Raw genomic sequence first — 144,179 nt, 5'->3', positions numbered from 1 at the left:
TTTATTTTATTTTATTTATTATTTTTGAGATGGAGTTTTCCTCTTGTTGCCCAGGCTGGAGTGCAATGACGCAATCTTGACTCACTGTAACCTCAACCTCCCAGGCTCAAGCGATTCTCCTGCCTCAGCCTCCTGAGTAGCTGGGACTACAGGCATGTGCCACCACGCCCATCTAATTTTGTATTTTTAGTAGAGATGGGGTTTCTCCATGTTGGTCAGGCTGGTCTTGAACTTCTGACCTCAGGTGATCTGCAGACCTCAGCCTCCCAAAGTGTTGGGATTACAGGTGTGAGCCACCGCGTCTGGCCATGACCTCTTTATTTTTAAATAAAATATGTTCTCTTGGGAGAGAGGTGCATTACATAAATTTTTTTTTAATGAGGAAAAAGACATCTACACTAATTTTTCAATACTTCCCATAGCCATGCTTGTGTTTACATCGTATCTCCTCTATTAGATTGTATATTCATTGAAAAGCCGGACTGAGCCCCAACAATTTTGTTATGAACCATATTGTATATACAGAAGCATGGGTGAAGAAAGTGGAGTGAGTTCTGTCGAGCCTGCTCCTTAGCACTGATGATCTCTTTGCCTTCCCTGTGACTCAGTTTTCAATTGGTACCCTTGAAGTCTAATCTCAGTTTCTTTTCAGTGCTTGTAAATTGAGCTTATTCAAGGTTTTTACGTTTCTGTTTAGTCACTATGAAGAAAGCAGAAATACCAACTCAATAGCTTTCAAGTTTTTTAAACCATAACCTCGCAGTATGAAATATATTTTACATGCTTTAGTACATATCTATGCATGTGATTGTGTGTACTTCATACATATATATACACACACATACACACACACAAACAGGATTCACTATTGTTTTCTGTGATATAATTTATTTTTAAATTTTTTTCATAAAAATGCAGCACAATGAAATATTACTACAAACCTATCATAGTGTGTAAATTTTTTAAGAAATGACAAAACTGATAATATATACCAAGTACTGGGGAGGATGTGAACCTACTAGAACTTTCATCCATTGCTTGTGGGAGTGCAAAATGCTACAGTATGGTGCCACCCCTGGATATTTATCCTAGAGAAATGAAAACACATTCACACAAAAGCTATACATGAATGTGTACAGCAGCAGACGAGGAAACGAGATGACAACACTGAACAAAGAAGGTCAAGCCCAGATGTGCGAACAAGGATCATGGCCTGTGCTGAAGTCCTTGCAGGGAGGTAAGGGTGGTGCCAGGTTCTCAGGGTGGAACAGGAGGCAGAACATCAGCCTTTGTAATGAGCAAGAGTTGGAACCTCCCAGCTGAGGCAATTTTAATTCAATGCCATAAGTGTTAATTGATCACCTATTAGTTGGCAGACACTGTTGGGGCACTGATGATATAATAATGAACAAGACACCCAGGCCCTGACCTCATGGAGCTGATATTCTAATGGGATGGGTGTGAGAGGAGAGAAAATAAGGTTTCAGTTAACTGTAAGTGCTGTAGAGACAAAACAAAGTGGTGTGTGTGTGTGGGGGTGTGTGTGTGTGTGTACTGTGTGTGAGGGGCACTGTTTAGAATGTATAGACTGAGTAGTCAGGGAAGCCTTTTTGAAGGAGGCAATACCAAGGAGCGGGCATTAAGGATAAGCTTCCTCTTATATCCTCCCCATGTGAAGGAAATACAGGCACTGAGTTATCAGATAATATAATTACCTTTAGAAAAAGCTGGTCGCAATTCATTAAATTGATTTTTATGGTCACAAAATCAGGGCAGTCTGAAGTAAAATAATCTCAGCACACTCCATGGCAGATGACACAGGCCCATAATCAGCACTGGCTTCTGGCTTGGCCGATGGCATTGGTGGGTCCAGACCATTTCCCGCCAATGACTCCCAAGCTCACTCCCAGTTATGTTCCCCCTGGAGCACTGAAGCAAATCTGAAAACTTGGTGAAACCTTGTCTTTACTAAAAATACAAAAATTAGCCGGGCATGGTGGTGCACGCCTGTAGTCCCCGCTGCTCGGGAGGCTGAGGCAGGAGAATCACTTGAATCCGGGAGGCAGAGGTTGTGGTGACCCGAGATCGCACCCTCCAGCCTGGTGACAGAGCAAGATTCCAACTCAAAAAAAAAAAAAAAAAAAAAAAAGAAATAACCAGAGAACAGACTCTTGGAACGAACATACTTTTCAACAATGCCTTTACATGTAATTTAAAATGGCCTGCTGATTCTTTAATTTTATGTGCACCAAAGGACTCCACATTGATTCTTTTAAGCACTTAATGGAACTTCTTCTGGAACATTTTATAGACTATGTCTAGCCTTTGAGTCAAAGTTGTATTACATCTGATTGAAAAGGATTTCCACCCTCATCTCAGGGGGGTTGCTGGGAAAAGCAGGCAGCCTCGCGTTCAGTTTGGGGGATCTCCTATCCCCTAATGTTGTACTGTGTACTCAGCATGCTTTTCTGGCTGTCTCTAGCTTTCTTGTTTAACCTCACAGCCCTTGGCTATGGTCTAGGCCTTTGGATCCCACAAGTCAGGTCACATCAACTTTGAGAGCACCACCGAGCTCCCATACCCACATTACTGAAAGCTGCCGACATCTACTGGATCTGGTGGATGTTCGTGAATCCCAGGATGCGCTGAGCTTGCCTTTCCTGCACCTCCTCTGTCACTCTCCCCATTCACATTCAGGAAGGCCAAAGGGCCACCTCTGTTCTCATACTGCATATCCCAGCAATCAGTGTTTAAATTTAAGACTCTGCTTCTGCAATTTCCACAGCCCCCAAGCAAATCCAGTTGGCATTCTAGAAGTTGGCACTGACACTGAGGAAAAAAGTGGGGAAACACAGGCTGGACAAAACGGTGGAAGAGTGAGGTTGACTTTTCCCTACATTTTTTTCACAGTGGTTTCCAGGAACCTATTGCCGTAAAAACAGGGCAAGCCTGCTTGCTGTCTTGTTTTGATTTCTAACTTCAAGAGATGGCTCTGGAAACATCTGTCAAGGCTTTGTTAATAAAAAACAAAATAACTGTTCTTCTTCAGTGCCCCGCCAGGGCTTATTTTTTTTCTGACAGAGTGTAGGGGAGTTTAGGTCATGATACAGATCTGCGCTTGGCCCTGCGGAGATCAGCACCTTTCTCATTTTCTTTGCCCAAGTCCCTGCATCCATCTAGCTTGAGTTCATCTCTCATCTCTTCAATGAAGCCTCCTCTGATCACACTGTTTGATACTTAGCCTGCCTCCATAAGCTCCCTTGACATGCCTTCCTTGCTCTACTTATTCTGTTTCCTATGCCCCCAACACATAAAACATTTATTCCCTGTTAATATAATAACATTTAAATTTTAATGATGGTTTACTGTCTGTCTCCATCCCCACTTCAGTCCCCAGGATATAAACTCCACAGGGGCGGACATTTTTACATTCCTTAGAAATTGGAATATACAATCATCTTGCTGGATTTTCTAAACAATATCCAACCACTGGTTTGCATTATATTTTAAATTCTGATGGTATGATCACTACCCAAAGAAACAATCTACTCACAAAAAGAAATTAGTTAAACCAGCTGTTTATTGTAGTATTGACCTGTGCTGTACAATGTAGTAGTCACTAGTCACATGTGGCTATTTAAATTTAAATTAATTAAAATTAAACAAAATTTAAAAATCAATTCCTTATTCATACCACCCTTATTTCAGGTGCTTGGAAGCCACGTGGATAGTGGCTACTATTGCGAGAGGCACAGATATAAAAGGCTTCCATCGTAGCGGAAAGTTCTATCGGACAGTGCTGCTATAATTGAATCAATTTCAATTAATTGGATGTTTTACTTTTATTCAATTGGTAACTATTTATTACTACTTTGGGTAAAACACCGTGATAAGAATCATGAGAAATAGGGAGGATTCAGGGGCCCTGCCTCTGAGTATGTGAGTGTGAAGATAAATCTAATATAAAGATACATACAAAGGGCCTTCAGGTAGTTTCCATAACGTGCTTCAAGGAAATGAGAGATTTGCATTTTCCAGTTCAGGATAGGGAATTTTAAAAAAGCTTCTTGGAGGACGTAGGTCTGAAACGGAAAATTGCCCATAACCTCAGTTCTGAAGCACAGAAAACTCAACACCTTGATGTAAGTAAAGAAGAGAAGCCACATAAGAGTATATTCTGGTGCAAAAGTTAACTCCAAAGGAAATCCAAAGCTATGGTTTCCTATGTTCCATGGGCTCTGCTGTTGCTTCTCCCTCATCTTTGCCTTGGGACAAGCAGCCCCCACACTTGCAGAAACAAACACTTCTGGTCCTGATGCCCCCTGCCTGAGCAGAGCTGTGAAAAGCTCGCGGGGGCTGACAGAATCTGGATGATTGCTTCTCCAAGCCTTCCCTTCCAAGGCTAGGAATTAAAGTTCAAAGAGGGTCTTCCCCTCATGCTGCTTATTCCTGCAAGGCAAAGCTTGAAGACTTGACCTAAAGAGCTATGTGGATGGATAATGAGTGATTGAATGTGATTTTTCAGATACCTGAAGCTTTCCTTCCTGGGTTCCTTCACTCCTTTCCCTAGTCCACAGGGCTGACTCATATGGGCCTGGCTTTTCCCCATAGGCAGAGGAGCCAGCATCTCCAGTGGAAAATAAACTCAGGTCAAAAGAACAAGGCATGTGAGGAGCACAATTATTTCCAAAGAAAAAAATTAAATTTCCAAGAGTTAAGGTAGCTTTCTAATTCTGCTATTATGAGTCAGACATTTTCCTGGGTAGTTACTCTGATACTGTTCAGATAGCCTCAGTGGGCTCTGTATTAGTGCGTTCTCACACTCCTATAAAGAAATACCTGGGACTGGGTAAATTATACAGCAAAGAAGTTTAATCGGCTCACAGTTCTGCAGGCTGTACAGAAAGTATAGCAGCAGCTTCTGCTTCTGGGGAGGCCCAGGAAACTTCATGGCAGAAAGCAAAGGGGAAGCAGGCATGTCTTACACGGCTGGAGCAGAGGGAAGAGAGCAGGGGAAGGTGCTACATACTTTTCAGTATCAAGAGGGATGGTACTGAACTATTCACGAGAACTCCACTCCATGATCCAATCACCTCCCACCGCGCTCTACCACCAACACTGGGGATTACTATTGAACATGAGATTTGAAAAAAGTTTGTAATTTCCGGACTTAAAGTCCTTGCTTAATTATTTTCTTCTTCCTAATTGGGTCTCCATCATTTTATATGGGGACATAGATCTAAACCAAATCAAATAAAGTGATTTGGGCATTAGGCTCCACTGGCTACCAGCATCTTGATAAGATGAATCTCCTGTGGTTTACAGTAGAGGTCAGCAAACTATGGCACATGGTCCAAATCTGGTCCACCACCTGTTTTCCGTAGTTTGTGAGCTATGAATGATTTTTACACTTTTAAATATTAGAAAGAAATCAAAAGAGGAAAAGTATTTTATGACATATGAACATTTTATGAAATCCAAATTTTAGTATCCATAAATAAAGTTACGCTGGAACACAGCCATGCTCATTTGACTACCTTAGTGCCTACGGCAGCTTTTGTACTACAGCAGCAGAGTTGAGTATTTGTAACAAAGAACTCGTGGCCTGAAAAGCCTGAAATATTTACTACCTGGCGCTTTACAGGAAAAGTTTGCCAATCCTGGTCTGCGCCATCTATTTCTCACAGCACCAACTAATAATGGTAACAACCTCTTCATGTTTCTAAAGCCCTTTATGGCTGACAAATCACTTCTATGTGCATCATTTCCACCTCCATTTTCAATGATCCTGGACTGTGCTACAGCTCTTGACAGCTGATACTGCTTCACAGACAGACATGAACCCACAAAGCCAAGGCCCCAAATAAGACACTAGGAAGCAGAAGCAGGTCAAAGGCATTTTTCACAAAGGCAGTATTCCATTTTGCAAGTGGAGGCATTTTAGCATAGTCTAGAGAACGCAGCAATTAAATGAAAAATTCAGACCCATGCAGTATAATAATATAACTAAAACAAAATTGAAAAAAGTTGTAATTTCAGGACTCAAGGCCCTTGCTTAACTGTTTTCTTCTTCCTAATTGGGTCTCCATCATTTTGTATCATTTAGGGGTATGTCATAGTTTCACAATTCTTACACGTAGCCTAAGATAATGCAACTGATCAAACAAAATTCATCCTCTTATCTAGTCATATGAGACACCCGGAAATAAGTTTGGGAGAATTATCATATGTTCCTACATGCAGAGCACAGTAAATCAAGTATAATATAGTTTTATGTACATTCAAATCATCCAGGCCATCATTTATTCAGCATCTATTATGTCTCTAAGCATTGTTAAGCACTACTAGATACTATTCTAAGATAAAACTGTTATAAAAATAAATACATGTCCTGATTCAGAGGCGTTCATTCCCTGTCTGAGGATACACACTGGCATGCCCCCAACACAGTGTGATTGAAGTTGTAACAAGTGGTGTATGAGGTGCTTTGGGAACAAAGATTAAGAAATACGTAATTCTCCTAGAGATTGTGTGGACATGAGGGCTAGGAAAGGCTCCATAGAGGAGATGCCCTATGAGCTGGGCCGACATGCTTAGGGGTTGACTAGAGAGACACAATACCAGGGAGGGAGGATGAGAGGATCCTGGACAAGGCCCTCAGTGACGAAAGGGCTTGCTCCCCACTGGATCCCTGGTGCATGGTACAGTGCTGCCCCCTCATATGTACTCAGTCATAAAATATCTGTTGAATGAATGAATATGATGTGCTTGGGAGAGGCAATGATCCAGGTGAGATGAAGAGAACACATATGTGTTTGCATGCAGTGCATGTGCGTATTTTTATGTGTGTTGCAATGGGGGAGTGTGGCAGGCACTATTAATGTCTACCCAATATCCATCACCCTACTTGTTAACAGAACCTTGATTTTTCTCCAGTTATTCAGTCTTCAGGGAAGATGATTCTGCCTCAGCTCAGAGTAAATCCTGACTAGCCTAAATCCATCATAAAATTCCTATCCCTCTTGCAGTAATTGGCCTAGACAAGGGCATGTAATCCATTCTGGCTGATGAGTTGCAAGGGGAAGGTCTATTGAAAGGCTGCTTGAAGGGTTTCATTGTTCTTTAAAAAGACACGCACACAAGTAAGAGACAGTGTCGAATGTTTTTGTGCCTGGATGTGACTCCTGCAGTGATCTTGTAGTTATGAAGGGTGCTAACCTGAGGATCGAGCTGATACTTCAAAAATGACTGTATGAAAAGATGCAAAGATCTTGTCATTGATGGGGTCATCAAGCCATTAAGTAAACCAACTTAGAGCTCCCTACACTCCTAATTTTCCTCCAAGGTGAGACAACTAATTTCCTCCTTTATAGGACACAACTGACTGAGGATTTTCTATTTCTGGTTCTGAAGGCCAAAGACATTTTAACAGACAGGTCAGCTGTGTATACAGGGTGAAGGTGATTGGATATCATAAATACCCTGATTTGATCATTACACATTGTATACATGTATCAGAATATCAGATGTACCCCATAAATTTGTACAAATATTATGAATCAATAAAAAATTAAAAAAAAGAAAGGTCACTCAAAATTTTTCCTTCCATCTGATTGCATTGTACAGAGGGAATTTAAAATTCTATCATCATTCACAAGTGCTTCCAGACACATTCCAGTTGAATATGAGGGCTGTAGTATGTCTTAAACACTCCTTTTACAATTTTGTTTTTATGGTTAATTTGCATGACTCTGAAGAAAGGGTTGGCAGACTCAGTCTAATTGCATAAATTCCAGATTAATGAAGCCTAAGTTATTGAGGTTTCATGCCCTCAAGTCTAGCTTAATCCTTGTCACCGGTGTCAGTGATATCTTTCCTAAAGAGGCTCATTTCTTGGGGCACAGCCAGCCCCACTAGGCCATGTTGCAACTTGCTCTTCCTTCTCCACAACTGAGATTCTAGCACTTGTACATAATGTGCCCTTCATGACACTTTCCAGGTAATTTTTCCGGGTGGAAGATTCACAAAAGCAAAGGATTGCTCGTGCTCCTTCTTCGTGTGGTGCCTTCTGTCTTTTATCACCTCTAACTCAGGCATCACCCATTCTTGCCCCGCTTGAGTTCTAAAATCCAATGAATCTCTCTCATACCTGGGAAGCTGGATTCATTCACATAAAGAATTACGATTCAGCCAGGTGTGGTGGCTCATGCCTATAATCCCAGCACTTTGGTAGGTCGAGGTGGGTGGATCACCTAAGGTCAGGAGTTTGAGGTCAGCCTGGCCAACATGGTAAAACCCTGTTTCTACTAAAAATACAAAATAAATTACCTGGGCATGGTAATGCATGCCTGCAATCCCAGCTACCTGGGAGACTGAGGCAAGAGAATCGCTTGAACCTGGGAGGCAGAGGGTGCAGTGAGCGGAGATCATGCCACTGCACTCCAGCCTGGGTGACAGTGAGACTGCATCTCAAAAAAAAAAAAAGAACTACAATTCTATTTCAAATTCTGATGCTTCTGTTAGAGTACTTTAGGAAGAAAATAGTAAATAAAAAATATCAGCATAGTCACCAAAAATTAAATAAGAACCTGTTTCAGTTTCTTAAACTCATGTCTTTTAATTTGTATCTTCTTTTCTGAGAGTATGCCTAATTCTTAAAAGTCTTTTTATATTTGTCGCCTAATTTTATCTTTACATAGCTCCTGTAGATTACAACATAAATCACGACAATTCAATAGAATACTGTTATATAAATTCAATAGATGAGGTTAATTGCTAAAACCATAGAGTGAGATTGTACTTTGTTCTTATATTAATATATGTGTTCATGCGGAATCGTGTTTTCTCTCAACTCTAAGTTCTTAGGAGCTCTGTTGGAAACTGAACCATGGTATAATATCTAGGTCAGCTCTTCTGCCCAGCTAAAACTATATTGCAACCCAGTCTGGCAGCACATAGGTCCTATGGGCTTTTTAAGGCTCTGCAAAAATGTCTGGGACCTGAAAAACATATAATGGGCTAGTGACATTGTTTGCTTTTTCAGGAACGTAAGAGGAGAGTCAGAGAAATTGGGGCTACATGTGGGAATATGATCAGGGAAGGTATTTCTTTTTTTTCAAAATAGGGGATACTTAGGCATGTGTGTCACTGGTGAGACTGGTGCAGCAGGGACAGAGAAAAGGATGAGGCGGGACAGAGAAAAATTGGTTGTAGGAGTGAAGTCCCTGAGAAGGCATGAGATGAGGGGAGGCACGTCAGGTGGGTCAGGGTGCGAGGTCTCACAGAGTTTACATAATGTAGGCTTAAAACCTTTCTCAAATCTTGAGTTCAAAACCTCTCTCTGCCAATTTGTAGACGTGTGAATTTGTGCAAGTGCAACTCTTCAAGTGGCTGTTCCCTCATGTGGGAAATAGAGATAAATAAGGTCCCAAATTCATTGATTGTTGCAAATATTCAAGTTAATACATGCTATTAGCTTAAGAACAGTACTTACAATAAAGTAAGCAGGCAGCAATGATTAGCTGTAACAATAATAATTATTGATAGTATTAGGCACAGGGTTGGGGAAGCAAGATGATAAAAAAATGTACGAACCACCAATAATCTTGTAATCACTTATAGTCCTAGCATTTTGGGAGGCTAATGTGGGAGGATCACTTGAGGCCAGGAGTTTGCGACTAGTCTGGCAACATAGTAAGACTCCGTCTCTACAATATAAAAAGTTAGCTGGGCATGGTGGCACGTGCCTATAGTCCTAGCTACTTGAGAAGCTGAAACAGGAGGACTGCTTGAGCCCCGGAGTTTGAGGCTGCAGTAAGCTATGATTATACTACTGCACTCCGGGCTAGGTGACAGAGTGAGACCTTGTCTCTAAGGTGAAATAAAAAATTTAAAAATGATATTTAAACCACAGAACCATGGTCTTTGACTGAGGATATGAAAATACAGTGTTTGAGATAAACGTGTAATAAATGGTAATACAAAACAGAATTAAGTCATCACTTCGACAGCCTTCACATTTCACTCTTGGCAGGGATTTGAATGTTTGTGAGAAGCCTGGGCTGTCATCTCTGAGGACACAGGACAGGGCCTCTGGGTGTCCATTTGATCTTCTTCTTTCCCATTCATAGTGGAATGGTGCAGTCCACTGTGAGAGCTTTGCTGCTCTTGCTGGTTCTCTGATTGATGAACCTAACTTTCCTTCCTTCCTCCTACTCCCTTTTCTTTCTCCTCCATGGAGAGGGAAGGCTCCTAATGATGTAGATTTTCCAGGTTTGACTTGCTCCATCCTAGGTGACTGTGTAATAAGAAACAATCCCTCAAACTAAGAGGGAACTAGACTTGTTTGATAACCAGCTTGTTTGATAACAAATGGGACTATATTTTCCATATTTTATAGACTAGAAAATAAACAGAATGATTTAAAATGTCAACAAGCATGCTCCTAAATAGCATTGGCTAAGTTTAATTCATCTTAGAGCCCTATCACCTAATACCATGTCTAACAGTAAGCAGGTACTCAGTACCTGTTTGTAGAATGATCATTATGAGTTAGTCAATCAATTACAGCCATATATAAAATCTTTTGTGCAACTGCACATGGAACTCAGGTCTGCCAACTCATAGATTTGTACTTCTTCCTGCATCTAAGTTGCAACAGTGCTAATAATCCCCACCCCTTCTGTATCATCCAGGTGGGATCGTGAAGTCCAGATGTTTCTATGACTTGCTTCTTCTGCAGATCAGTCCCTAAGGTAGCAGATTTCACTGGAAAGGATCTCTGACTACCTGGTGATTCTATCGTTTGTTGGAGGTTGTTTTCCAGATGTGTTGACTCCAACTCTGAGTCCTCAGATTTCTGTTTACGGATGTAGTCTAGATCCATACTTTTACAGATCAGCTCTGGGCCTGCTGTACAGGAGAAGGGCAGGGCCAGTTCACATGCCAGGTAATTTCTAGAATGCATTGGTTTTCCTGTGCCCCTCTCTGGAGCATGAAGCCACAGGTAATACTGAAAGCTTCCTGAACTCCCTGGCAGCTGTTTACCTTTCTCCTTTGGGGGCCACAGAAGAGACAGGGAATGGGAAGAAGTAGAAATTTGTAAAGTCCCGCCCAAGAAGCAGCCACTTCAGCAAAGCCTGGTGTTCTTCTAGGGCCCTGATCCCAGGCTTCTTATTGGTTTATGTTTTAGCACCTGCTGTATACACTCAAACCGAAATGGACCCAATTATTTCACTCTACCTTTAGGAAGAAGGAGTATAAGAAAATGTAGCCCATACAGGAGTCCCAGGCGGGGAGGATTGTAGCAAAGCCAATTTTACTGCCTCCTGTATATCGTAGCATCTCATTTCATACAAACATATTTGCCAAAGAAGGAGAAGTGAAGTTTAGAATGATAGATCTGAAATTTTTATCTCAGTGAAAGGAAGTTGTGTTACATCTTAGGTAATCAGTACATTTGGCTAACCTCAACCCTTCATTTCAATGAATTTTCTGATTAAAATGAAAGCGAGCAGAGTATTTTTGGTAAGAAATAGCAGACAAAATTTCTGTCCCCCACAAGTGCAGTGAACCACGTAAGGAAGGGGTGGGGGATATAGCTGACTTGAAACAGCACTGGCAGTCATCTTGAGATAAATGATATAGAATTCTCCATCCAATACAGCAGAATATACATTGTTCTCTAGGCTATATGGAACATTCACTGAGAAAGACCACACTCTAGGCCATACAATGTACCTTAACACATTAAAAAATTTTAAATAATACAAACATATTCACAGACCATAATGGAATGAAGCTAAAAATGAATAACAGAAAGATAACTGGATAATCCCAAATATTTAGGAATAAATTAAACATTTATAAATAACAAAGTAATTAAAGAAGACATCTCAAGAGAAATTTTAAAGTATTTTGAACTAAATGATTTTAAAGGAGTCAATTCTCCAAGAATGAAATGAAAATAATATGAAATGAAATGAAAATAAAATTAATCAAAACTTGTGGGATGCAGTGAAAACTGCGCTTAGAGGGAAATTTATAGCACCGAATGCATATATTACAAAGGAATAAATATCTAAAATCAGCAATCTAAGCTTCCACCTTATGACACTAGAGAAAGAAAAGCAATATAAACCCAGAGAAAACAGAAGAAAAATAGTAACAATAATTAGAGTAGAAACAAATACTGGTGTTAAAAAAATAGAGAAAATTAAATTAAACCAAAACCCAGTGTTGGGGTGTGTGTGTGTGTGTGTGTGTGTGTGTGTTGTTTGTTGGAAAAGATCAATAAGATTGATACCTCTCTGGCCAGGTTCACCAAGAGAAAATCAGAGAAGATACAAATAACTAATATCAGAGATTGAGGAGGGTTTATCAGTACTGATTGAGAGGCATTTAAAGGACAGTAAAGAAATAGAATAAATAGCTTTCTGCCTACACATTTGATAACTTAGATGAACTGGACCAATTCTTTGAAAAACACAAACTATCAAAACATAGACAAAGAGAAATAAATAATTTAAGTAGGCCTATATTTACTAGAGAAATGCAATAAATAATAAATAACCTTCCGAAGCAGATGGAAGCAGACTCAGATGGTTTCTCTGGTTAAATTTACCAAACATTCAAAAAAAAATTATACCAATTTTATACAATCTTTTGTAGAATACAGAAGGAACACTTCCTAACTTATTCTATGAGGCCAGAATTTCCAAGTATCAAAGTCAGACAAAGATAGTACAAGAAAGGAAAACAACAAATGTATATCTTTTATGAAAATGATAAAATAATCCTTAAGAAGATATAAGCAAATTTAATTTAACACTGTAAAAAAACAACTACAACCATACTCTGTGGCCAAGTGAAGTTTATTCAAAGTTTGCAAGGCTTAATTTACATTTAAAAAGTAATTAATACAATCCACCACATTAATACGCTATAAAGAAAAATTCATATAATCATATCAATCAATGCAGAAAAACCATCTGACAAAATCCAAATGATAAAATCACTCAGCAGAAACTCTCAGTAAAAAGGAGAAATTTTCTCATCTTGATAAAGATCTACAAAAGGCCTACAGTTAACATCATAGTTAATGGTAAGAAACTGGGTACTTTCTCTCCAATATTGGGAACAAAGCATATATGTATCCTCTCACCAGTCTTATTCAACATCATATTGGAAGTTCTACTTAGTACAATATGTCAAAAAAACAAATAAACAAAACCACAAATGAGAAAGGAAGAAATAAAACTGTCTTTGTAGATGACATGTCTGACTCTAATGCATCATAGACATAAATATAAAATTTGAAACTATAAAACTTCTAAAAGAAAACAGGAAAAAATCAAGGAGGAATAGATGCTAAGAAGTAGTAGAAGGAGGGGGGCAGATAATAGACACAGTGCTCATTTGTCAGACACTTTGCTGGGTACCTTAGTGTTTATTGTCTCATTTAATTCTTATAGCAAGGCCTGATCCTTGACATCCTGGATCAGATGGTGAAACTGGAGAAGTTAGTCTATGTAGAAAACCCCCCAAAATGGACCAAAAACTCCTGCAACAAATAAACAATTACAGCAGGATACAGGTTAATATACAAAAGTCAATTGGTTTCCTATATACTTGTAACAAGCAATTGGAATTTGAAATTAAAAACACAATAGCATTTCCAGTAGTACAAAAATGAAATAACTAGGTAAAAATCTAACAAAATATGTACATGATCTATATGTGCAAAAGTACAAAACTCTGATGAAAGAAAAAATCTAAATAAATGAAGAGATATCCCATGTTCATAGATTAAAAGACTCAATAGTGTTAAGATGTTAATTCTTCCTAACTTGATCTGTAGATTTAATACTATTCCACTCCAAATCTAGGCAAACTATTTTTAGATAATGACATTCTGATTCTAACGTTTATGTGGAAAGGTAAAAGACCCAGAATAGCCAATACAATACTGAAGAATGATGTTAAGAACTAAAATTACCTGACTTTAGGACTGTCTTAGTGTGTTTGGCTGTTATAATAAAATACCTTAGACTAACTAGTAATTTATAAACAACATAAACTTATTGTCTACAGTTCTGGAGGCTGGGAAGTCCAAGATCGAGGTGCCAGAAGATTTGGTGTCTGGTCAGGACTTGCTCTCCTTCATAGATGGAACCTTCTTGCCTTGGCCTTACATAGTGGAAGGTACAGAGGAGCTTGCTTTAATAAGGGCACTAATCCTATTCATGAGAGTAGAACCCTCATGAATTAATGTCTCTCCAAAGGCCCCACTTCATAATACCATCACATTGGGCATTAAGTTCCAGCATGGGAATTTTAGGGGGATGCCAAAAGTCAGACCATAGCTAAAACTAACTATACAGCTATAACATTATAAAGACAGCATGGTATTGATAAAAGAATAGACACAAAAATCAATGGAAGAGGCAAGAAAGTTTAGAAATAGACACACAAATATAGGCAACTCATCTTTGACAAATAATGAAAGGCAATTCAATAAAGACTGGCCTTTTAACAAATAGTACTAGAAAAATGGGATGTCCATATGCAAAAACGTAATAATGAATGTAACACAGACCTTACACCATTCACAAATGTTGACTCAAAATGCATCATGGACCTCAATGTAACATTCAAAACTATACAGCTTCTAGAAGAAAACAGGAGAAAATCAAAGAGGAGGAGATGCTAAAAAGCAGTAGGAAGGGGCAGGTAGGGAACACAGTGTGCATTTGTCAGACCTTGTGCTGGGTAACTTCATGCTTACTGTTTCATTTGATGCTTATAGCACAATCTGATTCTTGACATCCTGGGTCAGATGGTGACACTGGAAAAGTTAAGATTCATGGGAGGGCAGGGCCAGCCTGGCACCCTTTCCCTCTGTCCCTTCTTACCCCATGCACACCTTCACTTCCTTCAGGGAACCCATTCTGCAGCCTCAGACACTGGATAATTTTCTGGCAAGGGAGTGAGATATTCCTTCTTCCGTTCTCAAACCTAATTTCTCTCCAACTGGAGTCAGGGCCTTCTACTTAATTATAGAAGTGAAAAGACAGAAAAATGACAAAAATCAGGGTGGGGGTGAATGTTCCCATCAAAGCAGAAATGGTATATCAGAACCTTTTGTATTTTCCCAGAGAAGCAAGGGCCGTAGATAGCAGGGACTGGGCTCCTTAAATAAAAGAAGGGTCAGCGACTTCTGAGAAGTAAGAAAATGGAGTGCCTGGGAGTGCCCAAGAAAAACTGAAAAGACTGTATGTTGGCTTCCATCCGAGGCTGATCAGCCAAGTGTGAGTTAGAATCCCGTTTCTCTGACTCGCTGGTTGTATGAAGTTAGGCAAGTTCCTTATTCTCTCTGAGCCATAGTTTTCTCATTTGCAAAATAAGGACAATCCCAAGTGACTAAATGATTTTAGGATAATCATATGGATTAAAGCTAATCCATATGATTATAGTTAAAATTATATAATTATATAATCAATACATGAACATATAATGTAATCTGTGTGTGTGTGTGTGTGTGTGTGTGCGCGCGCGCGTGTGTGCGCGCCGGCGTATGTGTGTATACCATCTGGCTTTTAAACTGTTGCTCGAAAAATATTATTATTCATTGTCACTTGCAAAGCTCAAATCAAAACTGGGCAGAAGAGAACTCCCTTACCTGTTTGGCTGCCAGGCGGTACATCTCTATGGGAACCACTAGCCTGGCCCTCCGAGTGCTGAAAGTGGCAGAACCTCTCAGGCCAGGGATGGGATGGGAGATGCCAAGAAATGACCCAGTGGTCCTCCCCAGGATCAGATCTGGCCAGCCCAAAATGTCTCTGCCCATACTAATGCCGGAATACTTGTATTTGCCAGTCCCAACCCTGTGGGCTGTGAGAAGCACCCAGTGTAATCAACGCACCTTCCATTCTGATTCCAAAAGGCTTTTACTGGGTGCCTGCCATGTGGCAGGTTTTATTCTAGATGCTGTGAATAGAGGTTGATAACGCGTGGTTGGCTTGGCGCTAGCACAGCTCGGCAACACACAAGAGTGCAAACTACACCTTCAAAAGCTGAGGCTTTAGTTCCCAGCGCAGCGGGCTCCCCGGCGGGGGTTACAGGCAGCCGTAGCCGGGCCTGAACCGTGTAGGAGACTGTTCAGAGCTTCCCAGAAAACAGCTTGCTTAATGGGGGTATCAGTTTCTCTCCTGGCACTTTCCGCTTTGCATCGAGATAACTGAACCAGTAACGCAGAACTCAGCTTATTTAATTGTTGGGGAATCCCAAAAACACCCCAAGGGAGAGAAAGACAAAGTACTGCACAAAGAGACTCGCAGTCAGCGTCCGCCCTCGCTGGACCGCGTCCCCCTTGCGCCCCGGGGACACTGCGCTGCCTCCTGGAGGGGCCGCTGTGTCTAAGCCGAAGAGCCTCCTGCGGAAAGTCCCCGAAGCCCTCCCCTGGGCTTGAGATTTTTGCTGGCTAAAATGGAGCCTGAAAGTGCTTTTCTGTGGTTTAGATGGGGAAGAAACGGGGGAAAGAAAAGGTTGGGGAAAGGGGAGAATGGAGGTGAGAAGAGGGAAGGAAGGTGGCCGGAGCCCCGGAGGTCGGGCTTACAAAGTAAGCAAACACCAGGCCCCAGGGGCTTTTGCAGGCTACAGAACACCGAGTTTCGAGAGTATTACATGTTTATCTTTTCTTAAAATTCTTATTCTGAACCATCTGGATGTGACTCAACTCACGCAGTCGCTAGCTGTGGCGCCGTGTGAGCTACTTAACCTCAGGAGGCTTGCGTTTCAGCACTTGTAAAACGGGCATCATGACATCGTGGAGAGGATTTAAAAAGCCAAAGTGTGTAAAGCTCACGCAGTATCTTTTGTAAGTAGTTTGTGGGTTTCCTTCCTTGAATTTCTTTCAAGCTCCCGTTAGCCTATAGGAAGCTGAATGCACTATCACACTAAAAATGGGAATTCAGGGACGAATCACCAGATCCTCAACTATGTTTTAAGATTTCAATTAAGTCAAAAAAACCAAAACGGAGTCACCATCTAATGGGTGTGCAGCACGTGCGAGGGGTAGTTTGCTGTGTGATGACTTGAATGACAGCTCCTCTCTCCTGGGACTTGCATAAAGTTCCTCTGGTGTTACCACACACTGATGGGATTCTCCACAGTAAGCCCACTGCTAAGCCCGTTTCTGCAGATGTTTATTAAACAAGCAGAATCTAGGGGAATAGTCAGCAAGGATTTACCAAGTTCTTGCATGTAGGCAGTTTTTGTGTTGTGGCCAGGGTAGGGGATAAAAAGCAACTTGGAAAAGTCTGGGGAGAATTTAAATAGCTGAAAGAGTCTCTTGTCTCAGAAGAGGAAAGCTGAGAAATCGTTTCCGTATTTATGTGTCAATTGCTTTATGTCTATTTATTTCATCTCTTTTACAAAATCTTGCAGAGTAGAACATTTTATCCTCATTTTACAGATGAGGAAACTGAAGCTTAGAGAGCCTAGGTCACTTGCCTAAGTGCATCCAGGTAGCAAAATGTCAGGTCTGGATTTAAATCAGGTAAAGAGTCCAGTACCGTTTTTTTTTTTTTTTTTAATATCATGCTGCCTCTTTCTGTAAAAGCCAAAATTTCTAGGAAATAAATGGACTGCTGTGACAAAGCAGCACATTTTCTCATGTTCTTTGCTCTTTATTCTTACTTACTCTTTTCCCAGAAATAGGCAATAAAGCCACCAAGATACCTGAGACAGCCCTGGTCATCTTTGTATTGTAGCCAGCACAGTGGATTTTTGCCTAGTTACTTTCCCATCTGATTTTAACAGAAAGAACACTGTAATTGCCAGCTCAGTACAGCATATCTCTGGCTCTGTTTTTTGCCCAGTAGGAACCCGAGGGTCTGTCTCTGTATGTGCTATCATCAGACTGGCTAAAGAGTTACATGTGTCAGCACAGAAGAACAGAGCTTTGATGTGAGTTCAGCATGTAAGAAAGTCTTCACTGCTGTCATGTTCTGGCTTGAGCTCTGTCGTTCATCAGATTCCCCATGACCCATCACTGCCTACTAAGATGAATGTAAATGAAGCAGAAGGTTCACAAGGTAAATTCACCTTCCCAAGACCTGCAATTGGACAGGGCAGCAAGGAGATGCTGATCATTCCATGGCTCCCAGCTTTGTTTCCCTTGGGGAAGGGCATGTGGACTCTTGCTAGATATACATAGTCCATATCATGTAGGACTCCTGTGAACGTAAAAGTCAACAACAGTGAAGTGAGTGCATGTTACAAACAAGGCTCAGCTCAAAGCTAACAATTCTTCTTTATTTGGATACCACTGATCAGAGCTGCATATTCACATTTGTCATTTCATGTCATTCTTACGCAAATCCTGTAGCTCGGCACAGTAGGAAGAAGCATTCTCATCATGGGCACATGGCTTGCTTGAGACTACACAGAGCCATGCCTCTGGGTTCCTGGTGCAGTGTTCCTGCAGGTGATGGACGCTCCTGGGTGGCACATCATGGACCTCTCTGAGAGGAGATCTTCATGATTCTATATCATAGGCACCTCTTTCTTTATCTTCAAGTTAGGCAACATCAACAAGGTTCCCATGAGTATGTGCCCAGCACATACTTCTCATCTTTTTTTTCCTACTTATCCTAATTTTTCCTGAGTTTGTATTTACTTCCTAGTTGGCATACCTTTCTCTGCTGTGGTATTCAGAGTAATTACTGTTTGGTACCACGGTAGACCTACTGTGTCCAGATACAGTTGTGAATGCTTGGAATGTAATGTTGGGAAAGACAGAATTATTGCTTGTAAGTGGATTTGTGGACATCATGGTGCTAAGAGAAAACTAAGATGCTCTTGCATCTTGCTGGTTAAACTAGATGTAAACCAGTTGCTTAATAATTCTTAGCCTATCCCATCTGTTTCCTACACTCTTTAACTTCCAGGGACTCAATTACTGAATAACTCATTTCACATGCCCCTTTTATCATATACATTTTTATGTGTAATAGGATGTATTTATGGACTTTATATTCTATTTCACCGATTTGTCTATTCATTCATGATATTTTTTGAGTATGATAGCTTTATGTATTGTTTCATATTGGTAGGTATCGTTGCCCCTCATTGCTTGACTTTTTCAGAATTTTCACAACTACTCTTAGTTGTTTGATTTTCCGTTTGAACCTTAGAACATAAAAAGAATCTTGTTGATATCTGTATTGGAATTATATCAAATTTGTAGATTAATTGAAGGATATTGGATAATTTTAGCATGCTGTCTTCCTAATCAAAATGTAATATGTCTTTTTATTTGTTCAAACCCTTGGGGTTCCTTCAATTTCTCCTTGCTTATCAGGCATGATTCTAATGTTTATTCCTAGACATTTCATCTTGTTTTGCTCTTAGGGTAAATGAGGTATATCTTCTAACTGGCAGTCATCTGTATTCATCATGGCTATTGATTTCTATATATTCTTTTATTGTGGGAGATCATTTTGCAGTTAGTTCTTTCAGGTTTTTCACGCATGTGAGTTTATTTGCCAACATAAATGATACTTACCATACTCTGTTAATACTTTCAAATATTCTAATTTATTTGTCTTTTCTAATTAGAGCAAGTATATCTAGGACAATATTAAATAATAGTAGGTGTAGTGTCATTTTTCCTGTCCTTACTTCAGCATAAATACTTGTTACGTTGTTAGTAGGCATGATGCTCAGATAAAAAACTTTTCTTTTTTTTAGATGGAATCTTGCTCTGTCGCCAGGCTGGAGTGCAGTGGCGTGATCTTGGCTCACTGCAACCTCTGCTTCCTGGGTTCAAGTGATTCCCCTGCCCCAGCCTCCTGAGTAGCTGGGACTACAGGTGTGCGCCACCACGCCCAGCTAATTTTTCGTATTTTTTTTAGTAGAGATGGTGTTTCATCATGTTGGCCAGGATGGTCTTGATCTCCTGACCTCGTGATCTGCCTGCCTTGGCCTCCCAAAGTGCTGGGATTATAGGCATGAGCCACTGCGCTTGGCCTAAAATGCTTTTTTCATAATAAAACAGTATTCCTTTATTTCTACTTTAGGAAATTTTAAAATCAATAAAACATATTCTTACTCTTTAAAATGTTTTATATTTGCATATGTTTTATTATAAACATTTTAGTGGGGTATTAATATGTATAATTTATAAATAAATATATTAGGGGATGCCAATTTAAAAAACTGATTCAAGTATACAATAAGAAAGTTTGGAGACTATGGCTTTAGAGGATTATAATAAATTTTTTAAGTAAAACATCATTGTTTACCACATACAATGGTATCTTCCATGTTTTTGATAATGTGGAAGATACTTCAGGATCTCGAGTGCTTTAGGATAAGCATTAGGGATATTGTTTATCTTATCAGTTGGTTGCAGGTTGGTTAACTGAGAATAAGTCACTGGAATTTCACCTGTTTGCCTCTGAAAAAGTCTGATGTTTATGGCCCTCTGAATGTCTTCCTCTATGCCAGACAGTTCCAATAAAGAGGCTGTAACCAGGCTCCCCTAGCCCTCCTGATCTCCCCATTATGCAGGAACCTAAATATGTCCAAGATAGTGGTAAAGGGTGAGCCTGTGTGGCCTGGGCCCAGCCTCTCCGGATCATCCTCAAACAAGTTGAGTGTCATGGCTGAAGGATGCTCTTCTCGGCAGAAATAGGGTAAGAGCTGACACGTCTACAGGCAGAGCAGTCAAAGGGTGGGAAGAAACCAGACCTCCTAAAGACACACTGCCTTGTCGCAGCCCAGTGGTGACTTCCTGTCGATGCCACTGTTAGAAAATTCTGAGGAGATGATCTGAAAAGTAGAGAAACGCTGATATTCTTTGTAGTTACAAAAAAGGAAAATTTAGCTGGAGGGATAAACATCAATGGATTCTTTTGATGGGATGTCTGGCTTTCTACAAATTTTTACTGAACTAAGACATGAGTTCTTGGTAGATTAATACATGCAGTAAAAAAACTCAAAATAACATGCTGATATATTCCGTAAAGATAATTCCCAGGCTAATTCTGGTTTGTTTTACATTGTCAGCAAGAGCAGGAGGTTTGGGGAGGAATCTCATGAACTCCTGGACAGGGAAAGTTTGGATTCCCATGAAATAACTGATCTGAAATCTAGAGTAAATTTCATCTCAAATTCTCTCTCTCTTAATTATATAATGCATATTGCGAATTCAACTTTAAAAGTATTTAGCCCTGTGAAAACACAGAAGCAAGATCAGATGTAGTGTTTTAATCTATATGGGGAATGAATATGTGTCCACATGGAGTAGATAACAATTCAAAAATATAGAATTGGATTACAATGTAAGAGACATAGATCGTGCTGTAAAAGGTCACGGAACTCATGACTGATTGATGGGACTGTATCACTAGAAGTTTATTTAAGTACAGCAGAGTGAGAGAGGAAGGACACGTGACTTTAAATCCCTTCCATCAACAATGTTCTGAGACCACAGGCTCAATCTACCTGCTTGAATTTCTATAGAGGGGGTTTCTGAAGGTCTGTTTTGATGATCTCACCCTGGGATGGGAAGGAAAGGAGAGCTACTTTTAGCTAGTTTACATACTGCCAGTGTTAAGGAAAGAAAGAGAAAGTAAAAATCTACTAGCAACTGACAAAGGTGCTTTTGGCTGTAGAATTATCACATTTGGTGTCACTGAAACTCAATGAGCACATGAAAGGATGCTTGACATCACTGGTCAGGGAAGTATGAATAAACCACACCACTACAGTGAGATACTACTATATATTTGTTAGAATGGCTAAAATTAAAGACTAATACTGGCCATAGCAAGTGTTGATGAGAATATGGAGCAACTAAAACTGTCATATATTTTCAATGGGAATGTAAAATGGTACAGCAGTTTGGCAGTTTATTATAAAGCTAATGTATACTTACCATGTGACACAACAATGCCACTTCAGGGTTTTTATGTTCCCCCTATCCCACCCCAACCGAAATTAAAAACATGTCTGCAGAAAGAATCATATGTGAATTTCTTTTCTGTTTGAGACAGAGTCTCACTCTGTTGCCCAGGATATAGTGCAGTGGCATGGTCTTGGCTCACTGCAATCTCTGCTTCCTGATTCTCCTGCCTCAGTCTCCTGAGTAGCTGGGATCACAGGCACCCACCATCATGCCCGGCTAATTTTTGTATTTTTGTAGAGACAGAGTTTCACCATGTTGGCCATGCTGGTCTTGAACTCCTGACCGCAGGTGATCCGTCCACCTTGGCCTCCCAAAGTGCTGGGATTACAGGTATAAGCCACTGTACCCAGGCTGTATGTGAATGTTTATGTTAACTTTATCATAATAATGCCAAACTGTAAATCCCAAACAGGTGAATTTATAATAAAATTATGATATATTCAAGCTATGCAATACTACTGAGCAACAAAATTGAATGAACTATCGATATACGCAATATCATAGATGAATCTCTAAAAAATGTTCAGCAAAGGAAGACAAACTTAAAAGAGTACACATTGTACGATCCTATTTATATGGTATTGTAAAAAATAATGTATAGTGACAGAAAGCAGATGTGTGGGTGCCTGAGACTGGGGTGCAGGTAGGTAGGAAAGCAAGTGGGAAGGAAACCAAAGGAAGTTTTTGGAGTAATGTTCATGCTTTATATCTTGACTGTGGTAGGGAGTTTGATGTGTAATTTATACTGGTGTCTAAATTTGTCCAAGCCCATCAAACTGTAAAATTAAAATGTGTGCAATTTACTGTCTATAATTTATACCTCAAAAAAGTTAATGTAAACAGAAAACGAGGCACTCTTTCTATGAATGGGTTTTCGGGACAGGTAAGCAAGTGAGAGAGAGTGAACACTCACTTTTTTTTTTTCTAAAGAAGACTGAGGCTGAGTTATAGGCAGGGCCACTGTTGTGCACAATCTGCTTTGCTGTATGATTCTTTTGAGACCTGACTCAGTTTATGGGCTTCTTCCTTGGACAAGAAACTTAAGTTGGTGTCTTACTATTGTGTTCTGGGAGTGTTAGGTCACTGAATTCCTCATGGGCTCCAGGCGTCCCAAGGAAGGTGTCTGCTCAGGAAGCATGCCAGCCTTGAGAAGGGAGGTCAAAAGAGGACGTGCAGCTACTGCTTCTGCACCTCCAGTGAGTTAGCCTCTTTGTAAAGAAGCCAGGTGTTAATAATAGTCACTAATACTTAGTTGAGTAGATGCAGAAAACTCCAGATAAACTTTCTTCTCACCCTCAGATTTCTCTGGCCAGTTCAGGTAGACAAATGGAAGAGTTCAGGTTTAGGGGAGGGGATTTGTGATGGTTAGGTAGATCATAATCTCAACTACTTTATGAAATGTAAATTACAGTTCTGTAAAAGTGATAATTCACATCATTACATTGAAATAAAAGAGGAAACAAAGCCCTGGTGGGGGAGGCTGGGAGGTGGGAAAGGGACCTGTAGTTCCAGCTACTTGGAGGCTGAGGTGGGAGGATCACCTTAGCCCAGGAGTTCAAGGCTGCAGTGAGCTAGGACTGCATTTGTGAATAGCCATTGCACTACAGCCTGGGCAATATGGCAAGAGCCCATCTCATAAAAAAAAATAAAATAAAATGAAGTATGACTATGAGCAACAACTTCTTGTGGAGGAATGGCCAGTATAATGAGCAAATAAGGTTTCCTTAAGTAGTACAAGTCACCTTACTAGGCTATTCCCATGAATTTATCTTATATAGAAACCAAATTTCCTATCCAAGGCCCATCTTAAATTACTGTTTTCCTTTCCAATGAACCATTTTGTCTCCCTATGGGAGAAACTTGAATGTTCTTGGCCAATTAAACAAATTTTAAGAAGTCTATTTTTTTTTTAGAAGTCTATCTTTTTTAGCTGCCTTAAGCACTTTTTAGAAAAATGAAAACAAAGGAAAAGGAAACAAATAAGAAGGCCCTAAGGACATTAAATGTTAAGTAATTTAAGATGTTGTATGGCTCTGAATGTGATTATTTCCTTGCTGCACAGGCCAGAGCTGGAAGTCAGTCGCCTGGCTTGGTCTTCACTATCTTAGGAACAAAGTGTGTGATCTTCAGAAAAGCTAACCGTTGTACCACTGTTCTCCGTGGTCAAATGATGGTGATATCATTTTCTTAACCTATCTTAGTGAGTAAAAAGATTTCACTGACATACTGGATGTGGTAACAGTTTGAAAATTAAATGTTTAATAAAAATTCATACAAAGTGAGTTTTTTGCATTAAAAAGAAAATCTTTAACATGTTATAAACATAAATATATGCACTTTCACTATATGGACTGGATCTCTAAAGCAATAAACATCATCAGTCATCTTTTACTTTTCCAATACTCTTAATATGTTGTTGAGAATGATCCTCTGTGACTGCACTAAATCTTTTTTAAGTTTCATACTGAGGTGTTGCAGAAGTTATTTATTATTAAAACAATAGATTGGGAAATGAAGCCTAGAAATGGGATAAGAATTATAATTTCAAGATAAAAGGAAGCACCTGGGTCATAGAAATGATACAATGATTAACCTTCATATGTGGCCTGTACTCCATCCAATGAAGGCTGTAGCAGTAAAACATAAAGTAGAATGTATATAGATCTGTGCTGTTTTGGGGGGGGAGTAAAAGAGCATCATGAATTTGGTCTAAGGTTGGCACTGACATTGTCACGGACGCACTGATATGGCTTGGCTGTGTCCCCACCCAAATTTCATCTTGAATTGTAGCTCCCATAATTCCCACGTGTTGTGGGAGGAACCTGGCGGGAGATAAATGAATCATGGGGTGGGTTCCCCCATACGGTTCTGACTGTTGAATAAGTCACAAGATCTGATGGTTTTAAAAGGGAAAACCCCTTTTCCTTGGCTCTCATTCTGTCTTGCTTGCCACCATGTAAGATGTGCCTTTTGCCTTCCGCCTTCTGCCTTCCACCTTCTGCCAAGATTGTGAGGACTCCCAGCCACGTGGAACTGTGTGTCCACTAAACTTATTTTTCTTTTTTTTTTTTTGAGATGGAGTTTCGCTCTCGTTACCCAGGCTGGAGTGCAATGGCGCAATCTCAGCTCACCGCAGCCTCCGCCTCCTGGGTTCAGGCAATTCTCCTGCCTCAGCCTCCTGAGTAGCTGGGATTACAGGCACGTGCCACCATGCCCAGCTAATTTTTTGTATTTTTAGTAGAGACGGGGTTTCACCATGTTGACCAGGATGGTCTCGATCTCTTGACCTCGTGATCCACCCGCCTCGGCCTCCCAAAGTGCTGGGATTACAGGCGTGAGCCACCGTGCCTGGCCCTAAACTTAATTTTCTTTATAAATTATCTAGTCTCAGGTATGTCTTTATCAGCAGCATGAAAATGGACAAATGCACTGTCTCTTGTGCCTGATCTGCTAGGCTTCCCCACTTCCTGCCCCACCCTCCCCTCCACTCACCCTGCTACCTAGTCCTCCTCTCCCTCTTTCTCTACTCTCTCCTTGTCACATCACATCTGAGGGTAGAAATTACTTTTACTTTTGTTTTAAAGGAAACTTAGGAACACATGGAATGTTTTTCTTTTTCTTGAGTTGTTTTATTTGGTTCAACAAATGTTAATTCAGCACACGCTGCCAGGCAGGAGATACAAAGGTAAATAATACGAGGTCCTTGTCCTCACCTTACTAAAGATCTTAGGGTAAGTCAAGCTAAACAAAGATGCAAAAAAGTGCTCCAGGGCACTGAGGTGGGTGAGAGCACAACTGGCTATGTAGATCAGAAGGTTTTCTGGCAAAACTTCCATCCCTTGGGCCAGGCCTTGAGTGGGAGGGGAGATTTCCCTGAGTGGGCATGGGGGATGGCAGAATAAAAACCAAGCAAAGGGCAGTACTCAATCCAGTGTGCCTGGAATGTAGACAGTGTGTATGTGTGCAGTTGGGGTTGCTGGAGATCTGCTGAAAAGGCAGACTGGGTGGGAGTGCGGGGTACACGAAAGCCTTGCTGTAGGCAGTGTGGAAGAAGATGGCAAAATATTGCTGTTAGTCTGCTCTTACTCACAGGACTTTATTTGCATGGGTATGTGCCCACCCAGTCTCCTGTTCTTTGCCTCCCTGCCCCACATAAAAACAGCCGCAGCCTCAGGAAAGTGGTTTGAGAGAGCCACGGCAGATTTGGCTCTGGGGATGATCAGCAGGCAGTTTCCAACCTCCACAGCAGCGGGCTCCAGTTACAGCTTGTTTCTGGGAGCCTGCATTGAGCTTCAGACACTACTTTGAAGGATATAAAGAGGGGCTTGCTTGGTTCTCTGCTCAGAGCCCACAATGACTAAGGCTCCAAGGCTCACTGGAACCCACCCACGATTGGAGGTGAGATGGAGATAGGAACTGGAGGTGCAGAGGCTGGGCACAGCTGGACCAGGGGCTGCAGCAGGGCCATCTGATGCACCCAGCTCAATGGGCTCGAAGGGCTGGAGTTCTTGGAGGGCTCACCCTGGGGAGACAGGCTGCTGAGGAAGTTGCTGCATGCTATTACTAACAAGAAGTGAGGCTAAGAGGAGCTTTTCTAAATGATCCATAATAAGAAAAAAAAAGTCAATTAATTGTGTTAGTGGAAAAAAAAGATTGCATCCTCTATCCTTTCAATAGAAAATGACATTAAAAATTAATGCCATATGATGAAGTGAACAAAGAGTATGTGGCAAAATGTAGAAGAAAGTATTTTAGAATTGTACTATGCAGTTATTAAATAATAATAAAATAGAAGAAAGTATTTTAGAATTGTACTATGCAGTTATTAAATAATAATAAAATGTTATTTTTCTGGATGTGGTAATTGTGGCATTGGACAGCTTTGAAAATTTTATAATTTGTCATGATGTCTTTTGCATTCTAAACAATAGTCACTTTCATACTTAATTTTCTGTTTGTAATTTTGTATTCTTTTTCTTAAAGATTCTCCAACTTGTGTAAGCTTTGGGATCCCTGAAACTTGGATCAGCCTCTGGATGGTCTCCATAATTTTGGCTCAATAACTGTTTGATTAATTACAAAGTACACTGAGCTCCGAGAACTGAAGAACACAAGGGAAATAAAATGCATTTCAAACTAAGAGACAAAATATATAAATGAATTAGTGGCTTGGCTGGAAAATCATTGTCGTTATAACTGGGACATTTTAAAGATCAGAACAGTCAATGTTGGGCTCCAGATGAATTCCACACTCTACATGGTGGGGCCAGTCTGCCTGACTGAGAGTGGCTGTCCACTTAGGGCTTAGCTAGTAATGCCACAGTCATGTGCAATAATAATTTCCAATGGCATTTCCACATGCAATGTTCAGCAAATTATTTTCTCAGTGAGGTTTCCCAATTTTAAATTAGGTGGGTTGTGTAAACACAAAGTATTCAAGAAGGAGGAAAAATATAATTTAACTCTCCACATGCAATTTTGCCAAAGCACAAGGTTACTACTAAAAAATGTAGAAATGAAAAGTTTTCTCAGAGCTTTAACCAGAGTCTAATTTAATAAGTAATTCCATAGTACAAGTCTGTCAATTTGCTTTTTTTTTTAACCTAGGGAAGCATTTGAAACATTATAAAAACTTGTTTAAAAAAGAAATGTAATACTTTTGAAGTTTTTTTAAATCTATAAAATAATGGTTTATAGGACTCGAAAGTGTGGTGAGGAGCAGATTTTTAAAATATTACAATGCTGCAAAGTTACAACTTTCAAAAGTTACAACTTCTGGCTTTCAAAATCTAAAACAGGGACAAAACGTAAAAACAATGGTTTTCAAGATATCAGTCAGCAGGAAAGAAAGTACAGTGCGCCCTGAGAGATGGGTAACAAACAATTTGAACCTCCCAATTGCCCCAGCTTACTGCTTCAAGAGAGCTTCCAGGTTAGCGTATGCAGCAGGAACACAAAAGGAGTCCAGCAATCTCTTTGTGCTAAGGAGAGACAGAGCTGAGACTATGGGGAGACCAAAGCAGGTAGAGGGCTTGAAAGACACTTGATGTAATTCATCTTTAAGGAACATGCATTCTGTTTCAGAGTACATGGAATGTTTACCAAAATAGAACATATTCTGGGCCAGGGAATAAGTCTCAACAAGTTTGAACAGATTCAAGTCATACAAACTGTTTGCTGGCCACGATGAAATTAAATTAGAAATCAATTACAGAAAGATACTTGAAAAAAAAAAGCTGAAAACAGACTTTTAAATGACCCATGAATGAAAGAAAAGAGCAAAATGGAAATTAGAAATTATTTTTCAATGAATGAACATGAAGACATCACATATTAAAATTTGTAGGATACTGCTAAAGTGGTACTTAGAAATGTATAGCACTAAATGCTTGTAATAGAAAAGAAGTAAAGTCTTACGTCAATGACTTCAACTCCTACCTTAAGCAATTAGAAGCATAAATAAAACCCAAAGTAAGGAGAAGGAAGAAAATAATAAAGTTGAGAATGGAAATCAATAGAACAGACAATAGAAAAAGAGAAAATCAATGAAACCAAAAGCTGTGTCTTTGAGAAGCTCAATAACATTGATAAACTTCCAGCCATTGGTTATGATGTTACCTGTAGGTTTTTTGTAGGAAGAAACAAACATGAAACAGGAGACAGAAAAAACACAGATTACGAATATCAGGAATGAGAGAGGTGGCATCACTACAGATTTTAGATAGATAATAAAAGAATAATAAGGGAATATTATTAAATTTGTGCCAATAAATTTGACAACTTAGATGAAATAGAAAAATAGACAGATTATTTGAAAGATACAAACTACCAAAGATCATTTCAGAGAAAGATAATCTAAATAGCCCTGTATCTCTTAAAAGAATTGAAGTTGAAATTGTAGTTGAAAACTCCCCCCAACAAAGAAAACTCCAGGTCCAGATGCGTTCACTAGTGAATTCCACTAACTATTTAAGGGAGAAACAATATCAATTCTACATAAAATTTTCAAGGAAAACGAAGAAGAGCGGATACTTCTTAACTCATTCTCTGAAGCCAGAATTACTCTGATACCAAAATCAGAAAAAGACTTTATAAGAAAACTACAGACCAATATAAATTGTAAATCTTTACGCAAAAAATTAAAATAAAATTTTAGCAAATCCACTCGTGCAATAAAAAGAATAATATGTTAGGACTAAGTTAATTTTATCCCAGGAATACAAGGCTGTCTTAATATTTAAAAATACAATCAAATATAATTCATCATATAAACAAACTAAAACAGCAAAACCATATGATCATCTCAATGAATACGTTTGACAAAATTCAGCATTAATTCCATTAAAAAAAGCTCAGCAAAATATGAACAAAAGAGAACTTCTCAACCTGAAAAAGGTTACCTAAAAAAACCTACAGATAACATTATAATCAAGGGCAAAAAATGGCATCTTTCCCCTCAGATCAGAAATAAAATAAGAACGTTTGCTTTCTTCTATTCAATGGTGTTGAAAGTTCTAGCCTGTGCAATAAGGGAAAAATGAAACAAAACCTTCAGATTAGAAAGAAAGAAGTAAAACTGTCTTTATTCACAACTGATATAATCACAGTAGTAGAAAATCTAATGGAATCTACAAAAAAAGCTACTACTAGAAATAATAAGTGAGTTTAAAGAGGTCACAGAATGCAAGATCAGTGTACACAAATAAATTGCATTTCTATATACAATAAAAAATTAAAAATATATAATAGCATCAAAATATGAAATAGGAATATGTGTGACAAAAATGTGAAAGACTTGTATATTGAAAGCTGCACAACATTGCTGAAAGGAACTAAAGACCTAAATAAATTCAGAGGTACACCATATTCCTGGGTTGAAAGATTTAAAATTGGTAAGATGTCAATTTAAATTGATCAGTGCAATCCCAACCAAAATCACAGCCACTTTTTTCTTGATGGAAATTTAAAAAACTAACTCTAAAATTCACATCTAAATGCAAATAAACTAGAGTAGTGAAAACAAAACAAAAACAAGGTTGGAGGAGTCACACTACCTGGTTTCAAATCTATAAAGCTACATTAATCGACACAGTATGGTATTGGTGTTGAGATAAATAAATAGATCAATGGAATGAAATATAAAGTCCAGAAACAGACCCATGCATATATGAAAAGCTGATTTTGACAAAGGTACAAAGACAACTCAGTGGAGAAACAATAGTCTTTTCAACAGGTTTGGAGGCATAACTTTGTTAGATATGTGATGGAGTATCAGATAGATTGCCAGTTTGTAAATGTAAATGCTGTAATAATTAGACATCCAAGTAACATAACAAATGAACTTCAAGTCATACTCCAAATTATATAAAAAAACCAAAACATCTCAATTTAAATCATGGTCAAAATATTTGAATAAATACTTCACCAAAGAAAATATACCAATGGCAAATAAATGCATGAAAAAACGCTCAACATCATTTGTCATTAGAGAAATACAAATTAAAACCCCAATCAGATATACTACACACTTAGTACAGTAGCTAAAATTAAAAAGACTGACCCTATCAAGTGTTGTTAAGAAAGTCAAGCAAGCAGAACTCTCAGACACTCTTGGTGAGAACGTAAAATGGTAAAACCACTTTGGAAAACAGTTTGAGTGTTTTGTAAAATGGCAGATATATATCTACCATACTTTCTACTCCTGGGTATTTATCCAGGAGAAATGAAAGCATATGTACATTCAAAGATATTTATATGAATGTTTATAAATGATTTGTTTGTTATAATCAAATACTGAGAACAGCCCAAATGTCTATTAATAGATGAGTGGAGAAAAAAACTGGTGTATTTCTGTTGTAAACTACTACTCAGAAATGAAAAGGAATGAACTATTAGTGCATGCTACCACAGGGATAAATCCCAAAATAATTATGCTGAATGAAAGAAGTCAGATAAAAGGGTACATAATGATAATTCTACTTATATAAAATACTAGAAAGTGTAATCCATAATGACAGAAAGCAGATCAGTGACTATTTGGAATGGGGGTGCAGAGAGAGATGCAAGAGGGAGAGATTACCAAGGGGCATGAAGAAACATTTGAGGTGATGAAAATGTTCGTTACCTTAACTGTGGTGATGGTTTTGTGGATGTACGCATGTCAACATTTATCAAATAATACACTTTAAATACTTGCAATTTTTTGTATATCAATTGTATCTCAATATTTTTAAAAACCAAATCTTATGATTTGGCTTCAAGTATCTAAAGCAAAATATAGGTCGAGGGGCTCCAAAATCACAGTACTTAAAGTATTAACTTTATTGGTTCTAAAATGCCTCTTGTTTTTATGAAGTCAACTATTCTTGTTAATTTCCCAGTCAACAGGCCACAAAGTCCATAACCAAAGCTTTCTCAACACACTCAGTTCAAGTAGATCAAGTCCTTAAAAACAGGTTTCACTACCTCATTTTTCTCTTTCCTTATCTTGAGGAGGGGAAGGAAGAGGTGTATGAAAAAAATATAAATTAAGATATAAAAGAGGTTGGTGGAAATTTACGATGGAATACTAGAACATGTCTATCAATATCCAAAATATAAGATTTTTCTTTACCTTTTCTCCTTTTGTTTTCCTTCTTTCTTTACTGCCCTCTGCTTTTAAAAATTCTCTTTTTCCTTTCCCTTGTTTCCTTTCCTACCTTCGGTCTTTCCACTTTCTTTCACTTCCCACATCTCAATTCCCCCATTTGCTGGCAGGATTGTACAGTGGCTGGCCGCAACATGGACTATGGGGCAGTCTGCCCAAGTTCAAATCCCTTGCTCACAGTGTTAGGCATGTTAATATCTCACACTTTAGCTCCCCTATCTTAAATGGAGTAATATCAAATGTTCCTTCCTTACAGGTTGCTGTGAGGATTAAATATATCAATATAGGAAAAACACTTGGCATAGGTAATCACCAGGTAAGTGTTATCATTCTTAGAGCCACCATTCTACATCAGACACATTGGACTCCAATCAATTAAACATAAGTAGCCCCGACTCAAAGAAAGCAGAAGTGAGTTTCCAAGGGCTGGATCCCAGTCCTGACTTGGTCATTACAGTTCTCTGACCCTGACCCTGTTACTTACACATCAACGCTTAAACTGTTTATTGGTAAAATGAGAAGTTTAGTGTAAAAGCTGGTTCCATTCAGCTTGTACCACTACTTTTTGAAATCCAAAAGTATAAAAAATACTAACAAATGAAAAGCCTTTTGATAACTTTTAGGCATAAATGAGAAGTGGCATGGATTTTCATATTAAAATAAAGACCATTTTTTATTTAGTAAGAAAGATAACATCACAATTACATGGACATCACTAAAATTTTAGTGGACCACTAAATTATCTCTTTAATGTTTTATGAGAAATTGCAACATACAGTTTGATTCTTATCTTCCAAAATCAAACATATTCAAAGATTGGGTCAGAACGCCCCCTTTCCAAAGCTGTACATGAAGTCTCTTGAGAAGTTAGCAGCTTGTGTACTTCATCTGTGAGTAGAGAGTGTCCCATTAGCTTGGACTTTGTGATCCAGCAGGAACAATCCTCATTTCAGGAACACTCCGCAGCTATTCTGTCTTCTCTGAGGTCAAGCAGCATGAGTGGTGAGTGAAGTAACCATTGAAAACCAGAGTCCTCATGGCTCACTTTGTGTGAAATTCCCTGGAGTAAGTGTAATATTCTACGTGCAATCCTGTCATTCAAGAAAATCACTCAGTAGGGGTATTTAATGTAGAAACTGTTTTTACTTGGCCTCATTACACATAACTTTTTTGTTTCCTTATCTACACAGTACCTTTCATATATCTGCTGTGAGTAACTAAGACTAGATTATGGAGTCAAAACAAGCTGTGTTTAAGTACCAACTCTTTCTACTTGTTAAGAAAGGCCTGTGGCAAGTTATTTATCTATTCCAAGCCTCAGTTATGTCATTACCTATATGGAAACAAGAACACCTCCCTCATTGGATTGGATTGAGGATTAAATGAACAAAATATCCTATGTATCCTCTATAGCAGGGATCCCCAACCCCTGGGCCACAGACTGGTCCTGCTACTAGCAACTGGCTTGTGTCCTATTAGAAACTGGGCCTCACAGCAAGAGATGAGCGGTGGGCAAGCGAGCAAAGCTTCGTCTATATTTATAGCTGCTCCCCATTGCTCATATTACCACCTAACTCCTCCTCCTGTCAGATCAGTGGTGGCATTAGTGGGGCGAACCCTACTGTGAACTGTGCATGCAAGGGCTGTACGTTGCAAACTCCTTATGAGAATCTATTGCCTGATGGGTTTGTCACTGTCTCCCTTCACCCAGAAGGGACCTTCTAGTTGCAGGAAAACAAGTTCAGGGCTCCCACTGGTTCTACATTACGGTGGGTTGTATAATTATTTCATTATATATTACACTTTAATCATTAGAAATAAAGTACACACTAAATGTAATCCACTTGAATCATCCTGAAACCATCCCCCACCCCCGGGTCCGGGGAAAAATTGTCTTCCAAGAAACTGGTCCCTGGTGCCAAAAAGGTTGGGGACCACTGTTCTATAGCACATCCTTCTAGGTTATCAGATTCTAGTCCTGTTCATGGTTTTTGAGCTATTTAGCAATTATTTGCAATGTTTTTAATTTTTAAAAATCATTTTTAAATTAAAAAAAATTTTTGAAAGAGTATCACTCTGTCACCAGGCTGGAGTACAGTGGCACAATTATAGCTCACCACAGCCTTGATCTCCTGGGTTCAAGTGATCCTCCCACCTCAGCCTCCCGAGTAGCTGGATCTATAAGTGTGCACCACCATACTCAGCTAATTTTTATAGAGATGGGATTTCACCATGTTGCCAAGGCTGGTGTTGAACTCCTAAGCTCAAGTGATCCTCTTGCCTCGACCTTCCAAACGTAATTTCTCTGATTATATGGCTTTATGAAGACTACAGATATGACAGTATGACTCTGGAAGGGGGCATACAGCAGGGAGTTAATGCTCCTTTGAAGGGTTACTTCCATGATGATGAGGGGAATTCCTTCTTTTAATACTCATTTGGAGAAATTGCTAAATATGTCAGAAACTCCTAATTCTCTAAAGATTGAATTAGGAGTACTACATTTCCATTGGGTCAAGCTCATATCCAGAAACTACTACACTGATTACCCAGTCAATGGTTACCAACTTGTCAATTGAAGACATGAGAAACAATTAAGAATTTTGTCAAAGTATAATAAAGGAACACTGATTAGGTCTTATGTCAGGTTCCAGTTATGAGTCCCAAATCCCACTGTTGCCCACCAGGAATGTTTCTTGATAGTCCTCATAATTCCTAGAGGAAGTGTTTACACCACTCTGCTGGAATGAGTTGCTCCCACAAAACCTACAACATGGTTGATTCTATGTCATTTGCTGCTAGCTGGATTCACATTTCTATACTTACATCTTCCTTTAGCTGTTTAGAGATGGTCAGAGGTATCCATAGCCTCTCTGCATATCCATGAAAGAACCTGCAAGGATCTTGCCCCATTTAGCCATGAGTTTTAACATTAGACCAGTTGTCAGAGGAAAGTGGGTGAGAACTAGCTGGACTAATTCAGTATCTTGATTGACTGTTATAGAAGATGGGGTTAGGGGGTAGCTTAATTTACCCAACTAAAATGTCTCTACATCAGGGCTTAAAATTTTGAGTGTGTGTGTGTGCACACCCATGTATTTGGGACAATAAACAGAAAATCCAAGTTTTTACTCTGATTTTCAAGATGAGGCTGATTAAGAGGTAGCAGGGAATCTTTATAACTCACTGCTAAGTACAACCTAAAAAATGATTTTATTACTGAAAATTGGAAAACGTAGGAAATAAAATACAGCTCCACAGAAATATAAGCTACTACTATTTTAGTGTATTCCCTACGAGATGCTCTTCTGTGCTTATTTTTATACTGTTGAGATCCTATGTATGTAGTATTTTTAACTTGTACTTGCACTTAAGATGTTCTGTGAATTTGCCTATATGTGTAATTATTTTTAATGGCAAAATGTCATTCGATTGTAGTTATATTTTAATGTAATTAACTGCTTTCTTTTTGTTGGACATAGTGTTATGTTTTTATGAATATTTGTGCATCAGTCATTGCAGTTTTCTCTTTACGATTATTTCTATGATGAAGGCTCTCAATAAATTTTACCAAAGGCTTGTGCCAAAATACTCTTTAAAAATTTTTTAAAAATATTTTTATATTTAGTTTACCCAACTGACAAAATATCCTCCTGCTAACCATGTATGAGAATGCTCCATGTCATGTCAATATTGCCAGCATTAAATGCTTCTGGAATAAAGAAAAAAGTCCTTGCTAGTTTGATGGTAGAACAGTATTTTATTGTAATTTTATTTACGTCTTTTGATTACCGGTTACATTTCTTTTTTCTCTTCTGCCAACAACTTGTTCGTGTCCTTTGCTCAGTTTTCCATTTTTCATCCACATTAATGAAATTATTTTGTTTTATTAAGTCTCAATTGAAAAAATACTTATGAAAGTTCATTTTATTGGATTTAAATATTTTATTTAAACAAATATTCTGAAGGCTGCAGTTTATTGATAAGAAAAATATAAAGCACACATGTTTGTAGATTACATATTGACATAGTATATAGATTCTCCAAATAACATAATTTTGTAGTGCTACTAGTGGAATGCATTCTGTGGAAACATGCCTTTACCTTCAAATCTGAGCACAATACCCTTACATCAAAAATGAAGAAAAGGATAATAAAAGCACAACTTTGATTAGTTTAAGTTTTGGTAGACCACATCTGATTTGTTGAAGAGTAAATTCGTTTATTTATCTCTTCAAGGAAGTCATTATTTTTTGCATCTCTTTCTGTGCCTCTTTATCCTATAAAGAAAATACAAATACATAATGAAATTTCATGCATTCATCTTGAGACTCTAGTGTGCTGAAATAGACTTTTGTTTTGAAAGACCATTACTAAGAGACCAGCTGGGTGCAGAGGCTCACACCTGCAATCCCAGCATTTTGGGAGGCCAAGGCAGGGGGATTGCTCGAGCCCAACAGTTCAAAACCAGCCTGGGCAACATAGTGAGACCCTGTATCTACCAAAAAAAAAAAAAAGAAAGAAAGAAAAAAAAATTATCTGGGCATGGTAGCATGCATCTGGTAGTCCCAGCTACTTGGGAGACTGAAGTGGGAGGATCACTTGAGCCTGGAAGGCTGAGGCTGTAGTGAGCCATGATCACACCACTGCACTCCGGCATGGGTGAGTAAGACCCTGTCTCAAAAAAATAAAAAAAAGAAAGAACTGGATTTTTAAAGACCAGATCCAGATCTATGATAATGTGGGCAACGTGGATAGCTATTTCTGGGCTCTTCCTTCACCAGATCTGGAGTAATGGTATTCAGGATGAAGAGAATTCCATGTAAGCTGACAATGGATCTGCCCTTGTGTCAATCTATTATGGATTTTTTCTTCAGCTGTGAGATGTGAAGAAGTACTAGACCTAGCAGCAAGTTTTGAAGAAATCTGAGATTCTGTTAGAGCTGGTCAACATATATTTCATTATGGCTTTATTGGGAAGCCTATAGTTAAGACTAAAAATCATGTAATATGTTTTATAGGACACTGTATCTATTGTTATTTCTTTACAATGAATGTGGATTCAAAAGAGTGGCAATAAATTCAGATGACGGGGTACTTTTATGCATTTTTGCATTTGACAAAAATTTTCTGAGCACCTATCCAAGGATTTAAGAGATGTAACATATTTGAAATAATCAGATGAAGACAACAGGACAAGGGTAGATATTTGGAAGTAGTTGTTAGCTAAATTATTTTTGAAATTGTAAGTTTTCTAACACTTTTAATCATAAATATAAAACACTGATTCTGTTGCAGTGATCAACTGAAGTCTATCTTCTATTAAACAATATTTACTGAAGGTCGTGAGAAAATAAAATTACTGGTATCTGAGATACTAGTGTGATATTTAGAAGAACTGATTAAAAAATCAGTAATTCCAGGTATTGAGTTCTTGTTTATCAAACTGTTGGGCTATCTCAGTGCTTGGCAGATGCCATCTATTAGTAAATTGATGGTCCTAAGTAAATGTCTGCTAAATGAATGATTCGACACTGAAACATGGTGGCAAGTTTCTATATCTAGGAATTAATTTCTTACAGCAGAATTACATAGATGAGAGCATTATTTCAATTAGGTGGCTAAAGAAGTGAATATTCACAAACTGTAACAGAAGAGGGCCCTCATGTGCTCCACATCTCATTCTCTCTGGCTTCCCAAGGCCCTTAGTCTATCAATTATCTCCTTTTTCTCCAATCTTTCTTGAACCCTTCCTTCTTTGCTGGCTTTTTCTCATAATCATTTAAATGTGCTTCTATTCTTCTCATCTACAACAAACCCTCAACTCAAGCATCCCTTTAACCTTACGTCTCTCCTCCTTACCCCATGAAATTCTTTGGACGTTTGTTTACACATACTGACTACATTTTCTTGTCTCCTGACTGCTTGGAACTCTGGTTTCCACTCTCTGCTGTTCTACCAAAACAGTCTAGTTTAAGATCACTGATGATATCCACACTGTTAAGTTCAACACTCACTCCAGTCCTTGCTTGCTTGACTTCTCCAGAGCATCTAACAGAGTTTACCATTTCCACCATCCCTTGGCTTCCGAGGTCTCACCTTCTCTGGCCACTTCTTTCAGTCTCACTTGCAGGTTTCTCTTCCTCCCCCATTCCATTATGTTGGTGTTTCTCAGGGGTAGATCTTTTGACTCCTGCTTTCCATGTACTACATAGTCTCTTTGGATGACTTCTTCCATAGCGCGGCTTCAGACATTGTTTATATGCTAAATATCCAATTACTCACTGGACTTAAAAATCTCACAAACACAAACTCAACGTTCCAAAACTGAAGTCACCTTCCCCACCAAACCTGGTTTTCCTGTATTTCCTGTGTTAATAAAGCACATCTCCATCTATTCTGGTCAGTTTCCCAAGCTCGAAGCCAACATGTCATCCTTGAGTCCTCCTTCTCCCTCAATAACCAATCTCCAAGTCTTAAAGAGAATACTACCTACAATTCTGTGGAATCTGTTCTCTCCTCTTAATTCCTCACTGTCATCATCTTAGTCCATGCCACCATATCATGTCTGTGTCATTGCAGTTGTTACCTAAATGATATTCCTGCTTCCAGTTTTGCTCCCCTCCACTCCAAGCCAGTCTCCATATAGTGGCTACTGTGCTCTTTTCTAAAAATCTCATTGTATTATCTGTTGCTGAAGACCCTTCAGTGGTTTTCCTCTGCTTTAAAGAAAAAGGCATATAAGGCTCTCATCTCTTCTTCCCTTCTAGTATTCAACATTTCAGTCACATCATATATTGATTCAGTACTTTCGTGTATATTTCTCTTCTAAAGACATTTGTCTGTTTTCTAGTGTTTCATAAAGTATGGCCTACATACTATGTGTTTCAATATCATTTGGGATATTTGATACTGTAATTGGTATTTACCTATATTTCCATTCTAGCCAGAGAGATACATATTTCAACACTCACATAATAGTTATCACACATTATTTTGTGTTCTACATTTTCCAGTTACATTAAAAGTAATTTTCTGGCCAAAGTCTTTGTAAATATGTTTAGAGCTGCAAAAAAAAAAAAAAAAAAAAAAAAAAGGAAGCTGATCAACTGATAACAGTGACAAAATATTAAAGGAAAAATGACCCAATTACTCGGCATGTTTCATTTGTTAAAAGATAAATATCAATGGATTATATTCCATTTTTACTTCATTTTTAACATTCCACTCCAACTTTTACTACATACATATTCTCTAGGACTAATCTATTAAAAATAGAGGGGTTATTTCATTGCTTATTAAGTATTACCAAATTCTATATTCTACACCTCTAAGAAAGAATCACAATTCTATACCTTTATGCTACATTTTTTTTTTTTTAGTAATACATCACTGGGCAAAAGTCTCAATTATTTGTTGAATTGTGTGCTAAAGGGTTCTTGGTAGAGTTTTTTCCTGGTATGAGTTGCATAAAATCCAGGTAAAGGCATTTTCTACGTTGACTTGAGGCCTGGGGAACCTCCCCAACATAAGAACTTTTAAGGTTCACGAAGGTATGTGCAATCGCTGAAGACTTTCCCTAATTCAGGACACTGACAGTGTTTTCTTTCTTTATCATTATTCTTAATAATTTTCTTTTTTTTTTTTTTTTTTCATTTTAACAAGTTGCTTTTGTTAGAGAGTGTTTTATACAGCATGAATCCTCACATGTCCTGGAGTGCTACTCTATGAGTAAGGGGTTTATCATGTTTATTTCATTGAATTGCTTCTCCAGCATGAATTATTATTTTTCCAAAAGTTTCTTCCTCCTTGAAAAAACTTGCCACTTTCTTTCTGGTTTTACCTAAGTTTTTTTCTGCATATCAAGGCTTGAGCTTTGCCTAAAGGGTGTAGGGTTTAGCCCCATGGGAGCTCTCTGGTATCTAAAAGCAGAACCCAGACAGATGGAAACTTGAGAGACCACCTATAAAGGTTAGGGCTGAGGCTGAAGGCTCTTCCAAATGCTGTACATTTATAGGGTTTCTCTCTATTGTGCATTGTCTCATTATGACTAAGTTGAGACCATTAACGGAAGGCTTTCCCATATAGATCGTATTCATGTGGTTTCTCTCCTGTGTTAATTCACTGTGTTGTTTAAAGGATAAATGGTCCCTGAAGGCATTTCCATATAGATTACAGGCAAAGAGTTTCTCTCTTGAGTTCTCTGGTGTGAGTAAGAATTAGCTCTCTAATGAAGTGTTTACTACATTCATTATATTTATAGAGTTTCCCTCCAGTGCAAGCTAACACATGTTGAGTCAATGTTGAGCTGTGAGTGACAACTTCCTCATATTCATTATATTCAAAGGGCTCCTCTCCACTGTGACATCTCTGCTACTGAGGCCATAACAGGCTGTTAAAGCCTTGCTTACATACCTTCATTCATTCATTTATTTTCCCCCATATGAATCTGATGCCAAACATTCAGTATAGTCTCTAGTTAACATCTTCCACTTTGGTTACATTAATCTGGTGTGTTACTCTCCTTTGTGTATAGAGTTTTCTCCTTTGTAGTAGGTCAGCTGTATAGCAATCTGACTAGTTTTAAGGTTTTCATTATGTTTTAAGCACTTAATATATTGGCTATATTTATGCAATTGCACTCTTATAAGAACGCAGGTTATGATTTTGAGCTCAGGTTATTCCTTTTCTCCCAAATTTGAATCATTCACACCTTTCAGCTGAGATAGCACACTTTCTCTAGCCTCAAATTAAAGTCATGTGACTGTGCCGCATTCCTAATTTGCCCTCCCCAGGCCAATTCTACTGTGGAGGAACAGGGTTCACCCCCATGAATCTCAGTATTGACATGTTGTTAGATGACTCCTACCTGTAGATATTCTACATGGAAGTTCTTTGTTTTTAAGACTTTCCTAACAGACAATTCCATCAAACAGTGGGTGAAGGATATGAACAGACACTTCTCAAAAGAAGATATTTATGCAGCCAAGAAACATATGAAAAAAAGCTCATCATCACTGGTTATTAGAGAAAGGCAAATCAAAACCACAATGAGATACCATTTCATGCCACTTAGAATGGGGATCATTAAAATGTCAGGAAACAACAGATTCCAGAGAATTAGTTCAACTATTACGGAAGACAGTGTGGCGGTTCCTCAAGGATCTAGAACCAGAAATGTCATTTGACCAGCAATCCCTTTACTGGGTATATACCCAAAGGATTATAAATCATTCTACTATAAAGACTCATGCACACATATGTTTATTGCAGCACTGTTCACAATAGCAAAAACTTGGCACCCACCCAAATGCCCATCAATGAGAGACTGGATAAAGAAAATGTGGCATGCAGCCATAAAAAGGATGAGTTCATGTCCTTTGCAGGGACATGGATGAAGTTGGAAAACATCATTCTCAGCAAACTGACACAAAAACAGAAAGCCAAACACTGCATGTTCTCACTCACAAGTGGGAGTTGAACAATGAGAACACATGGAAACAGGGAGGGAAACATCATACACTGGGGCCTGTCACAGGGTGGGGCTAGGGGAAGGATAGCATTAGGAGAAATACCTAACGTAGATGAGTTGATGGGTGCAGCAAACCATCATAGCACATAGACTACGTAACAAACCTGCATGTTCTACACATGTATCCCAGAACTTAAAGTACACTAATAAAAAAACGTAAACTTATTTTTAGAGATAGGGATCTTGCTATGTTGCTCAGGTTGGTCTCAAACTCCTGGGCTCAAGTGATCTGCCCTCCTTGGCTTCCCAAAGTCCTGGGATTACAGGCGTGAGCCATCACACCCGGCCACATTTTTCTGTATATCTAAAATAGTTCTAAGATTAAATGCTTGTTTTTAAGAACAAAACGTATCTACCTACATTTTTCCCCTTCTGACCTGTCATGACCATTGTATCACTCAACATCATTTATGAAATATTTATGGGAAACTAAATGTAAACTGGCGAAAGTTAAAAAAAAAGACTTTCCTGCCTGGATGCTGGTTTTGAGGATTTTTTTTCCAGAATCACATCTCTGTGCAGCTTCCTCTGAGATGGGTCTAGCAGGGCCCACTCTTTCTGAGTAAAATCCAAAGCCATATCCTCAAGGGTTAACATTTCCTAGGGAAATGTACTGTCAAGAACTCAGTCACCCCGTCTTTCTCTGTAATCTCACCCAGGGACCATCTGAGCACTAAGCCAGAAAAGCAGAACCCAGATAGATGGAAGCTTGAGTGAGAGCATGATGACACTGAGGTTGGGGGCACCACGTTCCAGAGCTCAGAGCTTCTTTTTCTTTCTAGAAAAAGCCAGGAACCTGTATTTTTAATGAGCCCTCTACTGTCCAAGCAAATCTTAAATATTTAAACAACTGTGTTTAAATTCTAATTTCCTTAGATTATATAGCAAAACCTCAGGATGACCTTTCCTAGCCCGTGGCCCAGGTTGCAGCATCAGTTTTATTTTCTTGTAAATCTCTGTGCTTGTATTTCCAAAACGCTCATTACATTTTATTGCTATGACTTTTTCAGTGCCTGACTTTCCCACTAGACCACAGAATTCATGATGGCAGAGGTGTCTGGTTTTTTCTCTTTGTATCCCAAGCCTCTAGCAGAGTACACCTCCATATTTGTAATATAAGTGAATAAAGACAACCTCTCTCTTTCACTCACTCAAACACACACATTAAAAATACAGATTTAGGCCGGGCGCGGTGGCTCAAGCCTGTAATCCCAGCACTTTGGGAGGCCGAGGCGGGTGGATCACGAGGTCAAGAGATCGAGACCATCCTGGTCAACATGGTGAAACCCCGTCTCTACTAAAAAACTACAAAAAGTTAGCTGGGCATGGTGGCACGTGCCTGTAATCCCAGCTACTCAGGAGGCTGAGGCAGGAGAATTGCCTGAACCCAGGAGGCGGAGGTTGCGGTGAGCCGAGATCGTGCCATTGCACTCCAGCCTGGGTAACAAGAGCGAAACTCCGTCTCAAAAAAAAAAAAAATAAATAAAAATACAGATTTATTTCATATGATAATGTTGGAAAAATACAGTTTAGAAAAATACATCAATGCTCTCTGCTAAAGACTTTGGATAAATAAGAGACAGACTTATTTACATTAAATTGTCATTATTCTCCTAGCATTTGGGTAATGATTATCAAACACCAACTTTATAAGACAAGGTAGTGGTTAAGAACAGCTATTCCCAAACTAATGCTGTATCATTAATTATTTTAAGAAAACAAATAAATAAAAGTGGTCTAAGAAACTTCTTTAGAGTGTTTTTAAGATCAATTTAAACAATACGCCAAGGCTATTACAAATATTGCAAAATCTTAAGAAATAATACATTTTAAATGCAAATGACAAGAAAGTAAGAGTCAAAAGAATAGAAGTAGGCAGCTGTAAACAGACTTCCTGCAACTCACGAAAATGTCTGTTCAGACAGTAGGAAAAATCTGTCTATACTACAATTGCCTAATTTTTTAAAAAAGTACTAAGAATAATTCTCCAGGCATGGATAGCACAGATGAGTTAATTTACAAGAAATAAGTTTTAACCAGAAAGAAATGGACAAACAAGAATTTCTAGCAAATGAGACAACATTACTGGATTTTGGCAAGAAATCCATTTATTACTCTGAGTGGTAGCATTCCTATAAGAGGAAGGTAGAGTAAATGTATACAAATTCTGTTTCATAAAGCTATCCAGAAACCAATGTCTTAATTAAGATAATCAAACATGATATCTTAATTAAGAAAGAAAATGTAAAGCAGAATTAGGATTTTGTTACTAAGAGCAGTTACCAATGAGAGTTATGCTTCTAAACCCATGTAACAGGCTGGAAATATAGCTCAAGACTTTAAATCAAAAGGCCATTTTGAAGACAACTATACCACTTGCTAAATATAATGATGTGCTCTTAAATTTTAGCACTCCCAGAGTACACTTCTTGTGGTTTGTTTCTGGTAACATTGCGTTTACCATTCTGTAAGTCTGTTTGTCTCAGGAAGGTGATTAATGCCATGTCAAAATATTTCAACTATCTTAAAATATGGGTTTTTCTTTACTAGTTTAGCACATTTCTTATCGTAAAACAAAATATCACATAATGCTTTTTATATTTGATCTTTCTCAGTAGGCTCCAAGTCAATGAACTTCAATACTGCCTCCAGGCAAACAACTTTCAGGTTGCCAGTGAAGTCATTACTTCATTCAGCAATCATTCTCACACGGTCTTAGACATCGACATTCCTTTTTTAAAAAAGAAATGTTTCCCAGGATCTGAGATTACTTTCCCAGGGTCAAGAAAAGTCCACATGAATAATAAAAATACTGCAGTTTCAAATTCTGGGAATGTAAAGCTGCCTACACCTATGAATCTGGGCTCTAGAGACCAAATGGCTGACACTCCCAATATCAAGCACAGTGTGATGAGCTGAGAGTTCCCTAATAGGGGACAGAAGACATGTCCACAAATGACTATAATGCAAGGAAGAAGCTATAAATGCTATAAGAAACAAACAAACATGTTATGAAATTTCAAATGAGAGAAAACATGGCTAGGTTGTATTCATTGTAACTAGTGGCATTGCTAGACATTTTGGAAATGAATAAACTTGGTTAGCAAAATCACTAATGGGGTATATTTCAATCTGAAAAAACTTTATAGAGATGGATAGGCACTACATATAACTTAATTCATCCTATTTTCTCATTGAAAAAGAAATGGAAATATTCCTTACATAGCTTTACTACTTAGAAAAACATTGCTAAGAATACAAGTGGAGACATCGCTGAGGAAAAAAAAATGCAATGTGGGAAATATTTGCTCATACTATTTTGCTTATTACAGAACTACTTCCAATGTCCAGCCTTCTTAGTTACATTCATTACTAGTCCTCTCATTACTATTGACACTATTATGTTTATATGTATGATATTAATGTCTTGGTTCTTTCTACCAACACTTACCAAGCGCTTATTATATGCCAGGCAGTATACTCAGGATTAGGGGTACAGTGGTGAATGAAACAAACCTGGTTGTTACTTTCATGAAACAACTACATTAATAATGACATAATCACAACTGTGAAATGATAGCAAGGAAAAGTATAGGAGGCTTTCTTGTCAACAGGTGTCAAGAAAGTGTTTCTTGAAGAAACGGCATTCATGGTGAGACCTGGAGGATAAGGAGGAATAAAGCCAGTGGAAGGAGTGGAGGGTGGGTAGGAGTGTTTCGGGAAGTAGGAACAGTATGTTCTAACGGTGAAGGGCAGGCTGGACGGTGCAGAGGAGGGGAGAGCGGGGAACAGATGAAGCTTGAGAGACTGGTAGGAGCTGGATCAGAGCCTTAAAGGACATGCTAAAAATTCTGAACCTCATCCTAACAGCAAGGGTCTTCAGCAGAGAAGTGACATGTTGACATTTACGTTAAACTGTTGCTTGGGCTGCCACTGGAGTCAAGAGTGGCCTGGCAGGAGGCAAGGGAGCTGTGAGGAAAAAGGGTGGGAGGGTGGCACAATTCGTGATCCAGGGGAAAGTGGGCACACTCCTTTCACTACAGGCAAACAGAGCTTTGCTTTTTCACTTTTGTGCCTCTGTTCATGACCTGCAACGTACTTGCCGATACCTCCACATTATATAGATCTTTCAAAGTCTACCTCTGATGCCACCTAGCCTCTTCTAGGTGAAAATAATTTCACTCTTTTCAAAATTTCCAAAACTGATGATTTGTAATTCTCTTAGTACTTTCTGCTTTGAGCTATAGTTACTTGGACACACATCATATGTTCCCTTCTAGGCTATTGCCTCCTAGAAGGCAACAGGAGTGTCTTATTTGTTTATAGTTCAGATCACAATAAATATTGGAACCTGTACTGCTCCAACACAGAGAAAGAGGAGGGTTTTTGTTTTTTCCTGAGGCATTTCTTTTCTGTTATGATTTAGGGGATGATAATGTTTGGTGGTGTGAGAAGAGCAGGAAAAGATGTACCTATTTTTGTCTTTGTTGTTCACACAACACCAGTCACTGGCTTACAGTAGCAGACTGAGTTGTTAACCCTGTGGAATGCTTGAAACTTACAGCATACCCAGAATCCTGAATTATTAAATAAAAAGGCAAGAGACAGGGCAATAGTTTCTTTTTCATTAATGGCTAGTGTCCAAAACCAAGAACATGTTATTACATATTTTTCATCTTTGTCATGGCCTTGGATACCCACACCTGCCGTGAGCTGGGGACTGAGGATAGCAAACATGGACGCTCATGTTGCTCTAGGCTGGGCCACCTGTCTAGCTTGTTTGTTGCCTAGTTAATCCCCAGGTCCCCAGAATTATGCTGCGCCCCCTCCTTCCCAGTGGAGGAATTATGCTTGCTCCAGTCCCTGCTGTCTTGCATCCAACAAGCATCAGGATGTTTTAATTGCTAGGGGCCTCCTGGTGACAGGTTATCTTACAGAGATACAGAGAATTCTAAAACTTCATAGTACACGTAAAATCCAAGTCAAAGGTTTTAGTAAAAAAGAAAACTCCATCATAGAAGGAGAGAGTAGAAGGGTGGCTGCCAGGGGCTGGGAGAGTGGGAGAATTGGGTAGATAGATACTTGTCCAGAGTATAAAGTTTCAGTTATGCAGGATGAATAGGTTCTGGAGATTTAAAGGACAGCAACGTGACTATAGGTAATAATACTGTATTGTATATTGAAAATTTGCTAAGAGAGTAGATCTCAAATGTTCTCAACCACAAAAAAAGTAACTGAGGTGATGTGTTAATTAGCTTGATTGTGGTAGTCATTTCATAATGTATATGGGTATCAAAACATCACGCTGTATACCTTACATGTATAGTTTTTGTTAATTATACCTCAATAAAGCTAGAAAAATAAATACATAAAATTGAATAAAGAAAGAAAACTACAAATGTATCCAGCAAATTGTTCATATTTTGAGCTTGAATAGTACTAATAAGACAACCGCATTCACCGTTACTTTCTGGGCTTACCTCTTTAGTAACAGTAGGAAGCAACAATGCCAAATTACAGAACTTCAAAGCATTCTGGGTTTCCTCAAGATCAGTATAACACTGGAAATGAGAAATAACCAATATTAAATATAATCATGTTTTTATGTCTTTTATGGGTTCAAAGCGATATTAAAGCAAAACAGTGTCTTCATTACCTTTGCTAAGTACATGTAGTTGGGAATAGAATAACCAGGGCATAGTTCTTCAGCCTGATTTAAGAGAAAAATACAAGAGAATAACAGGGCAATATTAAAATAACAATAATCACAAGTGAAGAAAATGTATTTTAATAAATCAACTATTTTGAACCAAACTGCCCTAAGAATTTAGGTTGGTTGTTTCACATGTCAATCACTTGATCAGTTTAAGTATCTTTTGGGAGAAAACATAGCTTTTGCATTTAGCCATTAAAATAAAATTGATTGCCATGATCATAAAGCTTATAAAGCAATGAGATACTTTGTGGTTTTCAGATTTCTTTACATAATCATTTTCCTCAGTCTTCTTTCTCTATCCTTTTAAGAACAAAAATAACTAGTGATATGCCTAGGACAAGTCCCATCCATCCATCCATCCATCCATCCATCCATTTATCCATCCATTGACAGGGTCTTGCTCTGTCACACAGGCTAGAGTGCAGTGGTATGATCTTGGCTCACTGCAACTTCCGCCTCCTAGGTCCAGGCAATTCTTGTGCCTTAGCCTCCCGAGTAGCTGAGATTACAGGCGCCTGCCACCATTCCTGGCTAATTTTTGTATTTTTAGTAGAGACAAGGTTTCACCATGTTGGCCAGGCTGGTCTCAAACTCCCAACCTCAAGTGATCTTCCCCCTCAACCTCCCAAAGTGCTGGGATTACTGGTGTGAGCCACCACTCCTGGCCTCACTATCTATTTAGAAAATGAGAGTAGTGCATGGCTGGTACCCCATGGCAAGCATCTTCCACTAAATTAATATTTGATTTCTTATGATTTCAACATATTCCACAGGAGTTAAATAATATCTGAAGTCCATCACATCATGGACTGTTAAAGGAAAGACAGATCCTTGAAACAACCAGTCCAGGTAGTAGACATGAGTATTATAAAGGTACTTTTATCCTATCTACTAATTTTTCATGTACCAGTTTCTTTATCTCTGGGAAATAAGAATTCTTTCAGGTATGGTATCGTTACTAGACAGCTCTTCTTAGAACCTACGTCAGTCTAGCTTCAGAGTCAGCTTTTGTTGTTTTGAAGGGCCAGGCAAGCAAGCTTACAACCTGCAGTCCCCACTGCAGGGGGTGTAGAACATAAGATAAAAAGATACTTTTAAAACTTTACAAAAATATGCTTGTTTTACAAGATATAAACAATCTAGACAGTTCCAAAATTAAAAAGCGAAATTAGCTCCTTCATAATTTTATCCTCAACTTCAATCTCATGCCCCAGGGGTAACCACTATCAACAGTTTGACATGTGTCCTACCAGATTCTTTGCCAAGTATAGGCAAATAAAAAAAACAGATGTTTGGTTTTTGAAAATAAAACAAAATGGAACCATTTTACATATAATTTACATATATAAAATTATTGTCAATTATACCTCAGTAAACCTAGAAAAATACAAATAAATACATAAAACTGAATAGATTTACATATTGACAGAAAATCTACATATTGGCCCCAAACTTTTTTTTCCCATATTACAAACACATTTTCATGTTAGCATACAGATACACCTCATCATTTTTAAGAGCTGTATTTCATATTCTGCATGAAAGGCAGCATTCCCCATTGGACATCTTGATTTATTTTCAATTTTCATTATCACCACTAATAATCAATGAACATACTTTCCCCCATATGCTTGTTTACATGTGTGTTTGTGCCTATTAGGAAGAGTCCCAGAAGTTGAATTGCTGAGTCAAAATAATATATTTTTAAAGACAGATACTAATGAAGATGAATCCAAATTAGAGTGCTGAGGAGTGGTCCAACATCTTATAAGAGCACATCCCTTGTAAAAGACATTTTATTCTGTACAGAATCCAAAAGAGAAGTGTTTTAGAAGGAGGAGGACAAAAATCTCTTGGGGTAGGGAGCCAGACTTGATATAAATCTTTAAGACCAGGTAGGTTTACATTGTCTGGACATGGAATGGAACCTGCTGGAAAGACAGAAAAGCTACCACAGATTAAAGGAAGTGGTCAATTTCAACCAAGTCAGAGCCTTGACCATCCAATAGTGCTATCCATGGATTCTGGTTCTCCTGCTTCTTTTTTTTTTTTTTTTTGTCTAATCATTTCCATTTCAAGGTCTCTCATTTGATAAGTGCATTTCTTGAGCCATTCTAATAAGAGGGACTTAAGACTGAACTTTACTCAGTTACACCTTCTTCTATGCCCAGTAGTTGCCTCAGCTCTGTCCAAATCCCATACTGGGGATAACTTGCCCCAATAAATGCATGTAAACAGCTTATTTTTTAATGCTGGTATTTTAATTCTGCATATATACCTTAAAACCTATGTTTAGTTAACTAAAGTGATTATAAATCAGAACATCTCTTTCTGTTCTTATGGTTTAAAAAACTAAAGCCCAACAGAACACAGACAGGCAACTAACAACACTGAATTCCTAAGGTAAAAGAGATTCTGACCTTTCACAAAAGGCCTTGGGTGAATTACAAGTGATGTAGCATTATTCAAATGCTCATGTTTCAATGTAATGTTCCAATGATGAGGCAGTTTCTAGAGAGGCCCTTAGAACACTCTTTATCATAACACCTGGCAAAGAATATTACACGTTTAATTTCTCTTGGCTATCCAAGTTCCTTGAAGGCAGGAGCTGTGTTGGTCATTTCTGTGTTACCAGTATTTGATGCCATGTTTGGTACTAGTAATGTGCTTAATAAACACTGTTGAATAAATTAACTCTTCTTTAAACCATCTTAGAAGCTCAAGCAGAAGCCTTATACCATATCAGGACACAGCAGAGAGCTCTGCAGCTGGGGAAACCACTAGTACAGACTCAGGGATCATATGATTGCAAACAGTAAGGCAATCAGGGTAGTCTGTATCCCAACATTGCCACACCTGTCATTTACTACACACATCTCTCCTCTGATCCAGTGGTTTCCAGCTATGCCATCAGCTGCCATTGGAATAAATAGCTTTATGATCGTTAAAAACACTGATCAAAGTTTAAAAGCACATACCATATGACCCAATGACTCCACCCCTCGGTGCTTATCCAAGAGAAATAAAGTATGTCCACATCAAAGCTTGCATTTGAATGTTCACAGAAGCTTTATTCAAAATAGCATCAAACCAGAAACAACTCAAACGTCTAAGAGTAAGTTAACACAGAAACAAATTATGGTACATACATATAATGGAATACTACTTAGCAATGAAATGGAACTGCCAATACACTCAATAAAATGAATGAGTCTCAAAACATTATGCTGAGTAAAAGAAGCCAGATACACGCAAAAGTACATGTTGTATGATTCCATTTATATTAAATTTTAGAATGGGCAAAACTAATTTATAGTAATAGAAAAAAGATCAGTGGTTACCTGGGGCAAGAGGCAGGGGAAATTAACAGCAAAGGAGCAAAGATAACTCTCTAGGATAATGAAAATGCTCTCTTGAAATGGTGGTGGTTACATAGATATATAAGTTTGTCAAGCTTCACTGAACTGTACACTTAAAATGGGTGCAATTTATTGTTTATAAACTATACTTCAAGATACCCAGAGGTTCTATAACAATGAGGCTGGGTCATGGCCTGGGCTGACATTTTGTAAAGTGCCCCAGATGACTGCAGTGCACAGCCAAGGTGGAGAACCACTGCTTTAGGGAATCATGCCAGAATTTTGGATGAGGTGGAAAGCATGCTATAGTTTGCAAGAATTTTCCCAGAGGATTCACAGATGACTCCTACAGGTGTCTAAAACTACCTCCCTAGATGCTTTGAGGCTGTGGAGGACCAATTTTCTCCTGCTATAATAGCAAAATAATAGTAGCTAACATTGATTTTTAGTTAGAACATTTAACATGTTAGACCCTGGGCCAAGAATATCAAATGTATTATTTTATGTAACCTTCAAAAAAACTGTACAAAGTAGGTGTTATTATGGCCATTTCACAGGTGAAGAATTCGAGAGTGTGAGAAGTAAGGAAATGTGTCCAGGTCATACAGGCAGGAAAGGTTCAGGTCTCAACTTCACTCGTCTGACTCTAACATCAGTGCTCTCAACGTCTATGGGACGCAGCTGGATGGCTCTAGAGACATTCCTGGCCCGTGAATGTTCTTTGGAGGGGTGAGTTTGGGGCAGGAGTCCTACAGTCTGGGTCCCATCGACATGGCCTGCTGTGTTGTAGGACCCAGGAGGTTGCAGATTCTCCTGGGTGTGGGAGCCAGGGTCTTTGCTGTTTCCTTTTCCTCGCCTCCACCTCCCAGATTTTTTTAGCTCCACCACAGCCTTAGCCTCAGTACTCCATGCCCCTCAGTCCCTTCAGTCGTTCTAGGAAATATGCCGAGAAGCATTCCTGATGCCTCTTCTCTTTCCTTTGACAGACACCATGGAATGTATTTTCAGACTAAAGTCTAAGTCATGATTTAATGTGGGGCTCCCCAAGATGGTTTTCCAAGGTGTTTAAATTTTAATGAAATTAAAATTTTGTGACTTTTTACCGAGGACTTACTGGGCACCAGGCATACTCTAAGTAATTTACTTGTAGGAATGCAGATAATCCTTACAATACCACTGTGAGGTAAGTACTATTATCTTCATGTTATTGATTAAATTGAGAGAGAGGTTAAGTGAATTGCCCAATGTTACTCAGCCGGTAAGTGGTAGAGCTGAGATTTAACCAGGTAGTCTGGTTCTGGAATTTGCATTCTTTACCTTAACAATATTGGGCTACTTACCACTTTTGATTTTATCTGTGTATTATTTTAGACACATTAGCATCTCAAGAACTTTTCTACAGAGTTCTGAAAACCTGCTCCTCAATTACAACTTTGACATTATGAGGAAATGAGTTTTGGGTACAGATAACATTTTTGCTGGTTAACGTGGCATCGTTTATATAAATCTTTTATCTCAGATATAACATAATCTACATTTGTATACAATTTAAAATGAGGAAACTAATTTTCAGTGGTAAAAAAAAGTGAGGAAATGGGAGTGACACAGTCTTAGCCTTCGCTCATATTTAAATCAAATCTTTGATTGCCATTGTGTGAAATGAAACAAATTAATTTCCTGAGGTCTTGACTCCCTTTTTAAAAAACATACAAAAAAGGGATCACATTACATAAAAAATAAGAAATGTATAGCCCTTTTCTTTTTATTTTTTAAACTCTTTTCTGCTGGGCTTGTGCTTGATTTCAGGACACTTATGTTTTCACTTGAGGCAGCCACTGGCCACTGGTGGTGAGAGATAGAAAGTGAGAAGAAACCTACTTGCCATCTTAGACTATGTGATCTATAAATTCCCTCTTAGTTCTACAAAATCGATCCCTGAAATACAGCACAAATATTAGCATGTACAAGACATTTATTATATTTTTGAGAAAAAGTCACGCTCTTTTGGTTAGGCTGGAGTGCAGTGGTGTGAGCATGGCTCACTGCAGCCTTGAACTACTGGGCTCAAGTGATCCTGCTGCCTCAGCCTCTTAAATAGCTGGGACTACAGGTGCATGCCACCATGTCCAGCAAATTTTTTATGTCTTGTAGAGATGGGGTGTTGCTATATTGCTCAGGCTGGTCTCAAACTCCTGGCCGCAAGCAATCCTCCCATCTCAGCCTTCTAAAGTGTTGGGATTACAGAAGTGAGCCACTGGACACAGCCTTATCTATATTTTTATAAGCTTGAAATAAGTAGGTTGAGAAGGAAAACACATTTAGTAACTATAAGATTTTGAAGGTGGTTCAAGAGAAAGGATTATTACCCCAACAGGAAGTTGATTATATGGGTGGCTATATTATACATTTACATGTGTGTTCATACACACACATATTACTGCTTAGAGTTGTATTAGTATAGTGATTATTTATTTTCAGACAGAATTGAGAATACTGATTTGGTCTGATGCCCCAAGAATCTTCCGGAGAAGTGTCTGCAACTTTAGGAGATAGCTTTTAAAATAACTCTTCCTTTTGGCACTTTTATTTTTTTAAGATTAAACTGGTTCTATGTTAAGCTAATCAGGAGTACTGGGACTAACTATGTCTAACCATCAGGGCATGACTGCTTCTGCACATGCTCATGTGACTTGGAGAGCTGTTCTTGGACTTAGTAGTAAGGGCTGTCATACCTAAACTTTCATTTAGGCTCCTGAGTTATTTTTTTAAAAGTAGCTTGTAATTCCTAGAATCTAGGGCATAACTAGCTGTTCTAGGAAGTTTAGATTTAAAACATATTAATAACTTTTATTGTGAGAGGTTTAAAACAGAACACGCCAACACTAGGATTCAAACTAAGGCTTCACATGAAGAAAAGATTTCTTTGACAATGGTAGCAGGGATTGGTGCAGATGGTAATCAGTCTGACACTAAAATAATGGACAGACAAAATGTACCTTAAGGAAACTGTGTAAAGCTTCTTGTACAGTTGAAGATGGTACTTTTCCAAACAGAGTAGCAGCCATTTTTTTCTCAATCCAGCTCAGTTTGGAGACCTGCAAATGCACAACAACATCACTCTTAGAAGCTGTTCACCTTTTGAAGGGATTATCTCTCCCCAGTTAGACGTGTGTGTGTCTGTATATAAATATATACAAATGTAAATATATAGCCATAAATAACATATTAGCGATATCACCCTCATGGTATTAATGTTAATATGTTACCTTCCTTTTTCACAATTCTAAGGAACCATGGGCTCTAGAAGCACTGGTTTCAAAACCATCTTGAAATACTCTTGATAAGAAGATTTGTGTTGAATCAGAGGAAAAAGGAGTGGAGTGGGAAATAATGCTGATCCTGTTTGTTCATCTGATTCCGCATTCTGAGGTGACTACGGCACATTTCTTCGTACAGTACATAGGAGCTACAAGACTCTTGCCTTTGCTCTCCTTTTGACTACTCCATGCTGCCAACAGACCTCCTGACCCAGAGGAGCATCTCAGGTGTGTAAATAGAATAAGAATCCTTAAGCCAGGAGTGTAGAATGGGGGCTCAGTATACATATTTACAATCCAGAAGATTTTTTAAAAAATCAATAACCACCAAAACTAAATTTCATATTACCATTGGTTTTTTGCTTTCTTCTAAAAAGTTTTCTTTTTTCTCCAAATATAAATATTAGATGTTCATTATAAAAGATTAAACTGGCTCAAAATGAATACTTAAAAGGGTATTGACCCAGTTGATGCTCTGTCCAATCCCATAAAGTATCTTCATTCTCAGTCCTATCATCTAGATTCCTAGGTAGCCAATATCCTCCTTTTTTTTTTTTTTTTTTTTTGACAGTGCCTGACCTTGTTGCTCAGGCTGGAGTGCAGTGGCACGATTATGGCACACTGTAGCCTCGACCCCCTGGGCTTAACAATCCTCCCACCTCAGCTGCCTGAGTAGTTGGGTGGGACTACAGGTGTGCATCACATGCTCAATTAATTTTTAAAATCTTTTGTAGAGACAGGGTCTTCCTATATGGTCCAGGCTGGTTCTGAACTCCTGGGCTCACGAGATCCTCCTGCCACAGCCTCTCTAAATTATTTCCTTATTTTTTGACATAATTTTTCTTATTGGTATGCTTATTTTTGCTTTGTTTTGAACTTTGTAAAAAATAATATACTGCTTATTTCCTTGTATGACTTGCTTTTTCACATAATGGTATGGTTCTAAGATTTCATCCAGGATAATGAGTATGACAGAAGTTCAGTCATTTAAATAACTGAAATATTTCATCATTTCAACATACATCAGCAATGTTTTTACCCACTCTTTTGTCAACAGACATTTGGGTCTTTTTCATTTTTTTGCTCTTAGGACCAAGGGTGCCATAGCCATTCTTGCACATGCCTTCTGGAGCACATTTGTGAGTCTCTGTAGGGTAGGCACGATCATATGGCAGGCAAATAGTCAAATTTAAAAGATAATACTGAATGGTTTCCAAGGTAGTCATGCTGATTTATGTTTCCACAGCAAAGTAATAATTCCTGCTGCTCCATGTCCTTGTAACACCTCACACTGAGATTTAAAAATTTTTATCAAATGAGTAGGAATAAAATGGCATCTAATTGGAGTTTTCATTATCATTTTCTATAATTTTGTTTTTTTAATTTTTAGTTTAATTGCATTATGGTCAGAAAAACTGCATGACATCAATTCTTTGAAATTAATTAAGACTTGGTTCATGGCCTCATTTATGGTCCATTTTAGTACACATTCTGCATATGCTTGAAAAGATGTCTATTCTACAGTGGTTAGCAACATGGCTTCATATTTATTAGATCCAGCTTATTAAATGTGAGGCTCCAATGTTTTACAAACTAATACTTTTTGTTTCTTGTTCCATTAATTACCAAAAGAGGAGGGTGAAAATACCAGTGCATGGTTGATCTGTACATTTATCCTTACAATTTGGTCAATTTTTATTTTACAGTTTTGAGGCTGTTATTAGAAGCACACTAGTTTATAAATACTTTCCTTGTGAAGTATAATTACTATATAGTTACCCTCTTTATTGCTAGATATACTTTTGCCTTAAAATTTACGTGTGTGTGTGTGTGTGTGTGTGTGTGTGTGTGTGTGTAGCAGTAGTCCTCTTTTCTTCATAGGGTATATTCCAGGACCCCCAACAGATGCCTGAAACCATATATATGTTTTAGTTTGATTATTATTTATTTGGTTACTATTTGATATAACTTTTCTACATGTTTATTTTCTACGTTTCTCGGTCACTGTGTATTTTTAAAATTGGCTTTACTGAGGTATAATTTATGTAAAATAAAATTTCCTCCATTTGAGGTGTATGGTTCAATGAGTTTTGATAAATGCATACAATCCTGTAACTGCCACAACAATCAGTACATAGTACATTTTCGTCATCTTAAAAAGTTCTCGCATACCCCTTTGCCGTCAAACTCCCTAACCTGTTCCTAGCCCTAGGCAACTACTGATCTGACTATAATTTGCCTTTTCTAGAATTTCATATCAATGCAATTAGGTAGTCTTTTGTGAGCTTTCTTGGCATAATGCTTTGAAGAGTCGTGCATGTTGTTATGCTGCTAAGGCTGCTATGAACATTAATATACTATTGAATGTGTGAGCATATATTTTTATTTCTCTTGGTGAATATTTAGGAATTGATCACATATTTATTTATTATTCACATACTTCCATAGAAACATATGAGTTTCAATTGCTCTATATCTTTGCCAGTACCTAGTATTGTCATGTTTTTAATTTTAGCCCTTTCGGTGAATATATAGCAGTCTCTCTCTGTGGTTTTAATTCGCATTTTTCTAATGACTACTGATGATCAATATCTTTTCATATGCTTGCTTGCCACTCACAGACTTTCTTTTGTTAAGTAATTGAAATTTGATCTGGAAAACAGTCAAACATGTGGAAACACTTCTTTTCAATTTAATTTTACACTATAATTAGTGTTGGACAAAATGCTGTAATCAGCATAGGTAATGTTATAAAGACTGCCTGGCAACCTGGAGTAAGAGAAAAGCTCTGTCAAGTCCTTTTGAAAGTTCCAGCATGTCTTGTTGCACGGCCATAACTGTTTATTTTCAGAAAGCAGCACTGAATTTTGCTCATGCTGCTCATCCATTCCCTGCCAATTTCTCTTATTTTGAAAGGCACATTATATATAGCTATTTAATATTCTGTATTCCTTAGTTCCAAAATCTGAAGTCCTTTTAGATCCACTGCTGTTTTTTTTTTTTTTTTTTCTGCTGGCAGTCATTACTGTTGGCTTAGTCTATAATTGGTATAGTCTATAATTTTTGACTGTGAACTTATCATTGTTGGGACACTTTCTGTGAAAGTTTTACAAAGCCTATCTAAAGGTACTTTCCACTACAGAGGATTAGCATGTGCTTTTGCCACTTCCCTATGGCACGAAGATCAGAGTTCATTTTGAATTAAAATTTCTTTCTTGGGCCTTTAAGCCTAGATAGGTAATGTACATTCAAGCTCCAGACACATGTGAGGTTGGGTAAATGGCTGTTAAATCTTAGGAGCATTTCCTCCTTTCAGCTCTATCTTCCCCATGGTTAAGACTGAGAATGAATTTTCACTGCCATAAGCTTCTGCTGAATAAATTTCATTTAAGTTCATCTTTTTTCCCCCCTGGGCATTGTGCTTTTTGAGTCCTAGATACATTGTGGCAGTCTTCAAGCTGCTCTCTGCTCTGCTCAAGTCTGTAGTCCCTCAACCCCAACAAATGTCTACAGACCTAAGCTTTAGGTTACCAGCCTTGGTAAATACCTCTGACTATCAGGTGGTTTCAAGGCTGTTTTACCAGTCCTTGGAACTGGTATTCTTGCTTTGTTTCTGGCCTTTGGCTATTCTCCTTATCTTTTTTTTCTATAGGTTCTTCCATTGATCTGATTAGAAACAGACATACACACTTCAAACTAACACACACTTTAAGATATTGTGTGGCCAGAAAATTTTGAGTTCTTTAGTCTGCATATGCTGGAAACAATTTTTACACATTTGCTCATACTTGCTTTATTACCTTGGGGGAAGCTGATTCCCCCTGATGGAAAAAGTTTCAACTTCCTCTTCCACAATTCATTTGTTATCTAGGCTTATAATTTGTAGGCAGTAGAGCATACTAGTTAAGAGCAAAGATTTTAGAAGCAAACTGCCTGTGCTGAGTGTGGTGGCTCATGCCTGTAAACCCAGCACTTTGGGAGGCCAAGGCGGGTGGATCATTTGAGGTCAGGAGTGTTAGACCAGCCTGGACAACATAGCGAAAACCTGTCTCTATTAAAAATCCAAAAAAACCAAACAAACAAACAAAAAAAACCCAAAAAACAAAAACTAGCTGTGGTGGCACATGCCTGTAATCCCAGCTACTTGGGAGGTTGAGGCAGGAGAATCACTTGAACCCAGTAGATGGAGGCTGCAGTGAGCTAAGATCACACCACTCCACACTCCAGCCTGGGTGACAGAGTGAGACTTGGTCTTAAAAAAAAAAGAAAAAGAAAAGAATAAAGAAAAAAACTACCTGTGTTTGAATCCTGTTCCACTACTTATTAGCTGAGTCACCCTGGGCAAATTATTAACCTTAGAGGGTTTTTGAAAAAGTGAGTGAGCTACAATATATAAAATGCTTACAGCTATATAAAATGCTTACAGGAGCCATGTACATGTTAGTCATTATTACTACTGCTTTTCATATTCTTTGCTTTTTGTAGTTTTTCTCTACTTTTAATGAATCAATCATTTAAGCAAGAAATACTTGTAGAAGCAGCTTATTTTAAGTGCAAAAAAACCTGAGCTAGATGCTAAAAAAATACCAAGAAGTTTAAAATGTGGACTCTTTCCTTGAAGAGCTTTCAGATAACTTGGGATCAACAGAAAATAAACAGTAAGTAAAACGTGAGTTGTTGTAAGGTAATACAGCCTTAACAACTGGTGTGCTCAACAGTGCAATATTCAGAAAATGAAGCCATCACTGTGTATTTTACAACATTAAGTAGATCATAAAAATTTGAGTGTTGTAACCATTCTATTATTTGACTTTGCAGTCTTACAACTAGGAAAAAATGAGAAAAACAGATGATATACTGTTATACCCTTTTCCTTAACAAAATGTAGGTTTCCTTCATATGTAACACAATATAAAGAGCATAAAGTTTGGAATTAAATTTGCATTTCAATGCTGCCTCTTTCATTGACTAGTTAAATGGGACTTTGGGAAGGTTCTTAACATCATGAAGACTCAGATTCTTACTTGTTAAAACTGGTATAATAATAACTGCTTCACAGCACTGTTTTAAGGATGAAATGTAACAAGAAATATAAAGCACAGAATGTATACAACAGCAGGTGTTCAATAAAAGCAAACTTCCTTCTTCATCTCTAATTCTCTTTCAGCTGCAACGAAGAAGTTATCTCTTTGCCTACCCTAATTTTATCATTCAAAAATGGCATTTCCCTTTCATAGTAATTTTTTTCACACAGTCTTAATATATATTTTCACATTCTGTAATTTTCTATAAACTAATAATGTCATTTAAGACACGGATCAGCTGCTTTTATTTGAGCTATATCTCTATGTCACACATCCCTTCCAAATTAAATTCCTTAAAAGCAAGGAGTGTTTTATTAATCTCTGTCCAGTTAGTAGTTAGCACATAATTTGTGCTCAGTATACACTGCTGGATGAAAAAAAGTCCTCCCACAGAACTGTGAGTAGTGTACCTAGATACAAGGCATGGGTGTGGATGGTTGATCCCAACCTGAGACAGCCACAAGGGGAGGGAATGTGATTACTGTAAAAAGAAACAAAAAAGCAGGAAAGAGAAAGATCACATATACATAAAATGTGACATATAACATACACATATATATAAATTACAAGTTTATAAATTATAAAATACATATATTATAAATTTAAAAATTATAATGTATAAATTATAAATTCAAATAAAATTTTAACACATGTATTATACATTAAAATAAAACTTATATTGCTATTATAATTCTCCCTAAATCAGGCACTGGGTAAAAAATAAAGCAATGAATAAGTCATTGAAAATGTATCCTATAATCATAGTATATTCAAATAAAGTTTATAAATAAAGGCATTCAACTTACAGTATAACAGTATCTTCCTTTGAGGTAATATAGAAAGGGTTCTTCTGGTAAAAGTTTGATTGCTATATCTAGATGTTCCTGAAAGAAGCATCCAAAGGAAAATCATCTGCCAAGTTTCAGATATTGTCAAATGGAACTATGCCAAAGGCTAGTTACCCAAAAGTGGTTTTTAAAATGTTGTCTCAGTCCTCCCCATCCCTCTCATTACATTGAGATCTTATCAATAATTAAAATACCAAAATGATTGCTTACAATCAGAACCAGAACTGTGACTAGGATTTAATAATTTAAATTATTGAAATTAATGTGTAATTTAAAGCCAAAATACTATTATAAAAATAGAAAACATCAAAGTCGTATGTTTGCCTACCCATGACTTGACTACTGAATAGTTACTGATTATGAGGTGAGCTTACAAATACGGAATGACATGGAATGGGAGATAGTGGCAGAAAAAAATAGCAGAGCTAGATGGGAGAGAAATCTATTCCCCTGGCATTATCAGATGGTTATAGAGAGCTGGAAAATAGAGAAGAACTGTTTACTCATCTCTGTAATTATTGACATTGAGGGGTTATGTACTGAGCTCTGGAGGCAAATAATACATTATGTGTGTGTGTATTACTCACTTTATTCATCTATCATGGCAAATTTAAATCCTAGATTGGGTCCTGCTTTTCCACCACCAAATCAATATGCAGAGATTGTTAACTACTTAGTGCTAGTTACACTTATGATATTAGTGAGCTTATGATCAAAAGGCTAGTTCTTTTTTTTTCTTTTTTGAGATAGAGTCTTGTTCTGTTGCCCAGACTGGAGTGCAGTGGCACAATCATGGCTCAATGAAACCTCCATCTCCCTGAATCAAGTGATTTTCCTGCCTCAGCCTCCCGAGTAGGTGGGATTACAGGTGTCCACCAACATGCCTGGCTAATTTTTGCATTTTTAGTAGAGATGGGGTTTCATTATGTTGGCCAGGCTAGTCTCGAACTCCTGACCTCAAGCTAGCTGCCTGCCTCAGCCTCCCAAAGTGCTGCAATTACAGATGTGAGCCACTGCACCCGGCTGGCTAATTCTTAATCTTTGAAAAAGCAATACTCATCTATTCTGTGACTTCTTTCAGATTAATAATAATCTTTAATCACCCAAATAATTTCTTTTTGTCATAGTACTATTTAAAGAATATCTTTTCATTTTCTAATGTTTAAACAAACACAAAAGCAAATTCCCAGAGCTGAATCTGTTGAAAAATCTGGTTTATACCTGTTGATGGAACATATGGCTATATTAAAACATTTTTAATATTAAGAAATACCCTTCTGTAAATCTGGATCTGAAAAGAAATATTTTACAAAAATACCTTGAAGAGGTGCCCATAGTTGATTTTGTTTTGTAAACCCTCAAACTCAGATACATAGCCACACAAAACTGCATACCTGAAAAGGATAAAAACAGTCGCCATTGCATACATTTTTAATAAATTGCCACTAAAGCATAACATTAAAAGAAACTCTAAAGCATTCATTAATATTTAACAACAGTATTCATATAAATATGAGGGCCCTAACAATAACAGACACTTAACATTAGTGTGAGGTCAGTTCTCTCATCTATAACCAGGGATACTAACAATATTTATATGAATACTGCGAGGGTAAAATAAGCTAAAACAGGTAATGTGATTAGAACAGTGCCTGGGACATAGGGAGTTTCAACAAATGTTACCTGCCACTGTCACTATCATTATTTTGAGACGGAATCTCAAAAGAAACTCTCAGAAAAAGTCTGATCACATTAAGTATTAAATTAGAAAAAGTATTGTCAACAGATTTATAACATTAAAAATATTGTTAAAGTCAACTTTAAATAATTTATTCCCTCCTTTAAAAAATTTAGTTTCATGAGCTCCTTTAATATCAGTGAAAATGCAAATAAATACTATGATTATAACAAAATCAAAGGTAATTTTAGAGTATGCTTTTTCAAAAAATGTCCTCATCTCCCTCAACCCTTCCTGGAAACGCTGCATTACTAGAATAGTGCATCCCATAGGTCATTTACTTGTTTCTACTAGGAAAACAAAATTTACATGAATAATTATTTGACTATAAGTTGCACGCACTATTTGTTCAGCAATTTGCTTATTTACTGGAAACACTGCGGATATGTTTTTCACATTCAGAGCATTTCTATCTATACAAAAATCTTCAGAGTATTTCAGAGTGTTTTTGTCTAAGGTAAAATATCCATTTACCTAATTATTTCAAGAGTAGGTGTTAATTTTTACTTGCATTGTCATAGTAACTAAGATGAAAAATATAATTTTGGATGTTATTTATCTCAGTCACTTCTGTGAATACGTGTAATTTCCACATACAAAAACCGGTGAACAATTTTAATTTGGAACAATAAGACCATTCCTAGACACAAAAGATGCCATCATTTTAGTATTTGTGTTTTTCATATTTTTTTGGAATCTGCTTCTTTAAAGTTTAAAATACTATCCATCATTTTATGTTTCATAAGTTCAAAGGTACCTGGTCACTTTCTCCCAAAGGGTCATTACTTCTTTTCTATCAATCAATTCTTCCTATGTTTGTGTGTGTATATGATTTTTTTAATACTGCTCATTTAAAATACATAATTTTATGCTTTATTTCTCAAACACTCAGGTTGATAGAAATTCTGAAAAAGTTAATTCACACTATGGTGTATTACCTCCATCTAGAGGTCATTCTAACTACATACGTTTTGACAAGAACACTATTTTCTTTGCATTGATAGTGAATATATCCATGATAATTGACTATTACACTGTTACTACTAAAACAACTCCATTAATTTCCCTGCAGTATTTCTGATTCAGCACCAATGCTGTTTTTACTATGAAAAAGCAGAGGCAGCATACTGTTAACGGAAAAATGATTAGGTATATAAGAATACAAAACTGGGTTCTAGTTTCTGGTTTTCCACTTATTGTATGGCTCTGATTACTAACTAACACACACCCATGCATGCGCACACACACAGAGTACCTTGCTTACCCCATCTACAAAGTGAAAACAAGCTGTTCTGTGAACCACAAGCTATAAAACATGTGGATATAATTTGCAAACAGTAGAGCACAACAAATATGTAAGACATTACTTATAATTAAGGTCAGGCTTATTTGGCCAACAAACTGCAAATCCTTTGGTGACTTTATTCTCATTCTCTTGATTCCAGAAGTATTAAATATTTTTTGTCAGTACAACAAAAACAACTGAATCTTACAGAAACCATACATAGCTTTAAAGTTGCAAAGCCATGTCATTTTAGAAAAGATAGAGATAAAACTAAGTCATTAAAATGGTCTTCATTTTTCAATCATTCCCAAATAATATTAAGCCTTTATGAAAATTATTCTTAAAGATTACATCTTTTGTTTCAAGCTGAAGGTTTATAAACCATCATATAACACTGTAAACCATGGGTCTGCACACTTTTGCAGTAGGGCCAGAGAGTAAACATTTTAGGCTTTGGGGTCAGACAGTCTTTTGCAACTACTCTGCTGTTATGCAAAAATGCACGTGTGTGGCTGTGATCCAATAAAACTTTATTTAGAAAAACAGGCAGTCGAATTCATCCGCAGGCCACAGTTTGTCATTCATGCTGAATGAATGAGAAAATATCTTATTAACATATTAATAAACTCAGTTTTAATTCAGTTTTAACATACTTAAAGAGTACCCAACAGAATAAGATTTCAACATTTTATTACAATTAATTATAAAATCAGGCCACCTAAATTTTGTCCATTGCTTTTCAAGTCAAAGTTTAAATTTCTTTTTCATTCCCTCAAACATCTACAATTTAATTTAAGGAGAACTTTTGCATTCAGTAGGATATAGTATAAGAATTAAGATTAAATTGATATTTAAATTTCTTAAATTTTAATCAACTGAGATTTTAATTTTTTTTAATTCAAAACTGATAGAAATTAGGTAAAACACAATTGGATCACTACTCTGTGTTTTGATAAGATTTAATCTTGGGATTAAATGCTATGGTTATAAACAAAGTGTTTAGTTCTCAACAAACAGTGAAAGAAGATGAACAAAGAGATATAACCAGATTAGTGGAAGACAGGCTGGGAAACCCACTAATGGAGAGCTCAGCATAATCTATGCTCACAAGATATATTTCAAGGTACTTAATGAAACCCTCAGAGAAAATTCAACATGGTTCCTCTATGAAAATTTGGAAACTCACACTGATAAATAACCTCAAATTAAGGATTTACACCAAATGCACATTTTAAATGTGATTCTTCACAGGTACGGATGCATGTAGGAGAGCAGGAAGAGGACAGGATGGGGAAGGAAGAGCAATAGAGGACAGGGAGAAAGAAGAGAAGGAAAAGGAGGGGAGGGAGCAGAGAAGGGGGAGGTAAGAAACAGGAAGAGTAGGGGAGGAAAAGGAGGAATTGAGAGCTAAAAGCAGGACTTGAGTGTTCTTTCTGCATCCTAATTAGGCTAATCAGTTCCCAAATGCCTCCATTATCAAAGGAGATGAAGAGAGAAAGGCTTGATCACCACAAATTCATTACAGTTACTAATAAAAGTAGAAGGACAAAAGTACTTTAACATGTATGTTAGTTTACTAGTGTTATTATGTAAATTAGATGATCTAGGTAAACCTGGCTAATATGAAAAATAGCCAAGACCCTCTGTACTACGGAAGTGATCTTGAAAATCTGTACCAAATTGCTATCTGGAAAATTACCTTTTTCCCTAGAATTCTGGCAGAAGCACCCAGAATACAAAACAATACTTTATCTATCAGGTACTCCAATCCCTAAAGCAAGATTCTCTACTACCCATGCGTGACGTATTAAGAAATTATTCACAGGTTCTACCAGATTTAGCCCTTCACTCTACTCCAGGCTATATAAGAGAAGGCAAAGAATTTGCAGGAGGGAGGAAGAGACTGGGAGTGAGAATTTCTTCAGGGTTGGGGTGCTGTGGGTTCCACCTTCTACCCTCTCATGACAGAGGACAGGTGACAGGCTTGCATCTCATCTAAAGCCATCCGAGGGCAAAAGGTCTATTCATATTTTGGCATGTGTCCCTTTGAGTCTGGACAAATAAAATGTTAACCAGATTCCTGCTCAAGGAATTTTAAGTGAGAGTCTGTGAGTGGAGCTCCCCCTGCTGATAGCAGAGTGAAAAAAACAGGTCTCCTTTGGGAAAAAGGTTTGTACTTCAGATTTTGGAGGGGCAAAAATGAGACAAATGTGGACCTGTGGATAGGCAGCCATTTTGAGAGAGATTTTGCCTGAGTGCCTCTACATCATAGGGATGGGAAATAAAATAACTGCAGAGAAGGGTGGATTTCTGGAAACTCAGGGCTGAGGAAAGGGTCATACATTTATTATTGTATTTTCCCACTATCTGGGTTACCTGCATTGCTGGGGAGAAAAAGAAACCAAGGAACTACAAATGTAAAAATGCAACTACAAGTAAAAGGAAGAATAATAATTATAACAATATATTTCTACTTGTGTTTTATAATTATATTTATAAAATAATGTTTACATAAACATACAAAGGGTCCAAACACAACACAATTAAGAATGATTTTTTTTGCTCTAAGGATATTTACCTATACCCATCTAATTAATTAAATTCTCTTTGAGCTTTTCATATCATAAATGGCTTTTCCTTGATCTGTGGAATTTGTATATTACGATACATCAATGCTTAAGAAATGGTTGATGTGCTTTTCTATATTTCATTTAGAAACATGCCATCATTTTAGTATTTGTGTTCAAATAAAATGTTATACTGAATTAGATTTAATTATAATTTATCATCTTCAAAACCAGTAGACTTGGTAGATTCATTCAAGAATTTTTCAATAAAAGTTTCCCTTAAATATATTGCAAAGAATGCATAATAAAAATGTGAATAAACAGAGTAAGAACACTTACGGTGCTATTATATATATTTTTCAAGGAATGTGACTGACAGATTAAACATGCGAGCCAATAATATTTTGAAAAATCTATTTAATTTAGAAAGAGGCAGATTAGAATTTGAAAGACTGCCTAAATCCTGTATACTTACCACAGATGACAATGTCCATTCATGGGTGCTCTATTCATCGCTCTTTCACTTAAAGTTTTTCCTGAAAGATAAAAGTACTTACACTTAGTATCTTCAAGTGAGTTGGTAGGAGGTGGATTCTGGAATTAACTCAATGGTTCCCAAATTTCTTTAAATATAAGAGTCATATCACAGTACTTCAGAAATATATTGCATGATGGTATACTCACTTTGAGTTTTATCAAAGAATTCTGTACTCACCAGTGATCAAATCTTTCCTAAGCATAACAATCTTAAACATGCTATTATAAGAAGAAATCTGTACTTCTTCCTCCCTCATGCTGAATCCCAGCATTCTTCCATGGCTGGTCTGAGCCCCTGCCTTGCTCTCAGCTCCAGTGTCATTACCATTACTAAGCACTTACACCTTATATACTGAATATAATTGGCTGCCCCTTTATTAACTTTTCCATAGAGTAGTTCCTTAGGGTTACACAGCCTTCATCATACTTATGCCTCTCCTCTCCCTCCTCCCCTGCCCACCACCCTCCATTTTCACACTGTTGCTCGACAAAATAATTTTGAATAAATATTTCTTAAATGGATAAATTAAAGGAATTCTTTTACATTTATTTCAATATCTGAATGAACACATCTGAGCCTTTTTCAACTCCTTTCTCCTTGGCACTATAAACTCTTCTCTTTTTTTTGGATATATCCTATTTGAATCCTATGCTTCATTTTTGCCCCTGAATTCCCTTCAACCTATTGCTTTCTGAGTTTCACCATCTAAGACATTAGCTCAATTAAACTCCTATTCCCTTTAAAAATAGAGATCCAGATTGATTTTACCTATGGGAAACTGTAACTTCCATAAGAAAGACTTCCCTGCATCAACCTCCATCCTCTGCCATCATATCCTCCTTTCCGCTACATGGGCTCACAAACGACCTGATCTGTCTGTCTGTCTGTCTGTCTATCTGAGACAGGGTCTCGCGCTGTTACCCATGCTGGAGTGCAGTGGTGGGATCATAGCTCACTGCAGGCTTGATCTTTTGGACTCAAACAATCCTCCTACCTTAGTCATGTGTTATTTTTAGCAGAGACAAGGTCTCCCTATGTTGCCCAGGCTAGTCTCGGACTCCTGAGCACAAATCATCTAGCTGCTTTGGCCTCCCAAAGTGCTGGGATTACAGGCATAAACCCCTGTGTCCGGCCTCTGTACTCTTCTTTAGTAAGAACTTATTTCCATTTGTTTTTGTATATGTATGATTAATTGAATGGTGCTGCCTCCCCTATAAAGCCATAAATTCCCCTGTAGTCTGAAAACATGTTTATTTTGCTATCTTATTCTTACCTTAGCACATAATACCCAGGGTAGGGCAGGTACTTATGAAAAAAATGTATTTAATATTGGTGAATGTTGGAACAGTTTACACAGATACACTTTGATTTTCTCAGTAGATATGAAAATAAATCCCCTTGTTCTCTTTTGTTACGTTTTTATTTACCTTGAAATTAACACTTCTCTTCTCGAGAATTCTGTTTTGTATATGGTCTTCAAACTGGATTGCTACAGAAAAACTCCACAAAGCTGATGATGAATATGCCAACAAGAGGGGGATGTCCTCTCATCCTCCTCCCACTGGGGGGAACTAAAGCACAGAGGTCATTCGGCAAATAAACCTCCAAGTGGAAAAAATATAATTACAAGGAATTTGGTAAAACTTTCTACATGGAAATAAAAATTACAGAGAACTAGACTGGGAAGAAATCTTTCTTGCTGTGTCTTCCTCTTGCTATCTTTTCCAGAAGAAAAGACTGGAAAAGAGAAGCCTTTGGAATAAGTGAAGAATTAAAAGGATTTTGATGTCAAAGTACTATACTGACATTCAGAGAGATGGCAGGTAGGGGCTTTGCAAGAACACATTTGACATTCAGTGAAAGTCCAGGTGAGATACAAAAATAACAATTTGACATTCTGTCTATTTAGTTGTTCTTGTTGTGACGAAAAATTTCAAAAACATACAAAAAGGTAAGACGACAGAATAGTGAACCACCACGTAATCATCATTCAGCTTAGACAATTATCAAACAAGGTTTTTAACAAGGTTAATCTTGTTTCATCAAGTTACATTTGGAAAAGAAAAGTCTGAGAGTGTATTCTTTGCGGTCCCTGGAGTTCTACATTACGGGAAGTAAGATGTGTTACTTTAACTGTGGTTGACAACTGCTGAAGACACTTGTCCTCTACCTGTTATTATTTCTCAAACACTGCCACTACATTTCTTGTCTATGTTTTATAAAGTTAAAAGATGAAATGTGAGTGTTTTCAGTTTCCTATTCTAATATACTCAAATATTTTTGAAGAACATATACTTTAGTCCTAAAATGTCATTCTGTTCTGTGAATTTTTTTTGTATCAGAATATATTAAAATAGATTAAATATATTGGTTTTAGCTAAGATAATTTAGCCTTAGTTAAAATTCACTAGTGATTTAGTATAGGTCTTAATGGCTACTTGAGAATTATCTTTATAAAATGCTTACCAATATTAGCATAATGTTTCTTTTCTTGTGTGTCTGTAGATAGTTCATACATGTCTCCATAAGCACGAGCAAATCGCCACATAAATTCTATTTCATCTCTAAACTGAAAAGAAAAGATAGAGTTGCTGGTTAAATTAACTTGGTAACTCATCTATTCTATTCTTGTTTTCTTTTTTTTACTTTAAGTTCTGGGGTACATGTGAAGATTTTGCAGGATTGTTGCATAGGTATACACATGCCACAGTAGTTTGCTGCCTCCACCCCCGTCACCTACATTAGGTATTTCTCTTAATGTTATCCCTCCCCAACCTCCCCAGTCCCCTGCTATCCCTCCCCTAGTCTACTCTTGTTTTCTACTGCAAATTTTTAAAAACTTAGGCAGGTAAACTGGTATTTACAGATTCTTGAATCTACGTATATGCATATTTCAGTGTGAAACATTTTGGAATCCAAATACTCATGGCTAATAAATATGACCTAATATAGTGTTACATTTGGATCTTAAAACCAATTAATATTATATAGACACTAGCTCCATCTATGCAGAGGAGATATTTGATAGGTACCAAAATCTAGAAATTCTTCCTGGGCTGTGGCATCTGTTTCTTCTTTTCCTTTCCAAATTATCTATTATCAATATAATGAGCATCCCAGTTAATATCTGTAAGTTGAAATGCATATACTCAAAAGAGCAGTAACTGTTTTTACTTAAATTACCTAAATATAATCCTGAAGATCTATCAAGTTTAGATAATGTGTTTAGAATTGCTAAATCCTCAGACAAAGAAAGATTTATTTCTCCTCGGGACACTGCAAACTCTTTTAATGTTTTAGTGGTGGTGGTGAGAGCACTGGACAGGCTTTTCTTTTCTTGTTCAGGCCTAACATTAAACACTGCAAAATTAACAAATGACCATTGGTAGAAATAGCTTGAAATGCCCTTATCTGTCTCAAAGTATTTATTAAATATACAAATTAATAAAAGTAAATCTGCATAATTATAGCTCTGGTTCTCATTTTTATGACCTTAGAGTCTAATAAACTTTTACATTTACTTTTTAAAAGTTTTAGTCATTTTAAATGAAAAATAAAGTTTTAAAAATTTTAGTCATTATATAGAGAAATTTTACATCAATCATTTAGCTTGTGTGAACCATGACACAATTATCATAGTCATAACTGAATGAGACGGTGTGTTAAATAAAAAATTTAAACTATACAAAGTGCTATTGTCATGTCTCTTACCTTTTCTTTGTGGTCACAAAGTAGTTCAAAACTCTCCGACTTGCCAGACTCACTCATACGCAAATGATCTACCTTCTGAAGAAGGACATCTAAATTTAATTCCTCTACATGTGTGTTAAATGCCTTAGGGACTGGAAAACTCTGTTCTTCTGTGTCAGTATTAGCTGTAATATACCTAAAATCGCAGAAATAATCATCAACTCCTTTGAAGGTTATCTATAGTAGTCAGAGCAATGCTTTTAAAATGTAAGTCAAATCATGTTCCTCTTATGCTTGAAACTACAGTGGCATCCACTTTCACTCAGGAAAAGCTCAAGTCCTAAAGCAGTCTACAAATCCCCGTGCAATTTGCCCCCAATCCCATTACCTCTTTGATCTCATTTCCTACCACTCTTCTCACTCATTCAAATCCACACAGTTCACCCAGCTGCTTCTTCAATACTCTAAGAACATGCCTATGTCAGAACCTCTACTTGCTGTTCCCTCTAATGAAATGTTGTTCCCTTAGACAACCACATAACTCACGACCTCACCTCCTTCAAATCTCTGCTCCAATTTCATTTTCTCAATGTGGCCCATCCAGACCATTCTATTTAATACCGCAATCCCCACATCCCCTTCATCTCTAACCTTCCTCATCGCACTTGAGGTTCTTTTTTCCCATAGCATATATTACCTTCTAACATACTGTATAACTTACTGATCTACTACATGTGCTGTTTGTCAGTGTCCTCCCCATTAGAATGCAAGCTCCCTGATGTAGGCTCATCAACTGATGTACCAAGTGCCTAGAGCAGCACTATTCACTGAATGTTGCTGAATGGATGATATACAGAGTTGTAGGAACTCAGCAGGCATTCAAAATTGTGAGTGTGTGTAAACTCACACAAACACATATTTATAGTTCAAGATGATGTTCTAAATTTTAATTTTAACTTGGTTTTAAAAAATTAATACTATTGTCCACATTTCATTTTTGCCAGCAAACAATGCAATCAACTTACTTTTATAAACTCTTCTCTTTTTTTTGGATATATCCTATTTGAATCCTATGCTTCATTTTTGCCCCTGAATTCCCTTCAACCTATTGCTTTCTGAGTTTCACCATCTAAGACATTAGCTCAACTAAACTCCTATTCCCTTTAAAAATAGAGATCCAGATTGATTTTACCTATGGGAAACTGTAACTTCCATAAGAAAGACTTCCCTGCATCAACCTCCATCCTCTGCCATCATATCCTCCTTTCTGCTACATGGGCTCACAAACGACCTGATCAATCAGCTTACTTTTATTTTATTAAATCAGATCCTGCCTGTCCTAAAAAGGTTTTCAGGAAGTATATAAGGATATATAACATATAAGAGAATAAATTAGAAGTAGTGAAAAAAGAGAAAGTCCAAATGTGAATGAAGTCAATATTAAAAAACATATGAATTTTAGATAGCTATACCTTTGCTAGGGAGGATACAAATGCTCTTCATTTTCTAGCAGCCAATGCAATCAGTTTCACAACTTGCAGCTCTCATTAGATACAAACGAAAACACTAACAAAGCAAGTTCTTAAATTTCTTTCATATGCCTTATTAAGAAGACATATGAACTGATCTCCAACTTCTTTAATAACATTCTTTAGTAATGAAAATCTTATTCTTCCAATTTCTCAAACCAAAAAACTTGGAATCGTCCTTGATGTTTCTCTTTTCTTTCTCCTAAGCAATACCCAGTCTGTTAGCAAATCCTGTTGGTTCTATCTTCAAAATGCATCCAGAATCTGGCCACTTCTTCCCACCTCTCCCCATTACCACCTTGGTCTAAGCCTCCATCATCTCATCTGGATTACTGTAATGGCCTTTTATCACATCTCTTTGCTTTTGTCCTTGACCCTTATATTCTATTCTCAACAGAGCAGCAAGAATAATTCAGATCATGTCACTCCTTTGCTCAAAACTCTCCAACAGATGCCCAAATCAGAGTGAAATCCTAAGTCCTTTCAGGGGTCTATGAGGCCTAACATAATCTGGTCCAATATCTCTGACTTTATCTTCTATCACTTTCCTTTTTGCTCACAGTATTTCAGAAACTCTAACTTTCTTGATATTCCTTGAACACATTAGTCAAACAGAAAGCAATAAAATCAATATCAACAAAAAGGACGCCCATGCAATACCCCATCCTAAGGTGCTCAGAATCAAAGATCAAAGGTAGATAAATCCACAAAAATGAAGGGAAACCAGCACAAAAGGCTGAAAATTCTGAAACCAGAATGCCTCTTCTCCCCAAAAAGATCACAACTCCTTGCCAGCAAGGGAACAAAATAGGATGGAGAATGAGTTTGATGAAATGACAGAAGGTGGGTAATAACAAACTCCTTAGAACAAAAGCAGCATGTTCTAACTCAATGAAAGGAAGCTAAGAACCTTGATAAAAGGCTACAGGAACTCCTAACTAGAATAACCAGTTCAGAGAAGAACATAAATGACGTGATGGAGCTGAAAAACTCAACACGAGAATTTCATGAAGCATACACCAGTATCAACAGCCAAATCGATCAAGGGGAAGAAAGGATATCAGAGATTGAAGATTAACTTAATAAAATATAGCATAAAGACAAGATTAGAAGAAAAAGAATGAAAAGGAATGAACAAAGCCTCCAAGAAATATGAGACTATGTGAAAAGACCAAACCTATGTTTGATTGGTGTATCTGAAAGTGACAGGGAGAATGGAACCAAGTTGGAAAACATACTTCACAATATTATCCAGGAGAACTTCCCCAACATAGCAAAACAGGCCAACATTCAAATTCGGCAAATACAGAGAACATCACAAAGATCATCCTTAAGAGCAAACCCAAGACATAATTGTCAGATTCACCAAGGCTGAAACACACACACAAAAATGTTAACGGCAGCTAGACAGAAAGGTCAGGTTACCCAAAAAGGGAAGCCCATCAGACTAATAGCAGATCTCTCTGCAGAAATTCTACAAGCCAGAGAGAGTGGGGGCCAATATTTAACATTCTTTAAAAAAGAATTTTCAACCCAGAATTTCATATCCAGCCAAACTAAGCTTCATAAGTGAAGGAGAAATAAAATCCTTTACAGACAAGCAAATGCTGAGGGATTTGGTCACCACCAGGCCTGACTTACAAGAGCTCCTGAAGGAAGCACTAAATATGGAAAGGAAAAACTAGTACTAGCCACTGCAAAAACATACCAAAATATACACAACAATGACACTATGAAGAAACTGTATTAACTAATGTGCAAAATAACCAGCTAGCATCATGATGAGAGAAACAAATTCAGACATAGCAATATTAACCTTAAATGTAAATGGACTAAATTCCCCAATTAAAAGACACATATTAACCTTAAGTGTAAATAAGTTAAATGACCCAATTAAAAGAAACAGACTGGCAAATAGGATAAAGAGTCAAGACCTATTGGTGTGCTGTATTCAGGAGACCCATCTCATGTGCAAAGACACACACACACAGGCTCAAAATAAAGGGATGAAGGAGTATTTATCAAGCAAATGGAATGCAAAAAAAAGCAGGGGTTGCAATCCTACTCTCTGATAAAACAGACTTGAAACCAACAAAGATCAAAAAAGACAAAGAATGGCATTACATAATGGTAGAGAGATCAATGCAACAAGAAGAGCTAACTATCCTAAATATACATGCTCACAACACAGGAGCACCAAGATTCATAAAGCAAGTTCTTAGAGACCTACAAAGAGACTTACACTCCCACACAATAATAATGAGAGACTTTAACAACCCACTGTCAATATTAGACAGATCAACAAGACAGAAAATTAACAAGAATATTTAGGTCTTGAACCTAGCTCTGGACCAAGCAGAGTTAACAGACATCTACAGAACTCTCTATCACAAGTCAACAGAATATACATTCTTCTCAGCACCACATGGCACTTATTATAAAATCAACTACATAATTGGAAGTAAAACACTCCTCAGCAAACGTAAAACAACAGAAATCATAACAGTTTCTCAGACCACAGTGCAATCAAATTAGAACTCAAAATTAAGAAACTCTCAAAACTGCACAACTACATGGAAACTGAACAAATTGCTACTGAATGACTACCGGGTAAATAGCAAAATTAAGGCAGAAATAAATAAGTTATTTGAAACCAATGAGAACAAAGATACAATGTACCAGGATCTCTAGGAGACAGCTGAGGCAGTGTTTGGGGGAAATTTACAGCACTAAATGCCCATATGAGAAACTGGGAAAGATCTAAAATCAATACGCTAACATCACAATTAAAAGAACTAGAGAAGCAAGAGCAAACAAATTCAAAAGCTAGCAGAAGACAAGAAATAACTAAGGTCAGAGCAGAACTGAAGGAGACAGAGACATAAAAAATAAATGCTTCAAAAATCAATGAATCCAGGAATGGGTGTTTCAAAAAGATTAGCAAAATAGATAGACCGCTAGCCAGACTAATACAGAAGAAAAGAGAGAAGAATCAAATAGACACAATAAAAAATGATAAAAGGGATATCATCACTGATCCCACAGAAATGCAAACTACCATCAGAGAATACTATAAACACCTCTATGCAAATAAACTAGAAAATCTGGAAAAAAAAAATGGATAAATTCCTGAACACATATACCCTCCAAGACTAAAGCAGGCAGAAGTAAATCCCTGAATAGACCAATAACAAGTTCTGAAATTGAGACAGTCATTAATAGCCTACCAAGCAAACAAACCAAAAAAAGCGCAGGTCCAGACAGATTCACAGCTGAATTCTACCAGAAGTACAAAGAGAAGCTGGTATAATTCCCTCTGAAACTATTCCAAACAATAGAAAAAGGACTCCTCCCTAACTCATTTTATGAGGCCAGCATCATTCTGATACTAAAACCTAACAAAGACACAACAAAATAAGAAAATTTCAGGCCAATATCCCTGATGAACATCAATGTGAAAATCCTCAATAAAATACTGGCAAGCTAAATCCAGCAGCACATCAAAAAGCTTATCTACTAGAATCAGGTCGGCTTCATCCCTGGGATGCAAGGCTGGCTCAACATACACAAATCAATAAACATAATCTATCACATAAACAGAACAAATGACAAAAACCACACAATTGTCTCAATAGATACAGAAAAGGTCTTCAATAAAATTCAACACCATTTCATGCTAAAAATGCTCAATAAACTAGGTATTGAGGGAACATATCTCAAAACAAAAAGAACTATTTATGACAAACTCATGTCCAATATCATACTGAATGGGCAAATGCTGGAAGAATTCCCTTTGAAAACCAGCACAAGACGAGAATGAGCTCTCTCACCACTCCTATTCAACTGGAATACTGGCCAGTACTGGAAGTTCTGGCTAGGGCAATCAGGCAAGAGAAAGAAAATAAAGTGTACTCAAATAGGAAGAGAGGAAGCCAAATTTTCTCTGTTTGCAGGTGACATAATTGTATATTTAGAAAACCTTATCATCTCAGCCCAAAAACTCCTTAAGCTGATAAGCAACTTCAGCAAAGTTTCAGGGTACACAATCAATGTGCAAAAATCACAAGCATTCCTGTAAACCACCAATACTAGACAGAGAGCCAAATCATCAGTGAACTCCCATTCACAACTGCTACACATAGAATAAAATACCTAGGAATACAACTTACAAGGGATGTGAAGGACCTCTTCAAGGAGAACTACAAACCACTGCTCAAGCAAATATGAGAGGACACAAACAAATGGAAAAACATTCCATGCTCATGGATAGGAAGAATCAATATCATGGAAATGGCCAGACTGCCCAAAGTAATTTACAGATTCAATGCTATTCCCAAGAAGCTACCACTGACTTTCCTCACAGAATTAGAAAAAACTACTTTAAATTTTATATGGAACCAAAAAAGAGCCCATATAGCCAAGACAATACTAAGCAAAAAGAACAAAGCTGGAGTTATCATACTACCTGACTTCAAACTATACTACAAGGCTACAGTAACCAAAACAGCATGATACTGGTACCAAAACAGATATATGAACCAATGGAACAGAACAGAGGCCTCAGAAATAACATCGCACATCTATAACCATCTGCTCTTTAACAAACCTGACAAAAACAAGCAATGGGGAAAGGATTCCCTGTTTAACAAATGGTGTTGGGAAAACTGGCCAGCCATATGCAGAAAACTGACACTGGACCTCTTTCTTACTCCTTACACAAAAATTAACTCAAGATGAATTAAATATTTAAATGTAAGACCTAAAACCATAAAAACCCTAGAAGAAAACCTACACAATACAATTCAGAATTGAAGATTTTTAAAAAAAAAAGATTTAAAACCATAAAAAACCCTATAAGAAAACCTAGGCAATACCATTCAGGACATAGGCATGGGCAAAGACTTCATGACTAAAACACCAAAAGTAATTGCAACAAAAGCCAAAATTGACAAATGAAATTTAATTAAAGAGCTTCTGCAAAGCAAAAGAAACTATCATCAGAGTGAACAGGCAACCTACAGAATGGGAGAAAAGTTTTGAAATCTATCCACCTGACAAAGGGCTAATATCCAAAATCTCCAAGGAACCAAAACAAATTTACAAGGCAAAAACAGACAACCCCATCAAGAGTGGGTGAAGAATATGAACAGACACTTTTCAAAAGAAGACATTCATGCGGCCAACAAACATGAAAATAAACTCATCCTTGGTCATTAGAGAAATGCAAATCAAAACTACAATGAGATACCAGCTCACACCAGTTAGAACAGCAATCATTAAAAAATCAGGACACAACAGATGCTGGAGAGGATGCAGAGAAACAGAAAGGCTCTTACACTGCTGGTGGAAGTGCAAATTAGTTCAACCATTGTGGAAGACAGTGTGGCAATTCCTCAAGGATCTAGAACTAGAAATACCATTTGACCCAGCAATCCCATTACTGGGTATATACTCAAAGGAATATAAATCACTCTACTATAAAAACACATATACACATGTTTATTGCAGCACTATTCATAATAGCGAAGACTTGGAACCAACCCAAATGCCCATCAATGATAGAATGAATAAAGAAAATGTGGCACATACACACCATGTAATACTATGCAGCCATAATACAGAATGATTTCATGTTCTTTGCCGGGACATGGATGAAGCTGGAAACTATTATTCTCAGCAAGCTAACACAGGAACAGGAAAACAAACACTGCATGTTCTCACTCATAAGTGGGAGCTGAACAATGAGGACACATGGACACAGGGAGGGGAACACCACACACTGGGGCCTGTCAGGGGATGGGGTAAAAGGGGAGGGGTAGCATTAGGACAAATACCTAACTTAGATGATGAGTTGATGGGTGGAGCAAACCACCATCTACCTATGTAACAACCCTGAATGTTCTGCACATGTATCCCAAAACTTGGAAATATAATTTTTAAAAAAAGAAGTAAATGTCCCAAATCAACAACCTAAATCAAAATATTAAGAAACTAGACAAAGAACAAACTAAACCCAAAGCTAGCAGAAGAGAGAAAATCAGATTAAAGCAGAAATGAACATAGTAGAGAAAAACAGTAGAGAAAATCAATGGAACCAAGTTTGTTCTTCAGTATGATCAACAAAATTCATAAACCTTTAGCTGGACTGACTAAGAAAAAAGAGAGTATACTTAAATAAATAAAATAAAAAATGAAAGAGGATATTACTGATTTTATAGAAATAAAAGAGACTATAAGAGAGTAATATGAAGAACTGTGTGCCAGCAAATTGGATAACATAGATAAAATAAACAAATTCCTGGAAATACACAAACTACTAAGACTGAATCAGGAATAAATAAAAATTTGAATAGGCCTATAACTAGTAAAAAGATTGAATCAGTAATTAAAAACCTCCCAAAAAAGGAACGCTCAAATGTTTGGTAGCATTTGACAGTGATGGCATATAATTTGAAGAACATCTGAAGAACAATTAACAGCAGTCCTCCTCAAACTCTTCCAAAACATTGCAGAGGAAGAAACACTTCTGAACTCATTCTATGAGGTCAGCATTACCCTGATATCAAAGCTAGACAAATACACTACTAGAAAAACCAATATCCCTGATGAATACTGACAAAAAAATTATCAACAAAATACCAGCAAACAGAATTCAACAACCCATTAGAAGGATTATATATCACAACCACGTGGAATTTATTCCAGGAATGCAAGGAAGTTCAATGTAAAAATCAGCCAATGTTATATAGCTGTATTAGTCCGTTTTCAAGCTGTTGACAAAGACATACCAAAGATTGAGAAGAAAAAGAGGTTTAATTGGACTTACAGTTTCACATTGCTGCAGAGGCCTCAGAATCATGGCAGGAGGTGAAAGCCACTTCTTACATGATGGTGGCAAGAGAAAACAAGGAAGAAGCAAACCTGAAAACTCCTGATCACCCCATCAGATCTCATGAGACTTATTCACTATCATGAGAATAGCATGGGAAAGACTGGCCTCTATGATTTAATTATCCCCCCATCCCTCCTACAACATGTGGGAATTCTGGGAGATACAATTCAAGTTGAGATTTGGGTGGGGACACACCCAAACCATATCAATACCACATAAACAAAATGAAGGGAAAAATAACCCATGATCATCTCCATTGATGCAGAAAAAGTATTTGATAAAATTTATCACCTCTTTAGGAAAAAAACACTCAATACACTAAGAATAAAAAGAAACTGCTTCAACACAATAAAGGCCATATATGAAAAGTTAGTTAATCATTAAGGATATTCAAATAAAAACCACAATGAGATATTACCACATACCCATTAGGATGGCTACTATAACAAAACAAGACAAAACAAAATAATATGTGTTGGCAAGGTAGTAGAGAAACTGGAATCCTTCTATACTCTTGGTGCAAATGTAAAATGGTGCAGCCACTGTAAAAAACAATATGGTGGAAGAGTAGGCAGCCTGAAGATGGCCAAACAGGAACAACTCTGAAGTGCAGTTCCCAGCAAGAACAACGCAGAGGGTGAGTGATCATCACATTTCCAAATGAGTTTTTACTGCCCACAGACCAGGAGATTCCTGGGCTGAAAAGTGCCATGAGTTTCCAGTATGTCTGTTTCAGCCAGCGCAGCAGGTCTCCACACAAAAACTCACAAAAATCTGGGCAGCCATTTCAACTGGTGCCTGGAATGCCTGGGAGACGGAGCTGCCCATTCAACTGAAAAAAAGGGGGCAGAAATGGAGAGCTAGGACATCTGGCTTGGCAGGTCCCACCCCAACAAAGACCAGCAATCTGACATGCTCTGGATTGAGAGTTTCATAGCAAAAGCAGCTGGACACTGGACGGTCCAACTCAGTGTGTGGAAGGGTGTCCACCATTACTGAGGCAGTCCACCATTACCAATGCAGTCCACCATTACTGAGGCAATCAGCCATTACTAAGGCAATTTGCCATTACCAAGGCAGACGGCCATTACTGAGGCAGTTCTAACTATGCCTCTGTAAACAAAACCACAAGGAAGTTCAAACAGCAGCTGGGCAGAGCCCATGGCAGCTCAGCAATGCCTCTGCTGGCAGACTGTCATTAGGCTACCTCCTTGCTGGGCAGGGCATCTCTGAAAAAAGGTAGCAGCATGTCAGGAGCTTATAAATAAATCCCCACCTTCCCAGGACAGAGCACCCAGGAAAAAAGGCAGTTATGAGTTCCACTGCAGCAAACCTAAATGTACCTACCCAGCAGCTCTGAATGGAACAATGGAGCTCCCAGCTCAGCACTTGAGCTCCTATAAAAGACAGACTGTCTCCTCAAGTAGCTTCCTGACCCCTGTATATACAAAGAGACATCTCATAAAGGAGAGCTCAGGCTGACACCTGGCAGATATCCTTCTGGGACAAAGATAACGGAAGGGGAAACTGGCAGCAACCCTTACTGTTCTGCAGCTGCCGGTCATCCCCATACAAGCAGGGTCTGGAGTGGACCACCAGCAGTCTTATAGCAGAGGGGCCTGACTGTTAGAAGGAAAACTAAAAAACAGAAAAAAATAACTTCAACATCAATAAAAAGTATGTCCACTCAGAGATCCCATCTGAAAGTCACCAACTACAAAGACCACAGGTAGATAAATCAACAAAGATAGGAAGAAAGCAGCCCAAAATGGATGAAAACACCCAAAACCAGAACGCCTCTCCTCCCCAAGGGATCACAACTCTCCACCGGCAAGGGAACAAGGCTGGATGGAGAATGAGTGTGATGAATTGACAGAAACAGGCTTCAGAAAGTGGGTAATAAGAAACTTCTCTGAGCTAAAAGAACACGTTCTAACCCAATGCAAAGAAACTAAGAACCTTGAAAAAAGGTTTGACAAAATGCTAACAAGAATAAAGAGCTTAGAGAAGAATATAAATGACTTGATGGAGCTGAAAAACACAACATGAGAACTTCACAACACATACACAAGTTTCAATAGCCGAATCGACCAAGCAGAAGAAAGGATATCAGAGATTGAAGATTAACTCAATGAAACAAAACGAGAAGGCAAAATTAGAGAAAAAAAGAGTGAAAAGAAATGAACGAAGCCTCCAAGAAATATGGGATTATGTAAAAAGACCTAATCTATGTTTGATAAGCGTATCTGAATGTGATGGAGAGAATGAATCCAAGCTGGAAAACACTCTTCAGAATATTATCCAGGAGAACTTCCCCAACCTAGCAAGCCAGGCCAACATTCAAGTCAAGGAAATACAGAGAACACCACTAAGATATTCCTCAAGAAGAGCAAGCCCAAGGCACATAATTGTCAGGGTTAAAATGAAGGAAAAAATGCTAAGGGCAGCCAGAGAGAAAAGCTAGGTTACCCACAAAGGGAAGCCCATCAGATTCACAGTGGATCTCTCGGCAGAAACCCTACAAGCCAGAAGAGAGTGGGGGCCAATATTCAACATCCTTAAAGAAAAGGACTTTCAACCTAGAATTTCATATCTAGCCAAACTAAGCTTCATAAGCAAAGGAGAAATAGAATCCTTTACAAACAAGCAATGGCTGAGAGATTTCATCACCACCAGGCCTGCCTTACAAGAGCTCCTGAAAGAAGTACTAAACATAGAAAGGAACAACCAGTACCAGCCACTCCAAAACGTACCAAATTGTGAACAGCATATACACAATGTAGAAAATGTGTCAACTAACAGGCAAAACATCCAGGTAGCATCAAAATGGCAGGATCAAATTCACACATAATAATATTTACCTTAAATGTAAACAGGCTAAATGCCCCAATCAAAAGACACAGACTGGCAAATTGGATAAAAAGTAAAAACCCATTGGTGTGCTGTATCCAGGAAACCCATCTCACATGCAAGGACACACATAGGCTCAAAATAAGGGGATGGAGGAAGATTTACCAAGCAAATGGAAAGCAAAAAAAGCAGGAGTTAAAATCCTAGTCTCTGATAAAATAGACTTTAAACCAACAAAGATCAAAAGAGACAAAGAAGGGCATTACATAATGGTAAAAGGATCAATGCAACAAGAAGAGCTAACAATCCTAAGTATATATGCACCCAATACAGGAGCATCCAGATACATAAAGCAAGTTCTTAATGACTTACAAAGAGATTAAGACTCCCACACAATAATAGTGGGAGACTTTAACACTCCACTGTCAGTATTAGACAGATCAACAAGATAGAAAATTAACAAGGATATCCAGGACTTGAACTCAGATCTGGACCAAGCAAACCTAACAGACATCCACAGAACTCTCCACCCCAAATCCACAGAATATACATTCTTCTCAGCACCACATCACACCTACTCTAAAACTGACCACATAATTGGAAGTAAATCACTCCTCAGCAAATTCAAAAGAATGGAAATCATAACAGTCTCTCAGACCACAGTGCAATCAAAATAGAACTCAGGACTAAGAAACTAACTCAGAACCACACAACTTCATAGAAACTGAACAACTGGCTCTTGAATGTTGACTGGATAAACAATGAAATGGAGGCAGAAATAAAAATGTTCCTAAAAACCAGTAAGAATGAAGACACAACATGCCAGAATCTCGGGACACATTTAAAGCAGTGTCTAGATAAAAATGTATAGCAATAAATGCCCATGTGAGAAGCAAGGAAAGGTCTAAAACTGACACACTATCATGAAAATTGAAAGAGCTAGAGGAGCATGATCAAAAAAACTCAAAAGCTAGCAGAAGACAAGAAATAACTAAGATCAGGGCAGAACTGAAGGAGACAGAGACACAAAAAAACCCTTCAAAAAAAATCAATAAATCCAGGAGCTTGGCTTTTGAAAAGATCAACAAAATTGACCACTAGCCATATTAATAAAAAAGAAAAGAGAGAAGAATCAAATAGATGCAATAAAAACGATAAAGGGGATATCACCACAGATTACACAGAAATACAAACTACCATCAGAGATTACTACAAACAACTCTAAGCAGATAAACCAGTAATCTGGAAGAAATGGATAAATTCCTGGACACTTGCATCCTCACAAACCTAAACCAGGAAGAAGTCGAAACCCTGAATAGACCAATAACAAGGGCTGAAGTTGAGGCAGCAATTAATAGTCTACCAACCAAAAAAAGCCTAGGTCCAGATCAGTTCACAGCTGAATTCTACCAGACATACAAAAAGGAGCTGGTACCACTTCTTCTGAAACTATTCCAAACAATCCAAAAAGAGGGAACCCTTCCCAAATCATTTTATGAGACCAACATCATCCTCATAGCAAAACACAGCACAGATTCAACAGAAAAAGAAAACTTCAGGCCAGTATCCATGATGAACAACGATGCAAAAATCTTCAATAAAATAGTAGCAAGCTGATTGCAACAGCACATCAAAAAGCTTATCTATCATGAACAAGTAGGCTTCATCCAGGGGATGCAAGGCTGGTTCAATATACTCAAGTATATAAATGTAATCCACCACATAAACAGAACCAAAGACAAAAATCACATGATTATCACAATAGATGCAGAGAAGGCCTTTGATAAACCTTTTATGCTAAAAACTCTCAATAAACTAGGTATTGACAGAATGTATCTCAAAATAATAAAAGCTATTAACGACAAACCCACAGCGAATATCATACTGAATGGGCAAAAACTGGAAGCATTCCCTTTGAAATCTGGCACTAGACAAGGATGTCATCTCTCATCATTCCTATTCAATATAGTATTGGAAGTTCTAGGCAGAGCAATCAGGCAAGAAAAAGAAATAAAGCGTATTCAATTAGGAAAGGAGGAAGTCAAATTGTCTCTATTTGCAGATGACATGATTGTATATTTAGAAGACCCATCATCTCAGCCCAAAATCACCTGAAACTGCTAAGCAACTTCAACAAAGTCTCAAGATACAAAATCAATGTGCAAAAATCACAAGCATTCCTATACACCAATAATAGACTTAAAGAGAGCCAAATCAAGAACAAACTGCATTCACAATTGCTACAAAGAGAATAAAATACCTAGGAATACAAGTAACAAAGAATGTAAAGGACCTCTTCAAGGACAAATACAAACCACTGCTCAAGGAAATAAGAGGGGACACAAACAGATGGAGAAACATTCCATGCTCATGGTTAGGAAGAATCAATATTGTTAAAATGGCCATACTGCTCAAAGTAATTTATAGATTCAATGCTATCTCCATCAAGCTACCTATGACCCTCTTCACAGAACTGAAAAAACCACCTTAAACTTCATATAGAACCAAAAGACAGCCCACATAGCCAGTATAACCCACATACCTGACTTCAAACTCTACTACAAGGCTACAGTAATCAAAACAGCATTGTACTGGTACCAAAACAGGGATATTGACCAATGGAACAGAACAGAGGCCTCAGAATCAATGCCACCCATCTACAACCATCTGATCTTTGACCAACCTGACAAAAACAAGCAAAGGGGAAAGGATTTCCTGTTTAATAAATGGTGTTGGGAAAAGTGGCTAGCCATGTGCAGAAAGCAGAAACTGGGCCCCTTCCTGACACCTTACACTAAAATTATCTCCAGATGGATTAAAGATTTAAACATAAGACCTAACACCATAAAAACCCTAGAAGAAAACCTAGGCAAAACCATTCAGGACATAGGCATGGGCAAGGACTTCATGACTAAAACACCAAAAGTATTGGCAACAAAAGCCAAAATAGACAAATAGGACCTAATTAAACTCCAGAGCTTCTATACAGCAAAAGAAACAGTCATTAGAGTGAATGAGCAACCAACAGAATGGAAAAAATTTTTTGCAATTTACCCATCTGACAAAGAACTAATATCCAGAATCTACAAAGAGCTAAAACAGTTTTACAAGAAAAAAACAAACAAGCCCATTCAAAAGTGGGTGAAGGATATTAACAGACACTTTTCGAAAGAAGACATATTTGAGGCCAACAAACATAGGAAAAAATGCTCATTATCACTGGTCATTAGAGAAATGCAAATCAAAACTACATTGAGATACCATCTCACACCAGTGAGAATGGCGATCATTAAAAAATCTGGAGACAACGGATGCTGGAGAGGCTGTGGAGAAACAGGAGCACTTTTACACTGTTGGTGGGAGTGTAAATTAGTTCAACCATTGTGGAAGACAGTGTGGTGATTCCTTAAGGACCTAGAAATAGAAATTCCATTTGACCCAGCAATCCCATTACTGACTATATATCCAAAGGATTATAAATCATTCTATTATAAGGACACATGCACACGTATGTTCATTGCAGCACTGTTTACAATAGCAAAGACTTGGAACCAATCCAAATGCCCATTGATGATAGACTGGACAAGGAAAATGTGGCACATATACATCATGGAATACTATGCAGCCATAAAAAACGATGAGTTCATATCCTTTGTAGGGACATGGATGAACCTGGAAACCATCATTCTTAGCAAACTGACACATGAACAGAAAATCAAACACCGCATGTTCTCACTCATAGGCAGGTGTTGAACAATGAGAACACATGGACACAGGGAGGGGTACATCACACACTGAGGTCTGTGGGGAGGGACAGCAGGGGGTGGGAAGTTGGGGAGGGATAACATGGGGAGAAATGCCAGATACAGGTGATGGGGAGGAAGGCAGCAAACCACATTGCCATGTATGTACCTATGCAACAGTCCTGCATGTTCTTCACATGTACCCCAAAACCTAAAACACAATAAAATATTTTTTTAAAAAAACATACTATCTCTACTGATTAGAGTATCATAAAAGATACTAAACTCTCAAAAATGTATTACTTTTAGAATGTCCACACATCGAGGGTTGATGTTATTTTCAGATAACAAAAGTATTACAATAGTCACTCAGAAATCTGAGATTAACCCATCTTTAAGCAGTAAATCTGAAAAAAAGCTTGAAACAAAATTATCTTTGACTTCCATAGTCCAATAACATCAGTAAACCAACTTTCAAAAGTAAAGGAATTAAATTTATACTGCAATGTAGGAATCATTTTCAGAGAATGCAGTGAAGCTTGGTGAGGAAAGGGGGAGTTTATGAGCAGTGAATTCTACAGACTATGAAGATGACTGGTGGGAAAACTATTTGAGGTGCCCTTCTAAGAGAGGGTTAAGTCTGAGGAGACCTTATTTTAGGAATTTCAAAAAGTGAAGATCTGTTTTCATCATCAAAGGAGGCTGAAGTGACTTCGTTTTCCGATGGGATAAAGCAATCAGAATCTTTATAAGATGAAGAAATTCCAGCTTTATGGAGGAATGACAAAGTTCCACTTTGAGAGGGATGCTGTTGAATCATGACTGGAGAATGATCTGTGCTGTAACTTTCAGAACCAGGAAGAAGGAAATCTTTTAAATCTTTACTTAACTGGCCCTTTTGTTGAATATCAGTGGCAATTCCATTTTGTTGATCACTTGCCAGAGAAAAGAAGGATGATGCGCTTTGTTGATAGGAGGCTCTATCAACACTGTTCCGAAAGGCTGCAGAAGTGGTGTTTATTTCAAAATTCTTAAAATTTTTAGTGCTATATTCAGGAGCAGAGATGGTTATATGATTTTGAGCATCATTATTACTTGGGGTTTTAAAAATGATTTCGATTTCATTTAGATTAAACACACTCTGGCCACTTGCTTGAGGATCAAAAAAAATCGCACTATTGTAACAGGAAACTATACTTAGTTTACGGGATAAGAAACGGCTTCTGCGGGACATAAGGCTATTAAAATGCTCTGAGGGAGATTTTAAATCAGTGAAGCTTGTGTCTTCTTCAGAATCAAAGTTAGCTCTACTTTGCTGCCAGTAAGGGGAAGCATTTCCTTTTTGAAATCTAGCAAATAAAGAACATCTTCTTTCAGAGAAAGATGGACTTGATAGAGACGATAGCCTTCTACTTGTTTTGGCTGAATTGACTTTATGTGTCACAGGGGAATAAGATGTTTTATGATCAAGAGATACATTTGCTTGTAAAATAGAAGAAGCTTCATGATGCTGGGCGTCTGTAGTAACTTGATCTTCTGGACAACATCGTTGGAAGCTCTGGTCCTCTTTGCAGCAGCTATAGTGAGAAAAGGGTCAAATGAGAAAAAAAAAATAGGGAGCAGAGTGGAGATCTGCCAAGCCTCCTGAAGACTAATATCCACCTTTTGGTGGCCACCAATTGGTATTGTTTCCATATCAATACAGAAACAGCAGGGAATAAGAAGAATAGGGGAGCTAAAGTTAATGGTCACAAACAGGTACCCAAAAGAACGCATAAGTCTAAAAGGTTGTCTCTACCTACGCAGTTCCTACTCACACTATTAAACCTTAGGAAGAGAAGTTGAAAAAATCAGGGAAGCAGGTAGAAAGAAAGATCAGGGGAAACATATGCAAGATTCCCAAAGGAAAAGACAGAACTGGTTTTAAAGGTAATAAACCAGAATATCTGCTTGAGACTACTAAACTACTGTATTTAAAGGAGTTAAGGAGAATGAACTTATACTCTCTTGACTCATTGTATTTTAAAATATTAACCATGGTGATGAAGCAGAATCTCTCTGGGGAGGATGTTTTAAGTGAATATCCAGATAGTCCAGTATATCCAGTTATCATGGAAAACTAAAGGAAGCACTAAAGCTTGGTTTATGAATATTTTCATGTGTTTTTTAGCACATGTTAAAGTATTTTTTCTAAGGCTTACCTTAAGCATTTTCCCATTTTGAATTTAATCTAAAGTAAGTCTCTCTCTTCCCCTCTAGGCCATCATCCTTAAGCCATAAAATGCCCTGTGTAGGTGGAACAGGTCAGAAGACTGAATGCTCAAACTGCATATGGAATTAACATGGCAACAACATATGAGTGTGATAACAGAGACTCTAGAATCTCATGACGTCAGTTTAGAATAGAATTGTTCTGTAGCTCACCTTTCTCAACAGTTGGAATTCACATGACTCTGGAATGTGTTTTTACCTTCACTGTTGGAGGAGTCCGCCAACAAATCCAGGGGTGGGAAAACAGCTGGATGAGGACAATAACATATATGACACCTGTACAATCCTTAATTTGGACCATCTTTCTCTCCAGCTGCCTTCCACACCCCTGTCCTACTAACTCATTCTTCTTTCACTTGAATATTCTTTACGCTAGATTTTTGCATCCTCCAGTGATTTGGAAAAGCAACTGTTAGAGACTTTGGCCTAAAGGTACATTGAGAAGGGAAAAAAAGTTTAATAAGTAGCAAATGTCATTGTTTCCACAAATAAAACAAGACTCATCCACGATGGCAATAAAGTATGCCATCTGACTGCTTGGGCCATTTGCACAGATCATGGGGATATGCTATGCCACTACATAGCACTCCTCAGAACAACTGATACTCACCAAAACACTAGGTTAACAGAGTTAGAAAATAAACACTGTCCTTTCTTATCCAAACCAATTTGGGCTATTGTCCCCATAACAGGTATATGTGTAGGTGTATAGCTACCTATGACATGAAACACCACCTCAAATACTTTTATTTACTGTGCAATCTCCTGATCCTAAATATTACTACCACCTCTAGCCTTTGCTTCCTTCCTAACACCCTACTGCAGGAAATTCTTGAACAAATTCCTTTTAAGAGACCCAAAGCTCTCTAATGTTCACCGTATGATGGTTGGATTTGTGATTTGATTTTACTCTACATACAAGCTAATAAATTAATTTCTTACTGGTTCATGGATGTTGGCAGAAGACATGAGATTACTGGGTTAGAGACAGAAGACAGAAGACTTATGTTACTTATGACACAGCAAAGCAGCATGATCACAAGGACATTTACATTGGTTCTGCTTTGTCGCACATTGCCACAGGGACAATGCAGAGGACTCACGGAGACTTGTATTCACAGCGGATTGTGTTACAGAAAAGAACACTGAGCTTAGATGATCTACTACTTCTACAGCAAGCAGTAAGCAAATCTGCTAAACCTGGTCTTGGTCCTGAAGGGAAACAGTAACTCATTCTTCAAGGTTGCTCACCACAACCCTGAAAATGGCCCACATAAAGAGTGATCAGGGCCTTATATGCTTGGCTCATGTAACAAAATGTCTGGGAGCACAAGAAGCCCAAGGAGGACTGTTTGTCTCTGTAACAATCGATTACATTTTCCCTCTCTTGTGAGATTACTGTCTTTTGTTCCTAAGCCACACTAAGATCTGATTATCATTTTCCAAAAGGATCTCTTTTGCACTTTGCGAGAACAGTGTAATATCTAGAAGCTGTTTAATATTGTTCCAGATGAAGAGCTTATCTAACTCTCTAACTGTCCTCAAATTGCCTCCTTTTGGCTTATTTTTAAGACAACCAAAATTAGACTTAGCCCAAAAGCAAATAGTAACCCCTTATAATAACAAGCATCTAAAACATGTTCTTCCATCAATTCATTCCCAATTCTCTTTTATCATGCCCTACGGCCACCCAACCATCCTCCTTTTCTATTACAGCCACTCTATTCTCACCAAGGTCAATAGTCCATCATTATACTCACTATACCCAATGAAACTTTTGTTTATCTGTAACCATAATTGCCACTCATTAAAACCACAATTTCATCATGATCACTCAGGTGGATGTTAGAAACTCTTCTAGAACACAGCTTCTCAAACGTTAGGGAGTGTAAGAGTCATCCAGCAGAGCTTGTTAAAATGCTCAGATTCCTAAGCACTGCTCCCAGACATCCCAATTCACTGTCTGGGATATGTCCTGAGAATGTGCATTTCCCACACTCTCACAGGCTAGATGGGATGCTGATGTTGCTGGTCCACAGACCACTGTTGAGTAGCTCTGTTCCTGAACATACGGGTCATGACAATCCCGAGTCAAGACAGAAGCATCTTCTGAGGTACCTCACAGCAGCTGCCTATCTAAGCTGGAGTCTAGAAAAGACAGTGACTAATACTAGGACTGAATGTCCTCCAATAAAAATCTATTGGTTATTATATTTATAGACAATGCTAACAGGGACACTGATGAGGAAGATAACAAAATGTAGAGAAGAGCTTACCCTCTTCCAAGCTAATACCTACTCCTTTACTAGGGGGCAGCAATGCTACTTTATATTGTCAGTTTCCATGTTACCAGACACTATGTTGAGCTTAATACAGCTTCTCTAGAGTCTGCAAGTGATACTATTCTTTCTTTGACATGTTATCCCAATACCTGAGGTGCACTGCTGCTAAAAGGGTCGAATGACACCCCCTGTTTCATAGGTTATTTCCTTTGCTTTGTTTTTGATATTTTTTAAAAAGGTCACTTTCCTGCATTTTTACTCTTGCCCTCCGTATTGGCTTCTTCCCTGTGGCCCATAAATATGCTCAAGTATCTCTCAGGTGAAAAAAAACACAAAAAATAAAACATAAAATATACGTTCTCTGAAACTGACACCCCTTCTTAATTATACATCCTCCTTCCATCTAAAGTCAAGTTCCCTGAAATATGCGTCTGCCCTTCTGGTGTCCACATCTTTACCTCTTTCATTTGTCCAGGCCTAGATCAGGTTTCTGTACTCATAATTACCCAGCAACTGATCCTGAAAGCCTTCACAATAAATGACCTCCTAAGTCTCAAATCTGGCAAACACAGTTCAGTCCCTATTTTACTTGACCAAACACATTAGAAGTGAAAGGCTACTGTTAAATGTATTTTTCTAGTTCAGGGGCTGGCAAATTATATCCTGGGGCCCAATCTACCAGCTACTCGTTTTTGTAAATAAATTTTTATTGGAATGCAGCCATACCCATATTGCCTATGGCTGCTTTCACACTACAATGGCAGAGTTAAATATTTGAGATGAAGATTGTGTGGTCCTCAGAGCCTAAAATTCTTTTTTTTTTTTTTTTTTTGAGGTTGGCTTTTTAAAATTGTGTTTTCAATGAGAAGTACATCATCTGTTTACAAAATAACCCTTGAAAAATCCAAGGAGTACAGATACTATAAAACAAAGCAAACTCCAGTTACGAGACACTACATATATCATGCCAAAACAACAGTCTCAGTTCCAGGTTATGAAAACTAAAATTAAAAAATCACTACACAGAAAAGGTCCAAGTTTTCAGCATGGCAAAACTTGGGTGCAGTTACACAAAACATTTAATAAACGGAATTGTTTTCCCCTATGTGTAAACAAAATGACAAGACTAAGTCTGTGCCTGGTGATTTCAATCTAACTCTGAAGCTGCACAAAATATGCAGACACCTTATACACTTCACCTGTTAGCATGACCAACTTTTTTTCTTAGGTGGTGGGGGAAGGGCAAGGTGAATATGCAGAGCAAAGATGTGGGGAGTAGAAATATTGCATGCTAGATATTATAAAGTCACAGTGAAAAGAAAGCCTCAATTAATGCATACCCTAAGGGGGAAAAGACTACACTCCAACTTCGGAAAGTTAATTTAGAAGAACAGGGGGAGAGTTTAATTGCAGTCTAACATGAAAAATGTATATATAATAGAAGGGAGCACAATGAATGATTTATGAAATATACAGCTTAAAATTCTGACAGAAAAAGTTTGCCAACTCCTGTTCTAGTACATTTAATACATTTGACCATTTCCTTCTAATTTATAAAGTAATTAATTATTTAAAATAATTTATTTTAGACAGTGCAAAGCAACTTGATTATCTTAACTTTCATTATCATCTAAAACAACATGTGACATGCATTATCAACCACATTTTAAGATAAATAAATTGAGGTTTGGAGAATTAAAGTTACACAGCTAAAGGCTGAGTCAGGATTCATGCTTGGGTAAAAATGATTCTAAAACTTGTGGCTTTTACCACTATTCTGGAATTCTTGTCCTCTCTTGGTTTCTGTGACACCTTTGTCCGCTGGTTCACTGCTCATTTCACTGAGCTGTAATCTCTCTTCTTTTGCAGGCTCATTCACCTCTGTCCATTCCTTCATTACTGGTTCCAGAAAGCTATATACTGCACTCTCTTCTCTTTTCCCATGCTATACATTGTGGTTGTGCAATGGCATATGTTCCCACAGCATCCGGCTTCATAATCATATCAGTGGCATGCCCAGAACGTGAACAACTTTCCAGGGAGAAATGCTTCTCAGCCTTTAGCAGTTCCTTCATCAGTAGCATGTGGATGGCTGCTCATGCTGGCAGTGGCTTCAATCTCTTAGCAAGTCCTGCCCAGGAAGATCTAGCATCTGGCTGCAGGATAGAAAGTTGCTTGGCACTTATTGCTTGTTCTTGGCCTTTAGGGTTCTAGTTTTAACTAGTTAAAAGACCAAGAGCATCACTCTTTAACACCCTGCTAGTTTTTTTTTTAATCTGTTTTACTTGCAAGACTTTGCTTTGTTTCCTGCTAGATCCCCCAGAGTCCAGACAGTGCCTACCACAGAGTAGACACTCACATTGAATGAATAAGGGGACTTCATTTGTTAATGTCAACTTTTCTTTTTTAAAAAGAAATTCATAGAAGAAATCTAAATGACAAATGAATGATGAAAAGTTCAATCTCACTAGTGCTCAGGGAAATTGAAAAATAATTAGTTACCATTTCATCTCCATCAGGATGGCTAAAATTAAAAAGTCTGACAATATAAGAATTTGTATGGGAAGATAAGAATTCTCATACACTGCTCATAGGATAGTAACTTGGTACACTTTAAGGAATAATTTAGCAATATATAATAACAATATAGTCTATAACTCAGCACTTCAAATGTACACTTCTAAGAAATTCTTCCACATATTCCTAAGAAATTATGAAGGAAGGTGTTCGATAAGAGCAAAAACATGAGGATTCCCAGGCTGGCAGCACAGCAGTCTGAAGTCGATCTGGAACACTTGGGCTTGGTGGGAGGAGGGGGTCTGCCATTACTGAGGCTTGAGTGGGTAGTTTTCCCCTCACAATGTAAACAAAGCCAATAGGAAGTTCAAACTGGGTGGAGCCCACCACAGGGCCATAAAGCCACTGTAGTCAGACTACCTCTCTAGATTCCTCCTCTCTGGGGACAGCATCTCTGAAACAAAGACAGCAGCCCCAGTCAGGGGCTTATAGATAAAATTTCAACCTCCTGGGACAGAACATGAAGGGGAGGGGCAGCTATGGGCACAGCTTCAGCAGACTTAAACATTCTTGCCTGTGGCTCTGAAGAGAGCAGCAGATCTCCCAGCACAGTGCTCGAGGTCTGCTAAGGGACAGACTGCCTCCTCAAGTGGGTCCCTGATCCCCATACCTCCTGACAGGGAGACACCTCCCAGCAGGGGTCGACAGACACCTCATACAGGAGAGTACCGGCTGGTATCTGGAGAGTGCTCCTCTGGGAAGAGGCTTCTAGAGGAAGGAGCAGGAAGCAATCTTTGCTGTTCTGCAGCCTCCACTGGTGATACCCAGACAAATAGGGTCTGGAGTGGAACCCCAGCAAACTCCAGCAGACCTGAAGAAGAGGGCCCAGACTGTTAGAAGGAAAATAAACAAAAAGCAATAGCATCAACATCAACAAAAAGGATGACCACCAAAAAACTCCATCTGAAGATCAACAACAGCAAAGACTAAAGGTAAATAAATCCACAAAGATGAGTAAAAACCAGTGCAAAAAGGCTGAAAATTCCAAAAACCAGAATGGTTCTTCTCCTCCAAAGGATCACAATTCCTCACCATCAAGGGAACAAAACTAGATGGAGAATGAGTTTGACGAACTGACAGAAGTAGGCTTCAGAAGGTGGGTAATAACAAACTCCCGAGCTAAAGAAGCATGTTTTAACCCAATGCAAGGAGCTAAGAACCTTGAAAAAAGGTTAGAGAATTGCTAACTAGAGTAACCAGTTTAGAGAAGAACATAAATGATCTGATGAAGCTGAAAAACACAGCAAGAGAACTTCATGAAGCATATACAAGTATCAATAGCCAAAACAATCAAGCAGAAGAAATGATATCAGAGATTGAAGATCAACTTAATAAAATAAAGCATGAAGACAAGATTAGAGAAAGAAGAATTAAAAGGAATGAACAAAGCCTCCAAGAAACATAAGATTATGTAAAAAGACCAAGCCTATACTTGATTGGTGTACCTGAACCTGACGGGGAGAACTGAACCAAGTTGGAAAACACACTTCACAAGATTATCCAGGAAAACTTCTCCGTTAGCAAGACAGGCCAACATTCAGGAAATATAGAGAACATCACAAAGATACTTCTTGAGAAGAGCAACCCCAAGACACAATTGTCAGATTCATCAAGGTTGAAAAGAAGGAAAAAATGTTAAGGGCTGCAAGAGAGAAAGGCCAGATTACCCACAAAGGGAAGCCCATCAGACTAACAGCAGATCTGCAGAAACTGCAAGCCAGAAGAGAGTGGGGTCCAATATTTAACATTCTTAAAGAAAAGAATTTTCAATCCAGAATTTCATATCCAGCCAAACTAAGCTTCATAAGCAAAGGAGAAATAAAATCCTTTGCAGAAAAGCAAATGCTGAGGGGATTTTGTCACCACTAGGCCTGCCTTACAAGAGCTCCTGAAGGAAGCACTAAATACAGAAAGGAAAAACCAGTACCAGCCACTGCACAAACCAACCAAAATATAAAAACCACTGACTCTGAGGTAACTGCATCAACTAATGGGCAAAATAACCAGCTAGCATCATAATGACAGGATCAAATTCACACACAGCAATATTAACCTTAAATGTAAATGGGTTAAATGTTCCAATTAAAAGGCACAGATTGACAAATTGGATAACGAGTCAAGACCCATTGGTGTGTTATATTCAGGAGACCCATCTTACGTGCAAAGACACATATAGGCTCAAAATAAAGGGATGGAGGAATATTTATCAAGCAAATAGATAGCAAAACAGCAACAACAACAACAAAAAACTGGGATGGCAATCCTAGTCACCGATAAAACAGACTTGAAACCAACAAAGATAAAAAAAGACAAAGAAGGGCATTACATAGTGGTAAAAAAATCAACCACATAATTGGAAGTAAAGCACTCCTCAGCAAATGCAAAAGAACAGAAATCGTAACAACGGTCTCTCAGACCACAGTGCAATTAAATTAGAACCAGTACTTAGGAAACTCACTCAAAACTCACTGCACAACTACATGGAAACTGAACAACCTGCTCCCGAATGACTACTGGGTAAATAACGAAATTAAGGCAGAAATAAAGATGCTCTTTGAAACCAATGAGAACAAAGACACAGTGCCCAGAGTATCTGGGACACAGCTAAAGCAGTGTTTAGGGGGAAATTTATAGCACTAAATGCCCACATGAGAAAGCAGAAAGATCTAAAATTGACACCTGAACATCACAATTAAAAGAACTAGAGAACCACGAGCAAACACATTCAAAAGCTAGCAGAAGACAAGAAATAACCAAGATCAGAGCAGAACCGAAGGAGATAGAGACATGAAAACCCCTTCAGGAGCTGGTTTTTTGAAAAGATTAACAAAATAGACCACTAGCCAGGCTAATAAAGAAGAAAAGAGAAGAATCAAATAGACACAATAAAAAATAATAAAGAGGAGATCACCACTTATGCCACAGAAATAAAAACTACCATCAGAGAATACTATAAACACCTCTATGCAAATAAACTAGAAAATCTAGAAGAAATGGATGAATTTCAGGACACATACATTCTTCCAAGACTAAATCAGGAAGAAGTCAAATCCCTGAATAGACCAATAACAAGTTCTGAAATTGAGAGAGTCATTAATAGCCTACCAAACAAAAAAAGCCCAGGTCCAGACAGATTCACAGCTGAATTCTACCAGAAGTACTAAGAGGAGCTGGTACCATTCCTTCTGAAACTATTCCAAACAATAGAAAAAGAGGGACTCCTCCCTAACTCATTTTATGAGGCCAGCATCATTCTGATACCAAAACCTGGCAGAGACACAACAAAATAAGAAAATTTCAGGCCAATATCCTTGATGAACATCAATGTGAAAATCCTCAATAAAATACTGGCAAACCAAATCCAGCAGCACATTAAAAAGCTTATCCACCAAGATCAAATCAGCTTCATCCTGGGGATGCAAGGCTGGTTTAACATACACAAATCAATAAACATAATCCATCACATAAACAGAACCAACGACAAAAACCACGATTATCTCAATAGACGCAGAAAAGACTTTGATAAAATTCAACACCCCTTCACTCTAAAAACACTCAATAAACTAGCTATTGATGGAACATATCTCGAAATAATAAGAGCTATTTATGAAAAACCCACAGCCAATATCATACTGAATGGGCAAATGCTGGAAGCATTCCCTTTGAAAATCAGCACAAAACAAGGATTCCCTCTCTCACCACCCCTATTCAACTTAGTATTGGAAGTTCTGGCCAGGGCAATCAGGCAAGAGAAAGAAATAAAGTGTATTCAGATAGGAAGAGAAAAAATCAAATTGTCTCTGTTTGTAGATGACATGATTGTATATTTAGAAGACCCCATCATCTCAGGCCAAAAACTCCTTAAACTGATAAGCAACTTCAGCAAAATCTCAGGGTACCCAATCAATGTGCAAAAATCACAAGCATTCCTATACAATAATAATAGAGAGCCAAATCATGAGCAAACTCCCATTCACAATTGCTATAAGAGAATAAAATACCTAGGATTACAACTAATAAGGGATGTGAAGGACTTCTTGAAGGAGAACTACAAACCACTGTTCAAGGAAATAAGAGAGGACACAAACAAATGGAAAAACATTCCATGCTCATGGATAGGAAGAATCAATATCATGAAAATGGCCAGACTGCCCAATTTATAGATTCAATGCTATTCTCATCAAGCTATCATTGACTTTCTTCACAGAATTAGAAAAAAAACTGCTTTAAATTTCATATGGAACCAAAAATTGTATTGCAAAACAAGTTACAAAACATGTGTACCATATAATGACATGTATGCAAATTTTAAGAACTAAAGACCATATATGCCTTGTTTATATAAAAGAGCACATTAGTATTTTATTGCTAACAAAGGCACCCAGGATCAAGCAAGAAGAGGGAATGTCTCTCCTGACATCAATCTTAAAGTTTTGACATGTCTGGTTTTTCCAACTAGCTGTACATTACTGTCATTCATAAATTTCACAAATCCTTCTTGACCCACATAAAAAATTTGTGCCTATACCATTACTTGAAATTCATTAAGTCCCATAATTATCTTTTTATTTGTCCTAAACGAATCCTAAACTTATCAAAGTTTGCCTCTTTTTATAGAATTATAGAGTTTCTTGAATAAGCCTATGTTTAACTTAACCAGTGTCTTTTTAGATTGAAGATCATTCACCCTTTTGGTCTACACTCCTTTAGCAGAACTGCCATTTTTCCTCTCAGTCTAGTGGACCTTCTCTGGTTAGTCCCTATTTCCATTAGATCTTTTCTAAAAGATCTAATTGCCAAAACTGCACACAAGGCACGTGATGAGGAAATATTACAGATTTACATACAGGTAGGATAACCATCTGGTTCGTCTTCAATAACTCTCAACAATGCTAAATGCTATGTTGTGATTTTTCTCATTAGAGTACTAAGCTGCTGCTTTCTACACCCATAATAAATAACTACTAGGTCTCTTTTCTGAGTTACAGTTTCAAATGATTTAGAACTATTTTAGATTCCTTCTGAATATTTCCCTTACCTATTTTAAAACCAGTTAACAAGGGCCGGGTGCGGTGGCTCAAGCCTGTAATCCCAGCACTTTGGGAGGCCAAGGCGGGTGGATCACGAGGTCAAGAGATCGAGACCATCCTGGTCAACATGGTGAAACCCCGTCTCTACTAAAACTACAAAAAATTAGCTGGGCATGGTGGCGCGTGCCTGTAATCCCAGCTACTCAGGAGGCTGAGGCAGGAGAATTGCCTGAACCCAGGAGGCGGAGGTTGCGGTGAGCCGAGATCGCGCCATTGCACTCCAGCCTGGGTAACAAGAGTGAAACTCCATCTCAAAAAAAAAAAAAAAAAAAAACCAGTTAACAACCTTTGTTGTTGTCCAAGAACACAAATTTTGGAGACCTTCCTAGAGCTATCATCTGTAGTTCTGCCTTACTATTCAGAGTCATTACTCTAGTTCATCTTTACAAAGATGTTAAAGAATTCCAGTCCTAGCATTGATCTCAAAGACCTGATCAACTATTGACATTTTTTAATCTATGAAATTATGCTTTTATCCCTAGGACCTCCCTCCAGAGCCTTTGTTTCCTCCAGATCCCTTCTCCCAATTCCAAGGTAATTTAGCAGATCACTCATTCATTCAAGAAATCTTTACTGACATCCACTCTGTGCTAGGCACAGAAATAAGGTGTTAGGACTACAGCAATAAAAACACAAGATCCCTGCCCTCAAGAATTTCAGACCGTACCATATTCACTAGTGATCCTTTTTTTTAACCTGCCTATTTTATTCCTCAAAAACACTAGTCAGGCACCATTTCCTTATTCACACATTATTTGCTTTTCCCTAAAAGAATATATACTGATGTTTCTGGTGTTAACATTCAATGGATTAACCCATGCAAAGATGAGACAGAATCACCTACATATTCTCAAATCTTTTTTGACCTGCACTAAAATTCAGTAGCCACTGGCCCCAAATGCCTATTTAAATTTAGATTAATTACAATTAAATAAAATTACAACTTCAATGAAATAAAAGAAACATTCAGTTTCTCAGTTGCAACAGCCACATTTCAAGTGCTTTATAGCCACAGGGGGGCTAGTGGCTATCATCTTGGGCAGCACAGACTTGGACCATTTCCATCACTGCAGAAAGTTCTTTTGAACAGCAGTGGTCTAGAGAATTCTCATATAAGGAGTCACACGGTGGCCATATTAAAAAAAATAGGTTACATACTTTGGCAAATAATTACTGCCTTCTTCAATATTCACATAATACCACCTGCTACTAGTAAGTTATTTATATTCTTTTTGTCAATATGGTCTAAACTAGCTTAAATACTGACTAATGAATATTATTTTAATTATAATCTAAGTCAAAATATCATTCCTTTTCATTTTATGTGAGCTGCAGAATATATGACTGGAATCCATAATGAAAATACCTAAATAATAGTAATAATGACAATAATCAATGCAACATGGGAAACATCTTAAAGAAACTTACCCTCCTTCACTTTCTGCTTCCTCTGAACTATTACTTGTTGCTGAACTTTGAATTGTGGGGAGCTTTCTTTTTCTTGCTCTGTGCTGAGGGCTTATCTTATGAACAGTTACTTTCCCTCCAAGTTCATCTTGTATATATTCCTCCAGCTTTGGAATAGCTTCTTTAAGAAATCTGATTTCCTCTTTGAGTTCTTCCATATTTGTCAGTAATTCATTTAACTTCTCCATTATCTGAAGTTGCCTTTCTTGAAAGATCACTGTTGTTCCTTGGTCATTATGTATTTCATCTTGCAAAGTTATTGAATTAAATGTATTACCCAGAGAAGGAAATTTAGGTAAATTCATTGCTATCCCAGGTTTACGGACCTTGTGGTACCACAAGAGCAGCAAGCTGATTCCAGCAGTTCCCACCATGATGCCAAGTATCAGTTCTTTGTTCGTGGAATGAGGCATTTCTTGGTTTTGGTTTCTAAAACTAAAAACATAAATGTAAATGAATGTCATTTATGTCTTTGTCCAAGACAAAAATATAGGTGCTTTTTCAATCAACACAAACCAAGTTTACATCACAGGATTTAAAAAAAGTAGGACAATAGCCCAAAGGATGGGAAGGGACAAATGGAAGTATACTGTTGTAAGAGTCTCAGATTACAATGAAGCATTACCATATTAAGTTAAACATGCATAGCTGTAAACCCTGGAATAACCACCAAAAAACAAAAATCCAAGGTAATACATAATAATACAATAATAGAGATAAAAATGGAACACTAAAGATACTCACTTGGTCCAAAAGAAGGCAAAAAAAGGAGAAAAAAAGAACAGATGGGCAAATAGAAAAAAAACAGAAGAGAAATTACACCATTATAAAATGGGAAAATGGTGCCAAAAGATCAAGAAGTAAGAGTTTTTGTTTGTCAACAGAAAGACCCCATAAAAAGAAAAGAAAAATTGATGAAATACAAGTACAGAAAACTGCACAGCAGTAAACTTGAGAAGACAAAGGAGATGGGCTCTGTTGCGCAAGTACAGGGGTTGACCTTTGATGGGAACACAAACCATTCATTCATAGTAATAAAAGGCAGATTATGTGAGCAGAGATTTAGGTAGGTCGGTAGATACGGTGGTGGGAAGTTATGCAAGTTGTCTTTGATTGCTTCACTCTTTTAAGTGAGATAGGGAGAAAAGTAAATAGCTGGGAGTGAGAATTGGGGAAAAAATATCAGTAAGATGAAAATTCTGAATTAGGTTATATACCTGAAATTCACCATCCTCTGGTTTATAGCCTATGATTCCACATATTCTAATCAAGCATTGTTTCTTACACTCTAAATGGCCAACTAAATGTTTCAAATGCTTCCCTGGTGGTCTAGTGGTTAGGGTTCGACACTCTCAAATGCCATATAGAAGAGGGTCTGAGAGAACAAGCAGCCATAATCTGTTTCTGAAAAGTCTGCTTAAAAGAAGACTATCTCTCTTTAGATTCCTATTTCACTAGATTACATGCCTGGAATACAGAAAGTATCCTATTTGGATGCTCTACACTTCATTATAGGCCTAAGTGTCAATGCGAACTGAATTTAAAACAAATCTTCTAGAAATTACCTCAAGTAGTGAATATCATACCCAAGAGATTTAAGAATACCTTCTTTTAAACCAAAGATTTCAGAGAAAGCCTTAGTACTTAATCTGGCCTGCTTGACCTCAGAGAAATTTGTCTGGAATTAACTTAAAAAAAATTTTTACACTTAATTGGTATAACTGGGAACTATAAGTCTAACCATCTGCTCACTCCCAGCTCATCCAGGAGATATGCCAGCAGCAGAATCCGATCAATTTGTAACTTCAGCTGAAATTGTAGCTAATTATTACTAGATGTGTAAATGTATTTCTACAAAAAAATTATATCATGAAACTAAATTATCTTGAAAGCTTATTGCAAAAAGATGATATAAGAAAAGTCACTCTATGCCCATTAACTACAACTGCATTACAGCTAATAATCACACATCAAGTTCAATCATCTTGATTTTTGTCAATCAAATTATTAAGGCAGGATGTCCATACACTGATCTAGAGATCTATTAGAGGGAATTTTCCTATTCTGATTGCTTTCTTTTGTTCATACCTTGGACTTCTACATTAAGAAATATAGTCTAGTTGGAAAATATTTTCATTTAATAAGCAAATAAGTAGCAGTAAAAATCTATCTAGGAAGGAGGCCTTATTCTTGAGACAGGACCAGGTTTCGGCAGGTGGGAAAGAGTTGTATTTTGCTTGGCCCTTTCTTTAGAAACTGCAGCAATTCCAAATAATCTCTTCATGCAGGTCCTATTATTATTTTGCAGATAAGTGAACTAAAGGCACACAGGTGTCAAGTCTTTTACCCAATGATCATCCAACTAGGAAGTGAAAACTGTCACCTTTGACACCCTGTTCCTAACTCTTGGATGCACCCACAACATGTGGAAGATTTGGAAAGCATCAACAAGGAGGTGAAGGAGAATGCTGACTGAGCAGAGATGTTCAGAGCTGAAAAATTATTTCAGAACCAAGAAAACTAACTAGAAGAAAAACAGAACTAATGGAGCTGATATGTTTTAAATAAACACAATTAAAGATAAATCAAGCTATGTTTTTTACAGCAGTATAAAACGAATGTGCTTCAACACAGATAATTTTTAAAATGACACATTAAAAATAATGTACAAAATACATCAGAATACTTGCTTGCCTCCAGAATAATTTCAAAGGTTGTAGGAAGTCATCTACATAGCTTTTTTTTTTTTGAGACAGAGTCTCACTCTGTCACCTAGGCTGGAGTGCAGTGGTACAATCACTGCTCATTGCAGCACTGACCTCTTGGGCTCAAGCCATCCTCCTGCCTCAGCCTCCCTAGTAGCTGGAACCACAAGCGTGGGCAACCACGCCTGGCTAATTTTTAAATTATTTGTAGAGAGTGGGTCTCCCTGTGTTGCTAGGCTGGTCTGGAACTCCTGGGCCCAAGCAATTTTGCCTCCACCTCTCAAAGCGCTGGGATAGCGGCATGAGCCACGGCCTCCAGCATTTTCAGCTTTCATGCTTCTAATTATGTTAATAGCATACACTTGTATCGTAGTACAAAAATATAGTAATTAAAAACTTTACCAAATGGATTTTAGAACTCTAATAATCAGATGCAAAGTACTATTTGTTGTGTTTCAGTCTGTAAGGTGCTAGTAAATAACAATGGAAAATGGCAATTTAATATAGATTATGGCACCCAAAATTAACGTGTCAAAGGTGATTAACAGAGATGAGAATAAAATATTCTAAAATGATATCGAAATGTTGACTCTGAAGAAAATTAGAACATGAAAACGAAATGTTTTCTGAATATTTGAAGAAACGTTTTATTTCCATGTTCTAGTTTTATTTAAAGCTAATTTTTAGATGTAGAAATTATGTTTTACGAAATTATAATGCTTTCACCATATATCTAGCATATATATTCATTTACCTTATCAGCAGACGCTTAGAGGAGAAAAATATAAAATGCATAACTCTAATAAACTTGGGGAATGTAAGAAAAAATCTGCAAGGATATTGAGACATTACAAAAAAGCCCGAGGTTTAAGTTTCCTGAGGGAATTGAACTGAGACCTTGAACTAGCGATCAGATTTCCTACAGCGTCCCGGAAAGCCTGGCACTTTCGAAGTTAATTCTCAAGTTCACTTCATCAGGTTTTCATGATTTTTTGTATTTTAGAATTTATTTCAAATTTAGGGCTCCCAAATGTTTGGATTATTCGCCTTTGTTGCAGAACTGATAATCCGGCCTTCATTTTTGTGTAAAATAGTACAGATCAAGTCTGAGAGCAAAAAACCCCACACAAAACACAAAACGTTTGCGAAAGGCTGAAAGATCCAAAGGACCGAGGCGAGAGCCCAGCAAGTGTCTCTGCTGAAACTGAGGTTTGCAGGATCCAGCCAGACCGAGGCAGCAAACTGCCTGCTGCCCATGGACCCCAGAAGGTGCAAGGAAACACCAGCGACCTCCGGGGCTAAGGCTCCGGTGGCGCGGAGTCAGCGAGAGATGCACCCGGAAAACTACTATGGGCCGCTGCTCCAGCCCCGGCAACGCAAAGAAGCACTCACTGGCGGGCACAAGCTCCGCAAGGGACATGCCGACCCGGAAGTGCAGTCGTAGCCACCGTAATTACTTCCGCTTCCCTCCGCAAGTCCCCGGCCCTGTCCGGCCCCCGCCGGCTGAGCCGCCCCCTTCCAAACTGCGCACGCACCTGTGTTCACTGCGCGGGCCTGTCGGCGGTCTGAGAGCGGAGACCGAGACCTGCTGGCCGGCGGCGGCGGGCGGACTGCAGCCTCGGAGCCCGTGGGTCCTAAGGTCCCGTGCCGCGGCGGTCGCGTCCTGACCCAGATAGCGGAGGCGCCGGGGGAGGAGCCCGCGGCCGCTCTGCCGGCCGCTCCCGCCCCCTCTCGCGGTGGGTTCATTTCCACCGGGACCGACGTCCGGTTCACATTTTCCAAAATAAAATTGCGCGCTGCTGGGCGCCTGGCTCGCGCCGGACCGTGTGGCTCGGGGCCGTCGCCTCCCTTCGAAGCCGGTTCGCCCCAGTGCGTTCCTTCTCCCATCGCTGCCACTCCCGAAACTCACCCAGCCCCCCCCGCCAGCGCGCTTCGCTCCCACTCCCAAACCCACTCCCTCTCCCCTAGATAACCCTTTTTCTGTGCCCTTTCTAGGCACAACCTTGCACTTTGCTCTGCACGACTGAGTTAAACGCAGATGCCTTGCATTAATTACTGATAACCGCAGCCCCGTTTTCCTAGCGTTAACTCACGTTTTCTTTTAATGAGCAATTTTGCCAGCCATTCTGAGTTGCCTGTAGATGAAAGCCTCCGTCTTTTCAGATGCCTGACATTTAGTTTTACCCCGTTTTTTGTGGTTTGTGTAATGATACCAATTCTGTTAAATACATTCTTAAAAACTGGGCCGAGCGCGATGGCTCACGCCTGTAATTCCAGCACTTTGGGAGGCAGAGGCAGGCGGATCGCCTGAGGTCAGGAGTTCGAGACCAGATTGGCCAACATGGTGAAACCTCTATCTCTACTAAAAATACAAAAAATTGGCCGGGCGTGGTGGTGGACGCCTGTAATAGCAGCTACTGGGGAAGCTGAAGCAGGAGAATCGCTTGAATCCCGGAGGCAGAGGTTGCAGTGCGGCGAGATCGCGCGGTTGCTCTCCAGGCTGAGACAGAATGGGACTGTCTCAAAAAACAAACAAAAAACTAAGTTGTATTTGAGAAAAGAGCAGACTAATCCTTAGTCTCTCAGATTTGAAACTGTAAAATATTACCCTCTACAAACACACTTTCACTCTTATTTATTATGGTTTACATCAGTCTTGCAATATAGTACTAATACTTGCTTTATTTAACTAGAACACAATATGATATAAACCGATCATGCAAAAAAAAAAAGTTTTTAAAAAAAGATTTAGATACCAAAGCAACTTTACTTTTTTATCGCTAATACTTAAAAGGAGCTGTTTAGTATTTAAAAGAAAATTTAAGCTTTTCCAGGAGCCCACGGAGTTGTTCACTGCTGCACCCCCAGCACATAGCACAGAAGAGGATTTCAATAAAAATGTGGCATATGGGCTATGAACAAGGCCTTGCCAGTCTATTTCAAGAGAAAGATGGCAGCTGATACTGACTTGATCTTCAAGTTCAGGACATAGAGCCAAATTGCTGGACTCCCTCTGTATTCTTATGTCACACTTGCTCCTTTCCAATACTTTTGTTTCTATTCCTTGATCAGTAAAAATTATCTGAAAAGTAGAAACTCAGGGGCAGTGATAACCATTGACCTTGGCAAAGCTAAAATTAAATATCAAAGAGAGACACTAACTTTGCCAGGTACTGTTGCAGGGGTGATGATATAAAAAAAGAAGAAATGATTCCCCTCACAACTGCTAGGAGTGTTCAGTCTAAAAGGAATATCTGATGGAAAAATCAGAACACACTAAGAATCTCTGAGTTGCTGTTATTCATCACAACCAGTACAGCATTACAATCGTTTGGGAGGAGTAGGTACAGACCCTTCACGATTTGCCCCAACCTGCTTTTCCAGCTTTTCTCCACTACTTTCACCAGACATCATTATATGCTTCAGCTCTAGCTAAGCTACCGATCCACAAGCTGTATCCTTTTTATCCTGTTCCTTGTGCCTGAAGTGTCCTGCTGCTTGCCATGTGTCCAAAACCAATTCATCTACTTTAACCTCTTTCCCTTGAGAAGCTACACACTCTCCTTCCCCATAAGAAGTATTCATCTCCCATCAAAACTTATGGAAGGATCAGGAATTTAAATGAATACAAAACCCCTCCCTGCTGTCTTACAGCAAACCTCTTTCATGTATACTATATATAATTACTGCTTGCCGGTGACTGTGTTTGTGATGCTGTGAATATATTCAAGGATCGTAGCATTTATCTATCGTGGGAACCTGGCATGGTGCACACCCTCTATATTAGAAAACTATTTGAAAAAAATTATTTGAAATAATGTACATTTGACGGAAAAGCATTAGAAAATGTATGGTCCTTAATTATAGTAATGTGAGATGGGTGTGTCAATAGTTTTTTGTTTTTTGGGGGTTTTATCTGAGTGGTTTTATTTCCAGGAAGCAACTGAATGACAAAGTCAGTTTTAACCCTATAACAATACCAATATGCTATATAGTTAACTATTCAGTTTTCTTGTTCCCTGTTGTTAAGTATTTCCAAATCTTATCAAACTTACAACCTGAATTTCTTTCTTTGTAAACTGAGGGCTGAGCTGCAGGTGTAATTAGTACCACTATGGAATCCCCAACCCCCACTTCAAAACAGCAGAATCAGCCTTCTTCATTGCCAGGCTGGTTTTAAGGAAGTATTTTAAGGAAGGGGTTAAGGAAGTATTTTACTGCAAAAAGCTGGAGGAAAAAATTTGAGAACACCCTAACCATTGAGAGAGGGAATTTGAGAGAGGGAGAAGTGCACAGGCAAAGAGCAGGGGTGGAGGAAGAAGTCCGTCAGGTGTAACTGAAGCTCTAAGTTCCCCGAGTCATTTGTAGAGGAGGAGCAAACGGCAGCAGCAACAGCTGCAGCAGGACCATTTATTGAGTCTTCTACACAGTTTTCAAGCCTCATTCTTTGTGAATTATCTTATTCAATTTTCTCAACAATTGAATGAAGTAAATAACATACAGGTGAGGAAACCAAGGCTTCAAGAGGTAGAGAAACTTGTCCCACGTCACATAGTCAGTTTTAGAGACACTAATCAAACCTAGCTTTATCTGAGAGGCTTTTCTCTTTAACCCCACCCAGTGGACCCCCGACCCTGCCTTTGATAGAACACTTGAGTGGGCTCTTCATAGCAACATTTACAGTTACATCATAGCCCTTCTAATGTGATATTACATCGTTTGTATCCACCACTTCAGTGATTTATGGTTCAGCTTTCACTGCTTCTGTTAGAGGAGAACCTGAATCCTCAAATCTGATCATTTATCCCATGGGAGTTTTCTGCAGCTTACTGCAATCTCTAATCCACAGAGTATAAAATTACTTTGTTTTTATGATATTCAGGTTAGGCTAGGAATAGAATTTGAGGAAAAGAGGAATATAATATTATGTCTGATGTAGTTTTAAAAAAATTAGGCACTCTCTAGAACACAGGAAAATTACAAAAAAATTTCTGAAAAGAAACTAACTTGGATTTTCTAAGCTAAAAATGTTTTCTCTGAAAAAAGCATTAGGATAAACTTATTAAATATTTTCATTTGTTCCACTAAGTGATTAGTGGAACAAATTATTAATCACTTAATAAATTCAATAAAATGGTTGGCCTACTATTTCTATACTCAACAGATTAAAAATGGCATTTTAGAAAAATATGAAAGAAAAATTAACAACAATACATGTTATACTATTTAGCAGTTCAATGTGGAATCAATTTATTAAAAATATACATACCTCATTAAGATACAGAATTCTTATTAGAAAGTTTCTATTTCATGAGAAAAATTAAGTTTTTGTCCAATGAAAAAAGTCATTTTCAGAAAGGCATGTACTAACCTTGCTCAGTGGTTTTCAGCAGTTTTTTTGTGACGATTCAAGAAAAGAATGAAGTTTCTTTAGAAATTGTGGAAGATTTTTTAAGTCACATTCCTCCACTGATTTTCCGTGGCCTTTGTAAATAAAGCACAGCCTTGGATACAATCTAAGATGGAACTTGACAGATTCAGAGGAAAGAGTGGTTTTGCTCCTCCCTCTGCATTCTTTCTTCATCCTAGGAGATGATGTTCAGGGACACTCTTGACAGTATATACATCAACTTCACAAGCCAAGGTCAGTTTCATTGGGCTAATTAAAAACAGAGGTGAATGTTCATCATCATCAGACAAAATGTTGTTAACATGTGTACAAAAATTCAAAGTAACTGAATAGGCTTAATTACATATAAATAGAATAAAATATTTCATGTTGGGCTTGGATGGTAAGTCAATTTTATACAATATTCTGCTGGGAAAAAATGGGGTTAGCAGTAATCCAGACTTACTGTCTTCAGACTATATAAAGAAAAGTGATTTTCCCTTTAGGAGCAGATCCTGTTTAAGAAATTGTTCAGTAGACAGAGCCCCTGGGTATACAAATAAATCTACAGAGAGAATCTACTCTCATATATTGCAATAGAGACATTAATTAACCAACCATTGTTAGAACTTCTTGCATTTTATAAAAATTATACTGTCATAATTAAGACACATATTTGAACTCTCAGAGAAGACAGTCTAGAAAAAAATGAAAACTGAAAAACTACTGTAATGATTTTAGAAGAAAGCCTGACTAAAGAGAATAATAAACCCATATGTATTGTGATCCAAAATATTTTAATTTGATTGGAACGTGGTACATATCTTATCATGAAAATTTTGCTATAAATTGTGGTTAATTTCTGTGAGAAACCCATAAAACCATACCCTGTGTGATAACATACAGTATGGTTTTGCACTGACTTCTGACTTAGACCTGCTGATGTCAGGAAATCATTTATCTGTTGCTATAGCCTTGGCTGCCTCTGCTTACAAAACAAAAAACTGTACTTGTCGCTGCCAACTGCTGCAGCAGATAACTGTCCAATGTCCAATGGTCAGAAAAACCCCGCTCTCCAGCTATGACATCCACTTACCAGCTAGTGCAGAAAGAATCCTTCCTACCATCAGCCACAGGCTCTGCCAGGTTTCCAACAAGAAGACAATGATCCATTCAGCCACAGCACTCTTTGACTTTCTCACATGAGGCAAACAACCCTTAAGAAACAACTTCTTTAAAGAAATACCAACAACGACAAAAAAAGAGAATTCTGACAGTAATGACTTCACATTTACTTCTAGTATCACAGACCTTCCATTTCTCAAGCACAAGGGTGCTGAGAGGAACCTTTCTTCTAGGCATAAGGAGCAGCCAGTCACTCATTGTACAAGAAGCATAACTCAAGGAGTATCTATTTAATAAATGAAAGATTGTTAATAAACTAATGTGAATAATTCAGGTATTTACCTACAGAATTGCAGTAAGATTAACATTACAGAAGTGCAAAAGATTTTCATAGAATATTTAACAGTGAGAATCCAACATTAGACATCAAGGCACTTTCAGTATTTTCCTTTGCTAAAGCTGTGCAACTATGAGATGAGGCCATAAATAGGCAGCATTATTTTCTCCTCTTTTAAAGAAGTAGAAACTGTAAAGATCTTTAATCAAAAGAATACATTGCTAACGTGCCTTAGGTGAAAGCTTCAAAGGCATCTAACATCTAAATGAAAAATAAAAATGTCAGTTGATTCAAACCCTTTAAAATACTGTGGTACCACCAATTACCCTTCCTAAAAGAAACTTCCAGTAACCCTGCCTGCCCTCTCTTGTTACCACTTCCTTATTTAACAACCTTCACTAGGAAAAACCTGCAGTGTCCTCTCACAGGCTTCACTTCCTGAGTTCTGTCCCATGTACCAACCTACTACAGAAGCCACTAAAACTTCTCTCACCAAGGAGGGCAAAGGTCTCCTGGTTTCCCTTTTGATCTCTTTGGAACAGAGTTTCTCAACTTCAGTACTATTGATTTTTTGGACAGAGAATTACTTGTTTTAGGGAGAATTCTACATTGCAGGATGTTTAGCAACATCTCCGGCCTCTGCCAACTAATATATGTTAACGTGTAATTTCATGGACTCTAAGCCCTTAATTAACACTAAATGGCACAAACACAGGTACATTCTTCTAGAGATTTAAATAATGCTTATGTAGGTTTGTTAAGCAATGTCCCAGGATTGAAAGAATATGCCATGAAATCTTAATCTCTAAATTTTGAATACTTTTTCTTAAAAGCATCGGGTATGCCTTATTCATTTTTGTATCCTCAGTACATGACATTCAGAAATGTGTATTTTGAATTAATTGATAGATGGATAAATAAAAATCTAGACATCTGAATTCTTCAATTTCAACCAGAAGTTTTGGCAAATTTTCTGTATGTGATCAGCCTATGTGATTGCTAGTTCTTTTTTTAAAATTGACTAATGACAAGTAAGATAGCTTACAGAGGGGAAAGACCTTTGTAAGCTTGGCTGTGGAATATGGAATCGTAGAGGAAGTGAGAAAGGAGAAATGAAGTTTCCAAAAATACATGGAAACTTTTTACTTTACCTTGGAGACCTAAATTTTCTTGAAAGCTATTTCTGTTTTTCGAATTACTTGTCAGAATTTACTATCTAGTGTTTGCATTATTTCTAAGTATATGTATGCTTTAAAATATTTGTGTCACTGGTTCTGCTTTGCAAGGTCCATTAAATCTCTTATGCAGTATTTGTAACTAAGACTGCAGACTGAAAGATGGAATGGTTATGTGCATATAAACCAACTCAATTATTTATCCATCAGTCTGTCAGAGATGTTTGAACCCCTCCATCTTGAATAAGGGCTGGGTAAAATAAGACTGAAACCTACTGGGCTGGATTCCTAGGAGGTGAGGCATTCTTATTCACAGGATGAGATAGGAGACCACCACAAGATACAGGTCACAAAGACCTTGCTGATAAAACACGTTCAGTAAAGAAGCCAACCAAAACCTACCAAAACCATGATGGCTATGGGAATGACCTCTGGTAGTCCTCCCTGCTCATTATATGCTGATTATAATGTAATAGCTAGTTAAAAGACATGCTATTGTAGGCTTGTTAAACAAAACCATATAGGATAAGTTCCTGATGTTACCATGGCAATTGTAAACTGTCCCACCAGTGCCGTGACAGTTTAAAAATGCCATGGTAACGTTAGGAAGTTTTCCTATATGGTTTAAAAAGGGGAGGAACCCTCAGGTCTGAGATTTGCCCACCTATTTCCTAGAAAACTCGTGAATAATCCACCCCTTGTTTAGCATATAACCAAGAAATAACTGTAAGTATCCTTGATGGAGCAGCCCCACTGCTCTGCCTATAGAGTAACCATTCTTTATTCCTTTACTTTCCTAGTAAACTTGCTGTCACTTCATGGACTCATCTGGAATTCTTTATTGTGCAAGATCCAAGAACGCTTTCTTGAGATCTGGATCCAGATCCCTTTCTAGTAACAAATCCATTCATTCAAGAGATGTAGATTCTCTGACCACAAAACCTTTGAATTCTTACTTCTGAGATGGGGCCCAGAAAATTTCAGTTTAAAAGATTATTCTGAGTTGATGTTGCAAGGACCATCCTTTGGAAAATGTTGCATGTGGCAGTATAGATGATCTTCTGATGAATTTCTGAAGAGCAGGTGAGATAAGGCAGCATCATTCTTGAGGAACCACTATTGAAATCTGTTCTTCATTCATTCATTTTTGGTGTTTTATGCAAAACAAAGTTCAAAGAGCATGTTGAAAGGAACCAAATGAAATTGTGGTTTTGGAACTTTATTAGCCATTCTTGCAACTTTTCCTGCCAAAGAGAGGGAGAGAGGTAAGAAAAGAGATTCATTTTAGCATGATAGAAAACTGTCCCTACTTTTCTCAAACCTCTTTGAGTAAGAGCACTCTTGGCTCTGGGTCCTGTTTGGCATCTCTGAGAGCCCATGTGTTCTAGCGAGACTTGGCAGACTGTGTGAGGCCATCATTATTAGCAACTCATACTCTTAAGAACTTGGCCAACAGGTTTATTGTTATCTTCCAAATTAATCATTTGTGTCACAATTGTTCTGTGCTTGCCAAATTCCTTTTCCCCCAGGAGTTAATTCTCAGGATGTGTACATCCAGTGGACATAATCAAAGGTTTGATACATGAGGTATGAGAATGCTTTCTGGATCCTCTATCAGACATAACAATTGCATTCACGGGACACTTGGAATGCTCAAAATGCTTTCATATGTTTGTCCTTGTCACCTCAACCTCTGATGTAGGCAGAGCACGTAATTTCATTCCCATTTTGCAGAGGAGAAAAGAGAATCTCAGTGGTTATATAATGTATGACTTGTCCAGGTCACACACTGCATAGAAGTTCAGATCCCTTCACTTACAATTGAGGGCTTTCTCGTCTCCCCTGTGCAAGCCTACTTGCTAGTGTGCATTTCTGGTGCTCGAGGTGGCAAGATTAGACTTACACAGTGAGTACACAGAAAGGTAAGAAAGTGCTAAAGCTAATTAATTTTTGATGTGCAAAAAAAAGAAGTTTAAGTTTCTCCATGTGCATTATTTTATTTAGTAGGAGAAGAAAATAAAAATATTAATGAATAAAAATGCTACCCTTTATTAATAAGTGACTAACAAAACACTAGTTGCCTGTAGAGATGCTGAGTTCTTTATGAAATACATTCAAAGTATTGACCTTAAACAAACACTGATAAAGCACTTTCATTATCTTCATTTGGCATTGACTTCAAGTTGACTTGAGATTATTTCCAGTGGTTTTCTGGAAAATGCAGTTTGTTCACCTCTTTACTGTAATGTTCTGTAGTGTGTGTGCAAATTCACAGACTTGGAATTAGACCCTAAGGAGGTCACTTCGATTTTCAAATGACATTTGAAGTATTTTTAGTGTTATGCAAATAAAGTGAGAGGCCTTGTGGAGTGTGGCTGTGCTTGTGACCTTTGTTAGTACAACTTGGAAGAAAACCCACCACACTGGCACCCAGGTGGAATAAGCATTTGCACTTTCAAATGACAGCTTAAAATAACTGGCAAGGAAAATGTAAGTTTGCAAGTTCAAAGCCCTTGAGCAATTGGAAATTTACTTTTCAAAATATAGTGTCAATTTCAAACAATTATTCTTACAAAAAGTCAGAGCCTCTTGAAGCATATCTCAGACATAAAAGAGTAATAAAATCTGGCAGCTTTTGAACTTGTACCATAACCAGTTATGATAAGAAAGGTCCACCTTATTCTAGGAATCACTGAGAAACCGTTCTCAAGATTTCAACTCAAAGAAAACAGGCTCTTTGTCCTTTTTGTTTATCCAGAACACTAGGACATGGTTGTAGAAAGTTATTAGACTGACTTTCTGAGATCATCTAGTGGATCACTGAAGTAAATCACATGGGGAATGATTATTGAAAAATATAATAGGAAAAAGAAAAGCATAGAGAATGAAAATCTAGTTGGAGGTGGGAGTCACAAAAAAATAGTACAGAGGCTGTCCGTCCTTGTCTATATGTATGTTTACAATATCTAAATAACCATGATAATTGAGTCGTGTATTTGATCTGCCATGGTACTACGCAAAAACCATCTGAAAACACTGCAAATAGGGTGTCAGAGAAACCTATATCAGGAGCAGAACTAGAATTGGAGACAAGTCACTGAGGGTATCTTAACTGAAAGGATGGTACTGAGCAGATAGAGAAAAAGAGAGTAGGGCTCCTGAATCCCCAGAAAGAGCAAAGATGCTAAAGGAGATCATTCTTGTTTTTCCTGGGATTAATGAGGCGGCCCTTAGCTGAAAACAAGAACTGCTAAATAACCAGCCTCTAAGTTGAAAGAACAACACCTGCTTCCCTATGGGCTTGTGGAGAGGGGGTCATCTCAGCAACTGCCAGCAGACAGACCCCTTCCCCAATAACCCACACTCCAACTTGGTTCTCAGGTCTGTGCAGGAAGAAATAACCCCCCAGGAGAGGGCAGTGCTTTTAACAGAGAGGCTAGGTGCCTGCCTTCTACCTGTGGGGCTTGTGAAGGGTTGGGTGTTTGCCCAGAGAATTGTTTATAATACAAGAAAGAAGAGGATTTGTCCTCTTCATCTCTTGTTGGAGGCCTGTGGAGTCAGGGCTCACTCTCCTCCCACCAGGCCTTGCAGTCTGGGAAGCGCCATTGGGAGAATGGCAAGTAGTATGACCAGGTGGAGAGAGTAATGTTCCCAAGAAATACTGAAGATAGACCCTATCAGTACCCACACTTACTACGGTGGTAGACGTGACTGAGGGCTACAGAAATTCTGGGGACCATTATAGGGATGGGGGAAGGGCGTATGCAGTCACAAAAAACATGTCCTTTTGCCTTCCCCTGGGTGGTGATTGAGAAGGTGCATTTAAATTGTGAAAGAGTTTGCCATTGCTTAGGAGTGCTATTTTGGGTGTGTCCACACCATTAGGGCCACTTGTACCCTCCAACTGTCCACACCCAGGGTACTAGTATGCCATGAATTAGATCAGCTGTGCTAAGAGAAAGGAGGGCAGGACCTGAATGCCCTTACTGACCACCCTCATCCCCAACTCTTCAGGTGGAGGGGAGTGTCGCCACTAACCAGAAAGAGGGCACCCAGCATGCCCTGGGCAGCCACCTGAGAAACCATCTCTTCCCCTTCTCCTACCCACACTGATGGCAGAGGGGCAGGAAAAGGATAAGGTGAAGAGAGTGAAGATGGAGAGATGTGATGGAGAGCATGCCTAGCCTGATATAAAAGGGAAGAGAGCTGCTGAACTGGAGACTGAGATGCTGACTGGGCTACATTTCCGTACAAAGACTTACGGAGTCAGGCTGACAATGGTCAAGGCAACCAGCCATGCAGTAAGAAAAGGGAATTTGATAGAGCATAATTCACAGCAGTTTGGAGAAACAAGTTCATTCCACTTGTTTTATTAGTGTTCTCTAAAGGGACAGAACTAATAGGATAGATAAATACATGAAGGGGAGTTTATTAGAATTGACTCACACAATCACAAGGTGAAGTCCCACTATAGGCCGCCTGCAAGCTGAGGAGCAAGGAAGCCAGCCCGAGTCCCAAAACCTAAAAAGTAGGGGGGAGAACAGTGCAGCCTTCAGTCTGTGGCCAAAGGCCTGAGAGCCCCTGGCAAATCACTGGTATTAAGTCCAAAAGTCCAAAAGCTGAAGAACTTGGAGTCTGATATTTGAGGGCAGGAAGCATCCAGCATGGGAGAAAGATGAAGGCCAGAAGACTCAGCAAGTCAAGTCTTTCCACCTTCTTCTGCCTGCTTTATTCTAGCCGAGCTTGCAGCTGATTAGATGGTACCCACCCAGATTGAGGATAGGTCTGCCTCTCCCAATCCACTGACTCAAATGATAATCTCCTTTGGCAATACCCGCATAGACACACTTCAGAACAATACTTTGCATTCTTCAATCCAATCAAGTTGACACTTGACATGAACCATCACAGTGTTACATATGTACAAATGAGTTGACATTAGAAAAATCTATTTTATGAAATATTTGGAGTTCACCATAAGAACTTATACAAGTTAACCATGAGAGCTTGACTCAGCTCCCTGTTAAAATCCAGTTGTCTTGGTTTTCATTGTATGGGACTATTGATATTCTTCTGTATAGGAAGAAGGAATGGATTCACTTTCTTCCAAGCTTAATATAATTCAGTAGCAATTGGTTACCTTAATGATTTTCAGAAACTCCAATGCTAATATTACACCCAAAGGAAAGATGGAAAAAATTATCTCCTTGTCAGCATTCTCTGGAACTGTTACCTGAATCAAATTGGTCCCTGAAGGAATGGCCAAATTAAATTAATTTATTTTTACAACGTAATAGCATTCATGAGCAAGCTCTGGGATTGCTTTCATTTCTAATCAAGAAGAATTTCGTTATTGAAAATTTAAAACCAGCCGTATTTGCTTATCATAATTTAAAAATATTTTTATTAATAAAAGATTTCAACATTTAGATTTTAAAACAAATAGAAGTATGTTAATTAGTTAAAGCTCTCTGTCTTTTTCACTCCATCCTGCTCTTCAGAGACAAATGCTGTTAAGATTTTGGGTACATGATATTTTTGCATATGAATGCAAATTTCTATGATGTATAAGCACATGTGTATGTTATGCATACTTTTTTTTTTTTTTTTTTTTTTGAGACGGGGTTTCGCTCTTGTTACCCAGGCTGGAGTGCAATGGCGCGATCTCGGCTCACCGCAACCTCCGCCTCCTAGGTTCAGGCAATTCTCCTGCCTCAGCCTCCTGAGTAGCTGGGATTACAGGCACGCGCCACCATGCCCAGCTAATTTTTTGTAGTTTTAGTAGAGACGGGGTTTCACCATGTTGACCAGGATGGTCTCGATCTCTTGACCTCGTGATCCACCCGCCTCGGCCTCCCAAAGTGCTGGGATTACAGACTTGAGCCACCGCGCCCGGCTGTTATGCATACTTTTCAAACCATATAATGTTCTGCAATTTTTTTCCATTTAATGTGTGTTTCATTTTTATTACTATTTCATTGAGAGAATATACCATAATTTTTAACTAGCCTCTGAATTAATAGACATCTAAGTTATTTCTATCATTGGCTATTAAAAACAATGACTCATTGAAGTACATTATAAGAAAGAAAAATAAAATTGTTCCCTGTCATCCAGGAACAGATCTGACTTAGTAGGCCTCAATGTTATTATAAACTAATGTGATGCTCATAGCTAACCCATCCTGTTTTCACAGAACATCCAGTTCTGACAAGGATACTGTGCAACACAATGCCAAATACCTGCCTCTTTTGCTAATGGGTGACTGCTTATTCTTTACTAGTTACAGCTTTATCTTAGCTCTAGCCTGCCTTCCTGATAGATAAGATTTATTGATACCCAATTATTTAATTGCTTCCTTTCTGATGATATCAAGATTGTTCTGTGGAACCTCTCTAAAACTATCCAACTAAAACCCAAATTCTATAATCTGTTCATTCTAATGCCACCTTACTGAGACACACCATAATCAATTACAGGTATGTTCCTGGCTGTCTTTATTGGAAGGCATTAACAATTTAGTTCTTCAAATATGCAGGTAACATTTTTAGAACTGGAATTCCTGAGTCAAAGAGATCAATGTTTAAAATTGTGATAGATATTGCCTAATTGCCCTCCACATATTGCACAATTTTTAAATGCTCAGCAACAATTTTTCTATTGGTTGCTAGCCTTTTCTCACAGTTATGTGAAGTTTTCTTTATGATGATGATAATGATTGTGATAAACTAGACACTTTGATAAGTGATTTCCATGTCATAGACAACTTCTTGTTAATGCTCATAACAAACCTATGATATCAGTTCTATTGTTTCCATTTTAGAGATGAGAAAATTGAGGTGGTTAGAGGCTAGGTAACTGCCCAAGGTCACATGGCCAGGAAGTGCTAGAGCTGGGATTTGCCCTGTCCAGCCCCAGAGTCCCTGCTTGTATCCACTATAGCATGGGGCCTCATTACACTAGTAGAAAATGTGCTGGGTTTACATGAAAGAAAATTAAACCATATTGGAGAAATAAAAAGGAAGGCTGAAATGAATGAAAAGCATACTATGTTCTTGGACACAAAGATTCCCTGTTTTAAAGATGCCGTATTTCCTTATATAAATCCACAGATTTTCAACCAAAAACATTTCATTTTTGTGCACTTGACAAAATAATTTTAATGTTTATTGGGAAGAATAACATGCAGCAGTAACCAGGAAAAGCCTGAAAATTAATAATGAAATCAAACTAGCTCTCCCAAGTACTCAAATTTACTGGAACCAGTGCAAGTATTAAAATTTACTAGAACCAGCGCAAGGACGGTGTAATTAGTGGAAGAGACTAGAACCCAAAAATAGACCCAGATATACATGACATTAGAAGCCAATGGAAAATAGAGAAATCACTTGGGAAATAGCAAAGGTATAATTTACTAGCCTCATACAAAAAATTGTAGCCAGATGCCTGCTCTACTACGCCAAAAGATTTAGCCATGAAATATTAAGCAATACAATTAGAAAAAAATTTTTAAAGCTTTAATCAAAGAGCAGGAAGATTTTTCTAATAATAATGAAACACATTAGCAATAAAGAAAAATGTGACATATTTGACTAAAGAAATTAAAAACAGAAAATAACAGGAACAAAGTGAAAAACAAATGTTTCTAAATATACTAGAATAAATATTTCTCACATTTTCACATTTTGTGATATTTACTGTAATTTTTATGATTGTTAAAGGACATGTGGCTCATTGTAAAAATAAATACAAATAATTATTAAGAAGATAAAAATTGTTACCAAAAAAGTAGCAATTTTTTGGGTACCCAGCCTTCCAGACGTTTTTATGTGCTCACATGAATGAAATGTATAAGGTCTACTGGAATAATATTTATAAGGTAAGTGTCTATATTTTTAACAGCATCATACAATGTAATCAACCACTTTTTGATTCTTCAACAGTATATTGTGAGCATTTCATACATATAGAAAGATACGGTTCTCAGAGACCAGTCCCCAGGCCAGCAGCAAGAGAGACTGTCAGGAGCTTGGGCAACATGGTGAAACCCCTTCTTTACAAAAAATACAAAATTTAGCCAACTGTAGTGGCAAGTGCTTGTGGTCCCAGCTACGGAGGACTCTGAGGGGGGCGGATGGATCGAGCCCGGTGGGTGGAGGCTGCAGTGAGCTGGGACCACACCACTGCACTTGCACCACTGCACTCCAGCCTGAGTGATAGAACAAGAGTCTCAAAAAAAAAAAAAAAAAAAAAAAAAGAAGAAAAGAAACTGTGAGACGTGCACCTCCTTAAGGCCCATGGCAGATCTATCGAGTCAAAAATTTCTGAGTTTTCACAAGCACTCCCTGTGATCCTGATGATGCTCACTTATGGCACCTCTTTTGAGCACATAGTATTTCATTGGTTGTATGGCTTCACCATAATTTATGTAACCAACTCCCATTGTTGATTTTTTTTTTTTTGCTGTTATAAACAATGCTATGACAATCATTCTTTTTTTTTGTAAAGTTTTTATTGAGATGTAATTCATATTCCATATAATTCACCCATTTAAAGTATACAATCCAACGGTTTTTAGTATATTCACAGCATTAGGCAGCTGTCACTACAATCTAATTTTACAACATTTTTTTATCACCCCATAAAGAAACCCTGTACTCATTAGCAGTCCTTCCCCATTCTTCTCATTCCCAGCAGCTAGTAACCACTAAACTATTTTCTGACTCTCCTGGAGTTGTCTATTCTGGGCATTCCATATAAGTGGAATCATACAATACATGGCCTTTGTGTCTGGCTTCTTTCACTTAGTGTAGTATTTCAAGATTCATCTATGTTGTGGCATGTATCAGTACTTTATTTTGAAAAACAATTCTTTAGGCCAGGCGTGGTGGCTCAGGCCTGTAATCCCAGGGGAGGCTTAGGTGGGTGGATCACTTGAGGTCAGGAATTCAAGACCAGCCTGGCTACCATGGTGAAATGCATTTCTACTAAAAAAAAAAAAAAAAAAAAAAATTAACAGGGCATGGTGACTCATGCCTATAGTCCCAGCTACTTGGGAGACTGAGGCAGGAGAATCTCCTGAGCCCGGGAGGTGGAGACTGCAGTGAGCAGAGACCATGCCACTGGGCGATGGGGGGAGATTCAGTCTCAAATAATAATAACTTTTTATCTTTTTATTTTTTATTTGTGAGTACATAGTAGGTGTATATATTTGTGGGGACCACAAGATCTTTTGATACAGGCATGCAATGAATAATAATGACATCATAGAAAATGGGCTATCCATCCCCTCAAGCATTTATCTTTTGTGTTACAAAAAATCCAATTATACTCTTAGTTATTTTAAAATGTACAATTAAATTATTATTGAGTATAGACACCCTGTTTTGCTATCAAATGCTAGGCTTTATTCATTCATTCTAACTATTTTTGGACCCCTTAACCATCTCCATCTTTTCCCCAACCCCAACAACCCTTCCCAGCCTTTGGTAATGATCCTTCTATTCTCGATCTACATGAGATCAATTAAAAAAAAATTTAGATCCCACAAATAAGTAAGAATATGCAATGTTTGTCTTTCTGTGCCTGTCTGGATTATTTTACTTAACATGATGTCAGTATTTCATTTTTTAAATTACCAAAGAATATTCCATTGTATGAATATACTACGTTTTATTTAGCCATTTACCAGTTCATGGATATCTGGGTTGTTTCCACTTTTTGGTTCTCACGAAAAATGTCTCTATGAATATTCGATTTTGTGTCGATGAGCACTATGTTTTTCTTTCCAAGCACTCTTTAAAAAAACAGTTTTGAGACATGTCATAAAATTCAGCCATTTTTAAGTGTACAATTCAATATATTTTACTAAATTTACAGGCTTGTGTAACCATCAAGACAATTCTCAACAAGCAGCCTTGTTCTTCATTCTTGAGAAGATATTTTCAATTAGTTAAACATTATCACTTTCCCTATCAGAACAATCGAAGCCTCAATATTGCCCTCCCTGAGATGGGAGGTGGGTGAGACCAGAAAACACAGATTTTGGAAAGGCCATAAAGTAAAGCAAGGATCTAGCTAATTAGTTGGGTAATTTTCTGGATTCCAAAATGTAAAACACCCCACTCCTGTCTTCTGGGACATTCTCCTTTAATTACTTAACACATTGTCATTTGAAACTCAGCTTTGTCTTGTCTCAGCTGTTCAGCTGTCACAGGATTAATTATGCTTTTTGTTATTGTTGTTCAGTGAACTGTAGAGGGGAGAAAGAAATTATGGCAACTTTAGTGAAGAAAAAACCCAACATAGTGCTGAAATAAGTCATTATCAATGTATTATAGTCCAAACCTTTTTTGTTTGTTTTTTTTTTTTGAGACAGAGTCTTGCTCTATCACCAGGGTGGAGTGCAGTAGCGCAATCTCGGCTCACTGCAACCTCCGCCTCCTGGGTTCAAGTGATTATTCCGTCTCAGCCTCCCGAGCAGCTGGGACCACAGGCATGTGCCATCACGCCCGGCTAATTTTTCTGTATTTTTAGTAGAGATGGGATTTCACTGTGTTGGCCAGGATGGCCTCGATCTCTTGACCTTGTGATCTGCCCTCCCTGGCCTCCCAACATGCTGGGATTACAGGCGTGTGCCACTGCGTCCGGCCTAGTCCAAACCTTTTTTAACTGTTAGTATGACAATGTAATCAGTGTTGCTATCTCCAAATTGTCAACCCCACTCCCTGCTACCTCCAGAGATGACCAAGGAAATCCCACCTGCAGGACATTCCAGGTAAATCACACCTGGAATGCTATGAACCCTGGCCCCCAATATCTGTGTGTTCCTGTTTGAGATTTGGAACTGACTATATGTAAGCTGCATGGACTCCTCTTGCCCTGAGAAGAACACCGAAAAACTCTCTGACTTTGGTTTCCTCCTGGTCTTCTAAGGACAGTTGCTCTTTATTATTATTATTTTTTTACAACATTTAATTTTGAACTCCGGCAAAATTGCTAAATAAATGCAAAGATTGTAGATCAGAGAAAAACATCATCCACTTGATATTTTGGGACGATTAAAGATCCACTTCATAAAAACACTACCAAATTGTTCCCAGCTTGCCAAGTAAGCAGGTTTGTTTTTAGCTTCCTGGTCACTCTTTCCACATCCTTCTCCCTACTCCAGCACTCCCAACCCATCGAGAGCCCTCCAGAAAAGATATGACAGATCCTCCCTAGCCATCCTCTCTGGCTGTCCTTTTGCCTTATGCCACCCGTTGCACTATCCATCACGGCCCAGGCCTTCCGTTTGACACTTGTCTACTTCTCCATTTGGCTTCCCACAATGGGAGAAGCTCTCAAGAATACACACTATGTCTGTTACATTCTTAGCTCTTTTTACTGACTCTGGTGCTTGGTATCGACTGAATAATTCACTGTTAAAAAAATGAATGAATGGGCCGGGCGCGGTGGCTCAAGCCTGTAATCCCAGCACTGTGGGAGGCCGAGGCGGGTGGATCACGAGGTCAAGAGATCGAAACCATCCTGGTCAACATGGTGAAACCCGGTCTCTACTAAAAATACAAAAAATGAGCTGGGCATGGTGGTGCGTGCCTGTAATCCCAGCAACTCAGGAGGCTGGGGCAGGAGAATTGCCTGAACCTGGGAGGCGGAGGTTGCGGTGAGCCGAGATCGCGCCATTGCACTCCAGCCTGGGTAACAAGAGCGAAACTCCGTCTCAAAAAAAAAAAAAAAAAAAAAAAAAAAGAATGAATGATGAAGTAAGAGTGAAATTAGACCACTTCTAGAGAAATTTGCATTTTAATATCTCTGACTATGGGTTTTTAACTTAAATAAACCCTAAGCCGTGGTTCTTAACCCAGTGGCTCTTTTGCCCTCCCATGGGACATTGGTAATTTCTGGAGACATTTTTGGTTGTCACGACAGGGGAGGAGCTACTAACACCTAGTAGGTGGAGGTCAGGGATGCTGCTAAACATCTTTCAATGCCCAGGACAGCTCCCCACAGCAAAGAATTATCCAGCCCAAAATGTCTGTAGTACCAAGTTTGAGAAACAATGTCCTAGAAACATTTTAGGGACAGGATGAGTATCATAACTCCTGAAATCATATCATTTAGGCACTATTTTTAAGTAGTCCTTATGCCTGCAGACAGATACTAATGAACGTTGTTCATGGAAATACTTCCCTGATTTCTTTGTGAGGATTTTATATAAATGTATTCCATAGGCGTGTCTTTTGGATCTTGGATGAGTAAAAGAAAAAGGGTATGGCTATGTCATTTAAAAGATTTTGCTGCAAGTCTGAACTAGGGCTCTCTATTTTTAACCAAGGCTGTGTCTAAGTATCCACTCAGCACCTACTATGTGCCTGGCATTATTTGAGGTCTGGAATTACAGCACTGAACAAGACACATAAGGTCTCTGCTTACTGGGCAATGACATTCTCATGGGGGGGTAGATGCAATAAACTGGTGATTCTAAAACATGTTGGCAAAGCTAAGGGCTATTGGTAAAATAAAATGGGAGAATATGGTAAAGGGGCAAGTTTAGATTGGATGATCAGAGAAAACTTCATGGAAAGATCTCTAAGCTGAGATCTGCCTGTCATGAGAAGATCAAAGTGAAGAACAATAGCAAAGGGAACACCCAGGGCAAAGGTGCTGTGGTGGGAGGAGCTTGATGTGTCAGATGAATGAGAAGGCCCATGTAGCTTCACTATTATAGAGGAGGGTTAGTGGTGCAGGATGGGGCTGGAGATGTAGTCAGAGGCCACATGACGGAGAGCAATAAGCAGTATGGATTTCATTCTAAGTCCAGTAGGGATCCAGGGAATGCAAGGACCTGGTTTTCATTTTTAAAGGATCATCTGGGATGTTCTGTGAGAATGGAGTAGAAGAAAAAAGTAGGGCAGAGTCCTGGGGGAGCCCATAGTATCCCCTGGGAGATGACTTTTGTTGGATACGGTCATATTCCATGCTGATGAGGCCCAGCAAGAGAGTGTTTTCTAACAGCAGAAGTGGTATGCTTGTAAAATCATATAAGACAGTTTCTGGTGTTGGGCACAGAAAATGGTACCCCCAAACATGGCACTTTGGCATGTTGAGTACTTTGAATTACAAAGAAAAATAAAATCTCTGGACCCTTTAAATGTATTATGTCAAGGGGGACGTTTATCCCTGGAAACTCAGTCACCATAGCATGTTTGCTTCTTTTGCTTCTTGAGTATAGATTAACACTCTTCCTCTTTTTTCTGTAATTGACTAGGAGAGACCAGAGGTCAGACCTCCTCTTCCAATCGCTGGTCTTTGTTACAGATTAATTGCTTCCTTTATTGTCCTGTGCCTGACTCAGACCTGAATCACAAAAGATCCTATGACTGTTATATCTTCAGTGTGGAATGTTAAATATACCTTTTTCAAAAGGAAAAGACCACCTCAACTAAGCAAATCATTGTAACCATGCATTAACCCTTATATAGAAAGGTGTTGAAATTCTGTTAAGCTCCTCTAAACTTTGTCTGTATAAATGATCTTAAACTTCTTCACTTCTGAACACTGACTTCCCTTGGTGGCCATTTTCAAACTTTTACACTTGAATAAACTCCATTTAAACTAGATTCTGAAATTTATTTAGATTGACAGAATTAAAGAAAATGGTAAGGCCTCAGAACCATAGTGTCTCTCCTATCAGCATAGTTTCTCCTACCACCCATTTTTTTTTTTAAATGGAGTCTTGTTCTATCACCTAGCATGGACTGCAGTGGTGCAATCTCGGCTCACTGCAATCTCCGCCTCCCAGGTTCAAATGATTCTGCTGTCTCAGTCTCCAGAGTAGCTGAGACTACAGGTGCCCACCACCATGCCCAGCTAATTTTTGTATTTTTAGTAGAGACAGGGTTTCACCACGTTGGCCAGGCTGGCCTTGAACTCCTGACCTCAGGCAATCTGCCTACCTCAGCCTCTCAAAGTGCTGGGATTACAGGCGTGAGCCACCAAGCCTGACCTCTCTGAGCCTCTTTCTTTCCCAAAACAGAAGAAGGGACTCTCTCTGGAATTTCCTTGTCTGAATATGAAAGCTTCTTTCTAAAAGAAATGCAGTTGTCTTAAGACCCCCTTCCTAAGGATCTCATCATATAACCAAAAAAGATCAGTCACTGGAGGCCCAGCACAGTGGCGTATGCCTGTCATTCCAGTAATTTGGGAAGCTGAGGCGGGCAGATCACTTGAGGTTAGGAGTTCAAGACCAGCCTGGCCAACATGACAAAACCCTGTCTCTACTAAAAATACAAAAATTAGCTGGGTGTGGTGTTGGGCACCTGTAGTCCCAGATACTTGGGAGGCTGAGGCATGAGAATTGCTTGAACCTGGGAGGTGGAGATTGCAGTGAGCTGAGATCACACCAGTGCACTCCAGCTTGGGTGACAGAGTGAAACTCTATCAAAAAACAAAACAAAACAAAAAACAAACAAAAAAACCCATATATATATATATATATATATATATATGAGAGTGACACACTATAAAAAAAACAAAAAACAACAACAAAAAACCCTATATATATATATCTCTATACATATATCTGTATCTATATCAATATCTATATCTAGATATATATCTCTTCAGTGATAGTTATATATCACTGGAGACGTGAAGAGACTGGAGGGTCTTCACCACACCCGGGAAGTTCTGAGAGATTACCTGGAGGACTTTATCTGCATAATAAGACAATCTTTGTTTATGGTAAAGCTCTGCCCCTCACCTGCCTGTCTCCTCCCCTAGAGCTCAGGGGAACTTTGTCCCAGGCCATTGTTCTTTGGGCTCATTTATTTTCCCTGAAAATAACTTACTCCTATATCCCCTGTCTCCCCATCTCCTGTGAAGAAGGGTATATAAGTATCTGGACCTCACTGGGTTATTGGGTAATTACACTCCTGTCATTTTTCCCTCATGCACATTAAATAAATTTGTATGCCTTTTTCTCCTGTTTATATGTCTTTTGTCCATTCATTTTCAGCAAAACTGCAGTGAGCAGAGAGGAAGCTTTCCTTCTGCTCCTACACTGGGGACTTATAGAAATGTGTGGGGTATCCTAATTTTCGGGGGATTGAGATTCTGTATTAGCAGCTGAAGATAAGAAACCATCAATGATGAGTATATTAATGCAATGTTATTTCTACCCAAAATTTAGGGAGTCTTGGTAAAATGTGGGTTATATTTAAGCTAATATTTTGAGTCAACAGAACTTCTCCATTGCCCACACGGCCTTGCTCGTTCTGCCAGAGTCTTAAAATTCAGATAGTAATGTGATGTGTTTTCCCTTGCCTATGGAACTTGCTGCTTTCTAAGTTCAGTAGTTGGAATACTTCTTATTCCACCTCTGAATTCTATATATGCAGAACATTTTTTTTTTTTTTTTTTTTGAGACGGAGTTTCGCTCTTGTTACCCACGCTGGAGTGCAATGGCGCGATCTCGGCTCACCGCAACCTCCGCCTCCTGGGTTCAGGCAATTCTCCTGCCTCAGCCTCCTGAGTAACTGGGATTACAGGCACGTGCCACCATGCGCAGCTGATTTTTTGTATTTTTAGTAGAGACGGGGTTTCACCATGCTGACCAGGATGGTCTCGATCTCTTGACCTCGTGATCCACCCGCCTCGGCCTCCCAAAGTGCTGGGATTACAGGCGTGAGCCACCGCGCCCGGCCTATGCAGAACATTTCATTGCTGAAAGTCATATGCTCACTATTAGCCTTTGTAAATCTCTAGGCAAAGGATGATGACACGAGGATCAAGCATTCACCTAAGAGGACTTACGTATCTCAGGTTGATAGTAGAGAATGTATTTGACACTTTTGTGGGTTTGACTGCCCATGTGCTCTAAATATAATGAGACTTTTTGTCTGAAGGAGAAAGTACAAAAATATTGAGGCATCAGTAAGAACACTTCCAACTACAAGTAACAACACCAAGATGGTCTGACTAACAGTAGTTTTCAAAAAGAGGCAAGTGGTTGCTGGCATTGATTCATCAATCAATGATGCCATCAAAAGCCAGACTGTCTTTCAGCTGTATTTTTCTCAGCATTGACTTTTTGTCCTAACGCTTTTCTTGCTTAAGGCAGAAAGAAGGGAGAGAAAGATGTGGTGCCAATTGTCAGGAAAGAAAAGCTATCTCGGAAATCCCCATGAAACTTATCCTTTCAACTCACTGGCCAGAAACAGAACATATGGCCTTTCCCAGCTGCAAGAGAAGCTGGAAACCAGGTATCTGGCTTTCCAACCTCAAGAGTAGGAGAATGAAAGAGAGAAGAAGGTTGAGTATAGTTTTGGGTTAATTGGCCAACAGAGTCTGCCACTCTGACCAAGGGAGAGTTGGAGGGAATGTGTAGCCAAGACAAGATGTAGAACTCTGAAAAACACAAGAGTGGATGTAAAGCACACAGGGTATACATGGGACAATGTCTTCTTCAGTCTCTCCGTAATCTTTCTATATGCTGTCTTTAGTGCTTCATGCTGTACTGCAACACATTAACATAACTATATTAAGAGATATCTTGCACTGAAGAATTTTAAAGCAATGTTATTATCTATTCAATCACAGTATCCTAATTTTTAGGTTCAATTTAATGCTTAATTTTCATATATTATGGAGTCTAAGAATATCTTAACAGGAACTGTCAATGGCTGGCATATTCAGGCAAGATTATTTTTTTAAATATAAATTCTCATGTATTCTGTGGTTTGTATAAAAGCCTGTAGTTTGAGATGCCTTCAGCAGGGTTGGAAGAGTGGAAAGAGAAAGAGAACAGGAAAAAACAGCAACCAGGTGAGGAAGCTCTTTTGAAAGAAGAGAGCTCTCTGGAATATTGTCTTGAGGGCGTTATAGAGGGTAGACACAATAAAACTGTAAGGAAAGAAAATGGGCCTGGGAAAGTGTGATTTTTCTTTAAAAGGAGGAATATAATTTTTAAAAGTAGAAAGTCAAAGCACTGAGAGTGTAACGTTTGTATATCCCCTACCCAACTTCATTTGTTGAAGTCCTAACTCCCAATGTGATGGCCTTAGGAGGTGAGGCCTTTGTTAAGTGATTAGATCATGAGGGTGGAGCCCTCATGAATGGTATTAGTGCCCTTATAAAAGAGACCCAGAGAGCTTGCCTCCCCTTTTGCCGTATAAGGTTACAGTAAAAAGAGCAGTCTGTGAACCAGGAAGTGGTGATGGGGCCCTCCTCCAGTTTAATGATAAAAAGCCAGTGACTCTGGACTTCTAACTCCTTGAACCTAGAGGGAAGAATCCCTTAATTCATGCAGATTAAGCTACAGTGACCCTTGGACTTTGTATGTACTTTTTGTGCCTTTTCCCCTTATTTATCTAAATAAGAGAAAAACGGAAGCTTATTAACATGTATGTTTCATATGTATATGGGAGATGCCTAGGGAATGAGGAATTCTCAAAGAGGGGGCTCTGACTTTCAGCTTAGATGGCACCTTCCACGAAGAAAAGTAAAATTTTAAAGAAGTGACAAGACAAGAAAAAAAGGACTGTGAGTCTCTAGAGGCAGCAAATTAGGAGAAAGTGAATAAATGGCAGAGGAAGGCGACTTAGTAAGGCTTGTTAATGCAGCTTCCTCTGGTGCCATCTCAAGGCAGGTAAGGGTCCAAAGTTGTCTTCAGCGGTTATCCTCCCTGGTAGAGAGGGTGGGGCAGGCTACATCTATCTTTGTAAATCTGTATCCTGCTTTTAGGCAAATAGATGGAGGGCAGAGAAGTTTCTTTCTTGTATCTGCTTCTTTATCATTGCCTTCAGCTCAAAACAATCCGAAGGCCAAAAAGGCATTTTTTTTAATGGTATATTCTGGTCTCCCACAATACTAAGAAAAAAAAAAATCTCTCCTTTCATCAAAGTTAAATTATTCTAGGATGCTTCTGGATTAGATTTGCTGTAAGACAAATGTTAGACATGACGACAACTCCCTTAGCTTTCTTGGGGGCAGGGGGAATAAATATTTTATAGACATTTAATAACATCCCTCAATAAAACAAAACATGGCTAGTATAGCAGGTAAGGTTTTCACAGTAACAAAATTAAAATATGCAGAAATGTCACTTTATTTCTTTATTTATCCATAACTGTACTTAGTGGTGAAACAATTCTGGCTGGCAATACAATGGAAGAAATTAAAATGGCCAAATCAAAGTAACCCAGTTACTTTCAGATTTTTTTTTTTTTTTTTTTTTTTTAGACAAAATCTTGCTCTATCACCCAGGCTAGAGTGCAGTGGCACCATTCTGGCTCACTGTAGCCTCCGCCTCCTGGGTTCCAGGGATTCTTGTGCCTCAGCCTCCCCAGTAGCTGGGACTACAGCCACACACCACCATGCCCAGCTAATGTTTTGTATTTTTAGTAAAGATGGGGTTTCATGATGTTGACCAGGCTGGTCTTGAACTCTTGACCTCAAATGATCCACCTGCCTCCCAAAGTGCTGGGATTATAGGCATGCGCCACCACACCCAGTCTACTTGCAGATTTTAAAATCTCTGTTGGGTAACCACTCAGTCAAATCTGGGACTCTTCCTCTCCTCACTCTCTTTCTCTGCTGTTCCTGGGGGTGAGCTAAGCTCTGGGGTGGCTCATCCATGTGACCATGCTCTGTTCCCATTTACTTCCCATGATAGGAGTTTGATTCTGCTTCCAGCCCTCACCTCCACCTCTGTCTTTGGGTTCATGCTCTGGCTTTTGCTACAGATGTCTGTGGTCATTTCTGTGGCCTTTAGTTTTAAGGTTTAGCATTTTGTTCCTTTTCTGGCCCAACCACAAACTTTCTCTGGTTTCTGGTCCTCTTAGCACTTGTGCTTCCCTAGCTCCCAACCCCATCCCAGAGGGTTTCAGGAACTCTTGCCTGCTTTTCTACCTGGGTGGGTACTCAGAACTGTCTGAGACGAACAAGCCTATTCATAAAAATAATGGTGACACAGTTAAGCATAAATATCGAACAAGAGACTACCTGCCCACGAGCTCTTGCAAAATCCCTAATTTACTTTTAAAAAGTTGTGTGAAAGTTGTAATCGTGACAGAAGAAAATAAGAAATCAGTATTGCTTCTAACAGTACAAATACTGCTCTGGGAAAGCAGGAAGAACCGTATTCTCTTTTCTTAGATAAGGGAAGAAAATGTCAAAGATAAGATAGTGTTGCCTTGGGAAAAAACGTTGGCCTTCAGAGTTATTCTCTTCTGGGAGTCTGAGTGGCCCTTGAGGATTCGATACTAGGGGCTGAGCCAGTGTTGATTCCTGTGCCAGTGAGCTTTGTGTATAAAGCACACAGCTTCTAAAATGAAGAGCTGCCAAATACTAACCACCCCACACTGAATCCATGCCATCAGGGCCTGCTCGGTGTGTGGGCTGTGTATCTAAACTGCAGTTTCTAAGTTTTTTTGTTTTGTTTTGTTTTTCGTTTTTTAAATGGGGTTAAAAAGCTGACAGATACGGTTTCATCACGATTTCCAAATGCTCTTTCGTGTCAGTTAAAGGAGAGTTTTGAATGGTGATGTGCTACATGTTTACATACACACAATTTTGAAAGTTAAAATGTCAGTGAAAAGGAGTTTTGCACGGATACAAACTTATCCAGCACGGCAGTGGCACTGAGGGTTGTTTTCTTCTTGGGCTGTCTTGATGGAAGAAAGCTGGTTGGAAGAGCTGAGCTGCTGTTTTGGCCTCTGAAATTGATTTACTTTGTGACCTCAAGTAAGTCACCCTTTGGAATCTGTGTTTTAGATAAGTCAAGAACCTAGCCTTGAAATTGTACTGAGGGATAAAGCAGGCTGTCTGAATGACTGGACTGCAGCTTCTCAGAAGGGCGGTGCAAATCTAAGTTTCTTGTATGCTGGTGAACCCGATGCTGAAACATCAGAGCGGGAAGGGGGCTTCTACACTATCCCGCCTAGCTTTCACATTTGGCAGATAAGGAACCCAGGGAGGGGAAAATGACTTACAAAGATCATGAGCCAAAGAGTGTGGAGCTGGGGCCATAACCCAGACCTTAAAATTATTATGAAGTTATCTTTCCCCCTCCCACATCTAATTATGAATAATTTATTAAGTGGTTAACTGCAAGGCAAGATTGCTCACAGTACTCTCAATGACTCTTCAGGCTCTGTGAACTAGAGGAGATACAACAGAAGGAGGATTTAAGGAAACTTCTCCAATAAATCAGGCAAAATATACTTTGAGTGTGAATTCTCATCAATGCTGTCATCTCGAGAAATAGGCCATATCATCAGCCCAGGGGTTGCTGCCTTCAAGTAGGAGGTAACCTCTCATAGAGACTTGACTTGGGAGGATAGGAGGAAGAAAGCATTGAATAAACAAAACAGGATTAAAGGTAGGAGTAGAGGCCTTCTAGGGGTGCTGAGCTTGTGCACAGAGAACTTCCTAACAGAGCACTATCTACTTCTTCCTCCTATCTGCCCCTGGGTTGATTTTATAGGCGAGGAAAACAAATCGTGTCCCTCTAGCCATCTTAGCTTCTTCCACTAAGACCCTGTAAATTAGACAAACAAAAGTACCTTCACCAGAGAAACACATGCGGAAGTTTGTTAGTGTGTGTGTCACACATGTGCATGGAGGTACTCAGAGATGAGAAACTCAAAGGTGTGGTTACAACTTGGGCTTACATAACATCTTAACAAAAAACCAATTATTTTGTAGAGAAGTGACAAGAGAAAGGAAAAGCACTCTGGACTTCATGGGGTAGCAAGTTGTGGGAAGATAAATGGGAAACTCATGGACGACAAGGGCTGGTTGGACAAGTTTGTTCCTTTGGCCTAGCGTGTGAGATCTAGGATCTAGACTTGGCTCTGGTGACGAAAAACTGTCCTACCTTTCCTGGTAGAAAGAAAGAGAGCAGAGTGTTTCTTCTGTCCACTTCTTAATTACCGTCAGCTCAGAATAATCCTTATGTCTGTTAAAGCAAACTAAATATGGCCTGAGAAGGGCTCCGTACTTCTCCATTTGAGTCCTTGTGGATGAACTGCAACCTAGCTTAATAGGTAGACGAGATTGAAAAACTTACTAGGAGTATGTGCCTTGACAGTCGCTGAGTCTTGGCCAATCCCAGCAGCCATACTTCAACCACTCATACACTGTTGACTGTTCAAATTGTGTTCAAATAAGGCAAACACCAAGCTGTAACCAGTCCAGCTGTTTCTGTACCTCACTTTCTGTTTCTAGTTGTCATTTTACCTTTTTTGTCTGTAAATTATTCTGACCACAAGGCACCCCTAGAGTCTCTCTGAGTCAGCTGCCCAATTCACAAATCATTCATCGCTTAATTAAACTCCCTTAAATTTAATTCTGCTGAAGTTTTTTTTTTTTTTTTAACATGTCAAGGTGGCACATTTTTAATATGTCAAAGTGGCATAATCTGCTGCCCTTTCCCTGAAGAGTTTCTTTGAGGAATTCAACCACTACATTTGAAGCATGCAACTATGGGACACCCAATGAGAAGTTGTGCTGATTCAGGAAGCCTCAGTCCCCAGACTGAGTGACAGTAGATGGATGTGGATAAAATAGTATCTTATTCTTGGCAGCTGAAAGTAAGTGAGAGGAAAGGGGTGGTGGAGGAGAGGAAGCCCGCAGGAGAATAGAAGAGAAAATGGGGTGCATGCTCGTGACTGAGCAGGCCCTGTAACTGACTTGATTGACAGGGTGAGACTAAGGAGGGGCAGTGTGATCTCTGCACGGGAGATCAGAGGTTCCAGACTCTAGGCCAGAATCATGGTGGAGCTGGAAGAAGAACAAAGTTTGAATGAAGTCCAACTTCATTCCCTAGAGAATTCCCAGGGACCTGGCTTTTCGGAAAGGAGCCTTGGGCAACTGATGCTTCCAGGGCTCCAGGTGATTCCACCCCTGACATAGAGTCCTTTGAGACCTACAAAGTCAAGACTTCATAATGAATGATAGCAGTGCCTGTGAAGTGCTTCCACGTTATGAAATGTGATAAGCATTTTAAAAATGCAGTCTCTCATTTAGTAATCACAACAATCTTTGAGTTAAATATTTCCAGCCCACTTTACAGATGAGGAGGTTGAGGTTTAGAGATGTAAAAATAAGTGGCCCAAGCCTACCCAACATAAAAGCAAACAGAGATCCCAATCAAATTCTCATTCCAAATTCATATTTTTAACCATTATACTGTGCTGCCTTCCCTTGGATGGGTTATGGCTTTCTGGGGAGGAGCCTTTCTGGAGGTCAGTAGCCATATGTTAGAGCAGGATATAAATTTAGGATTTACACAGCGTCTGAGCTGGGGACAGAGGTAAGGCGAGTGAGTGGGGGTTCTACATACTTGGAATGCCCCCGAGACCTGGTCTAGGCTCTTCTTTGAGTGATACCAATTTCCTGGCTTTTTTTTTTTTTTTTCCTGAGTAAACCTGGCCATTTCAAGCTCATCTTCAGTATCAGAAACCCTGACAGATCAAGGAGGAGAAAGCAAAATGGAACAGAAGGTGAATGGGGATAGGAAAGCAGTAGCAACTGAGCATGTTTGACTGGTTCAACTGAGCATGGGTCCTGGTCTCAAGCGTTCATCTGCCACAGAACAGCTCTGGTCTTGTGGAATCGCGGGACAGAGTAAGATCATCCAGCAGAGACCAGGACCGGGGGTCTGGTTAGACCATAGACATTTGTTCAGGCAGAAATGAAGACCAGATAATGTAGTAGAGGTGTGTGTGTATGACAGGTGTGGGTGGGGAGGTGAGCCCAGAGACAGGGGACTCCTGTGGGTAGGGGGGACCAAGCACCATGAGGGTTTGGAGCAGGCAGGAAGGGTCTATGGATCCATAGGACTTCAACAAAAATAACAGACTAGTGGGTTCTAGGTGTCATGCTTTGGCATCTGGCTAGACCCAGAACACACTCTGCTCCCTTGTGCTTGGCTGTCAGACTCTACCCAGTTTGTGTAGAAAAACCGGCCACAAGAGGGCAGTAGGAAGCCACGGATGCTGGCGGGTCTGCAGAGGGCTGGGTGCTCTGGGGTGGCCCATAGGTTTAGATAGAAAATGACCTGGGGAAAAATGACCACAGCACCCCGAGTGCCCTTGGATGCTGCTGCCTCAACCCCACCCTGGACATTCCGATTCTATAGCCTGGTTAGGGGCTAGCAGTCTGAATTTTTAAACAAAGCCCAAGTGACGTGGGAACTGCTCCCCCAAAGTATGCAGAATCTTCCACTCCACTCCCTTAAACCAGAATGACAAATAGGATTGTTAGGAGAATAGCATCTGTTAAAATGTTTTGTGGGGAAAATAGATAATACAACAATGCATATATAAAATATATGCTCATTTCAAAGAAGAATAAACACAGTGAATCGCTGTGCAAACACCTCTTAAGTTAAAAAGTAGAATGTCACCAGCATCCCTGGGCACCCCTTCCATCTCTCATTCCCTCTTCTCCCCATAGCTGGCTTGAGACTCTCCCGTGTGGATGCTTGTATGTGAAGGTTAGTGCCTTGTACGGACAACTTACATACTTTTATCTCTTATGTTGATGGACATTTAGGTTTTTGGGGTTTTTTTGTTTGTTTGTTTTTTTCCTGTTAGGGACAATGCTGCTAAGGACAGTCTTGCACCTGGAGAATTTTTCAAGAGATTTTCTGGGGTGTATACCTAGGAGTAGAATTGCTGGGGTTTTGTGTATACATGGTAAGCATTTGATCACATCAATATTAAGGAGTTTTTCGTTTTTTTGTTTTGTTTTGTTTTTGAGACAAGGTTTCACTCTGTCACCTAGGCTGGAGTGCAGTGGCATGATCATGGCTCACTGCAGCCTCCACCTCCCAGCCTCAGTGAATTCTCTCACCTTAGCTTCCTGAGTAGCTGGGACTACAGACATGTGTCACCACACTCAGCTAATTTTTGTATTTCTTTTTTTTTTGATAGAGATAGGGTTTGCCTATATTGCCTAGGCTGGTCTTGAACTCCTGGACTCAAGTGATCCTCCTGGCTCTGCCTCCCGAAAGGCTGGGATTGTAGGCATGAGCCACTGCGCCTGGCTGGGACTTTTAAAGAGAGTGCAAAGGCAAGACACATAGTGGGGTAAGATCTTTGCAATATGTATAATTGATAAAGGACTAATATCCAGAGTATATAAAGAACCATAAACCACTTTTTTAAAGGCAGATAGCCCAGTAGGAAAATGGGCAAAAGCTGTGAGCACTTCACAAACAAGAAAATCCAGAAGGTCACTAAAAATATTAAAAGATGCCCAACTTCACTGGTTATCAGGGAAATGCAAATTAAAGCCACAAGGAGATACCAGCACATAGCTTACCGATTGGTCAAAATTAAGGATTAGTCAATATCAAGTATTGTTGAGGCTATAGAATAATAGAAACTCCCAGTCATTGCAAAATAAAATGGATATAATCACTTTGAGAAACACTGATATTATCTAGCTAATCCTCTGGGGGAGCACAGGTTGGAGAATGCAGTCGAATCTCGGAAGCCAAGTGTTCAGTGCTGAAGTGGCACTGTTAAGGGAGCTTGCAGAGAGGTCTAAGGAAAGCAGTTGCCTCGGTGCAGCCATGGCCTCTGTGGGTTCACAGCCAAGCACCGGCAGGGAGGCCTGAGGTGCTGTGGGTCAGCAGGTCCAGCAGTCTGGAAGCAGAGCTGGGCACGGAGCAGTGGACAGTGAGGTCAGCCTGGACCCTGTGGGGCATCTTATCTCATCACAAAGCGCTCCAGAGAGGAATGGCTCCTGCTCCACTCTCACTTCCCCAGTCTCATCTAAATTCTTCCCCAGTCTCATCTAAATTCTCTGGTCAACTCTAACAGAACATACAGGAAAGAGGATTCTGGGGGATGTAGTTTCCATCTGTATAAATTTTCTATTACCGCTATAACAAAACACAGACTTAGTGGCTTAAAAATGCGAATGTGTTAGCTTTTAGAGTTCTGGAAATCAGAAGTCCAAAATGGGCTTCACTGGACCAAAATCAAGGTATTGGCAGGGTTGGACCCCCTCTGGAGCAAGATCCTGTCTCAAAAAAAAAAAAAAAAAAAGACCCTTTTGGAGGAAGGATTTCCCAGCCAATCTCTTTCCAAGCCATCCCTTAAAATAGGACTCAGCATTAAACTTCAAAGGTGAGTGGTTATTCATATTACTAGAAATAAAATTGATAGGAGGGTGATGTGACCAAGATATTCCTCCATTACGGTCAGAAATGAAATTGCAAAGGTTTAGGGTCAAGATGTTTTCCCAGTTGAAGTATGAGTTACAAATACCTGTTTTAAAGATTCTCAAACAAAGTGGTTTCTTTCCACCCCCTCTCCCCTCTCCTCCCCTCTCCTCTCCTCCTCTCTCCTTCTCTTCCTTCGAGTCTTGTTGTGTTAACCAGGCTGGTGTGCAGTGGTGCAATCTCAGCTCACTGCAACCTCCACCTCTTGGGTTCGAGTGATTCTCCTGCCTCAGCCTTCAGGGTAGCTGGGATTGCAGGCACGTGCCACCACGCCTGGCTAATTTTTGTATTTTTAGTAAAGATGGGGTTTCACCATGTTGGCCAGGCTGGTCTCAAACTCCTGACCTCAAGTGATCCACCTGCCTGGGCCTTCTACAGTGCTGTGATTATAGGTGTGAGCCACTGTGCCCGGCCTGCTTTTATTTCTTAATGCTCTTATAAGAGTTTGGCTTAACTTCATCCTAAATGACACTTCAGACTGTGAACCATACTGAAGGAATCTCTTGGCCCACCTACCTCAAAGTTTCTGCTTGCAACCACAGAACACACACACCCCACACCATTTGAAGTATTCGCCTAGCATGTGACCATCTTTGTGGTTATAATTTTCAAATATCTATTTCTGTACCCTTTTATGGATAATTCAAATCTCTAGTAGAAAATCCTCTTCCAAAAAAACCTTCCCATTGCATTTGAGCAACCCACAGACCACTTGGAGAACTTTCAAAGACCAGCCTTTGAGAACCTGTAATTTAGAGCATCAAAGGAATCATGATGTCTTGAGTTGAGAAGGACCAAAAAGATACTTGGTACAGTCCCCTCCCAAATTTAAAAATGAGTAAAGCAAGCAATTTATATTTATTTAGATATGAAAAGTGTCTTAAAGTGATTAACTGTGGAAACTAGATGTCAGCTGAGACCTTCCCTGCCATTTGGGCATTTGGGAAACTTTCTAATCACACTCTACTAGACTTCTGTATTCACAAATACTGTTTCACCTTCCTTCCATCTGGAAACTTAGACTCCTTGGAGATTTCTGTAACTGGTCTTTCTCTTAATCGTCTCAAAAAGCTAACGATGTTACCGAGAAGTCCCAGAGAGTCACATGACACCACATTCCACCTCCTGTGCTCTCCTTTCTCCTCTCTTCCCTCCCCCACTTCCTAACCTCACCTTTACTCCATCACAATGGGCAAATGATCCTGCCTCCTTGCACTGTGAGCCCTTTCCAGATGGTCTTGGCACCAGCTAAGATCCACCATCACCATCCCCACCCGCTCAGAGACTCACCTGCTTGAGTGGTCCTATTGAGAATTTTTCCAACAAGGATGAGGCTGCTGTGAAGAGGACATTATCTACCAGCCACTGAAATGATAAAAATATCGTCATCTCTTTATGTATATGGTAGACAAAAAGATCATAAAATCATGAAACTACATGAAAAGCTATTTCATTTCTTTACTTTATATATATATATATATATATATATATATTATTGTACTTTAGATTCTAGGGTACTTGTGCAGATCATGCAGGATTGTTGCACAGGTACATACATGGCAATGTGGTTTGCTGCCTCCATCCCCCTGTCACCTATATCTGGTATTTCTCCCCATGTTATCCATCCCCAACTCCCACCCCCGACTGTTCCTCCTCTCCTCCCCCCAACAGATCCCAGGTGTCATGCTCCCCTCCCTGTGTCCGTGTGTTCTCACTGTTCAACACCTGCTTATGAGTGAGAACATGTGGTGTTTGATTTTCTGTTCTTGTGTCAGTTTGCTGAGAATGATGATTTCCAGATTCATCTATGTCCCTACAAGGGACACAAACTCATCATTTTTTATGGCTGCATAGTATTCCATGGTGTATATGTGCCACATTTTCCTTGTCCAGTCTATCATTGATTTGGGTTGGTTCCAGGTCCTTGCTATTGTAAACAGTGCCACAATGAACATACATGTGCATGTGTCTTTATAATAAAATGATTTATAATCCTTTGGATATATACCCAGTAATGGGATTGCTGGGTCAAATGGAATTTCTATTTCTAGGTCCTTGAGGAATTGCCACACTGTCTTCCACAATGGTTGAACTAATTTTACCAACAGTGTAAAAGTGTTCCTATTTCTCCACATCCTCTCCAGCGTCTGTTGTCTGCTATTTAGTTTCTTCCTCCTCACCTAGGCCCAGAGCATGCCTAGGTGATGTCAAAGACTTCCCCTCCAAAATTCCTTTCCTTAGAGGATTCAGCAAATGTTAATTATCTTAATCTTAAGCCTCTCTCAATGCTATGTAAGCAGCAGGAGTGACTTAGCAAGGCGGCAGGGCTAGGAAGGGTCTGAAGTCCCTTGCCACAGCAGGCATTAACCCTTCAGTTGTTGTCTCATGGGGTGATCCAGGGAGAATGGGAAGGGGCAGAGAGGTCTGAACAGTGAGAGTAGGGAGGGGGAGGCTGGAGGGAGTCTTTAGGGGAGTTGGAAGCTATACAGTTGGTGCAGAGATAATTGTGGTGTTTGCCACTGAAAGGAACTATGTATGTCTATGTAGAAAGAGCTGTGCTGGAGTCTACAGAAGGCACATGCAATGGAAAGCTTTGGCTTTAAGGAGGCTGCAGGCCGAAACTGACAAAGGTTTTGCCAGAAGGATTCCAGGAATTTTGAGGAGCTGAGAGGAGGTGAGGGGCAGGGAGCACCTCAGGCTGATGTGAAGGTAAAGACAAAAAAAGGCCGGTAAAGTCACACACCCATCTGAGAAAAGATGTGTCTTTGTAGGTTTGCAGGTAATGTTAGATGAAACCGGAGAGCCCAGCATTGAGAGCAGATGCAAATGGTGGCAGCAAGGCAAGACAGGAGCTTCCAACTGTTCTTGAAAGGAAATCTTATGCTGAAGGTGAAAATACAAAATGGACTAAAGCAGAACTATGCGGCGGGGATGGGGTGGGATGAAAATAGTCTGAGAACTGCTAGTTCAGACGAAGACCCTCGGTGGCAGGCTGTTTTGCTGGAGAGTTCCTGACCAAGATCCCCACAGGGTAGCCTTCAGACTCATCAGAGTCTGAGAGACCAGTAGGCTAGAGATCAAGTGCAGGAGATGGAGGTAAACACCAAATGTCAGCTACTCTTCTTAGTGAGAAAAATGGACTGGACTCTACAATTTTCTGTGCTTACCTATGTGGCGAATTAAGTCGTAATCAGAAACCTCTTTATTAATTTAGCATGTGAAAGCATGATCTTCAGTCCGGAACTGTGATTCAAAGTCTGTATTCTTAAAATTCTCTTTTCAAATAGACATATGGAAGGACATAATCCGAATGAATCAATTCAGGGAAAATTAAAGAATGAAATCAAATTTTTAATCACAGATAAAATATTCTGATATTTCTATCTTCTAAATCAACAGACTCCAAATTTTGTTGATAGTACACCCCAATCAGCAAAAACTAGTGGGACCCACATCGCCAGTATATGCATATTTATTTATGAATTATGTGTGTCTTCTACTGACATTTCGAATATTAAACATTAATCAAAATTAATTTAAAAATGGGCTGGATGTGGTGGCTCACGCCTGTAATCCCAGCACTTTGGGAGGCCAAGGTGGGTGGATCACCTGAGGTCAGGAGTTTGATACTAGCCTGACTGCCATAGCGAAACCCCATCTCTACTAAAAATACAAAAATTAGCCAGGTGTGGTGGTGGGTGCCTGTAGTCCCAGCTACTTGGGAGTCTGAGGCAGAAGAATTGCTTGAAGCCGGAAGGCGGAGGTGGCAGTGAGCTGAGATCACACCACTGCACTCCAGCCTGGGAGACAGAGCAAGACTCCATCTCAAAACAGAAAGAATGTTCTTGAATTTTCTTTAGTTGTTACAGTGGGATATTTCAACTATCATTTAATAAAATAAATAGATTTTACATACATGAATTTCCTGTGTATGGCTCTTTTTTGAATGGATATGTTGAAAACATTCTATAAAACACATTAGGTGTGTGGTGATGACTTTCCTCAGGTGTGCTATAATGAGATCATTATAGTAACTGTATGGTAACTGTGGTCATTTCAATATGTAGAAACTCTCCAAGCTCCTAACTTTTGTGTTTGCCCTTTGATCTTGTCTACCTTTGAAGGGTATGCTGTTATCCTTCCTTGCATGGAAGTACCATGATCATTAAAAATACTGAAGACATCAAACAAGTAAGCAAATCCGACTGTCCATTTCATATCTGCAAAAGTTAGGACTAAACTGGTTTCTTATCTTGCAGAAACATAACTATAATTTCATTTGAGAGTTCAAACATCCTTGACTTGATAGAATGTTTCTTTTCAATGACCATCCCACCTCATCAAGAAATGATTGTTATTGTTTGGATCAGTATCCATATTAACACATAATAAAGAAAATGATTTGAATTGAACATATAGGCTGTGAGGTCATTCAGTTTTTACTGTATCACTAAGTACGCTGTGTAGTTCAGCTGACTTGTAAAAAGTTTTTTACAGGCTTTTCTCAATGAAGAAAACTAGAAATTGATTAACAGTCACTGGCACAAGCTCCTTAAGCTGGGTAACCATTCCATAATGTTTTCCTGCCATTGGAATTATTCCCCCAGAACATATTTATACATGAAACTTGAACTCTTCATCATAGTTATTTATAATATAGTCCTTCCTGGTTGTATATGGCTCAGAGCTAGTTGTGCTTCTTAGTGATTAAGTTGCTAAACACAATTTTTCCTTTATACCAAGTTGGCAATATGTGTGTATTCGTCAAGTTGAAACAGACAGCACTTTGTTAGCAGTATAGACCAGCTAGAAAGGTGAGAGCCTGCACCAAAGCAATGAGCGTAGGGATACAGGGAAAGAAATACATCAAGGCAATACTCGTGAGGCCAAGTTGAAGGAGTAGGTTGGGGATATGGGGTGAAAGGGTGGAAAGAACATGTTAGAGACTGCTTTCAGGCTTCTGGCTTGGATACCTAGATGGATGGTGATATTAGCAAATACTGTAGAGAATATAGGAGAAAGATGAGATTTGAAACAAAGTTGATGGGTTTACTTCTGTGCCACATGAGTTTGAGGTTCTTGAATAGATTGATCATTCATCCTGGTTTGCCTGAACTGTGCGGATTTATGCCTGTTTTCCTAGTTTAATTAGTAATTGCACCCTCTTTCCTCTCAGAAAGAAAAGAAAAGTACTTGACTGGCTTCATTTGTCCTCAGAGTTGATCTTCTAGATCATCAGCTGCTTCCTGAACATGTCAGGTTATGGAGTCATTAGAAAGTGGTACTAGAGATACCTTCTTGGCTACAAATTCATCTGAAATTTCCAAGCAAACATTTTTGATGCAATTTTTCACTGCCTTCTTGGCAGTTACGTATAGAGTTGTAGTGTTACTAACCCAATGTATTTGTCTATATGTAGCAGCAAAGCACTGGTGTTTAAATGAGAAATTCTGAGCATTTGCTTCTGTTAGCTCGCTGACCCAATACTTACAGTCAAATAATTGCTTTGGCTTTAAACTTTTAAATTTCTCACCTGTAAATGCCACTTAAGTTCAGATGATTTTGTTGCATTGTTAGCCAGTACTTCTCTGCAACTAACACTATGATTCTAGCACTTTGTCTTCAATATGGCTACAAAATCTATAGAGATTATACTTCAGACTAAAACTATATGAGGACCTTTGATTTTTGTGTCTTTGGAATGACTTCCATTGTCATCATCTGGTTTATCACTACTGCCACATTCAGTCAAATGTGCCTTTACAGGGCATATGTATCTATGTATAGAAAATAGCATTTGGCAAGGGTATTGTTAGAGTCTAGGAAATTGGCATTTTTTATATTTTTCAAATTTTCTACAATAATCTTGTAATTCTTGAATCAGAAATTATGTTTGATTTCTTAAAAAAAAAAATAAAGCCCAGAAAAGCTTATTTCACTGCTTATCAATTAGGGTGAAAAATAGTACAAATTTAACTTCTTTAATTTAGTTAACAACATTAGCTACAAATTAAATATAGGCTTGATTAAAAAGTAGAACGATCATGAAAAACTAGCAGGTTAAAATACCCACATGCTGATTTCCTCAAAACCTGACTCACTGTTGGCTTCTTGCTGACCGCTCGTTCTGCCTCCCACATCCAGCATGCAGCTCGCGCCTGCTGTGACTCAGCGTGTGAGTGTGACAGCAGGTGGACAGGCCTCCTCCCTGTTTCACAGGATGGCTCCATAGACCACATGCTTGGATGTCGCAACAACGTCAAATTGCCGCAAAAGTGTCTGAACAGTTACTCTCAATTTCCAACCTATCAGACAGTGCAGGGGCAAAGGGTTCTGCAGGGCATCCTTTGATAGCACTGACTTGTATGGATTTACGCTCCCCCACCCAGGGACAAGCAGCACCACTACTAAAGGTTCTTTTCCCTGGCTGGATGTTTCTGGAACACCCAACTTCCTCCCCCTCCCACTACGCCCCAAGGTTGCAGGAGTGGGAGGTATGAAGGAGAAGCTTGTGGTCTCACCTGCCCCATCAGCTTCTTTCTCTTTTCTACACCTTCCTGGGACTAAATAGACTTTCCTCTCACCTCTTTTTATTTCCTATAAAACTTTTGTGGTCCTGTCTGGATTTTCATATGTTAAAGTAAGAGATCAAAGCATTTGGAAGAACTTTTTCTCTCTGAATAATGCCTAGTTTTCAAGTTTAGTGTTTTGCTATAACATCCTATCCTGAATTACTGAAACTGTTATCCAAAATACGTTCTTTCCACTTTGCATTTCTACTGTAACAAGACGAGAGACAGATGATGAGGGGGAAGGCATGCACCCCCCAAAATGTAAGAAGAAAAGCACATTGACATTTTTTCAGGTGCTTTCTTTAGAGGGCTCTGTCAGTTGACTTCTACAGAAGGATGTGCGGTGTACTCCATAACTCACATGCCTGCATGCTGTACCCGCACTAGCGGTGCAATGTGGTGGTTAGCGGCTCTCCGAGGACTCTGTCTGGGTTGTCTGTCATGATCAGTGTTTCCCTCATTAAGCCTCCAGCTATACCAGCTCTGGGCTTTGCTCTTTAATCTCTTCCTGCCCATTGCCACCAGGGACGCTCTCACCCACCACAGGAAGTCTCCAATTCATAAATGGTCTATGTTCTGAGCGCCTGTAAGTGTAGCACTTGAAACCCAGAGCTCATTTTTCTGCAAAGAGAATGTTGTAAGTGTATGTTGGGTCTTCGGGTCAACCCACAAAGGCCCATTCAACTCCTACTGCAGGTAATGAATTTTCCCTTTTCTCCTTTTATAGATCACAGAATTATGGAATGTCAGAGCTGAAATAGAATTTAGAACATCATGCTACACAGTGGTAACAGGGTTGTCTTCCACTGTATTCTATTATAAGTACCTCTGCGTTCCATCTATATGAGACATTAGGTAGGGTCCTGTGGTCTAACCTGGAAACCCAGTCACCCTTTACAACATTGTGAATGAAATGGTCATGAACAGAAATAGTCATGAACAGAAATAGTCATGAACAGAAATAGTCATGAACAGAAATAGTCTTCCACAGAGAACTTCATCTTAGCTACTTTTCTTTATGCCTTTGAGGCACACTGCAAGGAGCAGGGTTTTGTCAATGAGGTCTCTCCATCTATGTGCAGGCATGCACATATTTATGCACCTAAAATCAATATCAACCCGGGAGTCACCATTAAGAAAACCAATGGGCTCAGGTGTGGGAGTAGAGGTGGGAAGGAACCCCTCTTGGCTTTCATTTAGTCAAGTATACTTCCATCCTAGGGGATCTGTTTCCCGTCCTTTCTGTCTGAGATGCTTTTGTCCGGGCATCCCCACGGTACACTCTCACTTCATCTGCTCTGTGCTCAAGAACCACTGCTTAGTGAGGCCCTTAATGACTGCTCTATTCAAATCAGCACCTCCTAGCACTCCTGTTCTCCTGCCCTTCCTTAACTTTTCCCTGCAGCACTGTTCATTTGCTTATTTGTTGGATTTCCTGTCTGCTATTTGGCGCCTCCTGCAGCTCCCATGTAAGCTTCATGAGGGTAGGATTTTGTCTCTTGTTTGCTGTCACACCATTAGTGCCTAGAACATTGTCTATGTGGCACACAGCAGGAGCTCTGGAACTATATTTCTGAGTGAAAGAATGAAGCGAATAAGCACTATGCTAGATGTTCTATATATGTTCTTTTATTTAATACTCAAAACACTTTTGTGAGGCTGCTTTTTTTAAAAAACAGATGAATGACGTAGCACTCTTAGGATTTTTTGTTTTGTTTTGTTTCCTGTTTTTAGAGATGGGAGGTCTCATTCTGTCATCCAGGCTGGAGTGCAGCGGCTTGATCATTAGCTCAAGCTCATAGCTTATCACTGCAGCCTTAGACTCTTGAGTTCAAGTGGTTCTCCTGCTCAGCCTCTGGCCTCCCACAGTGCTGTGATTACACGTGTGAGCCACCACACCCAGCCAGCACCCTTGGTTTAAAAAGCAACTTTAGGCCAGGTACAGTGGCTCATACCTGTAATCCCAGCACTTTGGGAAACTGAGGTGGGTGATCTCTTGAAGTCAGGGGCTCAAGACCAGCCTGGCCAATGTGGCGAAACCCTGTCTCTACTAAAAATAACAAAAATTAGCTGGGCGTGGTGGTGCCACTGCTCACCAGCCTAGGAGAAAGAGTGAGACTCCATCTCAAATAAAAATAAAAGCCACTATAGCAATACAATTTTGTGACTTATATATGCATTTTATCCATTTGCAATTGTTACTATTTTTGAATCTCAAAAAAATCTTAAATTCTCTAGAGAAAAAATTTGAATTTAAAAAATTCTCTTTGGATTTAGTTTAGGGAGAAAGAATGGCACTCTAAAGTGGGTTTCTTTAAGTAAGTATATTGAGGGCAACTTTTAGCCAACTTGATTGAACTGAAGTCAGTAAATCTCAAATTGATAATCAGGATGTGCTGGTATAGGGAGAATTTAAGGTCCTTCTCTTCAAAGGCCTTGCGAAGGCCTTATCTTTTCACACTGTGAAAATGATAGGTAATCACTTCATTCATCCATTCATTCATTTAACAAGCATGACTTGCGCCCTTGAGGAATTATATTCCAGAAAGACAGATAGCTTTGAAAAAAAAAAAAAAAAACCAGAAAGAAAGAAAAAGAAAAAACAAAACTATGGATAACATGGTAGGTAACAGTAACAGAGAATTCTGTATAAAATGCTGTGAGGGCTGTAGATCATAACCCAAGATGAAAAGGATGATAAACCTTTTCATCTTGCGTTATGATCTGGGTTGCCTATAAAATCCTTGGCATCTTCCTGAAGTTCATAGTTAGGCAAACTTGGCATATCCCTACAATGAGCTACACACATCAGACAAAAAATGATGGAGCCCATATCAATACATGAAAAGCAGATCTTCACTGGTGGCCCTAAAGTGAACATTCATAGATATATATCAGAAGGGGATTCATAGCCATGTTTTGTGAGATAGCAGAAACGATAACAACTTTGAAATCAGATGGAAAATTGGACTTAAAAATGCTTCTCACTTAGTTGCCTAATCTTGGACGCAGCACTTGCTAGCTGAGAGCCTCTCCAGCTCACAGGATTGCTGTGAAGCAAGCCCCCAACACAGGCTGATAGCTAGTGTGTGCTCCATAAATGTCAGATAACAATAGCTACCTTGATCTGCTACGTTTGGGGTAAATTTTACATATATCATTTACTCAACAAAACAACCTTGTAAGTATAATTGTTCATATTTTACAGATGAAAGACTGAGGGTAACAGAAATCACATAACTATTAAGTGGTTTAGCTGAAATTCACCCCATTTTTATCCTTTTCCAAAGTTAGTGCTCTTAAGCATTACATAAATGATTATATTTCAAGTTAATTTTATTCTCCCATAGGTTGGTTCAGAATACAATAATATAAAATTAAAATATGTGTACATGAACCTATATTTATCAGTAAGTACTGGGGTATAAAATTGTCTTTCCCTCACTAAGTAAGCCCTAATGTTCACTGATGTTAACAATGCGTTATGATTTTATTTCTTGACAGTAGATGGCGCTGCTGATTGTCAAAAGAGACAAAGATTCTCTCACACTCATCTTTCCTTGGCTGTTGAAAAACAAAACAAAGAGCCTGTGAAAAGAAAGCATATTCATTGTAATGGAGGGTTGAAATTAAGAGTTTGGA

General features: G+C 38.7%; 2 protein-coding genes across 7 annotated transcripts; both read right to left on the bottom strand.

The window, feature by feature from the left end:
• Window positions 1-35,356: 35,356 nt before the first annotated feature.
• On the bottom strand, window positions 35,357-106,257 carry LOC116524180 (regulator of microtubule dynamics protein 2). Of its 6 annotated transcripts, none has more exons than XM_032239341.1 (12): window positions 106,071-106,257; window positions 97,956-98,429; window positions 69,315-69,489; window positions 68,070-68,172; window positions 65,541-65,601; window positions 60,794-60,869; window positions 59,434-59,511; window positions 53,223-53,321; window positions 46,808-46,861; window positions 46,632-46,712; window positions 38,209-38,341; window positions 35,829-35,899 (listed from the first exon to the last, which is right to left on the bottom strand). In XM_032239341.1, the coding sequence occupies exons 2-12, from the start codon at window positions 98,405-98,407 to the stop codon at window positions 35,895-35,897; spliced, it is 1,317 nt and encodes a 438-aa protein (XP_032095232.1). In that variant the 5' UTR covers window positions 98,408-98,429; window positions 106,071-106,257; the 3' UTR covers window positions 35,829-35,894. The 6 variants fall into 6 exon arrangements, with proteins under 6 accessions (XP_032095231.1, XP_032095232.1, XP_032095233.1 ...); XM_032239342.1 differs by lacking the exon at window positions 106,071-106,257 and adding an exon at window positions 102,235-102,366; XM_032239343.1 differs by lacking the exon at window positions 106,071-106,257 and adding an exon at window positions 102,092-102,165.
• On the bottom strand, window positions 84,535-85,895 carry LOC116524303 (the record flags this gene model as incomplete). The annotated part of the gene is made up of 1 exon (XM_032239538.1): window positions 84,535-85,895. A coding segment is annotated over one exon (954 nt), but the record flags the coding sequence as incomplete, so codon positions are not given.
• Window positions 106,258-144,179: the final 37,922 nt, after the last annotated feature.

This window comes from Sapajus apella, unplaced genomic scaffold (assembly GCF_009761245.1).
Source record: "Sapajus apella isolate SASKATOON/1434 unplaced genomic scaffold, GSC_monkey_1.0 scaffold44, whole genome shotgun sequence".
Taxonomy (NCBI): Eukaryota; Metazoa; Chordata; class Mammalia; order Primates; family Cebidae; genus Sapajus; species Sapajus apella.
Note: the sequence above shows the minus strand (reverse complement) of the source record. Positions and strands in the feature narration are given on the sequence as shown.

Excerpts from the sequence above, each read along its gene's own strand:
- LOC116524180 (XM_032239338.1), bottom strand. The coding sequence starts at position 101,548 with ATGTCTCAATATCCTTGCAGATTTTTTCTTACATTCCCCAAGTTTATT. Across the intron at positions 59,512-60,793 it reads ACTATGGGCACCTCTTCAAG|GAACATCTAGATATAGCAAT; the intron begins GTATTTTTGTAA and ends TGCTTCTTTCAG. Across the intron at positions 38,342-46,631 it reads TTCCTACTGTTACTAAAGAG|CAGAGGAAAACCACTGAAGG; the intron begins GTAAGCCCAGAA and ends TTTTCTTTAAAG.